Source organism: Coffea eugenioides, chromosome 7 (assembly GCF_003713205.1).
Source record: "Coffea eugenioides isolate CCC68of chromosome 7, Ceug_1.0, whole genome shotgun sequence".
Taxonomy (NCBI): Eukaryota; Viridiplantae; Streptophyta; class Magnoliopsida; order Gentianales; family Rubiaceae; genus Coffea; species Coffea eugenioides.
In genome coordinates this window covers 4,326,912-4,467,634 of record NC_040041.1, presented here as the reverse complement: position 1 = coordinate 4,467,634, position 140,723 = coordinate 4,326,912, and the positions used below count along the sequence as shown (strand labels likewise).

The 140,723-nt window shown below is 36.1% G+C and overlaps 14 protein-coding genes and 1 non-coding gene across 19 annotated transcripts; 9 read left to right on the top strand and 6 right to left on the bottom strand.

Annotated features, from left to right (window-relative positions):
* The first annotated feature begins 688 nt into the window (after positions 1-688).
* LOC113777598 (thioredoxin reductase NTRB-like) lies at positions 689-3,281 on the top strand. Its single transcript, XM_027322746.1, has 2 exons — positions 689-1,956; positions 2,894-3,281. The coding sequence occupies exons 1-2, from the start codon at positions 729-731 to the stop codon at positions 2,962-2,964; spliced, it is 1,299 nt and encodes a 432-aa protein (XP_027178547.1). The 5' UTR covers positions 689-728; the 3' UTR covers positions 2,965-3,281.
* Positions 3,282-5,581: 2,300 nt separating this feature from the next.
* TRNAK-UUU lies at positions 5,582-5,654 on the top strand. Its single transcript has one exon. It is a non-coding gene; the product is annotated as a tRNA-Lys (tRNA).
* Positions 5,655-9,905: 4,251 nt separating this feature from the next.
* On the bottom strand, positions 9,906-14,439 carry LOC113777782 (3-hydroxy-3-methylglutaryl-coenzyme A reductase 1-like). The gene is made up of 4 exons (XM_027322981.1): positions 13,254-14,439; positions 12,299-12,480; positions 11,819-12,165; positions 9,906-10,964 (listed from the first exon to the last, which is right to left on the bottom strand). The coding sequence occupies exons 1-4, from the start codon at positions 14,294-14,296 to the stop codon at positions 10,722-10,724; spliced, it is 1,815 nt and encodes a 604-aa protein (XP_027178782.1). The 5' UTR covers positions 14,297-14,439; the 3' UTR covers positions 9,906-10,721.
* A 22,577-nt stretch (positions 14,440-37,016) lies between these two features.
* LOC113778278 (RNA-binding protein 24-A-like) lies at positions 37,017-43,965 on the top strand. The gene is made up of 8 exons (XM_027323622.1): positions 37,017-37,449; positions 38,071-38,194; positions 38,875-39,010; positions 40,097-40,133; positions 40,288-40,486; positions 41,031-41,154; positions 42,251-42,334; positions 43,264-43,965. Exons 1-6 carry the CDS (start codon positions 37,219-37,221, stop codon positions 41,126-41,128), a joined length of 825 nt encoding a protein of 274 aa, XP_027179423.1. The 5' UTR covers positions 37,017-37,218; the 3' UTR covers positions 41,129-41,154; positions 42,251-42,334; positions 43,264-43,965.
* Positions 43,966-44,514: 549 nt separating this feature from the next.
* Positions 44,515-53,303, top strand: LOC113778253 (trafficking protein particle complex subunit 11). 2 transcript variants are annotated; one of them, XM_027323586.1, is made up of 9 exons: positions 44,515-45,069; positions 45,216-45,280; positions 45,415-45,529; positions 45,619-45,742; positions 46,720-46,800; positions 47,721-48,059; positions 48,741-48,910; positions 49,036-49,868; positions 51,451-53,303. In XM_027323586.1, exons 1-9 carry the CDS (start codon positions 44,729-44,731, stop codon positions 52,920-52,922), a joined length of 3,540 nt encoding a protein of 1,179 aa, XP_027179387.1. In that variant the 5' UTR covers positions 44,515-44,728; the 3' UTR covers positions 52,923-53,303. The 2 variants fall into 2 exon arrangements, with proteins under 2 accessions (XP_027179387.1, XP_027179386.1); XM_027323585.1 differs by having other exon boundaries at positions 49,033-49,868.
* Positions 53,304-54,169: 866 nt separating this feature from the next.
* On the bottom strand, positions 54,170-58,737 carry LOC113777856 (WD repeat-containing protein 55). Its single transcript, XM_027323075.1, has 15 exons — positions 58,557-58,737; positions 58,426-58,458; positions 58,249-58,313; positions 58,037-58,124; positions 57,752-57,824; positions 57,062-57,168; positions 56,680-56,722; positions 56,535-56,591; positions 56,008-56,084; positions 55,798-55,846; positions 55,640-55,686; positions 55,476-55,549; positions 55,167-55,222; positions 54,884-55,001; positions 54,170-54,617 (listed from the first exon to the last, which is right to left on the bottom strand). Exons 1-15 carry the CDS (start codon positions 58,649-58,651, stop codon positions 54,547-54,549), a joined length of 1,053 nt encoding a protein of 350 aa, XP_027178876.1. The 5' UTR covers positions 58,652-58,737; the 3' UTR covers positions 54,170-54,546.
* Positions 58,738-63,289: 4,552 nt separating this feature from the next.
* LOC113778232 (MORC family CW-type zinc finger protein 3-like) lies at positions 63,290-77,447 on the top strand. Its single transcript, XM_027323557.1, has 17 exons — positions 63,290-63,329; positions 64,637-64,685; positions 66,525-66,606; positions 67,039-67,192; positions 67,871-68,009; positions 68,281-68,653; positions 68,884-69,067; positions 70,450-70,551; positions 70,645-70,974; positions 71,053-71,136; positions 71,234-71,392; positions 72,725-72,808; positions 74,562-74,699; positions 75,541-75,653; positions 75,951-76,102; positions 76,797-76,916; positions 77,074-77,447. The coding sequence occupies exons 2-16, from the start codon at positions 64,646-64,648 to the stop codon at positions 76,889-76,891; spliced, it is 2,229 nt and encodes a 742-aa protein (XP_027179358.1). The 5' UTR covers positions 63,290-63,329; positions 64,637-64,645; the 3' UTR covers positions 76,892-76,916; positions 77,074-77,447.
* A 5,100-nt stretch (positions 77,448-82,547) lies between these two features.
* LOC113778005 lies at positions 82,548-83,147 on the bottom strand. Its single transcript, XM_027323248.1, has 2 exons — positions 82,950-83,147; positions 82,548-82,877 (listed from the first exon to the last, which is right to left on the bottom strand). The coding sequence occupies exons 1-2, from the start codon at positions 83,145-83,147 to the stop codon at positions 82,548-82,550; spliced, it is 528 nt and encodes a 175-aa protein (XP_027179049.1).
* A 246-nt stretch (positions 83,148-83,393) lies between these two features.
* LOC113778017 (RNA polymerase I-specific transcription initiation factor RRN3) lies at positions 83,394-90,870 on the bottom strand. Of its 2 annotated transcripts, none has more exons than XM_027323262.1 (16): positions 90,762-90,870; positions 90,453-90,635; positions 90,083-90,166; positions 89,910-89,981; positions 89,742-89,813; positions 89,372-89,608; positions 88,383-88,493; positions 88,192-88,296; positions 86,447-86,572; positions 86,297-86,365; positions 86,006-86,109; positions 85,680-85,763; positions 85,424-85,511; positions 84,572-84,691; positions 84,235-84,419; positions 83,394-84,057 (listed from the first exon to the last, which is right to left on the bottom strand). In XM_027323262.1, the coding sequence occupies exons 2-16, from the start codon at positions 90,570-90,572 to the stop codon at positions 83,727-83,729; spliced, it is 1,908 nt and encodes a 635-aa protein (XP_027179063.1). In that variant the 5' UTR covers positions 90,573-90,635; positions 90,762-90,870; the 3' UTR covers positions 83,394-83,726. The 2 variants fall into 2 exon arrangements, with proteins under 2 accessions (XP_027179063.1, XP_027179065.1); XM_027323264.1 differs by having other exon boundaries at positions 90,453-90,581; positions 90,762-90,866.
* Positions 90,871-100,854: 9,984 nt separating this feature from the next.
* Positions 100,855-104,170, top strand: LOC113777420 (plant intracellular Ras-group-related LRR protein 4-like). The gene is made up of 5 exons (XM_027322495.1): positions 100,855-101,077; positions 101,435-102,157; positions 102,375-103,288; positions 103,364-103,534; positions 103,879-104,170. The coding sequence occupies exons 2-4, from the start codon at positions 101,458-101,460 to the stop codon at positions 103,508-103,510; spliced, it is 1,761 nt and encodes a 586-aa protein (XP_027178296.1). The 5' UTR covers positions 100,855-101,077; positions 101,435-101,457; the 3' UTR covers positions 103,511-103,534; positions 103,879-104,170.
* Positions 104,171-120,184: 16,014 nt separating this feature from the next.
* LOC113777414 (eukaryotic translation initiation factor 6-2-like) lies at positions 120,185-129,454 on the top strand. Its single transcript, XM_027322474.1, has 9 exons — positions 120,185-120,229; positions 120,374-120,430; positions 120,549-120,645; positions 120,741-120,826; positions 120,941-120,985; positions 121,323-121,453; positions 122,010-122,120; positions 122,256-122,558; positions 129,253-129,454. The coding sequence occupies exons 2-8, from the start codon at positions 120,421-120,423 to the stop codon at positions 122,511-122,513; spliced, it is 738 nt and encodes a 245-aa protein (XP_027178275.1). The 5' UTR covers positions 120,185-120,229; positions 120,374-120,420; the 3' UTR covers positions 122,514-122,558; positions 129,253-129,454.
* Positions 126,769-129,418, top strand: LOC113777413 (eukaryotic translation initiation factor 6-2). Its single transcript, XM_027322473.1, has 8 exons — positions 126,769-126,929; positions 127,074-127,130; positions 127,249-127,345; positions 127,446-127,531; positions 127,635-127,679; positions 128,017-128,147; positions 128,704-128,814; positions 128,950-129,418. Exons 2-8 carry the CDS (start codon positions 127,121-127,123, stop codon positions 129,205-129,207), a joined length of 738 nt encoding a protein of 245 aa, XP_027178274.1. The 5' UTR covers positions 126,769-126,929; positions 127,074-127,120; the 3' UTR covers positions 129,208-129,418.
* A 793-nt stretch (positions 129,455-130,247) lies between the features above and the next one.
* Positions 130,248-133,995, bottom strand: LOC113777873 (mitochondrial phosphate carrier protein 1, mitochondrial). 3 transcript variants are annotated; one of them, XR_003469227.1, is made up of 7 exons: positions 133,665-133,995; positions 132,207-132,556; positions 132,054-132,097; positions 131,418-131,632; positions 131,209-131,333; positions 130,656-130,791; positions 130,248-130,501 (listed from the first exon to the last, which is right to left on the bottom strand). XR_003469227.1 is itself a non-coding variant. In XM_027323091.1 (6 exons), exons 1-6 carry the CDS (start codon positions 133,806-133,808, stop codon positions 130,719-130,721), a joined length of 951 nt encoding a protein of 316 aa, XP_027178892.1. In that variant the 5' UTR covers positions 133,809-133,995; the 3' UTR covers positions 130,248-130,718. The 3 variants fall into 3 exon arrangements, 2 of the variants coding, with proteins under 2 accessions (XP_027178892.1, XP_027178893.1); XM_027323091.1 differs by having other exon boundaries at positions 130,248-130,791; XM_027323092.1 differs by lacking the exon at positions 130,656-130,791.
* A 1,738-nt stretch (positions 133,996-135,733) lies between these two features.
* Positions 135,734-137,565, top strand: LOC113778003 (serine/threonine-protein kinase STY13-like). The gene is made up of 2 exons (XM_027323241.1): positions 135,734-136,602; positions 137,427-137,565. The coding sequence occupies exons 1-2, from the start codon at positions 135,734-135,736 to the stop codon at positions 137,563-137,565; spliced, it is 1,008 nt and encodes a 335-aa protein (XP_027179042.1).
* A 111-nt stretch (positions 137,566-137,676) lies between these two features.
* LOC113778002 (transcription factor DIVARICATA-like) lies at positions 137,677-139,429 on the bottom strand. Its single transcript, XM_027323240.1, has 2 exons — positions 139,092-139,429; positions 137,677-138,151 (listed from the first exon to the last, which is right to left on the bottom strand). The coding sequence occupies exons 1-2, from the start codon at positions 139,427-139,429 to the stop codon at positions 137,677-137,679; spliced, it is 813 nt and encodes a 270-aa protein (XP_027179041.1).
* Positions 139,430-140,723: the final 1,294 nt, after the last annotated feature.

The following is a 140,723-nucleotide window of genomic DNA, read 5'->3' as shown; positions in this document are numbered from 1 at the left end:
ACTTTTTTTATGTGATGTACGTATGTGAGATAAAAAAGAAATTATTGAAAAACGTGTTACCGTTGATGCAAGCAAATAAAGTTGCGCAAACAAAAGTCTCTCTTATTCGTTGTATCGCAGTAACTCTCCGGAATCCGGTTGCCTCTTTGGGCCCAACTAAAATTTATAGTACTAGTTAGCTTCTCCATTAGGCATATTCCAAAACAATGTAGAGTGAAAGTCAGGTCAATTTTAGTGTATCAATAAGATAAATAATTTTTTTCAAAAAAAAAAAGATAAATAACTCATACAAATCCAATATCGGCAGAATATGAGTAGCAGCAGTAGTAGTAATGTACATAGAGCGTAAAAATCGTCTGAAACTCGTTTTGGATCATCACTTTTTTGGAGTTTTGTAAAACAAATAAAAAAAATACTATATTGGATGATTTTGATGTATGCAACGTAAAAAAAAGTAATTAAAAAACATATTTACAGAGTAAAGAAATGATTGAAAAATGTGTTTACGAAAAACACAAAAAAATTTCTGTAGAAAACTACAATCCAAACAAATTTCCCTCTCTTTACTTCTTCTTTTCTTGCACCAGAAGAAAAATTTGTATACTCTGCAAGAAAGCAATTGTACTTGTTTCGCATGCATCAATCATCGTGAAGGTATGGTCCGTACTTCCATGGACTAGTCACTAGAGAAAACAAAACCTGTCTTCTTCTTCTTTTGTTCATTGCCGATGGTTAATAAATTCTCCCACTTTGACCCCTCCAAAATTTTCAGACTTTTCACACCAATTTGCCGCCTAAAATTCCATTCGCACAGTAAAAAAAGCGATTCGCCCGCCCATTTCGCCCGCCCCAACCCATTCCAAGCCTCAGCATCTTTACGACCCTGTCCATATAAATGTTCTCACAGACAAAATCATAAACAGATGTCCCACAACTGTTTTCCAAGATTTTTAAACGCGCTTAGAAAAGCCCGCAACCTAATCGGCGTCGCCACCCTCTCTGCCTCCGCCACCACTGCCTCCGCCACCGGTTCCAAGATCCCTTCAATGGATGATATCCAAACCCTGAAGACGCGTCTCTGCATAATCGGGAGCGGCCCAGCTGCCCACACGGCGGCCATCTACGCTGCCAGGGCGGAACTCAAGCCCATTATGTTTGAAGGATGGATGGCCAACGATATCGCCCCAGGTGGGCAGCTCACCACCACCTCCGAAGTTGAAAACTTCCCGGGTTTCCCTGATGGGATCGGCGGAATCGAGCTGACCGAAAAGTTCCGCAGCCAATCCCATCGATTTGGCACCGAAATCTTCACTGAAACCGTGAATAAAGTCGATTTCTCGAAAAACCCTTTTACAATCTTCACCGACTCCAAGACTGTCATTGCTGATTCCGTCATCGTCTCCACCGGAGCTGTCGCTAAACGCCTTCAGTTCCCCGGCTCTTTAGAGTTCTGGAACCGTGGCATCTCCGCCTGTGCCGTCTGCGACGGTGCCGCCCCGATATTCAGGAACAAGCCCCTTGCCGTGATTGGCGGAGGGGACTCGGCCATGGAGGAAGCTACGTTTTTGACGAAATATGGGTCTAAAGTTTATATAATACATAGGAGGGATGAATTTCGGGCTTCAAAAATTATGCAGAGCAGGGCTTTGAGCAATCCCAAAATTGAGGTGCTGTGGAATTCTGTGGTGGTGGAGGCTTATGGGGAGAAAGTGTTGGGGGGCTTGAAAGTGAAGAATGTGGTGACCGGTGAGGTTTCGGATGTACAGGCTAATGGGTTGTTTTTCGCAATTGGGCATGAGCCTGCTACTAAGTTTTTAGGTGGGCAGTTGGAGCTGGATTCTGAGGGATATGTGGTGACTAAGCCTGGGACTACCCATACTAGCGTTAAGGGAGTTTTCGCTGCTGGTGATGTTCAGGATAAGAAGTATAGGCAGGCTATTACAGCTGCTGGCACTGGTTAGTTTAAAACGCTTGAATTTGTAATATGTGCTTGTAATCTTAGCTGAGAATTGCTGCTGATATATGATTTCTTTATAGCTCTATGTGTTATTTGATTCGTGGGGTTTTAAATTTGTCATTAGCTATAATTTATCTGGATGAACAATATATATTATGCAAGCAGAAGGGGGGCTTTTGGAATTAATGTAGCTCTGAGGAGATGGATTATTTGGTTATAGTTTTATGCTAGTTTAAGATGTTTGAGTTACTTTGGTTCGAAGTTGTGTTTAATACTTTGTCAAGTTTTGCTCTTGCTTTCAAGGATATGCATGGCTTCTCGAACTGAATCAAGCAGTTTTTACTCTTGGTTATAGTGGATACAATAGTGTGCTTCTCGTGTTAAACAGAAGGAAATAATTATAGATATATCACCCTTGCAACCTGAGCAAATCTTTAAGCTTTTGGTACAAACATATGTACGGTATATGTTAATTCTAAGTTCTTGTTAACCAATTATTTTGGACATGTAAGTATAGTGTGCCCCACCCCTTGGCAGCAATTGGATATGAAACCTGTTTTACTTCGTTGATTAGTATTGGATAAAATGAGGGAATGGTTGATTCTATTGTGTTTCTTTGGTTGCATGTATAAGAAAGTTGGCTTACTTTTCCTGCATTTTACAGCCTACATAGTTGCAGGATATTATGGCAGAAAGTATGGTAGATAATATACTAGGAACGATCCAATTTCTTTCAATTTTTAAATCCTTCCATGCAAACATTCAGAGGGAAGTTACTTTTATGTTCATTTACCTTGGCTGTTGCTTTTCCTTGTGTTCTCTTTAACACTTGATTTTTCCCTTTTTCAAACATCTCTATGTCATATAGTGATCATGGACTGTGTTTGGAATCCAGTTTGGTTAGCATTACAAATTTTTGTTATTGTGAATGTGTAGGATGCATGGCTGCCTTGGATGCAGAACATTACTTGCAGGAAATTGGCTCCCAGGAGGGTAAGAGTGATTGATTATACAAAGCTTCTGCAATGGAACTGATGTCAAACTTATGTTGCAAAACATTACTGCTCTTTTAATGAGCTTGAAGCACTCTTTCCTCCTAGTCTTCTTAATGACATTCCATTCTTTGAACTTATTGTGGTGGGGGTTATCTTTAGCTAATTAGTTCATGAGACCTGTGAATGCTGTTACTTAATGGAAATAGCTCTATGTTGCTGAAAAGCTATGCTGTGGCTTTAGATATGAATCTCTGGCATCTTATGTACTAATACTCATTTTATTGCAATTAAATGGTTTAAGATTTTAATATTATAATGATATTGCTTCATCTGGGACACTTTTGAATTGGACTTAGTTTCTGAGGTGGTGCAAGTGATCTGCATCATTTGTATGCCATCATTTTGTTACGTTGACTTTTCAATTATGCCGTCATGGATGAAAGGATTGGCCTTCTGACAGGTTAAGCAGCACTTCGTTGTGCTGTAAGAAATTGCCATCAGCATGATATGGTTCTTGTATTTGTTTGTAACATGAATGAATCGCAATACTGTGTAGTAATAGGGCAGGTGAGTCTGGTATCGGTCATTGGTTGTTATCAATGCTTCCAGATAATTACACGATCAACTGTATCTGAAGTTTGTTTTTTGGCAGTGATGCTGAAGTTCTATGTTGCTATGTCAGTTCTTGCAATCAAAACCAGAGTAATGCCTTTCAAAGCTTTTTTCTCCTTTCGATCTACTGATCATTAGGACAGTCTCCCTTGCCGATCCTTGAATTATTACTGCAAGTGCAACTTGCACCCTTTTCACACTGCTTTGTTGACTAATTTTTCTGAAAAAATCTGGCAGAATCCAGTAAAAGTTGTCTTGGGAATTTGAAGAAGCATCATTTTGGAATCTCTAGGAGCATCTTTTATAACTTTTTCCCGTATAAAAACATAGTATTGGTTTAGAGGAATCAAGGAGAGATTTTAGAACTCATTAGAATAGCTTATATTTGAGTGCAGAATTAATATAAGAAGCTGAGTGGGGTGCTAATGGTCCTGAATAAAACTCGGTGTGTTCCAGCGGGATGATCTTTTGAGCCTATATTATTAAATGAATGTGGGCTTGGTCTGGTTACCACACTTAAATAATCGTTCAGTTTCAGTCATTTAGAACAGCAATAATCCGGTAGACTGGTGAGTGGATGTTGCAGTTCTTCTGTTTCTTCTGCTGCTTAAGCGACGGAGGAGAATGCACTCAGTTAGCCAACGAGGGAGGGGTAGAGACACGTAAAGTTAACAGAAGGCATGCATGTTTTTCCCTAGAAGGATGGAAATCCAATTAGACTTCATATACTTTTCTTGGCAGAAGTGGGAAGCGTCCCAACTACCATATGTTGATTACATGAGAAAACGTATATGCTAATGTTTAAACAAAAGGTTAAAGAGAAGTTTAGAATTGTGCCCGGCTCCTGGTAAACCAGGAGCGAAGCCAATAGAAAGATACAAAACCAAATATCAACAGGGAATTGAGGACTTGGTGATGCTACTTATCTAAAATCAGGAACTTGTATCAGGCTTGTGATAGCTCATTGGGGAATGGATGTTCAATAATTTATGTTTTGGATGCAGATATTGTGGCTGCAACAATTATCAGCTCAAGATTGTTATCCTCGAACATATGATTTCAGCCTTGGAGCCAAAGCATACGCATGCCTACCAGACGGGTTACAGATCTAAGGCTTAGCTCGTCGTCTCATCAGTTTCTTAGGCTTCTTTACATGCAACATGCCGATTTCAGAAACTATTCTGTATCATATTGTACCGAGCAAGCATTGCTCATTGTACATTGAAAAAATTGTACTTAAAGAGAGGGAGTGTATTAGTTCATCCAGGCGTGCTTTCAGGTTAAATTACTGCTTAGGCTGTGAAAGAACGAAGAAGCTGCAGCTTGCCAACGTTTAAACGCAAGTCTGAGGGGAAAGAGATCGTGGTGATGGCTAGTTGAATAAACGCGAAAAGATCATGATGTTGATTTGTTGAGTCGAAGATGAACATGAAATCGTAATACAAAACACGATTTTTCAGTGGTTATAATCACTAATTGGAGATGGAGATACAATGGGGGCAATGGTTTCTTCATATCCTACCAAAATATAGTAATTTACATACACGAATTTATAAATCTCACTATTCTTCAATAAAGTATTCATTTAATTTTATTCTTGCTTTATCACTTTGACCTGTCAACAGATTAGAGGGAAAAAGAAAAGCTCATTTTGCCTCTCACATTTAAATCTAAACCAACTGGCAAAGATTTAACTTTACCTTTATTTTTCTTCTCTTTTCAATGCAATCTCATACATTTAAAAGGTATCCATATATTTTTTTTAATCTCTCTCTTCATTTAATCTTTACATATTGAGAAAATTTGTTACGAATTTAATAGGAGAAGTGGCAAAACCCTTTATTAAGAATTTGAAGTACTACTGTAATATATCATCATGTCAAATCTGTCCCGCTGATTTGTACTTCTTGCGCCTCTGGTTATATGATGGGGCCTAAGATCATGAGAAATGGCAATGGTGGATAATTCTTCTAGTATTATCTTTTATTACTTCAAGTATTTTATTATCATCGTCCACGCCGTCTTAGCTCAGCCGGTAGAGCGCGTGGCTTTTAACCACGTGGTCGTGGGTTCGATTCCCACAGACGGCGTTTGTATTTATCTACAATCCAGCTTTTGTGTTTTGGGCCAAAATAGCAAACAAAATCTGGGCCTGTATAGTAGATAGCATTTGTCTGTCTCCTATTCCTGTCTATCTTGTCTTTTCTTTGCTCATTTATGGTATTTTAAAATCCGAATTTTCGTTCTTTCCCAACCATCCAAAAAGGACCAAAATCCCTTTGACCATAAACTTTTATCCTTTTAATTTTCAATTTTTGATTGATTATACCCTAAAAATTCTTATATTTTTCGTAAATATATTTTTCAATCATTTTTTTATCTCACATATATTAAATCGCTACTACACATTTTTCTACAAAAACATTAAAAATAGCAATTCAAACGAATCCGCGCCGTTCATTGCTTCAGTAAGAACGCAATTCAACAAACCTGTGGGTCCGGTCTTCGATTACTCACTTTGCATCATGAGTAAGAGCATTACCCTAACCATAATTCAAATCCTATAATTTGACCAATTTTAGATTATCCATGACTAATGTAGCCTGCATTAGATTTACAAAAATTTGTTTTGCTCAAAAACCAATTTATGTGAGCATTGAAAATGTTGGTTTCGACTATGTTTCATTTTCATTCCGTTAGATTTAATCGTTAAACATGATAGATTTGAATGCTCGCACAATTTACAAGACAATAAAAGAATATAGTTAATGATTAAATTTGACAGAATGATTAGAAATCTAACTTTAAATAGTTTAGATTCCAAAATTAGATTTTTTAATAATTCAGTCGATTCCAACATGACAGCACTTTCCACGTCGTTCTAACTTCTAAGGTTGTTGTAGTTATGTCAGCAACTAATTTAGCCTGCATTTATCTCCATTCATGCCTGATGCGACAGAAAGACCGCGGGTATGGCTCAATCACTAGTACTGGGTTTGAATATTAAAATTGATGAGCACAAAAAAATAATAATAATAAATTTTCGTCTCAATTTTCTTGCCTCGTCACTTTTAGAGCCTGTTTAGATTGTTATTTTCAAAATTTTTGTAAAAAATACATATATATATATATATTGTAGCAATTTAATGTATTTAAGCTACATATTTACTAATATTGAAGTGCATTGGCTTACTTTGACTAAACTTCCACCTATTTAACGCAATATAATTTTTGATTGACCTTCTAAATGCTTTTGAAAAGCAACTCATGAGAATGGGTTTGGATTTACGTATTTTTTTTTTAAAAAAATTCACTACAAGAACCCATTTAATTTGTACAGATTGTACATCATCATAATATATAGTCTCCTCATAATATTTATTTGCCGGCCCCTTATCAAATAAGGTGATGAAATAAAATTGGCTAAAAACTTGCCAATAACATGACAAATTCCGGGACAATAGTCTGATTTTGAAAAAACTTTTATATGTTCATCTTACTACTATTTTAACTTATTTCTGTCAATTATTCTGCCGAATATGATCGGGTTTAGGGTTTATGCCGTTCTCGATAAGTGTACATTTAACAATTGTTTTTTTTTTTTTTTCAAAAAAAGAAGAAAAAGAATATAGCAATTGTTACGTTGAGAGTTAGACCCCTTACCCTACGTGGGTTAAAAGAACGAACCACAACCTAATAAAATGACCATTCATTGCTCGTAATTACGAACCAACAAAGAAGAAAAATCTCATTTTCATGTCTATCATCATCTTCATTCCCCACATCACTCCTTTACCGAATAGGATAAGAAATTAGGTCGCATTTGGTACTATAGATTCACTAGTGTCCCATCATTTTTTTTAAAAGTGCATTTGTCAAATCAGTTACTTTGTGATCCATTTGGATTGCATAGTTTCCTTGGAGTGTTTCTTCTTTTTTCTTTTTTGAAAAAAATGTTATGTGTACGAGATAAAAATAATAAAATTTTTAAAAATCTTTTAATTCAAAGAAAATCGTAAGTGTGCATCTGACTTGGCACAGTCAAATTACTAGAATAATAATACGAAAAGGGTCCATGCGAGGATCCATCTGACTCTTGGAAGATAAGCATAGAATTATTGAATTTGTAGTGATTCTTTTAATTGACGAATGATGATATCTATTCTGTCATTCATTCAGATTGCAATGAAATTATTTTAAAAATTTGTTGCTTTGTAATCACTGGCTAAGATCAAAAGTCTTTTGTACCTCATCAGCAAAACTCAAAAGTCAAAATGCATTATTATGATTTTTTTGTTTTATCTAAAAAATGAATTATTATGATTTCTGGCGCAGAGTATATAGCCGCCCGTATTAAAGTGGGGAAGTCATTGGAAACAGCACGTGCCAAAATCAAGAACGACTTGAGTCGCTGTTGATTTAATATACTATTTCTTATCCATCTGTAAAAATCTATAGTATATGTAAAATAGGAGGCAATAGAAGGAAAAATAAAATGACAAGTCTGCCATTTTTGAATTACGAGTCACCAAAAAAAGAAAGAAATTAAAAAGAGCAAGACAGTTGCACATCATTAATCCTTGTTATAAATTTTATTTTTTTATTTTTACGTTAACAATGTGAAAGTTACCATAACTGCATCGAACTAAGTTAGAGCACATTCTTGTAGGCAGTTTGTTTCGAGGAAATAGGAGGGAAAGAAAAGGAAAAGAAATGGAGGGATAAAATTTTTATATTTGGATTGATTTTTCAGGAGCGAATAAAAAGGATTGGGAGCGAAAGAAAGGGATAAGGTTTACGTTATTTTTTGTCAACCTGTTTTTCTATCCAAAAGTGGACAAAAACGGAGGGAAAGAATATCGAGATTAATGTAAATTTTAAAATTTTCTAAAATCCCTATCATGTGTTCATAAATTAGACTTTTAAATCATGGATAAAAAAGTAAGTAACGTGTGATGATTTCCTTTCCTGTCATAATCTAAACAAAATGGATGAACTCATGTTTACTCTACTCTCATTTCTTTTTTTTTCCCCCTCCCACTAAAGTCATTTCCTTCAATAAAAATAAAAGAATCTAATTTTCTATTAATTATCTATTAACAAACAGGGATTTGATTGGTATGGAAAATTATGGTCATACATTTCAAAGTTCAGACAAGTAAACTACACATGTTAGTTTCATTTTCTCCCATTCAATTGAAGTGAATTTTCTTGCATTCTAGATTTCAACCCTTTCTTACATGTCAGTAGGCCTCCCCAGAATCAGCAAGGACACCAATAATATTAACAGTAGTAGTGTGTTTGGAATGCACATTTTTTCAGCTAACGCCGTCATGCGAATGCCACCAAAACCTGTCCTCGGGAAACACATTTAAATAAGGGATAATTTCATAAACCTCCCCTAAGGGTTCTAATTATTTTACTGGCCTCCCTATAAATTTTAAAAATTTCATTAATCTCCCTTAAGGTTTATTACCTCGTAACATTTAGGTTCGACCAACAATTAAAAAGTGATATTTAGAAAAGAGAAAATAATATAATTTCATTATCGTCTTCCATCTACTATATTATTTATAATCTAATACCAGGATAAATATTAAATAAAATACTAGAATTTACTATTTATCATTAGGGATCGAATTGCATGTGACATCAAGAAAATAGTATATTATTTTATATATTTCACTTAATATAAGATCCAAAATACTCTTTTCAATTGCAAATCTATTTTCAGACATGATCAACAGCAAATAATAAAAAAAAATCAGTAATCAAAACATTACAAAATATTTTCAAAAACGAAAATAGCCTAATTGTAGATGGGCAAACTATACAAATTCCAAGTCTCAAAAGCGTTGGTTGCAAGTGCTTAGTCAAATCCAAAAATAAATGTACAGTGGCTTGAGAGAGAGCAAGGCAGGGCGAGACAAGTGGGATATTGTCCTTCGCACGTTCAAAGACTTTGGTTCCGCCAATTTTTCTACATTGAAGTTAGTCCTCCTCTTATGAAGCTTTATGAAAACAGATTTGATTTAGTATGGAAAATTATGGTCATACCTTTCAAAGTTCAGACAAGTAAACTTACACATGTTGGTCATTCAATTGAAGTGAATTTTTCTTGCATTCTAGATTTCAACCCTTTCTTCCATGTTAGTAGGCCTCCCCAAACTCTAGCAAGGCCAGCAATAATATTAATTATTGAACAGGCCCACACTCCCCAGTCCCCAGGAACTTGGAACACTTTGTCTTTAGCGGATGGGATCATCATTATTATTCATCAAGCTGTGCGGCTGCGAGCCTTCTTGATGCAAGAAAGAATCGAAATGATGAACATGTCAAAATGCACGAGAATGAATATCTGATTCAGAGCATGGCTTTGATACACATACAGCAGCAAAAGCAAAAGCAAAAGCAAAAGCAAAAGCAAAAACATCTCCCTTGAGAGATCTCAGTCCCAATTTAACTTTTTTGAGATTCCATCCATCGGTCTTAACTTAATTACAAACTAAATTAATGACTGTTAACAAAGATACAGAATAAACAAAAAGGAAATCCTCCTCCCTTAAATTGCACATGAACGACAACCAAGCACTGCACTACACTGCTGCCTGAGCCTCTTCTCCGACGTCCCCATCACCAGTGGGATTTCTGATGCACAAAAATCAAGAGGAGACTGATTGATTCCCCAAAGTGACAGCCCGACTCATTTCATTTCATCCAGAAAAAAGTTGGCAGCATCACATGACCCTTTGTACAATGAATGCAGCAGACACACTGCTATGTTCTGTTTGGGCATTTTTATATCTTCACACATTTTTCCTCTCCATCCCCCTCATCTCATCATATGATTTTTTTCCTTGCCCCCTTCCAACTCCTTTCCCTCTCTTTTTTTTCCCTTTTCTATTGCCTTTTTTTTAAAAATTATTATTAACCCACCATTTTCTATTCAACTACTACTTCAGATTTCAGAACCCCAAAATTTATTCCAATTTTCCCTCATTATTTTTGTACTTCTTTTTTTTTTTTTGTCAATTTTTCTATCAAGATCCAAAAAGCTACTTTTTGGTGGCGGGCTTTTGCTATTACATCTATTATACTACATTATTATTGTACTTTTGGGGAGGGAGCTGCTTTTGCGAGGTTTGCTCCCTTCGTCTCTAGGATGCTACCTTGGTGACATCCTTGCTCGATCTATTGTATTTCATGTGGCTACTCACAAGCTGCCCTGCTGATATAGCAGACATCAAAGACAACTCTCCAGCAAGAACTGAACCAGCCACAACGGTGGCCAAAAGCCTTGCATTAGCACCTGCTTCTTCTTTATTTGCACCTTTGACTCCGAGCAAGTTCAAGCAAGCTGACTGAGATGCGAGTTGGGTACCGCCTCCAACCGTGCCCACCTGAACAATCCACAGCCATTCATTCAATCAAATATATATCTACCATCGATTAATCATTCTCCCAAGTGTTCATGGCTTAATTAATTTCCAAAGATCACATGCATGAGAGAGAGAGAGACAGAGAGAGATGATCTCGAGGAAGAATGACATCGATACGTATGCTTGGTGGACCTCTTTTTTTTTTTTTTTTTGTTCATATGATAGCTTCTTATACCATGAGAAGAGGACTGAAGAGGTTCTGAAATAATTCGAAGATGACTGAATTATAATCGGATCAGACGGATACATTGCGCATCCGCCTGAATTTTTTTTAAGCAAGATCACATTTAATTGTGACAGATCGGTGAAGACAAGATTTGAACTCCTAACTCCCACCCCAACACGCCTTAATGCATTGGTGATGGCCACGACCCAAAGTCGTGTGGTTTATGCATGGTGGACCTCGCGACAGACAAAACTCCAACTTACAATTTGTGCCAAAATACGTCTGAAAAAGTATGGTTGTCATTTCCACAAAATGAAAAAGTATGGCTGTCAGGCAAGATTCCACCAGCTCACTTTTAGTTTTCAACCCCAGTAAGTTGATCTAGATCCGCAAGATCAAAGCTTCAAGCTCATTTATTAGGTGATAAAGTGGGAAGAATGGCAAGTAAGAGGTGCTGTTCAAAATCTTTCATTGAAAGCAAAGTAAAAAAAAAAAACTCTTTGGTGGTCCTCATTTTTCTACCAATTGTTAAAAACAAAAAAATTGAAAAGGATGTCTGCCTTTAATCAAATTATAAATCTTTTAATATGTTAATTTAATATGAAGTGATTTTGTGAAGAGAGAAAATCGAGCTAGCAGGAATTTGTACCTCAATAGAAGGCATGCTGACAGAAACATGAAGATCCTTGCCATCATTTACGGCCTCCATCATGGTGATGCAGTGTGAGCTCTCGACATTCTGTGCAGGGTCTTGGCCGGTGGCTATGTAGACGGCAGAGACAATATTGCTAGCATGAGCGTTGAACCCTCCAAGGGAACCGGCCATAGCAGAGCCCGTAAGGTTCTTAAGCATGTTAAGCTCAACCAAGGCTGCAACTTCAGTCTTCAATACCTTCTTCACTATCTCTTCCTTGATGATTGCCTCACAAACCACTGATTTCCCTCTCCCTTCAATCCAATTCACTGCTGCTGGTTTCTTGTCGGCACAAAAATTTCCTGTCACGATTTTCAAGAACAATAATATTATTTAGTCTTCAAAATGATTTGCCAATAGTAGTAATTTGCTACAATTAAAAAGTTTGACGAGCTAGGCAAATTTCTCCGGGGGTAGTGGTAGTAGTAGTAGTACCAGATAATCCAATGACATCCATGTCAGGAAAGTCGGTCTGAAGATAATCAAGGACGTTTTGTACCCCTTTTGACACCATGTTCATGCCCATTGCATCACCTGTGCTACAGCTAAATCTCATGTATAGATTCTTCCCTGCTATGGCACATTGGATGCTCTGTAATCTGGCGAATCTGCTTGATCTGTACATGTGAACCACCCCATTAGAAAAATTAATTCAAGAAACCATTTTAATTAATCGTTCAAAATCCAGATAAAGCCAAATAATCATTAGGAAAGATTAAAAGAACAAAAGAGGACACACCTCAAGAATTTAATACCATAGTAAATCATTTGTTTTAATGTTTGTCCTCTAGAAAATTAGTACAGCTAATGTCGTGGCCCCAGACTACGGACGCTGACAAGCAAGAAAGACAAATGAATTTTGCAGCCATGCATGAAATGATAGAAACAGTGAGACAAATTTGCGAATGAACTAATTGTGCCTGGCAAAAGACTGAAAATTTCTAAGAAGCGAAAGAAAAAGATGAGATGCGTGATTCCATTTGCATAAAATTGATAAAAATGTGCATGAATAGGAGAAAACATCAACGTCAAAGTTCACAGATGTCAAAAAGAGTTAAATAAAACAAATTATGAAGTCCTGCATGGGAGATAATGGGTCATTAGTCATAGTTCTCCAATTGAAACGGACCTTAAGCCTCACCTAACACACACAGCAACAAAGAAACTACAAACATAGTCAATAATCTCAAAAGGCAATAATTCTCCTTTCATTGCCCTTCTTTCCCCATCAATTCATCGAAGACAAACATAAGAAAGACAAAAAAAAAAATACATAAAAAAACCAGTCAAAAATAAGAAGCAGATCCCATTTCATCATCAAAAAATAAAAATAAGCATTTCTTTTTTGTTTGTTTTTTTTTAAAAGAATGTGAAAATTTCCAGTACTCACTTATTGAAAACAACGGAGAGAGTCTCAAAATTCATAGGTTCCTCCACGAAAAACTTCAACTCTGCTGCCCTTTTGGCGGTGGCGAACCTCACCACAGGAGCTCTGGTCATCCCATCTCTCAACAACATGCTAGTTGCGCCACCGGAGGCCATAATAGCTTTGCAACCCCTGTTGGTGCTAGCCACAAGACACCCCTCAGTGGTCGCCATTGGCACCATATACTCTCTACCGTCAAGCAACAGAGGCCCGGCAATCCCCACCGGTAGTTGTACGTATCCCACAGGCATCTCGCAGCACTGTCCCAAAATCGACTCGTAATCAAAACCCTCCAACGGCAACCCCTCCAATGACTTGCCAGTAATCCTCTGCAGCGCTTCTCTCCTAATACCAGCCGCCTTCTTACAATCCCCGAGCTTCGACTCGAGAGAATAGGACGGAATTTTTCCGGAGACGACAGATTTAATAATCTCCTCGTCCTCCTCCGAGTCCTGGGGCGTAATGAGGGGAGCAGGCTTCTCCACTGCCATGGCCGCTTTGGCAGCCGGCTGCGATATCTTCGGAAGCCCTTTAGCCGAGGGAACGGGAGGAGGCGGGACGGCGCAACCGAGGGTGGTGCAAGTTCCGCTACGGCTATCTTCCTGAAGGAGAAATTGTTCGGTATTTTCATCTTCAACGTCCCAACCATCAGGATTGGGCCTGGAAATGAGAGTTTGAACAAAGCCAATCCCAAAAAATCCCAATAGATAAATGACGGAGGCGATTAAGGAGAGAACAGCCACGAGCTCAGAAAGCGTGACGACGTGGAGAGGAATTGAGTTACGGATTTTCTCACGCCACCTGCTGAGGAGGAAATACATGACAGAGAAAAATATGGTGAAAAACAATCCGTTAGTTAGGTGCAGAGGTAAGGGCAGCGCATCAGAAGCCTTCATGGGTGGTTGCTGCTGCTGGTGTTGATGGGATTTGTGGGGTTTGATGAGTTGTTCGCCGGCGTCGGCTTTCTCCCTGAGAATCGGGTTGGCTGGTCGCCGGCGAACGTCCATTTCTAGTTTCTTCTTCTAACTAGAGAAAAGCCGGCGGGCAGAAAGAGGGAAAGTCGTAAAATTGATTACTATTATTAGCAGCGTTAGTGGGTTGGGTGGACTCAGGAGTCGGGACTGGGGCTGGGATGGGAAAGGGGGGCGTTGAAGAAGGTATGGCTAAGCGGTGGTTTAGGGAAAGGGGATTATTTATAGGGAAGAAGACTGAGAGGTTGGCGCGCTGGGCTTGTGGGCCACACCACACGTACAGCGTGCTATTCGCATTTCTTGCTTCTTTCTCCCCAATTAATAATTAATTTTGTATTAGTACTTCTTTGCAGTACCTTTTTTGTTGTCTCTTTTATTTTTAATTCATCTTTGGCTAAGTCAGCCTTTTTTTCTTTTTTTTTTTGAAGGGGTGTTTTATTTTCAAATTTGAAAGACATTAAATCCACACTCCCCTACCCTATCTGTACAACTCATCAATAATTCGATATATGGAGGGTGTAGATTTAAAATAAGTGTAAAGATTCAAGAATTCTATAAAAGGTTAAAAAAATTATATTGTTGTCTTTTTAATAATCACGTTCTCAAGTTAAATTTAACGTTGGATGGTGAAAGAAACGTTTTTGGATTCTTAAATTACAACCATCTCGTTTATATAAAAAAAAAATTTCTTAAATCAGAAGGGTATAGATTCAGCATTTGCTTTCGAAATTTAACAAGTAGAGACAGAAGAAGAGAAGAAATCGAGAGAAAAAAAAGTAGTAAAAACTAAGAGGTTGGTTGATAAAATAAGGAGCATGTCGTTTTACTACTTGGTTATATTAAATTAGTGGATGAGTGCAGTCTTTGATTTTTTTTTTTTTTTGTTGATAAAAAATATAATAGTACTTTCATTTTCATAAAATAAAAGCTGCATGGAAAGTCTAATTATTGAAAAACTCAACGGAATAGAGAATTATATAGATGGATGACAATAAAATAATCAGAGAGTCGTATAAGAGGTGAAAGTTTGTTAAGGGAGCACGTAGTAAAAGAATTTTGACTGTTGACGTGGTGGTGTTTTAGTCCAAGTAGGGTTGCTCTACTTTATTTTTCTAGTATTATCGTACTCCCTTCATTCCCATTTGTTTGTCAGGTTTCGGGGTTCCATATTTTTTAAAAAATTTATGGTTTGATTGTGACGTTTGTATTTTTTTTAATTTTATTTTATTGGAAGAAGAGATTTAAAAATAATTTAATTGTTTAAAATAATGAATATTTTAAAATATTTTAAAATAAAAAAATATAATAATTTCAATGATACAAAGGGAAGGGGAGGACAATGTTTTGAGCCAGTTGATATCACTCCAGCGGTTTGGATTTCGGAATAGAACTTTTGTGATTTCTGCTGGCCTGGGAGAGTTGAAGACAATTTGTACCCGGCATTCCCCTTTTTTTTTTTTGTGCGGAGCAAAAATTAAACCAGCTCAGCTACTTTGTTTACACAAACATTTATTTTTGGGAAAGAAATTCAATTAATGAATCCATAATCAGCTACTTTCATTTCCCCTTTTGTTTCTGCATCATATACATACATACATACATATATATATATATATCATTTATTAGGGGCTGGTCACTGGTGCTGTCTGCTTCCGCAACCTGGACTAATAATACGTGGGCAAATTTAATTATTCAGCAATAATAGTTTGGTCTGGTACATTTATGATTTGTCAGTACTTCCTAGCTTTGGTTTGGCACCCTTGTCTGACCCAGGACAAGTTCACGGCAGAATCTACTGCTAGTATATATTCTTTTTACGTAACTACCAGGCTTGATGAACCACTTAAATCCCTCGTTGTTCTTGTTCTGTGGGTGAGGTTCAAACCTCACCTGCATCAATTCTCACTTGCAGCAAAAAAAATTTATTTGGATTGCTTGTTTCCGTCGAAAAATATTGTCGTTTTCCGTAATCACATTTCCCTATCACCTTTATTCCTCACATATATCAAATCGCTACAGTAATTTTTCCATGAAAAATGACAGAAAATGCAATCCAAACACAACCTAAGATTGTGTTATAGTACTTTCTTGATCTAGTTGGGTATGTATATCCACTAGTCCCTTACCACAGTCTCCTTAAGCTCCCCTTCCTCCTAGATTAAGATATAGTAGGTTATACAAATGTATCATTGCTGACAAAAAAAAAATAAAATTACTAGGCTTGATGTGACCGAGGACCCTGGAGTGTAGGTGGGGTTCGAACCTCACTTACACTAAAAAAAAAAAAATTTAAAGGTGGTGTCATAACACAATCTTTTGATCTAGTCAGTTTTGCATATCTATTAGCTCCTTACATACAAGTCTCTTTAGGCTCCTCTCCCCTGTAGATTAAAATAGAATAGGTTATATAATTATTATCGTTGTCGAAAAAAAGATATATATTCTTTTTATGTGTCTTATTTTCTTTTTAAATATCGGTTTGGCAATGTTTGAAGACTGAAATTACTAAACACATATATGCAATATGATCCACTTTTACTACACTATCTTTCGAGAAAAGTGGGATTAATTCTCCAAATTTTGAGTGGCACATAAAGGTTGATTGGAGACATTAGGCTCTAAACTGTAACGACCATGTTCGGATTGCTATTTTTGAAAAAATATATATATTTACGTTTGGCATAATCATATTTTAAATTTATTTTATTATATATATATATATCAAATTGTTATAATATTATTTTTTATAAAAATTCTAAAAAATAACAATTCCAGCGGATACCGATAGATTGATTTTTTTTTTCCTTTTTGTGTGTAAAACAGGAAAGGGGAAACTGATAAAATAACTCAGCTAACACTTTAAACTTGTCTCTTTTTTTTTTTTGGTTAAATAAAAATGCATTAAAATAAAATCAAAAGTCTACAGAGTAATAGCACTTACTTTAAATTTGTCTTTAAAGACAGAGAAGAGAATTTATTGTGTGCCAGTGGCCTATTCAAAGAAATGCTAACCCCAGTCAACGTCATATTCCATTTGCTAGCACGACTTGACTAAACATATTTGTTGTCTTAATTAAAGCTATCTAACTCCGTGTTGAGGTAACTTTTACCGGGTTTATGGGGTTTGTTCATTTACCCAAAAAATTGGGAACTCTTTTAACTTCTGTACCTCTGGCAAATGTGACAAAATAGCTACACCAACTCATCCATTTTGACAAAAAAAAAAAAAAAAAACTCATCCATTATTATCTCCCTCTTTCTCTTCTCTTCTTTTCCTTCTCCCTTTGTTTTTTCCGTGTAGAATTCTAGCTATCGAAAATGTTTGTCGTCTCCGAGTATTTCTGTTGGATTCCAATCGATTGCTTCTTCTTCTAGACTCTTAATGCATAAAAAAAGAAAGAACAAAAACACAGACAATTTGGGCCGACTTTCAGTGTCCTTTTTTGGCGTCTACGACAAAGTGACACCGTTCTTAGGGATTGTATTTGTATGGATCTTCTTTGCCTAGAGGGAGAGAGATATTATTGAATTTACTCTTTATATATATTTTAGGAAAATTGTTCAAAACGTTTATCATGTTTTGACAACTGAATTTTTTCGTTCTTCACTTTTAAAATAATAACTTGACGTTCGTTATAAAATTAAATCGGTAAAATTTAATTCAAATCTAGATTTTTTTAATCATTTTTATCATGAATCCATCATGTAATCCACACATGATCTTTTTTTTTTTTTTTGAAGCAAAAAGGTTAAATTTCATTTGTAGTTAAACAAATAACCTGACCCATAATCATTTTTACCCCTAAAAGTATGATTTGATTTGATTTGAATCATATTCATTTTTCTCATAAAAAAGTGGGATCTGATCTAATTCATATTCATTTTTACTTCTAAAATTGTGGGATTTGATCTTTTTTATACATGAAAAATGACTGCATACAGGTTACATTATGATTTCAAATTGAAAAGTTATCAGAAACTTAGATTAGGAAAAAAAAATATTGTTAGCTTAAATTTATAAGGGACGTAAAATTAATATTTTAAAAATGAAGGATAAAAAAATTTATTTTTGAAATATGAGGTATGTTTTGAACGATTTCCCTTTTATTTTAAGTATATTTGTTGTTTACTCTTTATTTGTGCAATTATCAAGAGAACAAGTCAAGAAAATGTTAAATTTGAACTTAGGAAACAATAAGAACGACCCTAGTTAGGACGAGATAGCCTTCTAGTTCTATATTACCCCATCTCGAAGGAAAGAGGGGCCTTAATTGATCTTCAAAACTTCCTGCTAAAGTGAGAAACCATTAAAACTCAGAAAAGAAGCATTGAATCTAGCAAGTCGCCTGCGGCCATTAATCGTTACCCTTTTAGGTTTCCCGGCGGCACCGGTGCTCCGCAAGGACCACTTTTTCCTTGCCTTTCTTCCAATGTTAGATTAATTCCTACACCCAACCTATGCGGACAATAAATATTACAAAATCTTTTTTATTTTTTGTATTATTATAGTAACTTTTCTTTAAAAAGGACAAAAAAAAAATTAAAATCTATCAAGTAAAGACGTAGGCATACAAGTGAGTGATTGGGCAAATATGTTGCTCGGCATGAGAGTGAAGATCATGTTGTCTAATACAAGGTCAAGGTAAAGATGATGCAAGTAAATTTAATCATAAAATTATGACTTAAAAGCTATTTTAATTTCAGCTGCTAACCAGTATTAGTTTCTTCTTACGTCAAATCAAGGCTCGTCTCCATCTTCAGCTGATCTCTCACTCCTAAAGGGATATAAAAACAAAGACGTTGGATTTGCAAATTAGGAGGAAGGTTCATACTCTGAAAACTAAACAAAGGGTTTGAATCTATTGCATGGAGTTGGAAGAGTTCCTTACCATCATTTTCAGATGGATAAATAATGTATCAAGATTGGTAGTAGTACTTTCCGGGTATTAAAAAAAGAAAAAAAAAAGTGTTGTTAAGTCAATGGAAAGAACCAGAGCCAAAGCCAGGTCACTTGAAACTCGAAATGGGAGAGCAATATTTAACCATTTAATCTCATGCATGTATCTCAAGAATTCTACCAGCTACACATGATTCGGATCCAAAGCGGTTTTATCATGATCCAAGTTAATGTCCAACCAAATACTACAACCTTTTCCTGTACTGTAATTTCTATCCGAACGAACCCTATGTACAAGGACTAAAGAACATTTCCTCTCTTCCTGCAATATATATCCAGTTTATCCACCTTAATCATACTCACTGCCACTAAAACTTCACTTAATCAATTTTTGGTCACTTTCTTTGGATCCTATGGCTACGAATTTACGTTTGATTAGTTACATCATGTCCACAAATCATCATAAGCATCCAAAAAACATATAAACAGAAATCTATTCAGTAGTCAGTACGAATCTATCTACAAAAATCAAAGGTAAAGCTGACATGTTACATCCGTTGGTTTCGTGGTGGTTGTCAACTAAGTACACATTGATCAAAATTGTTTAGAGATATTACAGACACACGAGTTTCATGTTTTTCGATTTAAGAAAAGGAAGGAGACAGCGAAAAGCTGGGTCACGAGGTCGTTTTCTGAAGTGACCGAATAGGGGGAATCATCTTCACCATCTGATGAAGCTACCTACCATCTGTTATATAAACCCATGCAAACGTACCGTCAGAAGAAATAAATTTAATTGCTTGTTCATTCCTATGAAACTCTTTTCTACTTCAACCAAGCGAATGAGACAGATGGTTAAAAAAGTTCCTATACCTGCAATCCTGATGAACCTAGAACATTGTTGCTTTTGGCGATATTACCTTGTTCAAAAAAAAAATAAAAATTTTTTTTGTTGCTTTTGGGGGCAAAGTTTAATTAAAAAGGTCCACATGTCGTTTCGATTTCTTGATTTATGGTGATAAGTTATGGTTTGATGTGATATTGTGCTCTTTTTTAACCCCCATGGTCACTCCAGCATTGTCTAGTTTCCTTCTCGAAATACAAAGGATTGGTTAAGGCTAAAAGGGTTCCTCTTTCCATCTCCAGTGTATCTTGCTAAGTCCCTGATTATCTTTAGCACAAAGATTGTCGGGAAACCACCAAAAAAATGTACTAGCATGCTGTGAAAAAGTTCTTTTTTTTCTGGGTTAAGCAAAGAAGAAAGTTGATAGTAGCAGAATAGAGGAGAGTGATGAGGAAAGAGGCAATGCACTGAGGGTGCTAAAGGGAGTGCTTACAGCTAGCTGTTTCAAATGCTTTCCATAATTAATTCAATCATAATGCGTGTTTGGCACCAAATCAGTCAAGGCAAATGTAAAAATTTATGAAGCGATTATAGTTAGTTATCTTGTGACCTAGAATTCTTCACAGATGAAAGCGTATTGGCATGATCAACATTATTTTCACGGGCTTGATGATATTAGATTGTCATGAAATGTATTTTTTATTTGCTTGGATCTCAATGGCCGAAGAAAAGGTCAATAGTATATAGTGTATATATATGTGCTCGACTCTCTTGACTTCCTTACATTTCAAACTTTATTGTGTATTAGTTCCTTCAAAAGAAAAAATAAACTTTGTGTGCATTAGTCAATTGTGACCTAACTATTAAAGATTTGTTTCAGTACTAACCACACAGAGTGTCACAAGACCAAAACAAGTAGACTTTCAAAGCCCTTTAGGTTTTATGGAGTAGAGCCAGCCAGAAAAGAATAGACAATTATTGACTGAGTAATACAAATTTGAATCTTTGCATATACGAATTTTTTTTCTTCTTCTTGAACAGTAAAGTTTTTCAGATATCAAACAATTATGTGATTAAGATTTGAGATTGATTTGACTTAACTTGTTAATTAATTCCATGAATTTCTACACAACAGCGGAACGTTTCTGAAATTTGCAGCTATATTTTACCAAAAGTGCAAGGTAGCTGTTTGCCTATTTTCAAATGCATACAAATAAAAGTTGCACCTCTATCTTGAATAGGTAAAGCCCAGGGGGTTTGTTTGGATTGAGGATTATTTGTCAAAATTTATTTGCTTACATCATCATTACAATTTCCAACACACCTTTTTATCTTTCCAATTACCTTTCTATCTCACATACATCACGTCACAAAAAGTACTACGTTATTGTTGATAATACTATAATAGTGCTCAAGCAACACGCAAGTGAGCAACGCAGTTTACTAAAGAATGGCATGGTTCAGGTGTTGTTTCCCTGACAAAAATAAATTTGATTTGAAAAGGTGTTAGTGAGAACGTGCAAAAAACATTATTTTTTATTCATAGTACAAAAAGTTTTGTAAGCTCTTGATTGATTAGATTTATGCTTAAACTACAACACATCTATTTATTTAACTAGAGTTTTACTACTTAATTACCACTCATTCATTGTAACTAATTCCTGTAAATCTCTGTTAATTAGAACTTTGACGGGATTCTGCTAACATGTACCGAAGGAGAAGGGCGTCTCTCAATTGCAAGATACATAAATAACCTTGACAATATGCATTATAAAGCTAAGCATGTGCTATTATTACTGAAAGAGAAGATATTTAATCAAGGCTCATAAATCAAGGATTGGTGGGTGGACAATTTTTTTGCTACCCATACAGCCTTGGGAAAAAGTCAAAGCCAAGGACCATGTCTCTTGCTTGATTTCCTGCACGAAGGGGGGTGATGTTACATCATATGAATGAAGAAAAATGAACGAAGTCGAAGAGAGCTGATTTTCTTTTCTTTTCTTTTTCTTTTTGCCAAGCATTTGCTACAAATCACGAGTCACGGGTTTGATAAACAAAAATTCGTATACATATCTTGAATAACTGAACGGAAAATATCTCATTTGTATGTTTGTTTTAACCATCTAAAAGATATATTATCATGAAAGTGAGAACTGCTAAGAGCATCGTGCAAAAAAAAAAAAAAACAGATTGAACGAGTTCTAATTTCGATTTAATCCCATTTGTTCAAGAATCGAGAATAGATTTTTTTTTATTTGTTAAATTAAGTTTAGTTTTTGGGTCTTTGATCTTTGTTTTTCATTTTAAAACTGAGAATTGGATTTTCAATCTGTCCTCCCTCCTCTTCTTTTCTCCTCCGCACGTACAACCTTCAATACAAACCAAAAAATTAAAAACAAAAAAAAAAAGAGAAAAGAAAACGCACCAAACTTTTTTTTTGGCAAATGGATGGATCAAATCTCCGGCCCTCCATCAATAAAAGTGGATACATGTTTCTTCCAAAAATGCAGCGCACAGCTAATTATTAGACTTCTACAAGTAATAACAGTCTAATACACATGTGTTGTCTTCGCATTCTATCGTTTTTTCGAAGAAGTATTCACATGCCATGTTTCAAATGTTTATCAATCCTGTGCATTCGTTTAACTGGGAAGCTTGTGCTTGGCAAGAAAAGTAAGCGTGTGGCAAGACGGATATGGCTAGTGTAGCTCAACCAACTTTTTTGGCTTCATCAATTAATTAAATCTGTCATCTGTCTTTTTCATTCCTAAACTAATAAACGTTCCAGCATCTATCGAAAATTTATGGCTACTCATAAGAGAAATTATTATGTGCTCATCAGAAGCTCTTCGGTATCTCCTGACACGATTGGAATAGACATTTGTTTAGGCAAGCAACCGAAACCTAGCATTAATGTATTTGGCCCAGTCGACTCCAGCTTATCGGTTTCATCTCACCCGGGTCCGGGTGGCTTTTTTTTAATAAACCTCATTACGTGCTTGAATTAAAGGACACCAATTGATTGCTTGACATACAAATTAATCGTGATCGCAACTTTTCTTACCGGGTTCATGTTGGGAAGGTGAAAAGGCAAAGCTAATGAAGGCTGTATCTGTATCCCCACCAAGCCGAAAAAAAAGGGTGTGATTCACGGTCCCCTATGCCCCACCTTCAGTGTGTGAATATTTTGGTAAATTTGGAGCTGACCGTCAGTGTTGGTCAACCACAGCTTTGTTGACAATTGGATTGAAGATGGCTTGTTTGTTCTTTTGTTTGACTATAATGCCCTGCTTTCGAAACGTTATTTGATAATCAGGCCCTTTTGTCTCTTTTTAGCCTTTGGTGTCAATGGAATAGAGTAGAGAAACTGGAGTGGCTTGCATCTCTTTTTCGCATCCCATTATGACAAGCAATTGGTCAAATTTTGGTTTGGTTGGAAAGGTGGTGCGTGCCTTCTTGTTTCTAATTTAGTCGTCCGATTAGGAAGATTTATCAATCCCACCACTAGAAAAGTGAGCACATAGGCCTGGTTGTCTGTAAACGTAGTAACCAAGAAATGGGATGGATAAAATTGCTCCAATTTTGATTGCTCTTTGATTTCCAAAAAGAAATGGAATTTGCAGTTCAAAATTTCAGTCAGCACAAGCGGTAATGCCGTGCTTTATTAACATGCATGCTTATGTTATCGGACTACAAAAATGTAATCATCTGAGCGTCGAAAAGATGTATATATATATATATAAGCTGTGGTCTCTACGGTCAGTCACACTTTGCTGGTACATGCGCAGTTGGAGTGGGTTTGTAAGCACATATTCTGGGCATATGATTTGGCAGAAGACCTGAAGATTTGCTGGTCGAAGTTTTTTCTATTGTTTGCGCTTTTATTGTAGTTGATGATTTGTAAAATTAATACTGCTGTTTGGATGGCTATTTGATTGTTCTCTGCCATTGATTTGCAGTGTTTTGTTCTCTGCCATTCTGGGTCTGGCTCTTCTTTACCAATTAAACCCATTCCCATTCCTGTCTGCAATTACTATGGCTAATTCGATAGTTTGTTTTCTTTGTCACCATAGTTTCAGGAATCCCATACTTCCTCTTCCCTTGATACTCAAATGATGTATTATCATGCCAAAGTTTAGAACCACCTCATCTGATGCCATCAATACCTCTCGATCAATTATTGCTAATATTTACTCCAATATCAACCAAATAACATTCGGTTTAATTTTAGGGCAAACTAGTGGCCCATATATGTTGGAGTAATTGGTCAACCAAAAATGCATTGCAATTCGTTGAAGAAAATGGTCTAATCGCTTGGCCAGACTAGAGGAGAATGGAGATCCTTGCCAAATATGCTCTATTAGATTCCAAAATTAGCTTTTTCGGTGTCTACCTACTTTGAACACCAAAGTCGCGTCAAAGCTCATTGAGACCCAATTTGATAACTCAATTCAACGGTTAAATTTAATGGATTCAGATTTTAATATATTCAAACGCATTTGATAATCAAAAATTGAACATCTGAATTAATTAAGCGACGCTGAATTTTTTAGACAAAATTTGCTCATAAAATTAAGTGATAAACTATTCACTTATCACTAAGTGTAATATATATTCAAATGTATTAAATTTAATGCTTAATAATTCAATAACTTAATGGATTCGAATTTTAAATTTCAGACTTCAGTTTTATTGAACGCACCCTAACTTTTACGTTTAACTTATTGTACTGTAGTACAAGGTAGGACATTATAGTATGCAACCTTACAGAAAATAAAACGTTCTGTTAATACATATTATTATAACAAGTATAATTAAGTCGGTGGTCTTGAAAGAATTACTAGCAGAGGTCTTCTCAGAAATTTTCCTAATATTTTTTTGTTTTAGTATGCTAGATATATGGATTAAGTCGGAAAAACTACAAGGATAGCCAACCATATTGTACTCATACTCAACCACCATCATGTCATAGACTTTAAAAGAAAAATTAAAGATCCTTCATACTGTAAGGCTCTAACTGTTGCCAAGTTTTTGTTTTGTTCTTGACCGAGTCCTGTCATAGTTGTAATGGAAGAGAGTTCATACTTAAATTTCTTCATGTGTTCCAATCAAGCATTACAGTGGCGGATCATTAATTTGGACAACAATAGAATGCAACATTGATGTTCTACGCGTTGATTTCGATGATCACAAGAATGGAAATTAGAGTCAATCAATTGATGTACGCATAATTGCCTTGCACCTCCAATGTTGCTTTTGTTTGCTAATGTCTTCCGACTTAATTGACAAATTTCAGGATAATTCTTAACCTGTTTCCATGCTGGCCAAATTGAATTGGTACGCATACCTCTTTTTTTTTTTTTTATAAAAAGTAAATTTCATTAACGAATCGTTTGAAATTATCCAATACGATTTGATTTACATCTCTCTCCTAACGACAGGTACGTTAAATATGCATTTGAAATAACAGATCTGCAATCCGCATAGTTCTTGGCGGTACCTCTTAGTAGTTAGCATCACACGACCAAAAGCTTGTATGTACATGCGACAATTAATCCCACATTAATTAGGGCCTCAAGAATTCTTTATCTATCTATCTCAAACTATTTATCTTGTACTTTCAAAAGAGTTTGGGATTGGATACTAATCATTCATTATATGAACCGGAGATGCGTATGTGCTGACATAATTTGGAACGAGACCACAATCATTCAGATAATTTTAGCCAACAAAACTTAGTAGAGATTACTGGACTCTCAATGATTTGGGAGCCAATCTCCTTAGATGCAACAATAACCCCTAATGTAATTGTTTGTTTATAAGCCTCGCATTCACGTTCTAAGCCAAAATGAAATGGAAAAAGAACCACCTCCCCTCCCAAAAAAAAAAAAAAAGAAGTCCAACTTGATGCTCATCTATCAATTTCTATAAGGAAAAAGTATTAAAGAACTCCTCTTTTTCTTTTTTTTTTGGTGATGGTAATAAACTCCTTTGCAGCTTCATGAAGCAACAACTCCAGTTGATGGTTTAAATAATGGTTTAACGTCACTCACAAAATCTGTCATTTCATTATGTTGATTCTTATTGCAAACACAAAAAGTAGTCGAGGACAACTCATTAAAGAAAGGTTGGCAAAGCTGCCATACTCAATTGACTTAACATATTTCTACAATTCAAATGTGAAATCAAGATTTTGGTGCACATTCAGCAGAAGAAATCAATGTTGCAGTGCCCGTGGTTGGCAGTGGCACCATCCCTTCCCCTACCATCAAAGGAAATACTAGTGTTGCTGCCCTTTACGTCGTTCAGCTGCTTTTGCAAAGTTGACGTGAAAAATGCTCAAAATAAACGACAAGCATTAATCAATAATGGGCTTGTTGCATGCATGCAAAGTCAGACCTGTAACTGCATAATGTGAACAAGGGGCATTGTTAGTACTACTCCTTTCTTTGTGTCCGAAGAAAAATCTGCCAAGTCATTGCAAAAGATTCTTGAAGAGACTTTCGAATTCACAAGTACCATGCAAGAGCTATCATGTTGAAAAGAAATATGCCTTTGTATCATTCACTTTCAGGGGAAAAATACAAAATGAGATTGAGGTTTGTGTCTGGATGCAGAGGAGTTGATAAAACACGTGAAAATTCGGCATCATGCAGGTAGGCATGGCCATGGTTCCACTTGGAACCGGGAACCGGACCGGAACCGAACCGTTTGGAATCGGACCAGAACTGGAACCAGAACCGTGAAACCAGAACCGTAGTAGAACCTTGGATAAAGGTTCCGGTTCTGGTTCTCTAAAAAATAGAACCAGAACCAGAACCGCCGGTTCCAGAACCGTTAAAAAATTTAAAAATAATTAATATAAAAAATAATAAAAGTAGAGACATCATGATGACCTTGGTCATCATGATGCCACCACAATTTTTGCTCTCGGGGGCTCCTCCTGACTTGCACAAAGGTCCTCAGGCTCTCAACAGAAGAAAGAAACAAAGCAAAGGATAGAAAAAAAACAAGAAAGGTGGCTGCCTGCTAAATTTGACAAATTGGGGGTTAGGGTGAATTACAAGTTTACAATGTTACAATTCAACGTTGTAATTTTGTCCAAATTTTCAATACAACGTTACAAATTTGGAACGTTACAATACAACGTTCCAAATTTTTAATTTCATTTTGTCCTATAAATAAGACTTGAAATTTTATTTTCTACTACACCAAAATCAATCTTCTCTCTTCCATCTCTAAACTACTCTCAATTTCTTCATCTATTATCTATTTATTATTTCGTACTTTGTAGAATAATAATAAAATTAAAATATGATATTTATTTTGTATTTATTTTTTTACATTTTATTTAAATTTTTAAATATATTGTTATATTCGTATTAAAATTGGTAAGGATAAGAAATCAAATAAAATTGTATATAATCATACGGAATCGGAACCGGAACCGGAACCAGAACCAGAACCAGAACCATAAGGAATCGAAATCAGAACTATGCGGTTCTGGTTCTACCTTTTTGAAGAACCAGAACCGCCGGTTCTGGAACCAGAACCAGAACCATCTTATATGGTGCGGTTCTGGAACCGTTGGTTCTGGAACCGTTGGTTCTGGAACCGTTGGTTCTGGAACCGTTGGTTCTGGAACCGTGGCCATGCCTACATGCAGGGAATTGAGGCTCTTTCTGATGACGGTAAAACTTTTCTTGTAATCATGCATTGGTTTGCGGTTGTTGGCCGTCTTGATGTGTTATAGCCTGTACTAGGGTTCCGGAAGTTTTCATTCATAGTACATAAAGAAGACACCTACCACTTTTTTAGCTTAAATTGGACTAGTATTTACTTCAGAAGACTGTCGATCAAAGTTAATAGGACAACGGACATCTTTTCTTATTCATTCTCAAAAAAAAAAAAAAAAAAAGATGAAAAGTTTAAGGGGACATGTTTTACTGTGTTGAGATGGCGCTCTCAATCTTTGGAAATTACGGCAATGGATATAATGAATTTGGCGTGCAACTTTCCTTCTCATGTTGGGACAAAATATTGAAATAAACACACTAAATTCACACCATGTGCTTCATGATTGAGGGTTCTTGCACTAATCAATTCAGATTTCTACAGCATGGAAAAAGGTTGTTCACTGCGTCTCCCTCAATTTGCTTCCACCGATAAGACAACAAGTAATGTACAAAATTAAATTGTACAAAAGTTCTATATGTACCATAATCAAACAAAATAAAAAGGCCACATCAGTCGATAGTGGTGGACACATTTGACGTGTTTTTGTAGCTTTGTAGAATATTTTTGCGGAAAGAATGTATCACATGCAAACATGTGTTCTATGAGAAAAAAATGTGCAGAACTTGAGCTTCATTTGATCACGGAATTTGATGAATGATTTGAAATTCATCCAAATCGCTTTAATAGTTTGGATTGCTTAAAGGGTATTTAGATTTGTAATTCACCTATTATCAAAACTAGTGGGTGAGGCACAATCTATATGTGTGCATATTTTAGGAAAAAAATAAATCATGAAAAAGCTAAACAATAATAAATTAGTTGTAGCAAAGGAGTTAATTATGGGATTTTTTTATTTTTATTATTAAAGTTGGTAGGAAGACTTGGGATAAATATAATAATAGTAGATAAATATAATAGCAGCAATTGTGTAAGCATGAGAGTGATATTGCAGTAGCAGTTATATAAACATGGGGAGTGTGGAGCATGAGGTGGTTCTTGCGCTAATCAATTCAGATTTCTACAGCATGGAAAAAGGTGGTTCACTGCGTCTCCCTCAATTTTCTTCCACCGATAAGACAACAAGTAATGTACAAAATGAAATTGTACAGAAAGCCTAACAGAATCATTTTCACAAGGAAAGCCTAACAGAATCATTTTCACAAGGTCAAATCAAACAGGGCTCTCAACGATTCTATGGTGTTTTTAACAACTCAAATCTAATTAATCCGAATCTGACAAAAGAGGGAATATGGGATTAGAGACAAAGGAGGCGGGTTAACGCTGCTGGCCTGGTATATCATGGTGGAGGAGGTTGTGCAAGAAAGTGAAAGGTAATGTTTAGATTTTTTTTTTTCCCTTCAATCCAATTGGACAACCTGATAATAAGCTGCCTTAATTATTTTATACCTAAATCAGTGAATTTGAGCTATGTAACGGCAGTCACACTAAACTTTTGTTTAGTACATAAAGCAATATTATGACTCTAATCCTATCAGTATTTGTTAGTATATATAAATACTTATACATGGAATTTAGCTGAGTCATAATCACAAGGAGCAAGACCAAGGTTTTGGAACGACTCTAACTTGGTAAGGGGACACGAACAATCCCAGTTCAACAACCCAATGTCAAAGTCAATCCTTTTTTTTTTTTTTTTTAATTTACTTTGGTATCTTGTGTGGTTTGAACTAGTTGACTCGTTAGACACAGAAAATTGTCAACAATACAAATTTAACCACTACACAAATTCTCCAACTTTGTACCTTTTTTCTTTTTCTTTTCTGGAACCATAATGATATTTCACTGAGGATGTGAGGTTTACAAAAAGTGAGCAAAGGCTCAACCAACCATACACGACTCCACTACTGGACGGTGGTTTCCTCATCTTGGCTTAAGCCAATTTTTGTCCCTGAAATGTCAATATTGTGTATTGGCACAATCTTACCTACTACCATATGTATCCATCCCAAGCATACTATAATTGAGATGGAGTGGTGGACTCAAAGCAAACTTACCTACTACCATATGTCAAATTTAGCCTACTACCATTCTCGTATTGCCATTTCGGTTCAAGAAATTTTTTTATATTTTTCGTGAATATATTTCACAATCACATTTTTTTTTTACATATATCAAATTGATATACTAGTAAATTTTTTTTATAAAAACTTCATAAAATAATAATCCAAATGGGGGTTTTTTATCTAATGTGAGGCAAACCTTTTTTTTCACCTTTTCAGCCGCCCTTTAGTGAACTAGTTGTTTAAGTGTATGTTGTCTATGCAGAAATTTACTGAGCAGTCAGTAAAAATTTATGCAATAAGCAACCTGAAGTTTGTTTGCTGAATTTTTTGACAATTTAGGAATTCCTATATTTGGATTCTCCAATCCCACATCTTGCATGTGTAATCAAAATTGAAAATACCCAAGATGTACGTTAATTTGTGTGTGCGTGTTTTTTTTTTTTTTCTTTTTGCTGGTAATGAATGCATGTTTCTTTATTGTATTTCAAACATTTTCATATGGTTTCTCATGAATTTTGTAGGGTCATATACCATGAAGTGACGAAGATTTGACCGAGTCCTGCCACAATAAGTGCAAGTTGCTATAGATAATTTATATTCTGCACAAATTTTCTACTGAAATTGCCCAAATACGCGGAAATAGTCAAGGAGAGTCGCCCAATCAAGCCCTGCTGACTTGCTTAACTGATTTATTCAGCTATTGACTTTAAATCATAGACAAAGTGGATGTCTAACGGATACAGCAGCTGTGTGTGGAAGTCACTAATGGTTTCAATTATTGACGGCTGGCGCCAGTCCAGAATTGCGTCTGTGAAACTTGCGATCGACTCCTCTAAAATCAGAGTAGGAAATAATTTACTATTACAAATTGGCTTAATTGATAAGGGCATATCACTTTTTTCACAAAAAATTATGTGTTCAGATTTGGCAGTCGATGTGAGTATGGTGTTATTCGAATCTCGCAATTGATATGAGTACTATGTTGGTGAGTGATTTATAAAAATTTCTATAAGCAATTCATAGTGGTGATTGGAACTGAATCCATTCAAATTCTTTTCTACCAAAGAAGATAAGAGCATAAATAATTCCAGGAAATAACACAAATTCTACTTTAATTGGGTTCACAAAAAAACGTCCTTGGAAATAGTAATTTTGATTATTCTTCAATGTGTGAGATGATGCATAAGAAACCAAAATCCCATTAGAGTGTATAATTTCTTTTTCAAGAAAGCAATCCATTTTCATATATGGTAGATAAAAAAAGAAAAGTGATATTTTGAATGAGAAAATTGTAGTTACGATTCCGAATATTTAGGACACGAGTAGTTCTAGTTCCTAATGTCCAAAATGTCTGGATGGAAACAAATACAATTTTAAATGTTTCAATTCCTAAACATATTTAGTCCCATTAACTAATTTTACCAATTACTACCGAAACCCGCACGTAGTGTCATGTGCAGACAACTAATTTTTTGAAAATTTTGAAAAAAAAAAAAACTTTGTTAGACCAAAAATTTATAATAAAAGAGGACTAATTACCCACATGCCCTTTAACCCATAATTTTCTTTTATTGTCAACCAAATGTGTTTATTCTCCGCTAAACGCTAATTACCCAAGATATCATTATGCAAGTATTTAGTCATCTTTTATTACCGATTATGACTAACAATACAATTTCTTCTCATTTTTATTTTTTTTTAAAAAAAGGTTTAATTGCCAACACGTGATGTGATAGCATATGGCCGAATTCTGATAGCAATTAACAAAATTCGGTGAATAGGACTAAATGTGCTTAGAAATTGAAATATTTGAAATTACAATTGCTTTTGTCTAAACTTTAGGGACTAGGACCGCTCATGCCCTAAATAATTTGGACCAAAATTGCAATTCTCTGAAATTTAAAAAATTAACTTGATTGTACATTGAGCTAGTTAACCTTCCCACTTATAAACCACGAAGGAATACTAGATAAACAAAGACAAAAGTTTGTTAAACTCCTAGCTAGGAATCACTTCTTTTAACTACTTGGGGAGAAAATCATCGCTTCGCATAATTCAACAAACAATTTATTGTTGTTGGCCTTACATCTTAGTCTATTCATGAACGGTGGGCTGAAATCCTTGTCCATGAAACCATACAAATTCAAGGTAGCCAGGCAATTGCATCATGACAAAATGGAAAAAGAAACAAGAAAGGGATGGATATGGAAATCTCAGTGAACAATAATGACCTGCACCTTTCCTTGAAGCTAAGTACATCGTGCATTATTTTAGTCTGCCTGTAATTGCTTTGATTAGTTCAGCATTCAGGAGAATTTAATGACATGAAGATATTTTTTTACCTCCAAAAAGAATTCAACCAAACCTCATTATCATTTTGCATCGCCCTATGCATGCATTAGAACATGATTTCACTGCACATAATCTCGTCTAACCTATAACAGGTACAGTGTAACTATGATTTGATGACCAAAAAACATGATGATGTTTTTCAATTCTGTGGCGTAGTTATATTTGATAGTGATTAGCACATACAGATGATGGAGTTGGAACTGATTGTCAATAGTTCGGTGCATAGGTGTTGGTGGGAAGACAGCGTCCAGCACGCCATGAGAGACCAAAGAGGGACGAAGACAACCGAAACGAAATTAATGAACACCACCACAAGTATGAAAGTACTTTGCCATAATGTCACATGCTCTGCTGAGGCCGTGTTTGATAATCTAATACTTTAAGATTAATGGATTCAAATCTTAGCACGCTTAGACACGATTGATAATAAAAAATAGAACATTTGAATTAATTAAGTGGCACTCAATTTCTTATATAAAACTTACTCCAAAAATAAGTGATAAACTATTTACTTATCACTTAATGCGATATACGCTCAAATGTATCAGATTTAATATCTAACAATTCAGTAATTTAGCACATTCAGATTTCAAATTTTAATTTTCAAACTTCAATTTTATTAAATGCCCTAAATATTCTTCCTAATAGTGGAAAGGACAAGTTTTTTTTCTTTTTTTTTTTAACTTCTTAGTCGTTGTGGTACTAGCTAGTAGTATTCTTCTTCCCTTTCCTTTTTGTATACTTCTCTTTTTTCTTTTTTGACAGATTCTTTTCGTTTCTTTCCTTTTTGTCCTTGGGGTCGTGTTGTGTTTACTAGTATTAAATTGGCCATTCATGGGCGCATTGATTTTATTAGAAAATTGTAATATATATATATATATATATATATATATATATATATATAACAGCCAGTTTTTCTAACCACTGATAGATGAGGTAACCAATTCCAAATCTAGCAATTTTTTATGCCACAAAGGGTCTAGTGATAATGAAACCGCTCACCAATAATAATGAAACCATTTCACTTCTTGATAGATCAAATTTTATTTTTTTTTTAATGGCAAAATTAAGTTTCAGTATATTCGGATTTAACTCCCAACTGCCATCTATTTTTTTTTTTTAAGTTTCAGCATATTCGGCTTTAACTCCCAACTACAAAGATGGCTTCAAAATTCAGTTGAGACAACCTAGAGTTTGGGGCTATAATAAAGGTCATTCTCCAATGTCCTACTTAGTTAATGGGCCGATTTCTAGTTCAAATGTTTCCCTGCGGGTTGTAGTTGCCCATTCAACATCAAATTTGGTCCAAAGATTGGGATCACCCACTAATTACTTTGGAACCCTTTCCTTGTACCAACTCGAAGTCCAAAGGTTTGGCAATTTATACAGTTAATGCACTACCTCTTTTTATTAAAAAAAATTTAAACCCTCCCACCCATCCCCACAACCTTCCTACATTCAATTGTCGCATCCAGAATTTGAACCCTGAATTTGACAGTGGAGGACACTTTAAAAGCCCTCTCCTAATGTACTACTTGTGACTTTTGACTTGTGAAATCGGAGTCTTTAAAAACCTTGACAGACTGCTTGACCATCTTAATTCAGCCATTCAATTTCGCCCTTGGTGAAAAAGGCTAGAGTTGGATACGATAATCTTTTACTCTATTAAGGGGCCAATTTGATGTAAGCGTAGCAGCATTCACACATTGTTCTATATTTCAGGGCCAAATGGATAATTAAAGATATATTAAAATGCGCTCAATAATTGACATAGTTTAACATTCCTAATAGTCTTAGAGGAGTTAAACGGAATCAATCCTTGGATCTAATAGTATAAGATAGCAGGCTTCGGTTTCTTCCCTGTCGCTGCATACATGGCTCGTGTTAAAAAATGAAAAGAAAGACAGAGAGGCGGACGGAGGCCCATATTTCCACAGACCTCTTCAAAGTCACCAAATTGTAGCTTTGTGCAAGCCAAAAGCCCAAAATGGAGCCCATCAGATATACGAGATACATCGATCCCATTCTTGGACGACATACTTTTTTTTCTGCTTATGAAATTTATTATTTTCATTTACAATTTTCATTATTAGATTACTTCAAATCACACCAAAGTTTATCCAGGATAGAAGCGGTAGTAAATTCAAAACTCATTTTCAGTTTCATTTTACTTCGTTATAGCCAGAGTATTGTTGATATTTATGTTTTGACAAACCAAAACTTCATACCTCAACATCCTTATTTTTAATTCTTTTAGTGTATGACTTTTTTTTTTTTTTTTACCTCCTGCCCTTCCCACGATCATTTCTATCTCTAACCATTAGATTTAAGATTCGAGTCCTGAACCTAATAGTGAAGGGAATTAAGTATGCCTAATTTCAGAATTAACACTTTTAATATTATACATCAATTGGTATTGGAATGCCTTTGTTGTTGTTTTTTTTTTTTAGGGTTTTTTTTGGGGGAGGAGGGGGGGGGGGAGTGGGTTAGAGGGGGTAGTGGTCAATTCATCCATGTCTTTGCTTTTTCCTTTGATAGTGTAATTATATCCAACTCATTTCCTCACAGGTGTTGCTAGATCAAATGTGACACTTTCTTTATCATTTTGGAGTTATTTATCATTAGGAGTGACGAAAAGGTCCACCCCTAATTTTATGAGATTATATTCACCAAACGCCTCAAAAAATTATTTTTGGCACTCAAAAGTGCTTTGTAACCAAAAGTATCGCAACTCCAAACAAACTCTTAATTTTTTTTAGTACGAGACTTTTTTTTACCTCCCATTCCTCTCCATTTCTAACTATCAAACCCAAAATTCGAACACTAATAGTGAGAAGAATTAAGTATATGCTTAATTTCAGAATTAGCACTTTTAATTTTATACATCATTTGGTATTGGAATACCATTGTTTTTTTTTTTTGGTGGGGGCCGGTGTGTGTGGTGGGTGGGATTAGGGGGCGGAGTTGGTCGGTCAATTCATACATGTTTTTGCTTCTTCCTTTGATAGTTTATAACTATATCCAACTCATTTCCTCACAGGTAGGGCTGCAAACGAGCCGAGCCGAGTCGAGCTTTGAGCTAATCGAGCCGAGCCTCGACTAAATTTTACCAAGCTCGAGCTCGAGCTCGAGCTCGACGAGCCGGCAAATTTCGAGCTCGAGTTCGAAAAAAAATAAAAAATAATTATTTTATTTTTAAAAAAATAAATAAAATAATATTTTTTTCTTAATAAATAATAAAATATTAAGGATATATACGTAATTTTACTATGAAAATAAAAAATAAAAAAATATATATATATAATATACGTAATTTTATTATTAAATAAAAATAAAAATAAAAAATATATATATATACCCAAGCTCGCGAGCCGGCTCGCGAGCTAACGAGCTTAATATTCTGAGCTCGAGCTCGAGCTCGATTAATATCGAGCTCGACTCGAGCCGCTCGCGAGCGGCTCGATTCGTTTGCAGCCCTACTCACAGGTGTGACACTTTCTTTATCATCTTGGAGCTCTTGTTCTTGTTATTAATGCATAATTTAAATGATGAAGCAGACACACCCACATCCAGTCTCCTACGGCGCGTTCAAAGGTCAGTCTTAGTCGCTTTCGTGAATCAACAGACAGAGACAATTTCCTCATCTTTATCTTCTGGAGGCTGTTTTCGCAGGCATTACTGGACTACGTCTCCTATGGCAGAATTGGTCTTAATACATACATACATTTGATTAATATGAGCAAGTTAATTACTGGACATTCCAGTCAAGCTCCATACACTCGCTAGCATTTGTTTAAGTTAACCAATTTAATTAAAGCTGTTTTTATTGACTTGTTAACCTCATTTTCTGCTCAACTTGTTAAAGTTTTTAGAACACCAACTATATAAATACGAGCTTTGGCCAATTAAAAAAATATTTGTTTCTTCTTTTGCTTGACTAAAAATCAAGTTCAAGATATATACACAATTTTCAAGTTTATTGACAAATTTTGGACAAAAGTTATATGCAAGTCGACATAGTAAAGAAGAACATATTGATGAATTAAAATATCGCTATCATGATGGTTTGTGCTCTTTGTTGGTGTGGACTTTGCATAGTCTGGGTCCCCTGGTGTCATCCATTTGTCAATGAATCAAGAATTGCATTCCCTTAGCCATTAAGAAAATGGGGAAAAAAACATATACTAATAATTCTTCATAAATTCTTTGAATGCATGTTATCAAGCAAAATAATTAATCCGTTTATTAAACAGTACCAATAAAATGTATCTTGAACAATTAGGAATGATCTATGGCCATTAAGGTTATTATTCTCTCAATCTGTATTTTTCAATGAAGAAAGTAGTGTGATTTTTATTTTGCAATGATGGAAATCGTTATAATCCAAGAGTCTAAAATACCATTTAACACAGAAAAAAAAAATCTTCGTTTATAGATTATTTGCAATGATAATTTAACTAACACTAACAAAATTATATAAATTTAGTCAACATTTAACTAACCATAAAACTTTGCTACGCAAAACTTCCAATAATATGTTTCCAATAGATTTATTATGGATTGTAGATGCTAACCAGTAATTCTAGCAAACAAGAAAGCTTGTACGCCAAGTAACAGTGTATATTTTTCATGCAAGTCAAACAATAAATTTCGAAATCCTGACACACCTTTCTCTGGTCAAAGAAAAATAAAAGAAAAGTATGAAGAAGAAAAGAAACAAACAAAACAAAAATAAAATAAAAAAAGAAAGAAAAACTCTCTATTTCTCCTTGATAAACATGAATAATGCTTTTGAATATTATAATGCAATAATACTCATTAATCATTGTAGTTTATTTTATTTTTATTCCACTGGAAGGTTCTCCCGCATAACATACGCGTACCCCTAACTGTTCTGGCACGCCCCCTTACTTCCTCCCCTCTCCTGTTTTCCCACCTTTTCAGTTTTGAGTTTGACCCACCAAAACCCTCCTACAATCCTTCAATCTTTAGGGTTTTACAAGGGTTTTGCAGGTTTTGCTCTATATATCCTATTTCTTTCGCTGATCAACCCTCTGGGCATCATAAAAATCCGATCTTTTTTAGCTCAAAAACTGGGTTTTTAATGGCTAATCCTCAAGTGGTACCAGGCATGCAATTCATGGGTCCACAACAACCACCACCGCAACCACAACAACCCTTTGGGGATACAACTTATACCAAGATATTTGTTGGAGGGTTGGCCTGGGAAACTAAGAGTGATGCTCTTCGCCGGTATTTTGAGCCGTATGGGGAGATTCTTGAAGCTGTTGTCATCTCTGATAAGAATACTGGTCGTTCCAAAGGCTATGGTTTTGTAAGTGATTCTTCTTGGGCTACCATATGAATTGTTGGTTTTTAGTTATTTTTTATTGATTTTAATTTTGGCGGCACTAAAGATTGCTTTGTTTTTTACTGAGCTGTTTAACCCTACAAGAGTTTAATGAATGAAAGGTAGACTATGTGAGGCTTGTCCAAATAATTTAGTGTTTGGTCTTTAAGGAGGTGGTGGGGAACATGAGAGATAAATACGTATATGCTTTTTCTATATAAAACATGCAAAGTGTTATGTATATGAAATTTGTGATGTGTTGCCAGACTTTGTTGCAACTTGCATGAAGTCATGTGACACCTTAAGCCACAATCAAAAGTTGCCTATGTTACACATATAAAACTTATCAAATATTGTCTCAGCATTGAAAAGAGAAAGTTTGGATTTTTAATTCAAAAAAAAGTGAACATATTGTTAAATTATTTGGCGGTGATGGAATATATGTTTCGATTATTACAGTACATGATGTTAGAGCCCAAGCATAGTTAATTACTCTTCATTACTTTCATTCCTTTACTTCTGCTTTGGCAAATCTTATTTATCAATTGATTTTCTGATTGAATGATATATTATATAATAATTGGTTGTCAATTCATTGGAAGTTAGGTAACGTTTCGTGACCCTGAAGCTGCAAAGAGAGCTTGTTCAAATCCAAATCCAGTCATTGATGGTAGGAGGGCTAATTGTAATTTGGCTTCACTAGGACGACCAATGCGGATTTTGCCATCCGGTACTTTCTTTTACCTGTGATATAAGTTGATTGTTTGTGAAGATAAACAAGAACTGACACCTGTATGTAAAACTTTCCTCTGCTAATTTTGGATGGACTTCACTAATCTAACTAAATGCTTCGTCTAATTGTTCCTATAAAATGGGTTCACTAGCAACTAAGCTAAGATTGTTTGTGAGGTCTCTTGAAGCAACTGGTGAAATTTTGCTTGGGAATGCATTGATAGCATGGTGGTCACTTGCCAATAATCCACAGCCGGTGATTGTCAAAAAGAGACGGTTACTTTCAAGTTAGGGAAGGATGATGCCAACCAAAAAGTAGTAAATAAATCCACGAACAAGTATATAGATAGTGCAAAAGGTTTTCTGTTGTGATATTCTGTCATCAAATTTCTATTTCCACTTGATATCTCTTATATTTATGTTGGGAGGACTTTAGCAATGTGCTGGTTATTTTCATTCTTTAGGGTGATATCCTCTTTTTGTGACTCTCTTGTGGAGAAAATACAAAAGATTAGCTACCATCTTGTAAGAGTTTTTTCTTTTGGGAGAACTATTCAATAAATATCTAATCTAGAAAAGTGATGGATGCTTCCTTTCTCCTGCTGCCTTCTTGGATTAATCTTTCTTTCAAATTGCTGTAGTCAAGAGTTATATGCAGACATTTTTCTTTTGCTTTAGGGCACATAAGGTCTGCAGCACCCTATTTCAGAGGTCCACAAAATCAAAGTCCCAGGAGCTTGTACGTTGGAAACCCCATGTATCAGCTACCACCTACTTATGGCTACCAACCAGGACTGCAGTTCCCTCCGTATAGGTGAGCTCTGGTAATTTACCTGGACAGTTACATAATATTAGTTTCCTGCTCTGATGGCTGGCTTTCTGGATGCAGTCTTGCACATTTTAGGTGCTATGTGAGTCGAGTAAGCACTCAAATTCCCATTTGTGAAGAATCATCTGATTCAATGTTTTTTTCATTACGTTTTCCAGGTGCTAAGTGTGGCCCAGACAACTGATTATCTTTGAATTTGGTATATTCGTCTCCAGCACTTCAAACGCACTTGGAAACTAGAAGTTTATTATAGATCTAGCTTAGTATATCAAGTTAATTTAGTTAACAATTGTTGTAGTGGGTAGTGCCTTGAAAATCTTGTCCAAAATGACTCATCCTTAGTGGATCATAGACCACTCTTTATATCTTAGCTGCTACCTTTATTCAACAGATTTGTGGTGGATTCAGTAACATGCTCTAGGTCTCAAATCATTGCTAGCAGTATATGAATTATGATTCAATGCATATGCATCACAGACACCTAAATCAGTTTTGTCCTATTGTTGATCACCTTCTGGGCATATGTAAATGGCATCTTGTTCTGATATTGTACTTTTGGGGAACGTCTCTGCAAAAGAGATAATTGTTCTCCCCTCTATATTGTGCCTCATTGTTGAGCCTTACTAGGTAATTAACTGGATGTGATTAGATTGACTAATTATGCAGTTGTACTGCATGATGGCTTGAAATAAGATGCTAGTCTCAAGCAAGTGCTTCTTATCCTGTAGCAGATTTATGTGAATCTCTGTCAATTTTTTTTTGAGGTTTTTAATAGATAATTTTGTGAAGGCTTATAGCAGTTACATGTCTCAAGCATCCTTAGTTCTCAGAGATCCATATTAAATGTTGTGAAACTCATCTCTGTCATTCAATATTTGGTTGGTTGATATGTCAAGTCAGTAAAAAAAAAAAAAAAAAACCTTCCAGATGACTAACTATATTCTTATATGACCTATTTTTGAGTGCAGTTACCTTACTTGTTTTGTTGGCGTGCTGATATTAACTTGCTGTACAGTTGAGAACTGAAATGGTCTTAGGATAATCAATCATCTTTTTTCTTCCCATTTGCAGATACCCCGCTTATGGACCTGAATTTTACTATACTCAGGTGTGTCCTTCAGTTCTCACTTGTTACTTGCCAGAATACTAGTAGGGGCCTGCTTCTTAGTTTCGCATCACGTACTTGACCCTTTATTGACTGTTTTATTCTCTCTTCATGTTTATAGATATATAGTTCTTATGTGTGTGAGCTTTTCTTTCAGATGTACGGAGTACCAGGCACTGCTAACCCAACTCCATTGGTATATGGTCAAATGGGCCATTCTCCACCTGCCAACCTAGCATATACAGCAGTCCGAGGCTACGTGATGCCAAACCCTCATGCATTGCAATATGGAAGACCAGTTGTCAGCGGTGTGACCACAGATATAGTTTCTGCAATGCAAACCCCAAACCACCCTGGTACTGCAGAGAGACACCAATTATTCCCTATGTATTGTGTAAATATCTTACTGAAATTCTCAAGTAACTTCATTTGGATCAAGCCGCCACCAGTAATAAAAGCAAGAAGTCTCAAATTTGCTTTAGAAGAGGGAGAATAAGATGTTTAAAGTTTGGGCAACTTCTATGGAAGGGTAACTTGACATACTCTTCAAATCGAACAGTGCGAATAAATGTGTTAAAGTACCTAAAAAGTCTGCGGTAATAATTCAATAAGCAACTTGTGAAGGACAACAAACAAATAAAGTAGGCCACTCTGTCTTTCTCATATCTGGGCATGTTATTTCTGCTCATTTTTTGGGCCTCTCTAATTTGTACTGATCGAGGTTTGTGCATTTGTTGCAATATGTGATCGAAGTTTTGGCATGCAATAGTTCTGGATACTCTTATTTTGTGCTTGACCTATTTGAGGACTGCTATTGTTGGCAACATTACTGTGATTAACAAAGCTGCTTTGGGGTTTTTATTAGTAGAACTTTTAAATAACACTGACAATGTTTCTCAGGTATCCATGTACCATCTCCAGGGCCACCACAGATTATTGTTCCAACCAGTCCCCCCCAGTTTACTCAGAGCAGTGGATCTGATCAAATGGCCGGCTGAATGTACTTGAAAATGGTTTCCTCGAGGTAAACTTGCTCAAGAGTTTCTATATTTTAGGGCGATTGATTAAAGTCTTGTGTTTTTGGTCTACGTTTCTCAACAAGCATATGTAATTTTAGGTCTTTTTCAAGTGGAGGGTCACAGAAAATGTGCTTTGGACATGTTTTCTGCTAACTATTATAAGAGGATGCCATCCCCTTCAGGACTACCAGTAGCTTTAGTTTTTGAAGCTTGTGCAAATTAGAAAGGAAAATTGATTTCTTAGTATGGAAAAGCTATAAATAAAGTCCACCCCCACCCCCCTCCCCCCAAAAACTGGATAAAAGTCTCTATTTTTCTTTATGGTCTGCCACTTCAAGCTTTCTCTTTGCTAAAGAACATCAACTTATAAATGATGAGCATCAATACCAATCAGCCAACTAAAAATCTTTTACCTGAATTTTAATAATATGCTAAGGTCAGCAATTCAAAATCAGATCAGTAAAGAACATTTTGTGCTTATCATGGCATGATATGTGAGGGATACAATGAATTATCATAGTATCCAAGTATTTGTATATGCTCCTGTACAAACATTCTGTACAGGCAAACAAATGAATTTTCTGCAAAGAATTAACTGTGTTTGTCTGCGTGAGTAGGGCTGGAGAGCTTGGATAGGCTAGAGAGAGGTTTGAGATTTTTTTTTTGTTTGTTTTGGTGGAGAGTAGTGGGCTTGGGCCAAGCGAGGTGGTACTATGGTGGTGGTAAAGAAGAGGGAAATTGGCCAACCAGTTTCTTACTCTGCCTAAAAATGATAAAAGTTGCTTAAAGTTTGGAATTTGTTGCCTGTATATTTGCCAGCTGGTGTTGACAGTTGAGACCCCAAGAAAATTAACTTTACCACTTGTGTGAGCTTTGGAGGTAGTACAAATTTTGTTTGGTTCAAGAAACTGGCAACTCTTTAGTTTTCGTTTCTGTAGAGCAAGAAAACAGATACTATCACCATTGACCTTTTTCTTATAGTCCTGTTATCAGAATTTTTCATACATAAACAAGATAACCTTGTCATAAGACATCCATCTAATTTTTCATTTCATTTCTTATCTTTTTCTTCTGTCTCCTAAATACCACAGTGGTATGCAGGTAATTCTTGACATGGAGGACTAAGGTACCCAGGTAGCAGGCTTCAAATCTGACCTTGCAAGTTAACTTCCCTGCATTCAAGAGGTACTGGTTCTATTGCAGCTTGAATTCTGAGAAATTGAGTTCTGAAGAGTTTGAAACCAACATGCGAATAGACAGTTAGCAATTGTTGTTGTAAACAATTACTTTCTTTAAATAACTGTGCTACTTCGGATCTACTTGGTTTTCTGGTCTTTTCCAAATCTGTTCCATATGGTCTTCATTCTGTAGGTTTATTTTGCTTAGGTACTTTTTGCAGTATTAAATCCTACAAACGACAGGCTATCACCAAGGCAATGTGCTGAGAGGTCTATACTGTGCTTATATTTTGGTTGAGTTCAATGATCAATATTAACAGATTGTGTAAAGTGGCTTTCGACAAAATTATAAATGCTTAGTCCTTTACTTCCTGATAGTTTCATTTTTCAAGAATCACATGGTCAGTCAAATTCATGTTAGTTTGACCATAAGGATTCATGACACCTGATAGAGATCTTTAACTGCTATACCAACTTCAACATTATTTTCTTTTTGTTTTCCAGTAAATAATATCTGGACTCGTGCGCTTAAACTGACTCATAAACTTCTCATTTCTTTAATCTGAATGGCTATTAGGATGGTACTGCTTGTAGTTCTCAGCAGGCGACCTCCAGTTGGTTCAAATTAGAGGCCGCCTAATTTAGGCAGAGCTTTTGTCACGGGTTCAATGATTGGGCAGGTCCTAATGTGCTAAAGAGGGGCTGCAATGTTATGTCTCGGAATTGGGACCAAATAGTTATATATCTGCCATCCTTGTGATATTGTTCATTATGTCTTGGCCCTAGACTAAAATTTGAGGGCTGTGTGTTAGTCTTCCAAGTTTATTAACCCCGATATTAAACCATTTATGTGGGACTTATGACCTGGATTACTTTTTCAGTCGTGAAACAGAATCATGTGAATTTCAACAACTGAACTTGGTATGTTTCTTGCAGGTCTTCTGAAGTCATGATCACCAAGGGTACATCGGATCATCCTGTATAATATGAGACTGCTCTGATACCTTATAACCAAAAAAAAAAAGGAAAGAAAAAAGAAGCTGCTCCGATACCCGGATCAGAAAAGCGAAGGGCGTGGATTGCTCTTCTGTCAGCATGTGCAAAGGGCAGTTCTTAAGGGGCAAACTTTTTGAACTTTCCATTCTGTTTCCTTCTGTTTTTGCTACATTTAACTGACTTAGGAGGGGTAGCTCCTATTGCATCTCTCACTATCGAGTCTGATGAGTCCAAAGTGCATATTCAAGCTTGCTGTGGCAAGGTGGTCACTGCAACAATTTTTAGCCGTCTCTCGGCGGGGTTGTACTGTTACAGCTCCATCCTCTTATTGTCATAACTGGATGAGACGATGACTGATTTAACGAGGATCCAGAGCTCGTGTTGGTCGCAGTCAGTGTAAAACTCTGCACAAACAAGTCCTTTGACACTGTTCAGATTTTAAATTTAGAGTAACAGGTTGCAGGATGCGGGTTTCTTGCAATCACATTCTATTGGATCAAGATATGATTCTGTAGGTAGGTCAGGTCAGGTCAGGTCTCTAGGTTCTTACTTCTTAGCTGAGTTTTAGCTCCTTTTCTTTTCTCGAGTGCTCTTTCTGGGAACATAGGCCAATATAAACAAAGGGGATTTACCTTTCGAGTACTGTATTGCGTTTCAGGACGTCTTTGAATTTCTTCTTGTCTAATTTTGCTGGTACTCTCTTAGTATAAATATGTAACTGGATATTGCATTCATATACAAAAAATGATCATGTACTATTTTCTACCTTTATTGAACACATTCCTGGACCCTAATGCGACCGAATCGCTCCATCTTGCAAGCTTGGCTATGTCTTTATCTTGTTCAGCTAGAATATACATTCAACAAATAATCGGGCCAAATTCCATCTGTTGTTCTCTTTTTTTTTTCTTTCTTTCTCTTCAATTTGGGGAATTCCAACTCACCACAATTGTGGGTATTGATTGAACTACCCCCAATAAAAAAAAAAAAAGTTAACGGCATCGTTTGCGTCCAAAAGGATCAGCCAAGCAATGATTAATCGAAGAACTATATAATTTTACTTTTCCAGGGAGTTGACCCCATCAGTGCAAAAATTTTTTGTTTTCTTTCTTTTCTCGGGCGGGCTCTTGTATTTTATGTATGTATACATATATATTACAATAGAGGAAATGAACTATGAAGGTGGGCTAATCTAAAGGTCTCCATCCAAAAGTCCAAAGCATAACTACTCGCTACTCGCTACTTAGTTAACTCCCGCCCGAGTCAACTCGCCTCGCCTGAGTCCCACCCAAAACCTCCGATCTCCGCCGCAAAACTCTCCGTCTTCCCATTCCAACATAATCCCCTCACTTCACCCCTACCGAGAAAAAATATTAATTTTCTTGTAAATAAACCAATTAAAGCAATGGAGGAGTACCCAGGAGAACTCCGCACTCCGCCGGTAGCTCTAGCAGCTTTGGTCGGATGCCCGGAGCTTCACTCGCGGATCACTTCTCACCTCCACGCCGAACAGCCACCAATCAACGCCCTGGCATTGCCCGATTTCTCCAAAATCACATTGTTCGCGAGAACTCCCAAAGAAAACGCCGGTCCGGGACGGCCGGTCGATGGTATTTTGAAAAGAGACTGGCTTTCCAAGCACCGGACTAAAATTCCCGCTGTTGTTGCCGCTCTCTTCAGCTCCGACCACATTTCCGGTGACCCTGCTCAGTGGCTTCAGGTCTGCACCGACCTCGAAAACCTCAAGTATGGTCCTTTTTTACATCATAACTATGTTTACTACCCGACAGTGTCTTTCAATGGACTTGATTTATATATTTCTGTAGATTATGGGTAACTAAATTTATGGTCCAGATGAATTGCTTATGTTTTGATAATTCGGAAATGGGCAGGGGAGTGACTAAAGGAAGGAACATCAAACTTATCGTGGTGGTGGTAACCCAGTCAAGCTCTAGAGGTGAGTTTTTCATGACGTGCATAAATGTAATTTTCACGTTTTGAGATTGGGTATACATCGTGACTTTATTGGCGTAAAATTGGATGCTGGGGAGTTGTTGAATTCTTTGATTTGTTTGTAATGATTTAATGCAGATGAGATTAGCGAAGATCGAATGATTGCTCTTAGGAAGAGGGCTGAAGTAGATTCAAAGTACATAATTACCTTTGTTCCTGATGATCCAGGGGAGCTTAAACAATCCCTAACCAGGCACGCCATTTCATCGATAATAGTAGGATGATGGTCTTTCAATATAGCTTGTGTTGTATATTGGTTCCTTAACAAGAATTCAATTGCAGACTCCGGAGCACATTGGGGGAACTGGCAAATACATATTACAGAGAGGAAGGGCGGCGAGTTAAAACACGTATTGATAGGAAGAGCTCGATCTCCATAGAGTTGCACATCCGCTACTGTTTTAAAGTTAGTAATTTTTAGTCTATCATGGCTCATTTTTTCTCTGTGCTTTTCATATTTGTTTTATATTTCTTGTTTAAAGCCATGTTTTTGGACAAAATAACTATATTCACGGATACCTAACATTTTGAAAGTCAAATTACCTACAACTAGCACAATGCAATGCTTAGGATCCAATCTGATATAGTTTTTATTTTCCTGGTGCTACATATGGCAGAGGATTCTTTTTGCTGTTCAATTTTCCATTCGATGAGTTTGTGAACTAACATCTGCCTAAAATGAGTATGAGGAAAATGTAATAATAAATCCTGTTCTTCAAGGTAGAATCATGTCTTCTGAAACTTCCTGCAATCAAATTTATCCTACTGTGGTAAATAAGCTGCTGTCTAAGCATTACTGGTGAAATAATATTCCCTTTACATTCCATGTTTTAAAATTCGTTCTAGTAGTTTACTTGTTTACTTTGCCAATGCAAGGATATTGGAGTTTTTACGTTCTATTGAAATCAACATGGAGCATACTATTATGCCTGAAGCAACAGAACCATTATTACGATAGTGTAAAATTTTTGCATTGCAACTAGATGCAAGTCAAGCTACAAAAGCAATTGTGAGCCTTTAAAGTAGGCTGACAAAATTAGAAATTTAATTTGTCATCCGCAAGATTCAGGATTTGTCTGGAAGTATTGATCATGATTCATCAGTAGAGTATTTCTTCACTTTCAGATCGGGGTTTAGTTGTTTTTGTGTAGAGGTCCTTTCCTCGGTTGATATAGGATGAAACTTTATCCCTGCATACTCAAATGGTATTCAATGCAGGCTAACTTTTTATGTTGATTAAATATGTTCCTAAATTAATGCATCAAAAGAGCTAACACTTGATCAGAACATGAAGGGCTGAACTCAGTATCTTGCCATCTTTCCTCTCTTGTGCTTCATATTTCTTCCTTGTCTGATTATTTGCCTGAACTTCTGTATTGCTAGGTTGGGGTATATGCAGAATTTCGTAGAGATTGGGCTGAAGCTTTGAGGCTATATGATGAAGCCTACCATTCAGTGCGAGAGGTATAATTTTCTTTCATAAGATAACAATCTAATTAGTCTCATAAAGTTATTATTAGCTCATGATAACCTTGGTTAGGCAACTGTCTTCTGTTTTATATGCCATGGTGAATAGTAGGATACAGTTTTTTTTTATGCACTAAATGATATTGTTGCCATTAGAAAGCAATTGCAACTTAGACTATAATACCCAGTTATCCATGGCAAAGGCAAGCTTACAGGAAAAAGAAATTTTCACCCGGGAGTTCTTACGGTAGTTAAATGGTGAGCTAATATGGTTGCCATTAGAAAGCAATTGCAACTTAGACTATAATACCCAGTTATCCATGGCAAAGGCAAGCTTACAGGAAAAAGAAATTTTCACCTGGGAGCTCTTACGGTAGTTAAATGGTGAGCTAATATGGGTCCTCCTTTTTATGTTAAAAGTACTCATTTTAATGTCTGTGGAAATTACTCATAAATCTCCTCCAAGCCCTCCCAACTATGCAGAAATTTACTACTTTAACACATGCCATCTAGCTTTATGGAATCTAAGTGTATTTGCAGCCTCAAAATCAATTACTTAAAAGATGTATTTAGCAGATCTCAAAATACTTGAGAATGAGTTTAAATTTCTGCACTTTGATTGCAGCTATGTAGGCTAGTTTAGGTTCATTACAATGCAAGTAGAAGAGAATATTGATTTATTCACCTTTCCAAGCTGGATGGTATTGTGCACATTAATAGGTCATATTGACGCTTATGGAGAGGAAGCCTGCTTCCTTTTGGTAAACAGCTGTTGTTTTTTACCACAAGACGAGTTCAATTGGTTCATATTATGTCTTTATCAGCTTCTCTTGACATAGATGTTGGCGTGTGTGTAGAAAACATATAGAATATGCTGTTAGGAATCATAATTCTGTTATTTCTGTGCTTGTTTGCAGATGGTTGGGGCTTCTACAAGATTGTCTCCAATTTTACGCTTAGTTGAAATCAAGACTGTGGCAGAGCAGTTGAATTTTAAAATTTCAACTTTGCTCATGCATAGTGGAAAATTAGCAGAAGCAATTATATGGTTCCGCCGCCACACTGATACTTATAGGAGGCTTGTGGGAGCACCAGATGCTAATTTTCTTCATTGGGAGTGGTTAAGCAGGCAATATTTGGTGTTTGCTGAACTTTTAGAGAGCAGCTCTGCTGCTGTCCAAAACATTTCATCTCCAACTTCAGGAACTGCAGATAAATTGACTGAATGGGAATTCTATCCAGCTTATTATTACCAGGTTTGTGGATATCCTTTCTATGCAACTTCAATTAAAATGGGCCCTAAACTCATAGTAGGATAATTTGATTCAAAAAGTGTTGTATCTTGCATTTGTCTTAGTGTTCATTATATTCTCTAGCTGGAAAAAAAGAATTTATTACAAGGGAGGAAAGTATTTGCATACAAGAAAAAACCAAAGTTGGCTTCTCAATCCCTTTATATCTCTGTCAAAGATATTTAATTAAATGCACTGAATGTAAGAATGCTAAATAGAGATGTGAACATCACTATCATATGTCATCTGGGAGAACTCTTCACTCTTCTTTATCCTAATAACAGGAAATAGCAAATTGACATCTCTATTACCTCTACATGCCTCAATCCTTTCAAGACTATTGAAAGGTGTTTTTGGGAAATTTTTCCTTGGGAAAAAAGAGAAGGGGGGGGTGATACTTGGCTCTTGCTGATTCAAAGTCCTAGCTACTCAACCTCAGAATTAGCTATAGCCAGATCATTCTCAGATTATTGGAAATGGCTAGCTAAATTAGTGTCTGCACAGAAGAATAGGGTTAGACCAAATATGTGGCCTGCTTCTTTTCCTTTTTAATTGCCTGATTCTTTTTAAGCATTAAATCAGTTTTGTAGTTGGACTTCCACATTTCTTTATCTTAATTATATCTTACTATCTACCCTGAAACAGTCAGCAGCTCAATATTTGAAACAGAAGAGTTCGTGCAAGGAACTTGCATTATCAATGTCAGAAATTGCTGATGAGAAGAATGGAAGTAACGAATCTGTGATTGATTCTGTTTATGTTGGTCAGTTTGCAAGACTACTTGAGCATGGTGGGGAGGCATTCACAATGCAACCGTGAGTTCATCTTTTGCTTGTTCTTCTCTCTCTCTCTCTCTCTCTCTCTCCCTCGCTCGACTACCTTTGAATTCCCCCACCAAAGCTTCCTGTATATATAATATGGTATCTTGTGCGTTTAGCAGTCTTACTGATGAAGAGTTTGTCCGCTACTCTCTTGCTGAGGGGAAAAGGTTCCAAGATTCCTTTGAAATAATAGCTCTTCTGAAAAGATGTTTTGAAGCATATAACAAGAATAAGACCTTGCGGATGGCCTCCTATTGTGGGGTCCAGATGGCGCGGGAATATTTCTCAATAAATGAATTTGCTGATGCAAAACAGATTTTGGACAATGTTGCAAATCTTTATCGACAGGAGGGTTGGGTAGCTTTGTTGTGGGAGGGTTTAGGCTACCTTCGAGAATGCTCAAGGAAAACTGGTTCCGTGAAAGATTTCGTGGAGCAATCACTTGAAATGGCTGCACTGCCAGTTTCAAATACTGAGGATGCCCAGTTCTTTAAGGACTGTGGCCCAGCTGGGCCTCCAAGCCTTCTCCAGAGAGAAATGATACACAAGGAAGTATTTGGAGTTATCAGAGGAGAATCAGAAATTGCATTGAATGAAGAGAATAACCATCTTAAAGTAACTGATTGTCATCCTCTTTATCTTGAGATTGATCTTGTGAGCCCCCTAAGAGTGGCACTTCTTGCATCAGTTGCTTTTCATGAGCAAATAATTAAGCCTGGTAGATCGACCATGCTCACAGTTTCACTTCTGACACGGTTGCCTCTGAAGTTTGAAATTGATCAGTTAGAGATCCAATTTAACCAAACCGAATGTAATTTCATTATTATAAATGGCCAGAGGCCCCAGTTAGCTGCAATCTCCAATGTACAGCCTGGTCGCAGAGTGGAGATGGCTCCTGCCCTGGAAATTGCTACCAACAAATGGTTGCGGCTGACATATGACATAAAATCTGGTAAGCTAGTTTTTTCAGCTCTGTTTTTATCGGATGAACAAGTAAAAGTGAATCAGTTGCCCCATTAGCTCCCATGGAAAAAGGAAATGTGAAAGATGAATATAATCCAACACCTTTTTGGGTTTTTCTATTAGAGTACTTAGTTTTTAGGCAAAACGTTATAGATTAGACTTTGTGGCTTTTGTAAACTATCTGATCTAGGTTGTCATTTAAATGTTGTGAACTTGGTTGTCATCTCATCTTGCAATTGTTTGTTGGCCTAATTTCTATTGTGCCTTTGACGGCTTAAATCAATTGGGTTGATGGATAAGGTAGATATAGTTATATTTGATTTGTATTGGTTTGATGCAGGTATGCGATTTAGAGAATATATCTTAATTAGATAAAGTTGATTAATGTACCTTCATTGCTTACAGTCAGTGTCACTGCAGTTCATGAATTTTGGGTTCATGGTACCATATAAACACATCGAGAATATTATTTCTCTTTTACCTTGAAAAATGGATATGTTATTTAAAAACCATTGTTACTGCTACATGATAATATTATTGCATTTGAGTCCATTACATATCTAAGTTGATTGTAATTATATTATTCATACCAAAAGTTCAATTTAGTTAGATCATATTTCATCCTTACTTAAAACTGAGTGATGAAATATGATATTTCTTTGTTGTTTGTAGTAGTACTTCATATCCCGTCTGATCCAGTTAAATTGTTTCTTTCCATAAAAAAATTTCTGTTGTTATACACTTATGGTAGGTGCAATAACTTCAAAACAGCCCCTCCCCACGACCCTTTCTCGCCACAAAGGCCGCCATCCTTTCTCCAAGATTTCTCTTTTGTTTCCATAAGTCCTGCTACAATTCCCTACTAGCTGTTCATTGGCTTCAATTGGTCATTCTGTCCTTTTAACTTGGTGTGCCAGCTAGTTACGGCTGCATCTTTGGATTAATGAATTATTCTGGATAATAGACAAGTGTGAAACTGCAGTTTCAAGGTCAAAATTGTTTCTTTCCATCACAAAATTTTAGCTGTTACTTGTTATACACTTACGGTATGTGCAATAACTTCGAAACAGCCCCTCCCCGCCACCCTTTCTCCCCACAAAGGCCACCATCCTTTCTCCAAGATTTCTCTTTTGTTTCCACAAGTCCTGCTACAATTCCCTGGTAGCTGTTTATTGGCTTCCTTGGTCATTCTGTTCTCTTAACTTGGTGTGCAAGTTAGTTATGGCTGCTGCTTTTGACAGAGAAGTCTTCGTTGTTTATCCACTCATCTGTAGAAAGAGCTCTTCTGGCTTGTCGAAACTGCAGTTTTACACTTGTCTATTGTCCAGAATAAGCTTCATTAACCCAAAGATGCGAAGGGAAAAAACAAAAGTTAAAATATGAAAAGGAGATCTATTGGTTCAGACCCCTACTTGTGTATTTGTCTACTCTCTTTCTCTACGTTGTTACTTCCAATATTAGGTTTCTTTGTTTGCTTTGGTTGACTTCAATTTGGGACCCTTCATTATATCAACTGTTTTTTTATTTATTTACTGCCACTGGAAAGTAAGATATCTTGCGAATGGATGCAGAGCAAAGTGGTAAGCTTGAGTGCATGTATGTTATTGCAAGAATAGGACCACACTTCACCATCTGTTGCAGAGCAGAGAGTCCTGCTTCAATGAATGACTTGCCTCTTTGGAAATTTGAAAACCGTCTAGAAACTGTACCAATCAAGGATCCTGCTCTGGCATCCTCTGGTCAGAAAGCCATCCAGGTTGAAGAACCAGATCCACAAGTCGATCTGAAATTAAGTTCTTCTGGCCCTGCATTAGTTGGGGAGAACTTTGTTGTACCTGTGACTGTTACCTCAAAGGGCCATTCAGTCCATTCTGGTGAGTTGAAGATTAACCTGGTGGATACAAAAGGGGGAGGCTTGCTTAGTCCCAGGGATGTGGAACCATTTTCAACAGATAATCTTCATGTGGAGCTTGTAGGAGTTTCAGGCCAAGAGTGTGAGGACCAATCCGATGCTGGTTCTGACAATATTCGTAAAATTCAACCTTCTTTTGGATTGATTTCTGTACCAGTTCTCAGTGAAGGAAAGTCATGGTCCTGCAAGCTGGAAATTAGATGGAATCGCCCCAAACCTGTTATGCTGTACGTGTCATTGGGTTACAATCCTTGTAGTAGTGAAACTAGCTCACAAAAAGTTCATGTGCACAAAAACTTGGAGATTGAAGGGAAGACTGCTCTGATAATCAACCATAGGTATATGTTGCCTTTTAGGCAGGACCCTCTTTTGCCATCTATGATTAAAGCAACTGGGGATTTTGATCTGACACCAATACTGCCTTTGAAGGAAAAAAGCATACTTCTTGTTAGTGCAAAGAACTGTTCAGAAGTCCCATTGCGGTTGCTATCAATGTCTATAGAGTCAGAGACTGATGGCAGTTGCACTGTAAGACAAAAGACTGAGGACTCCATGGAACCTGCCCCTATAGTGCCAGGTGAGGAGTTCAAAAAAATCTTTTCTGTCATTCCTGAGGTAAATCCTGCAAAATTGAAGATTGGAACAGTGTGTTTGAGATGGAGGAGAGATTCTGGCGACAAAGAACTATCTGATTCTTGCACTACAGAAGTTTTGACAAAACAGAGGCTTCCGGATGTATATGTGGAGCAACCCCCAATAATTGTGAGTTTAGAGTGTCCTGCACATGCCATTCTTGGAGACCCTTTTACATTTTCCGTTAGAATTCATAATCGAACCCAACTGCTCCAGGAGATTAAATACTCACTTACAGATTCACAAAGTTTTGTGTTGTCTGGGTCTCATAATGACACAATTTTTGTTCTTCCCAAATCCGAGCATATACTGAGTTTCAAGCTTGTTCCTCTGGCCTCGGGTTCACAACAGCTACCTCGAGTTTCTGTAACCTCCGTCAGATATAGTGCTGGCTTTCAGCCCTCAATTGCTTCATCTTTTGTTTTTGTTTTCCCATCTAAGCCTCAGTTTAGGCTGAGTGATACAACAGATACAAGATTAGGGTCTGTTGCAGTTTGATAGATTCATGTACTCCTAGTTTGGAAGTCCTCAATGGATTAGGTTGAAATGGGTCTGGAGGTGGTTATTCAATCTGTTCAATATAATCAGCCTTGCTCAGAGCATTCGAGAGATACGAGAAAATTTTGCCCGCTTCTGGGTGCACAAGGGAAAAGTTGTGGAATCATTATTGCTTGGGTGTTTTTCCCCCCCTTACGGATCCCTGAGTTTTTTCAGGAAGTCAAATTTCTGATTTCTGGCTGGCCAATGATCATTCTATCTCTGTGTATGCTTTGCTGATGTTTCGATTTTATACGAGTAGAAAATATACGCATACTACAGCTATTTGTTTCCATCTTATATTCTTCAAAAAAACAGACAGAACGGTCTTTTATTCTTCAATTTTGTTTGGTATTCTTGCTCTAGGGCGTGATTAAATTGATTCCCTTAATATGGAATTATGTGAGCCCTATATTAGTGTGCTTCCAGTTGCATAACTATTTCCCAGAATATGGGCAACAGTCATGCAGGACCTGCATTTTGGGACGTTTGGGATCAGCGAGAGGCATTAACTTAATTTGTTTAGCTTTCTTTTGGAAAAAAAAAAAAAAAAAACATCTTTTGCGATTTAATAATTTGTACACTTGCTGAATACTGAACAGCATTATATACGTACAATGTCTGACTTGCAATTAAAAAAAAAAAAAAAGAGTGAAGATTGAACTGCCAACATCATGTTAGCAAGTCCCTCGTCTGATTTGATTCCCTTCCGCAAATTTATAACTAGGTATACTGATTATAATGCACTTTCTAATCAGATGTTACTACTTACTAGAGGCGATCTAATCTAATAATAGGCGATTTACATGTAGTACAATTAACCTACCATAAGCAGAACGAAATGGAAGAAGTACTTTTTTTTTGGGTGTTTTTGGGGGAGAGGAGGAGGACGAGAGGGGAGGGGGGAGGGGGGAAGAGGGGTGGTCAGAGAGAACATGAAAATTCTGATCAAAGCTATCTCAGTTCTCAATAACAGTCGAAGCCCAAATGTGGAGCGAACAGTGAACATACACGACCAATATAAATCCGCAAATCCACCACCCAGTCCATCCGTTTATAAAATTTCAGAATGCATCGCTATAGACTGAAAGGTGCTCTCTTTTTTAACTGGATTTATAATGGGAAGAACAAAAGCAAGCAGCATTTTGCTTACTGCTTACTTTTGAATCACAACCACCACACAGGAACCAACCCACAAAATAAAGAGAATATGCAACTACATGTTTGAAAGATGGTAGATATCAAAATGTTCATCTGCTATGATCTAACCCACAAATCTTCTAGCATAAAACTCTTCAACATACAAATGGAAGTTGAGAGCATAGAGTAACATTTCTCCCTCCAAGGACCAAGCACAGGGAAACTGAGGGTCTGAAATCTGCATAGTGGCTTTTCCTTTTTTGCCCTCAAGCAGCGGGTCACCAAAATGGGGTATATTCTAGAAGGAACATGCTTAGGTAAAAACGTACTTTTGATTCTGCAACCAGCAGCTATGCTTTGCAGCTATATAATTTCCTCACATCAACATCAACATTTTCATATCCGAGATGTACAAATTGATGAAGCTACTGAACAATTCAGTCCATCACAAATCAGCAAAAAAGTTGCTCGTGTTGCTAAAATCTTGTCCTTTACTTGTGTTTTTCATCTTGGTGCCTGCACAGCATACATGATGTGGTCAGATGCAAAATAAAATTCTCAGTCATCCAGCCAAATATTGTGAAACATATATAATCATGATATGTAAAAAGTAATAGCAGACACAGGAAACATGCATGAATCAATCTCACTGTGATAAAACTAGTTGAATGCTATGTGCAAAAACTTGAGATGTATCCCCAAAATCTAAATTATAGAACTGAAATTTCAGAATAAAATGCAAGAATCAGAGACGTCTGCTATAGGAAGCAGATTTTACACACCCTTGGAAGATTTTGCCATTGCATCATCCACATCCATCTCGTCACTATCACTGTCTGCAACAGCTGACTGAGTCTTGGAATTTCCAGAACCTTGCAGTAAATCATCCAGATCCCACAGCTACAAGGGCACAGACATGGGAACAGAGATGGCATGTCAGAACTTACTTTTGTTCCAAAAGTCAAATTAAGTTTACTACATAGTTTGGGAAGTACAGAAAGTAAAAAAAATCGATCCACACGAGAGAGAGAGAGAGAGAGAGAGGGGGGGGGGGAATGCAAGCACCTTTAATATCTGATCATGTGATATACTGCCAAGAAACTTTCTATCATAAGAAAAAGCTGCCCCCAAAAAAAAAAAGAAAGGTTCGACAATCAGTACATATAGGGCTAATGATTTAGCTTCAAGCAAAATATACAAAGCAATTATGCAAAAAAGGCAATATACAAGAGCAAAAGAACTTTTACACAGAACAGCTGCTCAATAAGAGACGTAATTCTCTATCAGTTTGCATGACTGTATACGTGAGCAATTCAATCAGTTCTCCAGAATTCCAATACTAATTCAAGGAAAAGGAAATCACTGTAGTCATACCAAGACGCTCAATAGGATATTCTGAATGCTCTGCAATTGGCTGAATTATTCTGTTTGGCAATATTCCAACCAGGCTGAACACACATAAAAGAATTTTATTCAATAAATGATAGATTTGACAAGCAGTATAGAATCATCAGAACACTACAAAAGTATAATCTCGCCTGATAAGTCCATTCTCGGATCCAGTTATTACCCTATCTTCATCAAGCTATGAGACATAATAATTGGATGGGAAAGAAGAAATCTTGTAAGCTTCAAGCAGGATAATCAACAGCTAAGGTCTGCTAAAAGTGAACACTTAAAACACACAGGCACGCACCTTTAACAAGGCATCAACAGAATTTGGAGACAGATCAACAAACCGGTCACTGGGAATGTTAGAATCACAGAACAATTAGCATTATACACTCCAGCAGTTATAACCATTAAAGGGAAAGAGAGAAATGAGGATTTTAGTTATATGTGATAGTTTTGGACAAAATCAAGTATGCTGGCCAGTCCAACATAAGAATTATTAAGCATGTAATACCTGCAATCCTTGAAGAATCCCCACGAATACAGCAATAGAGTTCCAGTCTGTGTCCCACATATAACTTTTCGACCATTCTGATAGAAAACAAGTTTCTTTAAGACATTTATGTCATAGGCAGAATTGCATCAAGCATATCTGTTTTCTGCAGGCTTGTCACCAGACCACGTTCAGTTCAGTCTTAGTTTTGAAAGATTCAATAACTATCAAGGAGACTAAATGTAAACTTGCAAAGCAACGCACAAGCAACAGAGCCTAGAGGCAACCATAGCCCTCAAATTTCATTGAAATAGCAGCAATCTGGAGGCACATTTCTTAAATAAGAGTACAGTCTGCCATAGCATGGTTACAAGGTCATACACATTTACAAATAAAAATGCACTCAGGTTCTGTTGCGAAAGAAAAACTAGTGAGATAGATAATTCTGATTCCCTAATGGTGACAAGCATGTCAGTACTGAAACACAGAGATGGGGCTTTCAACCCAATAAAAAAAGTCAGAAATCTTGTCAACAAGACAAGCTCTACCTTCATAATCACCACAGACAGCAATTCGTCTTCAGAAAACTCTGATTGAGTTTGAATCTACAATGCAGAAGACAACTGATGTCAGTTTTTAGCATACCATAAGCATTAAAAACAATTGAGCAAAACCAACAGCCAAAAAAACTACCTTGTTGCTTCGGAGATTGCAAACTGATAAAGTTCCATCGCCACTGCATTACAAATGAAGAAAAAGGTAACAACGCCATAAAAACAGGGGAGAAAATAGAAATTTAGGTATCATTCTAGGATAAAGTTGAAACAAAACAATTTCTGACAAATAACTTTCCTTTAAATCCTCGTGAAGAATTGAGAAATAGACACATATGTGATACTATAATAACATGTAAGGATGCAAGTGTTCCCGTTTGACAGTACCAACATTACAGATGGTACTCAAAGTTAATTTTAGAACAGCCCATACTACTACAACTTTGATTTAAAATCACTCAGCTAGTCCATGAATCTAAATCAATTTCCTAAAAGATCAATAAGCCAATTTCACTTTGTACCTTGTCGCTAAGAGTTTCATAGAATCAGAGGCAAATGTCATATCTGAAATATATTCTTCATGAGCCTCAAAAGAATTGCAGCAAGACCGTTGTCTGGTGTCCCATACCTGTGTAAATTAGTGATCGCCAAAATTCAGGAAATAAATATATGAAACTTCTATAAATTGCAAAAGTAAATTAAGCAAGATTAAAAACTTGATAAAGGTCATTAAATGATGTGGGTCGTAGTGCACCGTAAACAACATCTAATTGTTAGTCACCAGTTGCCAGTCTGGGAGTGTGGTTATTTTTTGTAAAGTACTTCTCAAATCCATAAGCAACAAAATTAGGCTTCAAAGGAAATTTTTATAGAAAACAACAACTAATCGAATTGCAAAGGAATTGTAAGCAAAAACTTTAAAAAGACATTTTAAACTCAAAGCAAATGCTCCTAGAAAAGCAATTGCACTCCCAAACAAGCTTTACTGGATGCAGAAGTTATGCATAAACAAAGAGCATCTCAAATTAAGCATTAATTACTAAAATTCAGTTGAGAAGCTCCCGTCAGAAAAAAAAAATAGTAAAGAGAAAAGAAATACAAAAATAAAGAGAATGCTAGCTGTTCGCGCTGATGTGTTTAGCAAACTGAACTTTTTTAATTATATTGTTTGAATATGGAAGTTTATACAACTTTTAGTAGTTGAAATTCACCTTAACACAACCATCATCATCTCCGGATGCAACGGTTGATTCTGTTAGATTGACTATCCTATTCACAGCAGCCCTGCAGTTAAACACAAATTTCTAGCCTCAAAAATCAATGTGACTGAAACTTGAAAGCAAACATTGAAAACTGCATAATGCTTTTAATAATCAACTAGCTAATCAAGCTGAGATTCACTGGCGATAGCAGCAACGCCCTATTACCATATCCATACCAAACAAAAGGTGAACATAGCTTTAATCTTACAAAAAATGGTCGGCTATAATACCTACCCATGAGAATTCTCTAGACGAGCAATTGCTGATCCAGTTTCAACATCTGTTGCAAGAATAGAACAATCTGGGGAACCCGTCACAATGGCTAAAACAAAAAAAAAAATCAACTTTCGATTAGGAGAAACCTAATTGCCAACCATCATAATCAAACAGGAATAAAAGATAGCTTTAGACAAATAGCTTATGCAGAAGCACATTAACATAATTACCACGACCCTCATTGATAAAGCGGACAGCTCGACATGATTCAGTGTGAGCATCAACTTTCAACAGCCTATATTTAAATTAAGCAAAAAATAGCAGGAAATTATGGATGTACAGGTGAGCCTATTTATATGCACAATAACTGAAACTTCAATTCTTTTCCTTTTTTTTCATCCTTTTACCTTTGTGGTGTAGAATCAGCAGCATAACGATATCTGCAACAATAAGCCATCAATTTCATTAGAAATTTTAGAGTTTAAACGATTTTAATAAACAAAAAAATAAAGAGGCGTGTTAATAGAATAGAACATACAGGAGCAGGTCTCCCGAAATGAGTCCAGCGGCGACGAGCTGGTCAGAAGGATGAAAATCCAGGTCAAATGGAAGCTTTCCCAAATCTATCTCCATCCCAATTGAAGAAGAAGATGTAGAAGAAGAACAGGAAATGGCCGGCTTCAGAAACTTAAACCCTATTACTAGTTTGAGGGGTTGCAAAGGTACAAATGCCACCGCAGGGTTTATCGAGGAGGCTGGTTCCCTTGGTTCAACCGGGTTTCGAAATTAATCTCTCTCTCTCTTTTTTTTTCGAGTTGAGAACTTAAAATTGTTTATATCTACAACGAAATGCTAGTATAGGCACTTATATTATATTACTATTACTAGCACATCTCCTTGACTTTGAACTTTAAGAATAATGGAGTAATTGTGGATACAAAAATATTATGATGATAGAAGTTTGGTGTTATTAACAAACATGAGAGAGTAAATATTACTTTTTGTTTTCATATTGAACATTTTTGCCTTTTTATTGGTGGTCTCATAAGGCAAAAATATTTTAAATCATGTAATACTTAATGTAAAATTTTAACTTCTTTCATGCTAGAATCATTGAAAATACTCCTCGCTATGTTAATAAAGAATGGATAACATTGCGTTAGCACATTGCATGTCTCATTCATTCATTTGAGATAAGGTTTAAATCTTATTTTCGTTCACCAATTAACTATAAACATTTTAAATCATGTAATGCCATGGAACTTTTCAACTTTTTTATACATTATTTTCTTTCTTGAAACTCATAAAAGGCCAAAAATAAAAAAGACGAAACATGGAAACTTTTATATATTTTCTCATGCTATATTTGATAATCCAATTCAACACTTAAATTTAATGGATTCAAATCTTAATATATTCAGATCGTTTGATAACCAAAAATTGAACATCTGAATTAATTAAGTGGCACTGAATTTTGTAGACAATATTTACTCCCAAAATTAAGTGATAAACTATTCACTTAACATTAAATGTGATATACACTCAAATGTACTAGATTTAATACTTAACAATTCATTAATTTAATATATTCAAATTTTAGATTTTAGTTTATAGACTCCAATTTTATTAAACGCACCCCGAATAACTATTCACAATTACATGCAAATTTGCCAATGATCAAATCCTGCGCAAATATTGTGGAGAAGCCGAACAATTAGTGCAACCCTTTTTTCGCAAGCTCACACTTGAATAGACTCGATCTTCAAACACCAATGACTCAGTATTCACTGAACCATTGGGTTTTTGAAAATTGGGCTACCCAAAATTTGGACTTTGTCACATTGTTGTTAACCGTGAAACAGCTTCGGTTCCACTTGGGCAGCCCAGCAATACGAGTTTATCTAACAAGTAATAGTACATTTACGAGTAAAAATTTACACAAAGGTTACATGATGAGATTTTTTTTTTTAAATGAAGACAAAATATGCATATATCATGAATACTAGCGAGAAAGGCATACGCCTTATATGTGACAAAAACTGATAACATGTGTGTATGATTGATTGAAATATATTAACTATCATAATTTTATGATATAATTATGAAATAAATTAGAAAAAGAAAACAAAAAAGTTGGAGGAGATGGTGCATATGATATAAGTCTGGCTCTACTCAAATGGATGAACAATTGATTTTTTGAATCATAATTGATCATGGATGGGAAAGAAAGGGGATGCTCAATTTGCAAGTTAGAAATGCCCATCACTCAAAATTAACTACTATATATATATCAATTCTGGTATGGAAAATGGTGCAATAATAAGTTAAAAACCACTTAAATCGTCAATAACCAAAAACAACTCACATGAAAAAAGAATGGAAAGTGTAGAGAACTCACGCAACCAAGATTGGGGTTCCATTTTTTTGATAAATTACTGTTTCAGTTTTTTTTTTTCCTAGAGAATCAATAGTAATTTTTTTACTTACCTCCTCACTGTTTCTGTTTCAATTTGTGTGTGTTGTTGAACAGTGCATACAATTTCATAATCAGCCACTAAAAATCAACAAAATCTACGTGCGACTATAGCAAGTCGTCTTATGAATAATGCATTGCAGCTCAATTTTCAAAAAAATAAAATAAAAAATAACGAGGGTGAAAAAAAATAAAACCCCCTCATAGTCTATCAGCACACTAATAAATTATGTGGAAAAGGGCTTTTGACACTCTATTATATTTTTCGCGTTATAATTCCTAAGTTTATTACTTTGCAACATTTATTTCCAAGATCAACTAATTAGAGCATAAGTCACATAACAATTGTTTCCCTTTCATTTTGTAAGACATGAAGTCTTCTTCAATAAAAACAGAAAGTACTTAATTGTATTTTGTGTTGTTTATTTTAGACACTCATTAATATATTTAAATTACAACTAACTTACCATACCATGTGAATACATACAGTAACAATTATTGCATCCCTTTTGTTTGGATCATTTTGTAAAGCTAACTTTTCAAAAAACCCCAAGTGCCAATAGCACCACCCTTTAGGCAAACCATTTATTTTTTTTATTATACAATTTATATAACAGTAGTGATACGGATTCAAATAAATTATGAGCGCTTACTATATTTTTTCATGAGAGTCTTATGAATAATGCATTGCAGCTCAATTTTCAAAAAAATAAAATAAAAAATAACGAGGGTGAAAAAAAATAAAACCCCCTCATAGTCTATCAGCACACTAATAAATTATGTGGAAAAGGGCTTTTGACACTCTATTATATTTTTCGCGTTATAATTCCTAAGTTTATTACTTTGCAACATTTATTTCCAAGATCAACTAATTAGAGCATAAGTCACATAACAATTGTTTCCCTTTCATTTTGTAAGACATGAAGTCTTCTTCAATAAAAACAGAAAGTACTTAATTGTATTTTGTGTTGTTTATTTTAGACACTCATTAATATATTTAAATTACAACTAACTTACCATACCATGTGAATACATACAGTAACAATTATTGCATCCCTTTTGTTTGGATCATTTTGTAAAGCTAACTTTTCAAAAAACCCCAAGTGCCAATAGCACCACCCTTTAGGCAAACCATTTATTTTTTTTATTATACAATTTATATAACAGTAGTGATACGGATTCAAATAAATTATGAGCGCTTACTATATTTTTTCATGAGAGTCTTATGAATAATGCATTGCAGCTCAATTTTCAAAAAAATAAAATAAAAAACAACGAGGGTGAAAAAAAATAAAACCCCCTCATAGTCTATCAGCACACTAATAAATTATGTGGAAAAGGGCTTTTGACACTCTATTATATTTTTCGCGTTATAATTCCTAAGTTTATTACTTTGCAACATTTATTTCCAAGATCAACTAATTAGAGCATAAGTCACATAACAATTGTTTCCCTTTCATTTTGTAAGACATGAAGTCTTCTTCAATAAAAACAGAAAGTACTTAATTGTATTTTGTGTTGTTTATTTTAGACACTCATTAATATATTTAAATTACAACTAACTTACCATACCATGTGAATACATACAGTAACAATTATTGCATCCCTTTTGTTTGGATCATTTTGTAAAGCTAACTTTTCAAAAAACCCCAAGTGCCAATAGCACCACCCTTTAGGCAAACCATTTATTTTTTTTATTATACAATTTATATAACAGTAGTGATACGGATTCAAATAAATTATGAGCGCTTACTATATTTTTTCATGAGAGTCTTATGAATAATGCATTGCAGCTCAATTTTCAAAAAAATAAAATAAAAAATAACGAGGGTGAAAAAAAATAAAACCCCCTCATAGTCTATCAGCACACTAATAAATTATGTGGAAAAGGGCTTTTGACACTCTATTATATTTTTCGCGTTATAATTCCTAAGTTTATTACTTTGCAACATTTATTTCCAAGATCAACTAATTAGAGCATAAGTCACATAACAATTGTTTCCCTTTCATTTTGTAAGACATGAAGTCTTCTTCAATAAAAACAGAAAGTACTTAATTGTATTTTGTGTTGTTTATTTTAGACACTCATTAATATATTTAAATTACAACTAACTTACCATACCATGTGAATACATACAGTAACAATTATTGCATCCCTTTTGTTTGGATCATTTTGTAAAGCTAACTTTTCAAAAAACCCCAAGTGCCAATAGCACCACCCTTTAGGCAAACCATTTATTTTTTTTATTATACAATTTATATAACAGTAGTGATACGGATTCAAATAAATTATGAGCGCTTACTATATTTTTTCATGAGATAAATCCCACTATTACTAAGTAAAGTATTATTATTTAAAGGGTACATCTAAATTACCACGCACACATCCATATTCATTATTGTCATTGCATCTAAACACTTTTCAATATTAATTTTAATTTTATAACCATAATTATACATAATTTATTAATCGTGTCAATGCACGCAAGACACTTTTTTCAATTAATAATAACTTCAAATTTGCAATCGCAAATTACCATCTTGGTCTCTCCTCATGGTCATGGGTGCCAACCCATACCCATAAAAGTCGTATTAATGCCACTTGTAGTTCTCTTCCTTTGTTTTGTTTTGTTTTGTTTTACGCGAGTTGTTGTTGTGGAGCCGACTTGCTGCATGTCAGTGGAAAGTCCAAAAGCTTTCCAATCCCCGTTTTCTTCTTCTCTCTCTCTCTCTCTCACTCTAGTCTCCACACTCTTTACTCTTTCCGACTCCTCGCCATCCCGGCTTCTCCGCCTATCGCCGTTGGTGGTCGCCGTGATCAAAGGCAAAGTCGCTGCTGTAATAACCTTCTCCCATCTTCTTCTTTACCCATTTTGGTTGCGACATTCCGTTTATGAACGTGTGTGGTTGACGAACGCATGCAAAGCATTTTTAGTCATTGCTAGCCTGCTACTGCTTAATATTGATTATTTTTCCTATCTCGGGTTTAATCCCTTTAAGGTTCAAAGATGGGTCTAGGGTTTCTATTTACTCAAGTATCAACTCTTTCCTTTTTTGTTCTTTTTGGGGCGAAACGATTTTTTCTATTCTCGTCTTCGTCTTAGTTTTTGCTGGTTTTGTACTTTTTCCTCGCTTTTACCTTATTTTTTTCCCGATCTTATTGCTTTTTTAACCCTTCTTATCTATTTATAGCAGTAACATTGTCTGTTCTCCATCCCAATAGGCTTAGTAGTGGTACCAGCAACGTACTGGACTCTGACAATACTACTATTCTTTTATTGTCCGTGTATTACTAGCATAAGTAAGTTTTTGCTTGCTTTTCTTTGCTGAAATGCAGGTCTCATGACTTATTCTGTTTTATTTTTTAAAATTATTTTTTTGGTATTGATAGTATTGAACGAAAACTTCAATTTCTAAATTTCTTGAGAAAACTCATCTTTGGAAGTGTAAATATGCTTTTTTGGGTTAACCTTGTTGATGCAGTTTTAGAGAATGATAGGTAAGTGCTTAAAAAAAAAGGCGCTAAAGCAAAGGTTTCTGGTGAGTGTTAAAATCAGCTTCAGGGCAGTTGTGGGTTAGAGGATCATAATTGATGCTCCATTGTAAAAATGTTTGGCTTTTGCTTTTCTTTGTTGGTTTATGCTGTTTCTCCTCTAGTTCAAAGTTTCATTCGTACAAGGAAATGCAGAACATAGCCCTGCTCGTTGGCATTGGTTGCCTTTCTTGATGGTTTTCATCTCTTTCTGCTTCAACTTCGAGTAGTAATGTGTTTTCAGAGTTTTACGAGACCTTTGGATCAAACTCAAAGATGACCGTAAATACCTCTCAAAATTGCAATGGGTTGATCTTTGAAACGCCCCCCCCCCCAAAACACTGTTTCTGTTTGTAGTGTAGGACTCTCTGCTAGTTGCTTTTGTAAATCTGTTTGATTTAACTTCTCTTTGTATCTGTTCATATTTTGCACTTTAATAATGCATGCGACTGTAATTAGTCAATTTAGAGTTATTGGTTTATCACTGGGCTGTTGCAAATTGGTCTGTTATATGAAGATAGGGAAGAGTGATAACATCTTAGAAGGTGTGTTTGCAAATTGTTTCTCTCAACTTGAATGTCTCTAACCATGACATGTTCATTGCCTGAAGCAGGTTTTAACAATGGGAGATTTTTGCTTAAAGAATGAGCTGGCAAATGAAGGTATGCTTTGCATTCTTGCACTTTTATGGAAAAGCTGCCAATGCAAGTTGATTCTGCTTCATTAGCAAAATGAGGAGTTGTCATTTATCAAAATATGAATTAGACTGTTAAAAATGCATTGGCTATGAGATAGGCACTTTGGTATGTAGTTTCTTTGAAATATTTAGGTATCCAGTGGCATAACAAAAGTGAAGGAAGTTTGGGATATATATCATAGAAAGCGACACGTGGTCTAGTCATTAAGAATCAAGTGTTTTATCTTAATTTATTTTTAATTTTGTTTTTGATATTTCAAGTTTCCCTCACTCAAATGAAGAAGATGATTGGGGTCAGTTTTCACCACCCCTTTCTTCAAGTGATGCTCATCAAATGATCTTTCTATTTTTATTGGTAATGGTTGCTTTTATTTTGTGTTGTAGTTACTTTTGGGAGTTTTGTTTTTTCTTCAACAGGAGTGCAAGCAATGACATTTATTTCGTAACCTTTGGTTATGAAATATGATCATAACTGCCAAAAAACATGCTATAATAAAAGCTGATAAACATGGATTAAAACTAAAAAATTACTCGGCTTCAATAGATTGCAAGAGTAATCAACTTGTTTATGTTGAATAATCCTTAGATATGATTCGATAAGGCAACATAAGGTAAGTATTTCGTTCACATAATTGCTAAAGTAATCATTTATGGGGGAGAGCTTTCTATCTTCAGGAGAGAGGTATTTATATGGAATCAAATTGGGGATGAGGGAATGCACTTGTCTTTCCAGAAAATTAAAGTAAGGCATGCGGTACAAACAAAGAGACATATGAAAAACCATTAACGGAATCTTGAAAGACCACTAAATAATACTGCTATAGTTGCTGAACATGAGAACAAAACAGATTTCATATGTATGATGTTGTGAATAATTTATCCTTGACCATGCTTAACAGAATCTAGAATATCAACTTCAGGAATGTTATTGAACTTTATGGGAGAGCCTTTTGTTTGGATCCATTCTAGTTAGTAGCACTGTTAGTCATTACATTTACAGAAACAGAATTTACATTTTTTTGTGGTAAAAGTAAATCCTCTATGAAACCAGTTGTTTTTCTGGTGAAGTCAACAGTTTATAATTGACCTCAATGATGAGAAAAACAAAAATAAGTAGGGAAAACAATTATTAAGTCTTAATTTTTATGCTTTTAGGATCATTAATTCCCAAGAATCATTTTAGCATATATATCTCATACTTTTACTAAAGAATTTCGAAGGATACTCAGTACCTGATACTAGAATTTGTTTTCTTTTACTTTTTTTTTTTTTTTGTGGTGGAGAGTTTACTTTTTGTGGCAATGGTGCTTTAAGTACTAGAAACATTAGTATATCCTAGCATCTACATAAATCGAAAGAAAAAAAAAAGTTACGCCATAAATCTACATAAATAGTTACGCCATAAATTTGCACCTATTTGTTTGGGATTTATCCTTAACAATGTCTTTCTCATAGAATATCTAAAGTTTGAAAGCTTATCTATTCTGAAATGGAAACTAGTATAGGTAATTTCTCTTTAATTATTGAAAGTGAGACTTCTTCCTGTATGATTGCTGGACTTTTGAGACATCCATTCTGAAAGTGTAGGTAGAACTTCTTTTAAAGTAATACTTTTTAAATATGAAAGGTATGGTAGGCCATGAGTTTCATTGAGTTTTTCCGGGAAAGTAACTTTTATTTTGTTAGTCAATTTTGGATCTAATATCTTTTTGTGATTGATCCCAGTAGATATTGAATATCTGTTGCTGTAAAAGATTCTCTCTTCACCCCTCTTTGAATCCAATATGCTGACAAACTCTTGCAGGTGATATTAATTGCTATGTTCTGCTGACAAAGGATCATAAACCCATCTGTCGGACACAATGCTTCAGTCCTCCTTCCAAGATGTATGCATGCCTTTCTTGACAATATATCTACTGGTCTTGTACAGTATGCTACTTGCATGATCTTGTTTGTACTAACTTTTGTCCATAGAATAGTTATTAAAAACAGGGAAGTGTTTCTGTCAATTTGTGGCAACTAATTAATATGTAGAGATCATCAACCAATCAGTCGAGACAGGAACTTTATTTCTTTCCGAGTAAAAAACTGGAAAGGGAGGATGCATTTGTATTCTTTTGTCATGAATGTCTTTTGGTTTCTTGAATGCATTATCCACTGAGATAATCTACTGCCAGAGCTGTTATTTCTCCAACTGATTTTGTTTCTTTAGCTCTTTGAAGTATACAAGGGTCTCAGTTTTCTATGTGCTGTTTCTCTGTGGAAGTTATTAACCACCAGTTACAGATTTTGACTCCTGTTATCTACGATTTTAACAGGCCTACTTATTGGAGCATATCACACATAATTAGGCCAGAAAAAGCTCATATTCCTCATGGGTTACCTTGTTGCAGCTTGTATCGCGCCTCTGAAAACTCTCAACAGGAAATAGAGTGGGTTAGGTTCTTGAATTTTCTTCAGACATATAAAAAGGTATAATATGCTACTGGAAAGTCTTGGCATTTTCTTCTATTGTTTGTTTAACTGATCCTTTAAGTTAGCCTGGCCTTAACTTTTCCAAAAGAGAGGAGAGCTGCAGTGTTCTCAAATGTTTAAGTATCTTTAGACGATCTTTTCATTCCCTCCATAGGTCTAGGTAATTGAGAAAAGCTCCTAGTTGCAGAACATGAGAGTTGACTATGTGAATATCCATTCATAATCACCATGCAATTGTTTTTCTGTGTCTTCATGTTCCATTTTTTTTCTAATGTTCCATCTGCCCTTTAAGTCTAACTATCAAGACATGGTTAGCTTTATTAATTGTAAAATTTGCTTCCTGCCTTTAGACAAGATGCTTTTTGCTTTGCTTCTTGAGTTAATTGAAATGTATGTGGGAAGGAAGACACAGGGATATTTATTTGTATAGCATGGTGGTGTTTTGTAAGGATAACTGACATGGTGAGACAAGAAGAAAATAGATAAACAATATTATGCAGGAGAGTTTATGAGAAACCTGGAATGTTCCCCATAAATAACCTAAGAACCAAATTTGTTTCAATAAAATAATGTGACTGAGTTATTTTTGTATTGCACTATATATTTGTATTTGCTTAATTAGTAAGATAGTGCACTCTTTTGTGTCCCTAATTTGCTTCCGGAATGATTTTGAAGGTTGCTGTAGGAAAGCTCGATAGTTTTGAATTCTACATAATTCCTCCCTGTGAAGGCTCAGACTTAAGCCATGTCCGCGTTTTATACAAGGAGGAGAGAAGGAATTGTTTACAGGACTGTCTAAAACAAGAGAGACTGGGTGAGTTACTCCTACCCCTCTTTGGGCAAGGATGTTGCTTAACTTTGATGTGCTTTGTTCCCTTCTCTGTAGTTTGTATGGCATTTGTTTCATATAGCTTCTGTGTTATTATGTTTGTGCTGCAATTATCTGATTGCTGTTTGTTCTTGGGGCAAGCAGCATGCTGAAATTATCTTTGATGTGCTTTGTTCTTCTCTTGCCTGCTTAAGTGATCTTTTGAAATGTAATTAAGCTAGTTTTGTTTATTGTGCTTGGATTCACATAATTGCAGCTGGGATCTTGTCCGAGCAAAAAAATATTCTTTTGAATGCTAAACCACATAGAGTTGTGCAATCAACAAGAGGTTGCATGCAAGGTAGATTTGAATCTTCATTGGGTGAGGATGCTGTATCAATCTCTAACTGTATTGAGGATAGTATATCTCCTGAGTGTATGCTTTCAGATGCTGATGGATGCCAAGCTCAATATAAGGTTAAAGTTAGCAGTAAACCTGAAAATGTAGTGGATCCCCATGGTTCCTTGGGTAGAAATTATGTGCAAGTAGATCCCAGTTATTTGAAAACCCTTGGTCAAGTTCATTCCAGCTGGATTTTTGGTGCAATTGCTGAGTTTGTTGACAATTCCAGAGATGCCAAAGCAACCAAGTCGGTAACTTTTTCTATTGTAATTTATTTTCTTATTGTACATGAAATCTTTCTCTTATATTTTGTCGTAACTTTAGATTTATCCTGTTTTGTGGTTGGGTAGGTCATGTTGTGGGGAGGGTGAGGCTTAGGTGATGTGGAAATAGAGAGGAAGGCTGTTGTGATGTATAGATATTTCAGTCTGTTGTTATGCTGATAAGACTTCTTGTTCTTGTCTCATGTGGCTATAGATTGCAAATTTCTATGGAAATGGTGTATTACAAACCAGCTGGCAAAGACATTCCGATGCTGTCAATAATAGATGATGGCCATGGGATGACTCATCAGGAGATTGTGAGAATGATTTCTTTTGGGCATAAGCAACCTGAGGCTGATGATCCTGATCATATTGGCAGATTTGGGATTGGTTTTAAGGTATGCTTTTGAAACCATTTCTTAATTAAGAGCTACTTTCATATGCAGTCTTGGTGAACAAAAGTATCTAGAGGACGTGTAAATCTTTTCTTCCAGAGACAAGCTGATAATAAGCTATACATATTGCACAAGTATGAAATTGCTACTGATTGTTTTGCTCTTTTTTTGTCTCCTGTTTTGTTATATTGTGGCTAAATTGTTCATTTAAGCCCATAGTTATATTTTCCATCAGTGATCATAGGAGGATGTAAAATCTTTTGTAATTTACTGTGTTCATCTGACAAGCTGGGGTTCAGGGAATTGCTGTTTTGTCCCTTTTTCTTCCCTAACTTGATTGTAAACAACATACCAGACAACCATGGTTTGTGGCCTTGCAATGCACTTAAGGAAATTCTATTTGTGAAGAAACTGCCATGTTTCTACGGGATTAGTGCTGGAACATCCCTATTCATTGTCATAGTTAAGTTAGTATGGAAGTTTTGGTGGTTCAATGAGGTCATTTTTACTCATTAGTAGTATATTCATTATGTGTTTTTAGCTTACCTTCTCCCATTTTTGAAGACTTGAACGCTATGCTGTTCAAAGACTTTTTCATCAGATATACAAGCGAAATATTGATTTTCTTTGGGTTGAATTAATTACAAATTGTCATATACTTTTTTTTTTTTAACTAATGTAATGCTTTTTAGGGTGTGTATGTGTCTCTCTATATATATATAGAAAATGTGAGGTGTTCTTTTGCCAACCTCTGTTTATTACATTGTATCTACTACCTGCTTCTTTGTTCTTTACTTAGTTGGAGACTTTGCATCTGAAGGATTACTTCTCAAGCTGTGTCAAGTTTCTTAGGCTTATCGCCTGCAGTCTCTCTCTCTCTCTCTGAGGTTCTCATTCTAAATTTATTTGTGTAAACAATGGAAGCATCCAACATTTTCTTTCCCTTTCCAAACAAACACGATCTTTTGACTTCTTATCTGATGAATGAGCTTGTTCTAACATGGAAATATCAACTCATTTATTTGCAAGACTAATGCTGGTAATGAACTTATGTAGCTCAAGCTTGTAAAGTAATTTTCAGAAAAAGAAAGAAAAACAGATCTGCTTGTAGAAGAAATACAGTTCTTGTTTCCACAACATGGGTTGCCAAAGTTTTAACATTTGAATATATTCTCCTTTCCTTTGATGAAACTGATATGCTGGTAGTATTCATCTTTTTTTCTATCCTGATGTCTCGTAGCTTTACATGTTGTATATATCCTCTGAAGCTAATGAACAGCTGTCATATTTCAAATTTCTTCTTTCTAGAATCAGTGTTGCATGCTTGTTCTGGTTCTTAACTTTTCCTTGTTGGACATGGAATACATTTTCTCACTTTGGTCCAGACTGGGGCAATGAGAATTGGGAAGGATGCTTTGGTTCTTACTCAGGCTGCGAGCTCTCGTTCGGTTGCTTTTCTATCCCAGTCACTAAATGATGGAAAGGATGTATGCAGTTGATTATATCATGGTTTACTTGGTTGGTTTTTTGTTGTGATCTTGGATTTTAACGCTGATATATCACTCTCTCTTGTGTCATAGAATTTGGAGATCCCCATTGTCAGCTACCGCAGAGTCGGTCAATTTATGGAAATTGATTCCAATGTCCAAAATGAGGCTTCAGCAAAAAACAATCTGAAAGCAATTAGAGAGTTTTCTCCATTTAATAAGTATCTAATAGGAGAAAAGGCTGGTCTCTTTAGTGAAAGAGGTACTGGAACACAAATATACATTTGGAATTTAGATCAGTGGGGATCAGATTATAGCTTGTGTTTGGAAACTGGAATGATTGGCGGGAGTTCATTCCATCAAGGTGACATCCTTATTCATTCTAAACGTGTCAGATCTCGCCCAGGCCAAATGTCTGAAACAGTAAGGCATATTCTTTATGTTTCTTGTGTGGCATTAACCAATTTTGTTAACAAAGTTTGTGGTTTCCTTGTGCTTCAGGTGCCTTTGGATTATTCTCTAAAATCTTATCTGGAAGTCATCTTCTTTGATCCACGAATGAAGATCTATGTTCAAGGAGCACTTGTAGTAACTTTATTTATAGAGTTACTTGATTTGTCATTAAGTCCTTTTTTCATGCTGCTTTAGGATATTAATTTCTGTAATTTGATTCTTTTAATAGATTAGAACTCGTCCTTTAGCCAAGTCGCTGCATAAAACTGTAGTAAATGAGGGTGTTATTATGGGAAAACCAGTTCGGCTGATTCTTGGCCGCTGTCAACTGGAATGGGAGCAGGCAAATTGTGGAATTTTCTTGTATTGGCATGGGCGTCTGATTGAGGTTGGTTTCTTATTTTTATATTTATAGAGTAAGCTTAGTCTTGCAAGGCATTGAGTTGACAAACATTCACTAGCCATCCTTTTACTTGATCTTAGACAATATTGGTCATGTCGGAGTTTGAAGTTTCTATCATTAAACATCCTTGTAGGGTGATGGGTTGCAGAATGCTGTTAGCTTCTTAGATGTAATTGACCACATAAGGATCATTTCTAGTTGTATAATTCATGCTATAAATAGCACTGGAGTGCAGTTTGTATCTGTATGAAGATGATAATTTCTTCCCTTTGTCAAGACTTATTCAAGACTATTGACTCTTTCTAAGTAGAACAGCTCGCATGTCATCATGGAGGCTTGTTTTTTGTGATTGTTTGACTCCATAATTTGGCAAAGTTTAGTGGATGGAAGAATTGCCCAAAATGTCTGGAGAACAATGATACAGAGCTATATCAGGATTTGCTACACTTAATATCTATAGAACTCCAACTGATTGATATGGCATTGTTAGAGAACTGCTGGCTGGATGAAAGTCTATGCAGAATCCTACAGAAACTTAACATTGATAATTCTTCGGTTATCATTTCCAAAAAATTTGTCTTTTCAATTTGATAGGAGCAGCAAGGGGCCTTCTGGGACGGGGGTGTCTATGGACTGGATGGAAGAAATTAATAGTGCTTTTAAGTAATTTCTCCTTTACTATTTTTAATCCTTCATCTCATTTTTGGTTCTCTGTGTGGTTACAAAAATGCTCCTAAAAACCTAGTTAGTGGCTAACGTGCTGTATTCAGTCTTACTTAACATCTTAAACTTGAAGGTTTTAGTTTTTGAGTCAATAGCTTTAAAATAGGGGGTAGAGGGAGATTATCTTTGTCCTGGATCTGGACCATTTTTTTTTTTTTTTGGGGAGTGTTTACTGGATGTCAACCTTTTGATGTATGTGACTTGATTTTAACACTTTCTTTTAGTGAAGCGCTTGAAATTTTTTGTCTGAACACTAATGTATAAACTTTGCTGGTGGATTAGCATCAGTGTGTTGACTTATTAATTACATCTGGTTTTTATGCACTTTTTTAAATGGTACTGAGTTCTTAGAATTGGTTAACTGAGATTGTTCAATTTCCAGTTTGGTGGCTACCAAACAAATTTTGGGCCTTCCTGGTTTTGAAACTTTAATGCATGAGATAATTATCGTAGATCAGACCCTTTTCCCATCTGGAAGCTGGCTTTTCAAAATTATCCTTTTCAAACATATGCTTTTTTCCCTTAGAATTCTTTTTAAGCATTTGATCAGCCTTGTCTTGATCTTTCCATCTGTTTTGGTTCTTTATCTTACAGGCTTACAAAAGAGTTGGTAGCATGATTCACAATGGCGATGCTGGTCGGGGCATTATTGGGGTTATCGATCTGACTGATTTAATGGTACAGATTCCATTCTTATGTTTTCAATTTGTCAGCGTGTGTGTGTTTTTGGAATTGATTTTTGGATTGCTCTCCTGCAGAGATGAATACTAAGGTCATTGGCCTTTTTCAGTCACTGCAAATCATCCTTAAGTATTGTTAGTTGGTAGAATTAGAATATGTCGGTGGCTCTTTTGTAAGGCTTGGACCTGAGATTGGGTTTTTCCGTACTCTTTTTTTTTGGGGGGCGGGAATATTCTTGATAGCAGCTTCTTTTTTTGGGTTTGTTTTTCCTGGAGATAAAGCGGTAGATATCCCTTGGTTTTTGTCCCACTAGTGAGTGAAGCCAATCACTCTTGCGCATCCTAGAAGGAGCTGCAAGCTCTAACTAGGCTTTGGTGCTTTCATGCATCCTTCTTGGTATAGATACTTATACTGGTCAGTTTTATGAGTTCAAGTAGGATCATCCTCCAATTGCAAAACGAAAAGGGAGAAATATAGTGAGATAAATACTTGAAGAGTTCTAAAAGCCTGGATACTTGCTGATATTTATGTGCGCACACCTAGAATCCCAAGGCAATGTTTGTTATGAAATGGTTTCAAAGCAGCAGTAATTGACATGTCCATAATGAGTTAATTTACCGTACTCTTTTGTACACCAACAAATTTTCCTTTACAAACACTTTATACTTAAAACTCCGATGTTTTAGCATTTGTGGCTGTGTTTATTTCTCATCCAAATTGATGTAGTAGATCCTGTGCCTGATATCTGAAAAATTATCTTCCTTGAGCTTGTCCTTCCCAATAGAAATTAGTATATGTACCATGTTAGTAATTTTTCTGTTATGTAGGCTCCAACAATGTTCATGTCAAAAACATGAATAGATAGACAAGCAGTTGTCTTTGCAATTATTTTGATGCCTGTGGTGGTGATTACTGGCTGGAAAGGAACAGATGAAGGTATAAAGAAATGCAAATTGGTTACTCTAATTCCATAAGTTCTTTATGATGTGGCTAGTTACAACTGAGACATGGATTGGTAGAGTGCAGAAATTGTTTGAGAAGAAGCCTTTTGCTTGTGTCAAGGACAGCTCTTTTCTATATTGCTGAGCTAGTTGTGCTTTAAGCCTCCAACAGACTATTTTATTGGCTTATTTAATTTGTATTGTAAAGAATACTTTTGTTAAGTTAAATGCTTTTGGCTTTCTTTATATGCCTGTTTGTGATCAAACCTGTTTGTTTAAGGTCTTAGTGTTCAATGGTCGTATCAAGTTAACAAGTGGGATATGGCAGAGTCTTCCATATCTAAGGTGAAATTAGGCACTGTATGCTGAAGTTTGAAATGGCCAACAGTTGAAAAGTTTTCTTTTTCTGGAAACACAATTTTTTGATATCAATAAACTCTATCTTCCCAATAGTTTCCTGTGATATATGATCGAGAATGCTAGGTGGTCTGCTGGCAAAATTAAAAACAAAACTTCTGGGTACTGCAACTGACTTAAATGTCTTTGACTGCATTGGTGAACTGCTATTGTTTTTCAGTTTTCCCAAAAATGGCCCTCTAAGGAAAATATTCTACATGGCAATGTTTTGGTGCTTGATTCAACAGTAATTGAATTGTGTCTTCGTGGGAGTATTTTTTGTCCAACAAATGGGAGCCTGGTCAAAAGCATTTGTCCCTCAGCTAGCTCTGCATATTCTCTGAGCGAAATCTCATAACATATACAACGAAATGGTTTATTTATTCTATGACCCATCTACTTCCTTGATGCAGAAGGATGATAATGGTCATATTTGGGTGCACAATAACAAGCAAGGATTCCAGGACTGTGAAGCTTATGCAGAACTGGAGAAATGGTTGGCTATAAAAACAGATGACTACTTGGACAAATATGTGAATAAACTGCAAGTGGTAATGTCGTGACTCATGACTTTTAGTTGATCCTTTGGATGCAATGCATGTTGTTTACAACTAAGATGGTGCTTTTGTTGAGTGATAAATAGGGACAGACATAAAGTAAGTTGCATGTATGTATGTTCACTGGAAGGTTCTAGTGCATGACCTAGTTATTGCAAAATAAATGACAGATGGACTAATTTATGCTCTCTCAAGGCATTAATACTTTTGTAAAAGATACTAAGTTGTCGGAGGAGAATGAAACTTTAAACACTTATAGTTGCTTTGAGGAGCCAATTAACTTTTAAATTTCTGAATTTCATAGTAAAAGTTTTGATATGAGGGTAGATTTTTTCACAGATAATGTGTGTGTGTGTGTGTGTGAGAGAGAGAGAGAGAGTTAGTTTGTGACACAGTGAGAAATGATTGCAACTTTTATCTTTTTGCTATATTTGCCTTTTATAATTTTTTTATTAATTTCCTTTTTGATCTTTCCTGTTTCAGTAAAATACCTGCTTTAGTTTGACTGTCAAGACACCGATTGGTAATCTTAACTGGACATTGTAGCTGTATTTTTTCTTGGCTTCATTATGTAGACATCTCTAAAAATTTATATTTTCCATTGATAACTGAGATGAGAATATATTTCATACACATGAAGCTTTTTTCCTTTTCGAAAAGGAAAAAGTGATTGCTCATGTTCTTTAATAAGCAATCTAGCTGCCCATTTAGAACGTTCAAGTTCTCATGAACATAGTTCAATCAATCAAAGCTTCTCTCCATGTGATCCAGGTGCATGAATGTATTTTCTTACCCATATTGCCTGTTTTGAAAAGGGTTATGTTCCTTTTTACAGGAAAAGGGTGGTCCCCTGCACAAACCTGATCACGAATGGGTGCAATGTGACAAATGCAGAAAGTGGAGAAGGTTAAGTGCTGGATTCAATAGCAAGACATTGCCCCCTGACTGGTACTTATGCTTCTGGCACATTTGGAATTAACATCAGTTTTTGCACTCTAGTCTAGAGGCATCTGTTGGATTATTTTCAGATGATTATTGGGCTTGTGACATATCAATATACCTGAATGTAATAGAACAAAAGCCTTAAATGGTACTTTGTTTCTAGCATTCGTAATCCAAAGCTTCTTCATGCTCAGTTCACATAACTGTTAATATAGATTTAAATGGAGATAGAGGAGGTAATGTATGAAAGAATGCAATGCATTCAAGTGACTTGTTTCTTGTATCATGGAACCACTTTTATAGGTTTTGTTATATGAAGCCTTTCAATGGAAGCTGTAGCGTGCCTGAAGAGAAGGTGGAAGGTGGAGTAGTGACAATATCTACTAAGCGTTCTGGATACAATTGCACCAAGGATTTGGAGAACAAAGACAGATCATCCAAGGAAAGCCCCGAAAGTAAGTCTTGACAAATTCCCTAGTAAATCTGCAACAGGTGTCTTGTAGTTCCTGATCATATTAATAGTTGTACTGTTGTGCTTATGGAGTAATTGTGAATTTTACAGGATAGACTGTGAAGAGCGCACTACCATGATTTATTAAATTTGGCGAGGCCATGAATATTTTGTGGAGGTTACAAAAACTGATAATAATAAATATGTGATTCAAAGAGTAAAAAAACTTTCTATAGCACATCTGCAAACACGGAAAATAGCTCTTCTTGTGCAAAGTAAATTTACAGTAGATTTTTGTAAAAAATTTATGGAGATTTAACTTAATGAAGGTGTCTGGGAGCCACACAAATTGTGGAGGGCATGTTTTGCCTAACATTGGTAGTCTGAGCGCTGGAAGAGGCATGCAGGAAGTCCAGCGTGAGAGAATGAGCCCATAAGTTGATGTCTTTACCCAAATTTCATTAGGTTTTAGTAGAATAGAGAAGGAATTATTGGCTTAAGGAGAACTGAATTTTGGATTATGACTCTTTTGACTTTTTGTCCAAAGGAAAAAACCTGCCTAAGTAAAGTTTTTGTTTTAAACGAATTATAACAATCAGGATTGACCATAAATTGAGGTTGAAGGCATTTAGGCAACGGTTGTCCTCTTGATGTCTATTCTTTGGTTTATTGTGCTTACTTGCATGTGTTGCGTTCAGGCGGCAGTGATAATTCAAGTCAGAGCTGGGAAGGAGATTATAAAAGAAGAAAGGGACTTCCGAGGAGTTGCAAAAAGAACCCGAATCACATATAGAATTTATGCTTCTGTAATTGTACAGGTACCTTGCATACATAATCCGGGGGAGGGATGGGGTCGGGTGGTATGGGGAGGGAGTTCCAAGTGCGAGACCTCCCACTTTACACCCAAAAAAATAAAAAATTTGCATGGTCAAAGCTCCCAACAGACCAAGTTGATATTCTGTTGCTTTTTTACAGGTTAGTTGTAGATCCTATAGCTGAATCCTTTGCAAATACTATCGTATATTACTGGAGAACGAAGCAAATTGAATGGTCACTCTCGGTTATGAATGGTGTTGCTGCCCTTACCAGGCGGTAGATTTGGTCTAAAATACTCAGATCTTCATTGTATGGTGTGTTACAGCCATTACCGGGCGGTTGACGCGGATATGGTTCCTCGATACTCTTCCTTTCAGAGCAAAATAGCCAAAATCACTTTTTTTTTTCATTTTTGCTTTTTTTGAGCACCAGAATCACATGCTGTCATAAAAAATGACTTTATATCGCATGATATGCGAGGTTAGAAGTACGTCAAACAAGCAGCTTCCTTGTAATTTTTGAGGCAGATGTGTTATAAAAACACTACTTTTACTTGTCTTTGTTGTGCATTACCGACCAAATCATAAATTGTCAGGAGTCCACCGATTATCTCTATCACCAGCTTTTCAGATCTCTGTTGCCGCGAAGGATGATTGCTACCTCTCACTCATGAACGGTGAAAAGAAAAACAAAGCAAAATCTCCCCGCACCGTGCATCCGCTTACCATGTTTCTGAGTTTCTTCTTTGTTCTGAAGGAAAATTTCATTTTCGCCACAAGATTGCATTCTTCAAGCCAAAAAGGAATTTCATTGCCAGACCAACATAAACTGTGAGAATGAAATACCCCACCCAACCTATTGCCTTAAAAGTCGTAAATTTTTGGCCGACGGCCGATATTGCGATTAATTAATGAGCAAATTATCCCAGTGGCCACTAAACTTTTACCATCGTCGAATTTTGGTCACTCAACTATTAAAAGGCTGGTTTTGACCATCAAACTGTATAAAAGGTAGATTCGAGCCCATTCTGTTAGATTTAGTCGTTAACTTCGCAGAGGTGTCTGTCCGCGCGATTTTCAATACAAAAGGTAGGGTCAATTTAGGAAGTCGAAAATATCACTTTCACCTCTTCTTCCTCTCCCATGCATCTGTTCTTTTTCTTCCTTGCCTAAACCCAAACATCAAACAATTGACAATTAAAGAAAAACGCAACAACGAAGAATTTTGGGGGATTGAGCGACAGCAGAACGGGTTGACAAACAAGATCTTCATTTCGTGGAACGATGGAGTGGCCCAAGTGGGTGATTAGACCAAGGGGCCAGCATTTTGATCCATCTGATGCATACGGTAAAGTTTTAAAATCCCTAAGTTTGTTTAGTTATCCACATCCCAGAATAGATTGTGTGTTTCATGTATGTATGGGCTACATTTTATCGTTGTTTTGGCTTTTTGCAATAAAGCATAGAGATTTCATAGTACACTGATTAAAGTATTCTTAATGCTGGAAAAAGGGGTTAATAAATAATTCATTCATTGAATTTGGGTTTACTAGTTTTGACTAAAATTTTAATTTTTTTAACTAATCGCATGTCATGCAGTGCCAGGTTCTTCTCTGTTCACCATACGAATGTATCATGGGGGTAAATTCAATTGGCAAAATTACAGATACATTGATGGGCATGTAGATTATGTTGATTTATGTGATGCGGAAACAATGTCTGTGCATGAAATAAACTACATGGTGGATAAATTAGGGCATTATGGATGTATGGTGTATTACTATGTTGAGCCTGGGAAAGATTTTCGAAATGGGTTGAAGGAATTATCTACTGATAAAGCCATTATCAGTTTTTGCAATTGGGCTTATAAGCATAAAATCATGGAGGTGTACTGTGACCACCAGTCAAAGAATGAAATCAAGATGATGGCCACAAAGTCCCTTCCTTCTGATCTACAGCTGAGTAAAAAAGCCGCAGTCACCATCGAGGAACTTGACGAAAATGGAAATGTTATTAGGGAACCTGGATTTGAACTAGTGCCATTTACAAGATCAATTGGCAAGATAGATGTTGGGAACTCTTCTAAAGAGAATGCCTTGAATAATGGGGATGATGGGGATGCAAATGATAGAGGAAATATAGATGGCCAAGTGGAGACTGATACTGATTCGGATGGAGATTGTGATCGCTTTAGTGCTGATAGGGATTTCTGTAGGGATGAAGAAATGTTAGAAGAATTGATTGTTGAGGGGCTAAAATCTGGTGTGGATTCTTCAAATACAGAGCAACCTAGATCTTCACAGCATCCCAATTCTAATGATGATTGTAATAATGCTGCACAACAGCAAGAATCAGTTGTAGATGAGCTAGGCAGACAACAACAAACAGTTGGGATGGATCCATGGTCACAACAATCAGGACTTGAAACTGAATTTGAACATCAGCAGCAGCCTGAGACAAATGAAGAACAACCCACGGATGTGGGAACTGGAAACCAACAGTCGCGGAGGAAGAAGCAAGTTAGAAGGAGAAGAAACAACAATAGAGCATCAGGAGAAGAGGCAGCTCCTCATTTAGATGATGTCCATGCATTAGATAAAGACACAGTGGTGACTGAGTTGCATAGTGATGCTGGCTCCTCAGATGAAGAGAATGATGATGACTGGAGGAATAGGTATGTTGATTTCAATCCGGAGAGAGATCTAAAAGACCCTAATTTTGAGTTTCACATAGGAATGAAGTTTGAGTCAGCTGAACAGCTAAGATTAGCTGTTAGAACATATTCCATCATGAAAGGAAAACCAGTAAAGCCATACACAAATGAAAAAAAAAGGTTTAGAGCAAAATGCAAACCTCCTTGCCAATGGTTTGTTTATGCTTCAGTTGAGAAGGAACTTGGAATAGCTGATTTGGTTGTCAAGAGCATGAATAATGAGCACACAAACTGCAGTCATGTATGGAAGAACAAGAATATTTCTGCTAAGTGGCTTGCAAACAAGTACATGGAGAGATTTAGATGTAATGTTGAAATGCCTCCAAGATTATTAAGACAAATAGTTGATGAGGACTTCAAAGCTGAAATTTCAAAATGGGTGGCATACAATGCAAGGGCAATTGCTAAAAAGGAGATTCAAGGGAATGCAGAGCAGCAATATAAGGACATATGGAGATATTGTGCAGAAATTAAGAGGACACACCCAAATACCACAATGGAAGTTATGTTTACTCCCTTCAGACAACCTGGATGCAACCCAAAATTCATGAGACTTTATTGCTGTTTGGGACCATTAAAACAAGGCTTTCTTGACGGTTGTAGGCCCATTATTGGGGTTGATGGATGCCACATAAAGGCTGAATATCGGGGACAGCTGTTGACTGCTATTGGAGTAGATCCCAACAATGGATGGTGGCCCATTGCTTGGGCAGTGGTTGAGAGGGAAGCAACTGAACAGTGGAAATGGTTTTTTGAGCTGCTGAAGAATGACTTGCAGATTGAAAATGGGTACAGCTACACCTTTGTTTCTGACCAGCAGAAGGTATTAACTCCTTCCCTTTGTATATGCACAGTACACAAATCTGTTTCAATTTACTAATGCCTTTTGTTTGTAATAATTTATAGGGTCTTGACCGAGCATTATCTGAGGTACTACCAAACAGTGAGCACAGATACTGTGTGCATCACCTGTATAACAACTTCAAGAAGAAACATCGTGGACTTGCCCTGAAGACAAAACTGTGGAACATTGCAGCAAGTACTACTGAGGGACTATTCAAGAAAGCATCAGCAGATCTGGAAAATTTTGACAAGGAAGCATATGAATGGGTGAAGAAAGCACCACATCCCAGTCATTGGTGTAAGACTTTTTTTTCAGAACATACTCGATGCGATATGTTGGTTAATAATTTGTGTGAAAGTTTTAATGGTCATATACTTGAAGCTAGGCAGCAGCCAATTATCACAATGTTAGAGTCCATTAGGATATTTCTGATGGAGAGGATACAGAGAAGGACAACTGCAATGGAGAAGTTTGAATTGTCCATTGGCCCACTAATTAAAAAAATAATTGATGATAGGGTGATAGAATCAAGACAATGGAGGACCATTTGGAATGCTGTGGATGGATACCAGGTTAGGGGACCAAGGGGGGCCCAGTTTGCTGTTTATTTAAAGAAAAAATCCTGCACATGCAAACTGTGGGATCTATCAGGTATTCCTTGCTGTCATGCTATTGCAGCAATTCACAGAAATAATGGCGACCCCTATAAAGAGGTGTATGACTGCTACAACAGAGATCTGTTTCTAAAAATTTACAAAAATGTTTTGTATCCTATCAATGGACAAGTAATGTGGCCTGAAGGATCCACCAGAAAGGATAGTGCAACCTGGCAGACCTAAGAAGGCCAGGAGAAGAGATCCTACTGAAACTCAAAAGACTGGAAACAGGTTGCGGAGAAGAATAGTCATCCATTGCAGAAAATGTGGTGTTGCCGGCCATAATGCAGCTGGTTGCAAGGTGCAGCAACAAGACAATCAACAACAGCAGAATCAGGATAGCGAGGAGCAGCAGCAGCACCAACAGCAGCAACGTGGTTCTAAGAACATGCAACAGCAACAACAGAACCAACACCAGCACCAGAGTCAGCATGAACAGACCCAACACCAGCACCAGAGTCAGCATGAACAGACCCAACACCAGCAGCAGAGGCAACATCAGACCCAACACCAGCACCAGAGGCAACATCAGACCCAACACCAGCACCAGAGGCAGCAGCAGACCCAACACCAGCACCAGCACCAGCAACACCAGCAGCAGGATCAATATCAACAGCAGCAAAATCAGCAACACCAGCAACAGAATCAACATCAGCAACAGCAACAGCAGCAGGATCAGCAACAACAGCAGCAGCAGGATCAAGAGTATCAGCAGAACCAACAAGAACAGCAATCACAATCTGCTGTTGAGGAAAGTGAACATGCACAGCATCGACAGCAGGAAGAAGTTGTACAAAACCAACAACAGTCTCAGAGCCAAGGGGCTCATCAACAAAGGAAAGCAGGAAAACGAAAGTTAACAGATTCAGAAAAGGGGCAGATCAATGCCAATTATGCATATTTAGGTAAAGAACCTCCTTTCACTGTTGGAAATTGGAGAGGAAAATGGAGTAGAGCTGGTACTAGAAGAGGAGGAACTTCAGCAACAACTACCAGAGGACAACCAAGAGTCAAAAGAGGATCAAATTGAAGAGGAAGTAAAGCTATAGCTAGATTGGGACATAATGCAACTACATTTTGTCTTTTTGTTTGAAGTTTGTTTTGGATTTGATATGCTGACCTATTACGAACATGGTCCATATGTACAAACAATTTATTTTGTCCAATCTACACAGATTGTTCTATGTTAATGCAGCACTTTTGTTTAGTTCTTATGTCTCTGTCATTTATTGATGAAATTAGTAGAACTGAAATGTGTTGTTTCAAACCTTTTTTGACACCAAATAATAACTATTTATTCATGTGAACAATACAACTTTTATACATCAAAATGTTTATACAGAGGGGTACAAAAGGGGCTTTATAAAGCCATTTGCCCTTTCCCGTTCAATATGCTACCAATACAACAGAGTAGCTATTCTTCAAGGATTTTCAACGATGCCACAAATTTGTAGCATGCCACCAGAATTATTTATTCTCATAACTAACATTGCTAAGACAACTATTAGCCAAGGCAACACTGCGCATCGAATGAGTCGCTTATTGGCTGATTTGTACTTGGCAATTTCAGTTTGAAGTGGCTTCATTTTACCCTCTAATTTCACAGCTTTTGCTTCCCACTTTCTTGCAGCTTTTTCAAATTCAACCATTTTTTCCTCCATTCCATTGATCTTTCTGAGTAGACCCGGTATAATCATTGTAGATCGAGCGCACATTTCATCATCTATCCAACCCCAATAGCCACAGCCATCCTTCAAAAAAAAACAAATTCATTATATTTCTTACACAATAATAAATTAAGTATCTAAAAAAATGTTACAAACCTCCCCCAATGCGCATTTGGCAAATCTTCTTCCCGGATTTTGTGCAGTCCATGAAGTTATCATTACTGTCTTCATCCCACAAACACAAGTAGGCAAAATGAGTGTCAACGATGTAGGTGGCATGGATCTTGCTGGCCCGACTCTTGGTGGCGTTGATCTTGGTCCTGCTTCCTCTAATCCAAGTTGGGCTTCTTCCATTTCCTTCTCTTGTAGTTTCTCTCGGGTAAGTAATCTTTATTAGTTTTATACAAGAAGAACAAGAAGATCTATTTTCGACTTCCTAAATTGACCCTACCTTTTGTATTGGAAATCGCGCAAACGGACACCTCTGCAAAGTTAACGACTAAATCTAACAGAATGGGCTCGAGTCTACCTTTTATACAGTTTGATGGTCAAAACCAGCCTTTTAATAGTTGAGTGACCAAAACTCGACGATGGCAAAAGTTTAGTGGCCACTGGAATAATTTGCCCTTAATTAATTAATGGTGATTTTTTTCCAAGTACATTTCACGACATTACAATCAATTTCTTATACTAGTAAATAGACCACTAAATTACAATCAATTTCTGTAATGGCTACAGAAACCTCAGTAAGCCAGCCACATGTTGCCACACTGGCTGATCCCTTGGGCGGTGGTGGGTACAAGGATGTATACAGCAACAAAAGGCGGATCCCGGCTGGCCAAGTGAAGCGCAGTCACGGCTCTAGCAAAATTGATATTATTGTATTCTTCCGCTATTACGACGTCAAGATTCTTGAGCAAGCAAAACAGGGTATCACAAGGACTCTGGACTTGTAGACGGTCTGATTCTGGAGGGCATCTGCACACTGTCCCTTAATTTACCTCCTAACCAAAAGGCGGTTGGATTTTTAGGCGTTATAGACATTCTGTTTAGAGAATACTCAAAATCTTCATCAATATCAGAATCTTCCTCATCAATACTCCTACCAACATCATCAACCATTCTCGCCCGATTACTAGCATTGCTAACTTCAGCAACATCTTCATCACTGTTCCCTTCATCATCGTCATCATCATCATCATCTTCTTCTTCTTCGTAAGTACTTCTGACCATCGACCAGTACACAAAGTTTGGCCGGATAAATCTTCAATAAAATGAGGCGGCAGCAAGAACAGTTAACGTTAGAGGAATCGAAAATTTTAATGTAATATAGGATATCTTTCTAAGAAAAGCATACAATACATGAACAAATAATTTGTAGTCATAAAACTAACAAATGATATAGGTGGAACTTCGAAGTATCAATAAAAGAAAGACAAACCTATCAGATTTCTTCAGCAAACATGGATCAAATGGGAAAAACATGTCGAGCCTATCTAAACCACCAAAGGTCATCGAAAGTTCTGATTCCAGTAGGCCATCAGAAACAAAGTTCTGAGGCACATTAAACAAATGAGACGATTTGGCCACCCGAAGAAACTCTTCAACTATTGATGGCAGACAAACCTGTTAACAAAGGGCAGCTGAGGACTGATAATTTACTACAATGAATCAATGATGTTGGAGCTGACAAACAAAACATGGGAGGGGGCAGAGAGAGCCAATGAAATTCATAAATAGTACGAGTCCTTGTTGAAAGTTAAATTCAAGCATTTCACCTTCAATGGGTTAAGCGGATGCCTCAAAATATCATCTATCCGCAGAAGAAATAGTTGTGATCTGAGTCGAGGGATAGCCACTATTGATCTCATACGGAAGCAAAGGACATACATAATGGCCTGCAGTACCATCAGTGATGTGAACAGATAGAACTCTACCCAATTAAAATGAAAGCCAGAAAAGCACACTATCAACTTTGTTTCTTTAAAGATGATAAATGCATTAATTAAGTAAAAGCAAAATGGGGCCATAACCAGACCATGTCATGGGTGATGCTTGGAACTTTTTTTTTTGTTTTACCCCATGCTTCAAAGTTGGAATAAATGTTTGGATTGTAAATTATTTGAGATATTTTTACTGTAGTACTTTTTGTGATGTGATGCATGTGAGATAAAAAGGTAATTGGGAAGATAAAAAGGTGTGTTGGAAATTGTAATGATGATGTAAGCAAATAAATTTTGGCAAATAATCCTCAATCCAAACAAACCATATATTGAACTCATATGATCCTACATTGCCAATCAGAACATGATGTATAAGCATAATGGAAGTCCTTTCCCCTTGTACTCAATCACAAGCAGAAAATTATACCCAAAAAAATTGCATGGATGTGAAAAGAAAATTTTGGACTCTAGACTGTCAAGATATTTATTTATATCGTTAGGTCACATATGAATGCCAACTAGTGACTCAACATATCAAATTATCAAAGCTCCATTGTCATTTTGTTCTCCAAGAATTCTGAAAGCTTCTTCACTTAATAACATCCTAAGTCCCTTTCTGAAACCATGAGACACCAAGAAACATTGGCAGTAATTACTCTTTAATTCTGGAAGCTCAACACTACAAACCTGACAACCAGCATAAAAAACTTTATGAGCTTTGGGATTGCTTTCACCATGCTGATTCTTGCAGTAATCAGAACACCAATTTACAAGTCTGAAACAACACAAAAAGAATATATATAATAAAACCTAAGAGATCAAAATAGCTTGTAAAATCTTTCCTATTATGATCATCCTTCTTGAAAAAGTAATAGAAAAGAAAGGCAAACAAGTGCATCCAATGCTAGAAATTATTTGACGAGCATATAGATGTTTTGACAACCTTTCCAAGACACTGACAACAAAAGAGGCAGAGACAAACTTTGCACGAGACAAGTAACTGGCAAGATACGCAACAGCACTCATTCTGCAATAAAATCAAGGAAAAGTTTTCAGAACCTTCACAAGTAACGTGTAGACAAATAACTAAACCAAACTGAAATTGCTAGGGAATGTCCCAAAAAGAAAATTATTGACAGGTCATATCAATATAAAATTAAACAAATGCACTGACTTCCTCCACATGAAAGTGTATTTCACAGATTCCAACTTGAACCATGAACATATTCATATTAGAAAAGAATACAAAGAACAAACTATTAATTCTACCTCCATTCCGGGTAAGAACTGCCCTCAAATATATTTACAAGGGTAACTGCAAAGTTTGTTCCGCAATTATCAGGATCTAACGAACACGCATAGAACATCACAAACTGCAAAATATGATAGGGTTTAGTAGGCATATGGTAACAAATGGCTGAAAATCTTATTCAACAAAAGCTGAGAACGTTCATAACCAAACTGGGAAAGTAGAATAAAAAGAATAAATATGAACAAAAAAAAAGATACTCAAGCTATGGTTGAAATTCTTCACCAATATGACTAACAGAAGAAAAATACCTGGGCAAATTTTGATTTGTATACTGTCAAGACTGTTTTGTGAAATGACTGAAGGAGTGTGTCAAAAACCTAAACCATTTGGCAAACATTGAAAAATCAAGAAAACCATACAGACAACACCTAATAAAGCGAGCCTAACAGAAAACTTACTTGCTCCAAACGGCCATTTTCATACGAGGATTTAAGGTGTCCAAATACGAGGACCATCAAGCTATCCAGCTTTTCAGCAACCAGGTTTCCGCCAAAAAACCTTTCTATCCAATCGTTCCTTTGAAGCTGGAAGTAGCAATTTTGTTAAAGTAGCAAAAAAGTAACTGAAAGAAGGCCAATCTAGAAAAATTAATCCTATAACTCCAGAATAGCATGCCTAGTAACTTAAAACGTGAGGAAAGAGAAATCAAAATGGGTTAATTTCAAACTTTTGTTCTTTGTCAGATGGAGGAGAACTTGACGATATCTAATCACTCAAAACTGCGATTCTGAAATATTTTGGATTTTCTGGTGCCACTGGATACTCCAATAAGTATTTCCCCAAAGATTTTCCCAATTTTTTGACACCTCTAAACAACTGATTGTCCATATCAGAATTGTTTCTCTTGATTTGAAACTTTGCCAAATATTTATATATTTCTATTACAAGAAGACACTACAGTTGAATCCACTGAACATTTTTGTGCTACCTATAAATATTTTTATCTTACTCATTACTTCAAAAAATGTCCTTGTTAAAGGAACAAAGACGGACAACACACATCACCAACTACTGGCACAAGGTAAGATATAGAAAGGCTTGTAACAACCTGTAACTATTTCCCTGAAAGGCATTAATTTGGCACTGAAATCTTAAAGAATATTTTGCTAAAGAGGAAATACAATTAGACAGATGAAAATGAAAAAGAATGCTTTAGCTTGCTTCAAATAAGCTTGATCTCGAAAGAAACTGAATAGCAAGAGTCAATGCATCAATTGCACAACTGCCAGGTGATCTTTCAAGATATGTCTAAGTAGGGATGGCAACAGCGGTGGGGGGACCCACCCGTCCCCCCGCATGATATAATTAATATAAATAAATATCATTATAAATTAGTTTTAGTCAGATTAAAACTCTTGACATAATGTTCTAGTCTATTCTTCCTCTTTTTGTTTTCTTGGCTGCAACTCCCTCTCACAATTTCACTCTCCGTGCCGCTTCTTCCTCTTACTCTCTGCCGCCTCTCCTCCCTCTCACACATCTCAATGATTCAAACTCCCTCTCGTTTAGATCTTTAGCCTCAAGACTTGAGGACTCATCCATCATCACCATCCCCTCGTCCCAATCTTCATCAGCAACCAATTTTCAGAGTGAAAATCAAGGCCCAGCAAAATGAAGAGGCAAAGAATCTTCATCAGCAACCATTTTTTCAGAGTGAAAATCAAGCCCCAGAGAGATGAAAAGGAGGCAAAGGCACTAATAGTAGGTATAAATGTAACTTTTGGGTTTTGAGCACTGCAGTGATCTTCGCTTGTTGCTGCATGCTATTGGTGTAGTTTAATGCTGTGTGCTTGAAAACAGTGTGATTCCCAGGGGGTGGGCGGAAAGGACATCTGTGGAATGGGGTCAGGGTCCACCGCCCTGCAGCCATCCCTATGTCTAACCAATCCAATACTAAATTTGATGAACTACCAAACTGATCAAACCATAATTGCAGCTTCAAAGAAGACAAGCATGGGAAAAATCCGTACAAGTCATTACCCAAAAGTCAACACTTCTCCTTTTTTTTTCTTTTGGTGGTGGTGGTTTTGGGTTTTGGTGTTTGGGGGGGAGCGGGGGACACTATCCTACAACAGAGAACATTTATAAAGCACAGCATTGGGGAAAAAAAAAAGCAACAGAAACAATAAGCAGTCTAAAGCACCTCATCACCATCATCATCTGCAGGCCCCTCAAGACCTTCTAGCTCCATCTGGAAAATGCCCTTGCTGAAATCATCTTGCAAAATGTCATCCCAAGCTATCTCCACCTATAAGGAACCCAAATAAAATAAAAACTTAAGAGACACTCTCTCATCACTTGTTTACCTTTGATGCAGATAAAAAAAAAACTCACATCCAAATCAATTAGCCTATCTACGACTGCCATAAGCATTGTGCTCCCAACAAGTTCACCTATTACACCACTCTCCAATCTTAACATGTTCTCAACATACATCACGATCAACTGCAAGAAACAAAAGAATGTGAACACAGCATAGAAATAACAAGAATAAGTGCAACCTAGAAGACCACAATTGAACACAAAAATAAAAAACAATCTATGGAAATAGAACAGCAGTCTATTAACAGAAAAAATAGTGTCTCAATTTATAATCATCAAAATGTGTCATATATTAAAGAAGAATCCTTCTTTAAGCATGCATCTTCCAAAAAACAGTTCATTAAGGAAGAAACCAAAAAGAAAAAAAAAACAAAAAGGGAAAACAATGCATAGATATAGAAACCTCACAAATATTTAGACAATAATACAAGATGGAATTTCAAATTTATTGGTTCTTTTGAATGAGGAGAGGAAATCAGGGTTTCAACCCCTAACATATGGGACTACAAAGATCCAACCACAAAAAAGATAATTAAGATATAAACTTGACTATCGTAATCAAATGCTCATATATCATGTTCTTCACAGAGCAAATTAGAATATATTCTGGGAAAATCAAACTTCAAGCCCTTTTTCCAATGAAAGATCGTCCTGAACAGATGCCTTCAATGTCAACATCAAAATGTAACTTGATTGGGCATATTTTGCCAGCACCTAAAGGAACATTACCATCATGTTAGTGGGAAAATGCATCTTGGCCTGAAGCCATTCCACATGACTGTAGAAGCACATTAAGCAAATGGCGGCATCTATAGCCATAATACTACAAGTGTCAACGACATCAAAGAACAAATAGTGCAGAGAAAGGCTTGTAAATTACTGTTCACATTCCCAGGAACCATTAGAAGAATAAACTTTCAATACAAGAGATAAACAGACCACAACACACAAAGACACACTGAAACACACACACAAACAGGAAATGTGAGTGTTAAACTCACAGGTTCTTTTGTATATATATTGGGCATTCTTTCCCTCACAACTTTTTCTAGTCTCAAAGGGGAAAGAGGAACTAAATGGGCTATATCTTTCAAAGTTGAGTGCACACGATCAAGTACTTGATCCTTTCTTATAATGCCACGCGGCTGCTTCAGTAACTCCAAGAAAGAATAAGGAGGCAGAAAATTGCTCACTAGCATATCCAAGCACAAATCAACATATTGTGGACTTGATGCAGCCTACAATAACATTATACAGTGGTCAGCTCAAAGTGTCAAAATAAGACCAAGTACTGGAGACATGTTCTCATTGCTAGGCTCTTTGAGTACATGTTCCGCCATACCAAAACAATGATAAGACAATTTCTTATACCAAGGATGTAACTAGTCCAACCAAAGCATCCATGACATGAGTGTCGTAGTTCCACAAGCTCATTCCAAAGATCTGCAGACAATTTCCTCTTGAGAAATGCAAAAATATATTTCTTAAACATTCTTAAAAGAAGCAAACGAACATAGGCATGCATATTAATTAACTTACAGCTGCAAGAAGAGATCGGTGGTGAACAACATCTATACAAGAAACTGCCCCCCTTAAAGATTTCAAGCACGTCTGGCATTCAAAAATCACAACGAAAATGCAAATTAGGAGGACGCAAGCTCTGAAATTACCCCAAGCCATAGTATAACAATGGGTTTCAAACAAACACATACCTCAAGTAGAGCCACCTCGTCAGGGTGTAAGCGTTCACTATGATGCATCGTCCCAACAAGATGGTTATAGCTGTCATAATCACCCTATGGCACAAAATGAATGTTAAAACACTTTCTCACACTGAATTACCACAATCTCACTAAAGTTTGAAAAATCAGGGAAAAGAGAAAACTTTTCCCATTTACTTGTATTCCACTAAACTGGTTTATATTGTAATTCAAAAGAAAAGCTATTTAATCATAAATCAACACTTCCCAACACAATAACTAAATATCAATTAATCTATAAATGCACTAAGCGGTAGGAAAAAAAAAGATAGAAAGAGGCAAAAAAGTAAAAAATTAAGTGAAATTTTGGGAATCATTGTACCTCAAGAGCATGTTTGAGAGCATTTCTGACACTCTTATCCAACTCCGAGTCCGTGATATTAACATCATCCTTTAAGTCTCCATAGCTCCTAGCTTGCTCAGCTGCTAATTCGACACCCATTCTCTTTTCCTATCAAAGTTCGATTTTTACACTTAAAGAACAAAATACTATCAAATTTCACTCCTGCAACATGAAGATAAAATTGAGTCAAGAAAAACACTGCCCTAATTTTTCACAAAATTTGTATCGCTCAGCAAAATATCAAAATTCTCTCGTACAAATTGAAGTAATGAGGTTGCTAATCCTTACGGTTGGATTTCTCGGAGAGAGATGACGGCGGCAGCGGAATTGACGGATGGCGGCCGGGATTTTGAAAGTAATATGGCTGCGAAGGAGGGAACCGGAGAGGCGCGGTGCAGGTTATATAGCTTAGGGCTTTGTTGAAGTGAGTTGACAATTATGCCCTTCACCCAAGTTGTCATCTGCTGTTAGTCAAAGCGGTAGAATAGAAGGTTAAACTGTCTTTTTAAAAGTTGTACTGGTACTTGCTGAACTTCATTAACTTTTTAACTTTGTAGTATTGTACTATAAAGAACTTATATATAAAGTGGGAATGAGTGGTGAAATTTGATGGTCTTTGGTCCTCCATGTGTAAATCACGTGCAAATGCTTTCTTTCATTTTGCTCTTCTACTGTTTTCTTTTGTCCCTTTTCGTCTCGTTTGGTGTGTTTTTTTTTTTTGTTCCTTTCCAAGCAATCCACTTTTCCAACTTTTTTGAGGGACTCGATGGGCTCAGATAACTATTAGCAGATCACCGTCACAAGCTTTCTCCCACTCTCCACTTTCCCCTCTCCATTCCTTCATATTGCCGCCTCCATTACTCCCTTTCTTCCTCTGTTTTCACTTTCTTTCTTTTTCATCAGCCTGATCATCATCATTCAGAAATAAAAAATTACACCCAACCAACTCCACTTCTCCATTTTTTCCTTCTTTGAAAGCCTACCTTTTCGTTTCTTTTTTTTTTTTCGTTTCTTCTTTCTTCCTTTACCCACCGGACCAAAAGGTCCAAAACAGAAAAATGCAGATGATTCCTTTGTCTCACATCTTTCTCCTCACTTCCCAATTAATGGCTGATCCCTGCCAAACTCTCTCTTCGTCGTCAAAAAACAAGAAAGGGGGAACAAGGATGAAGGGGGAGGATGTTTAATTCATCTCAACCATCTGCATCATTTTTGACCAAATATAATCGTGGTAAACTTTTACCCCTTTTGCCTATGTTTAATGTCCCTTTTTTCGTTTTTTTTTAGTAATTTTTTCCTCTCTTCTTATGGTTTGGTCTTTCTAACCACAGAGCATGAACCTTCATTCCTTTTCTAAGATGTGGTATAATCTGACATAGGTACCTGTCATATCTATATCTACTAGAAATTTTACCGTAAAAAAATAATTTCGTTGACTGATTTTGTTTTTTTTTATGGGTTCTGTTGGATTTTTTTTTCCCAGATTTATGTGTTCAGTTATTGTATTTATTGAAATTTAAGCTTTGTATGCCCTCATTTCTTATTTTATTGTGTATGTTTTATCTTTTTTCCCCCTTCTACTTTCCCCTTGGCTTAGAGCATGTCCAACCATTAATGAAAAATTTTAGTAAGTCTGCAAGAAAAAAAGAAAAAAAGTAGAGAGTTTCTTCTCTTGTGAGTTTTCTGCTACTTTTAATATTCATATTCATATTCAATGGTGAAAATCAAGGTGAACAAATAATTTTATTGTTTGGTAGGTAAAGGAGAAAGGAAAAAGTTCTGTTAATTTTTGTTTTCCTTTCCATATATCAAAGGGTAAGCTTTTTATGCCCTAATTATTTAATCTCTGTCAATGTGTTTTGTACGTCTTTTTTTCCTAATATCGTCTTGGTTTGTAGCACCATTACTAAGAAATTTCAGATAATATCTTCTTACATGAATTTCTATAAACTTTAATGGTGGAATTCAAGTTTAAACGGTACTACTTTACCTTTTAACGAATATTTTTTCTTTCAGTTAGGATAACAAAGATGCAAATGTCTCACTATTGCAGCCCCTATTTTCTTGGTACTCTTTTTTCTCTTTTTTTCGTTTTAGATTTATTATTAGTTTGTTTTTCCAGTGTTGTAGGAGCATATTTGATAATTTTCTTATGGATCACTAACATTCCTCAGGGATGAATGGTAAGTTTTTATGGAATTGTAAAGTAATTCTTATACATTACTGTTGAAGAAAATAGTTAGCTAATTTTTAAAATTAGAGGGATTTTTGGTGAAGAATTTCATGTTGTGCTTTTAAGGCTGTGTATTTTGCCTTTTGTGCAATGTAGCAGAAAGATATAGAACTTGATCTTGTTGGGAATTTTCCATATTAAGTTATTCTTGAAGTATTCTACACTTTTTTGCAGGGATGAAAATAAGAAGCAAATGAAGTTGAAAATGAGGCATCGAAGGTGAAATTTTCCTTTTTTTTTCAATGTTGTGCCCAATTTCCATTTTTGCCCTTTCTCAGCTATTCATGAAATTCATTTTTTTTTCTACTAATAGCTACATGAGATGAAAGGGGGCAATAATTGCCAAGAAAATCTGTATGTGGATTTTGCCTTTCTTCGTATGTCAATTTCTTTGTAGCTCAGTTTTTGTTCTTTTGACTTTATCTGGTAGTTATTTTTCAATATTTTCTTTCTTTTTTTTTTCGAGGTTTTTTGGTTGTACAAGCGCTAGCCTCATGGTAATGGTAAGTATTCGAAAGAATTAATGTCTTCTAATTTTTTTCCTTCTTTTTTTTTCCCTTCACTACTCAAAAAACCTTTTTCTAGAGCTTTTCTTTTTCCTTTTTTGGAATGGGGTCTTGTCATATCTTGCCTGATGGAATATATCTCTCTTTTTGCTTTTTGTTAAAATTTAGTTTTACTCTGTTCAAATTCCTGGTTAATTTGCTCGGTTAATGTTTTACTTCTTTGATGTCTAATGTTTTATGTGGGTGGAAATTTAAGAATTTGATATTTACATAATTGTTCATCTCCATAGTGCTTAAAGTCCCATGTGTTTTAATGATTACTAAGGTCCCAAAACTTTGATATTTTTTCCTCTCTCTCTCTGGTTTATTTTTTGGGTGGTATTAGTATTTGAGTTTTGCTTTGGATTGTAGAATGTCACTTATTGTTTAGTGCTGAAGCTAATTGCATGCATGATCTTAGTTTCTTTGCTTGGTGATGTGTTTGCTGAATTTGCAGTTTTCAATCTGTGTTTGGGATTTGTAAGTTACAAGCTTGCTTAAATAGGTTTAATAGCTCTATTCTACTCACAGGTCATTGGAATTGTAAGTGTTAAGAGTACTTTGGCATGAGGCAATTGGTGCATGCATTACTACTTTTCTATTTCAGTTTTGTTGAATGTGCAAATGGCCTTTTCGAATTAGTTGTGACTTGTAAGTTAAGAAGCTAGATTCAAGTACAGAGTCCAGTTATTGCTTCACAGAAAAGCTATGTTCAGAGTATTACCTCAATAATTTTTACTTGCCATCTAAAGATTGTTTGATTATTGTTAAGAATTTGTCGTCTGTTTTTTTACCATCAATGTTGTTAAAAGAATTTTGAGAGTGGCCACTAGATTGTTGACTTCTTCAAGACTAATAGTTAAGCTGGTATCTGTTTGTCTATGTTAGGAATTTTTACTGCACTGTTTACTGATTTTGGGATTGGATAGGCTATTGAAATCTGTTGAGTAATAGTTAGACTCGTTATTTTTTGTACATGGTAGAATTTGTGCTGCATTCTCACCCTATGCTTACTTGTCCAATTAAGATGAAAACGATGAAAAGGAATAGTCATAATTGGCTCTTGAAATTGATTCATTATGTGTTCCTTTGGAATTCAAATTGTCTTTCTTTGTTAGGTTTATCTAGCAACCTCAGATTTTATGTGCAAGTTTTGCTTTCTCTTCATTTATTACATTCTGATATTACTGGTGAAGTTTTAGTTATTGTGTTGATGTTATCTTTTTTCTTATGGACTAACATTTTTCTTTTTATCTTTCAGGAAGGTGAAACTATCCGAATTAATGTGAAGAACAAACCTTCTTTGCATAATATTGTGGTTTGTGGGGAAGTGGAGATAAGGTAGGGTCATCTTTTTCAGGTGGTCATGTAACTGACTTCTTTGCATAATGTTCTGATAGGGAATATAATTCATATTTAGAAACATTTGGAAGCAAAATCTATAACAAAAATTTCTAGCAACCTTTTGTAAATTACCTTTACTTCAGTGGCATTTAGAAAGACAAACTTATCTCGCTTGATAGAGATTCATAAATATAGGAATCATCAATATCTTGCTTGATAAATATGAATCTTTCTCATTGGTGCTACCTTTTTATGTTATGTATGTAGACATAAAATATTAGCTGCTGTTTTACCAAATGTCTTTTATCTGGAATTGTTCTGACTTTACATGGATATGATATTCTCTCTCCAACCTGTGTAAATGGGCTTGATCGTTTTAAATGGTTTATGTAGAGATACAATACTTGTATCTCGGAGTCAGCTTGTGGTCTACTTGTGATGAAATTTAATAGCGGTTTTGTTGTTGGCATTCTGCAGAAGAATCTTCCTACAACCACTGGAACAGGTTCTAAGAAGTCCACTGCAGCTGGATGGGCTGCTTTTTTATCATGTTAGCATTTGACTGTTGGTGGTTCGGACTTTGTCTCCTGTTGTATTTAACAAGATGAGAAAAATTGAAAAGAAAATTCACAACAGTAGCACCCATAATTTGACTTTGTATTATCAATTTCACGTAGGAAAGAAAGCTTGTATTGGCAGATGTAATGTCAAGAAAATACATCTGATCTTGCCTGTGCCAGTTGATACCTTATTTTTTATTTTTTTGGCCACTTGATACGTTTTGGTATATATACAGAGACTTACAAACCGCTTTTCCTGCTTCAAAAATCCCATCGGTTGAGACACTATCTCCTATAGTCATGTTAGTAAGCATAATTCTGACGTTTTAGACCGAAATCAAAACTATATGCTTTTTGGGACAAACAAAATGTTAATGTATGTGGCAATCAATTAAACAAATATGCATCCGCCAAAATATGTTTCCAGCAAATTTTTTTTCATCTATTACATTTTATAAAAGAAAAATAAAACTACATGTCTTTTTCCTCATTGAATTTACTAACTTCCTTCTCATTCATAGCACAAACTATACACATAAATTTCAATATCTTTTCTTATGCAGTTACTTCACCTATTCATTTTTTATTAATAATGTCTTAATTTCATTCATTAAACAAAATAACAAATACAACCATACATTACATGCAAATCAGCTCATACTGGGCATCACTTTAATTTCTCACCGTGCGCAAGCACGGTGTCATCTTGCTAGTCTGTAGTGGTTCGTGGAGCTGTCACTATGTCCATTTAGATAAAAGAAGATAAAGGAAATAGAGAGAGTTTGTTTGAGATAATTACTGTAGCATGTTTGTGACGTTATGTATGAGAGATAAAAATGTGATTGGGAAGATAAAAATGTGATTGGAATTTGTCCAAACACACCCACTGCATTTTGGATTGGGATGATTTGAAAAAAAATAATTTGTTTAACAAATTTTAATATAATCTTTTATCTTTTCAATTATCTTTTCATGTCACATATATCACATTATAAAAAGTGTTACAATAATTATTTCAAATAAATTCTGATCCAAACACACTCACTATGTGTAGTAACGATTTGATGCACATAAAATTAAAAGAATGATTAAAATTTATGTTAAAGAATATATTTTTCACTATTTTATAAAAATTATAATCTAAATAAGGATTAAATTTTTGGACGGAGATGAATAATATACTTTAGGACAGGAAAATTTTTGTTTTGAAACCTTTCCAGTGTGAAGATAACCAAATAAATTACAAGTTTTTTTTTTTTTTGGTTTCGGATTTTGAGATAGGAAGCTAAAGCATAATGATTAATAGATTTTCATTTTTTTTCTGCGGGTTCTTTGGAGCGAAAAAGTGTAAGAGTTTGTATTGAAAAAGTTTAGAATATGTTATAGGTAAATTTGAAACTCAACGGCAACCAATTCGGGATAAAACCGTCCAACACAAAAATGCCAGAGCTTGACGAGTCTTCATGTTTTCGGCTTCAGTTTACCCGTGTCCTTGTTAAGGAATCGGCGTAGAGCAAGTTGAATGTATCAAAATTATCCATCAAATTATGCGCGCAATAAAAAATTAAAGTACGTAAAACAAATAATGGAGTCAGCATATTCTTTTTTTGTACCACTAACTACCATGTATGGATTGATTGTAGCCTCACTAAGCATATTGAGGATGACGGTTAAAAAAAAAAAAAAACTACCATATTCTTTTGACTAGCATCCCTCAATCAAAACACAATAATAGAACTTTCCTAGACTTTAATCAACGTCCAGAGGCAAATGAAAAGATTGGAGAAGCGTCAAAAGATCTTCTGAAGTATTCTTGAGTTACTTAAAGGGCTGCCTTGGATAAAACTGAAATCTGAAAATTAAAGTTTGAAATTTAAAGTTTGAATTCATTAAATTAATTGAATTATTAGGCATTTAAGCTAATATATTTGAGTGTATATTACATTCAGTGATAAGTGAATAATTTATCACTTAATTTTTAGAGTAAGTTTTGTTTAAAATATTCAGTGCCACTTAATTAATTCAAATATTCGATTTGAATATATTAAGATCTGATTCCTTTAAAATTAAGTGCTGAATTGATAATCTTAGTTGTGATTGGAAATATGCACTAAATCACTTTTTGATAGAAGGAGATTCTTGTGCCGATGTTCTAGCGTAGATGAGTTTGAGCATGCCATCCGGACTCAAATCATCATCGGATCCTCCTGACGAAATTTGGGCTTTACAATCCTCGGATTATATGGGATTGACTCATCGTCCTGTTATTTCTTCATAGATTTTGGTTTTTATAGCCTCCATCTAACCAATAAATAAATACTTGGTAAGATGAAAAAATATTCGATAGTATTTCATATTGGTCCATTCAAACAAAAAACAATAATCATGTAACAGGCCATGTTAGCAAGCTGGTAGCTGAGCGACCCAGGTTTAATCCTTGGCCCAATTTCGGTTCCACCGTAGAAACTCAGCGGAGGGGGCCCATTCACGGTGGGGCATGGGTCTCTCTCAAATCTCAATCAGGCAGGGACAGCTCACAGGATGGAGTGTGAGGTCGTCTACAGGTAATAACAGCTCCCCTCCATTCCATCTCGTGGATGTGGTGGGGCCCCACAGAACCTAAAAGGGTTCGCAGAGAAACGGTTATCGCGTGAGTTGCAGTGCCAGCTGGAAATGGTTGGACGTGGCGTTCTGTACAACCTGATTCCAACACGTGTCCATCAAACCAACATGGACATCTGGGCTTCATTTATTACTGGATGGAGTAGAGCCTGGCGATTCATATGATGGGCTGGTGAATCCCGAACCGGGAAAGAAAAAAAAAATGATGACCTCACCTCACAGCTAAATTTACCTGCTCTTATCGTGGCTGTAATGACGTTTCTGCCCTCTTATTATCCACTAAGAGATTATTAATGGAACCAAAATTACAATGAAATGCTAAACAAGGTCACATAAATAGTTACAAGATCATGTCAACGCTCGTGCTGTTTCATTTTTCAATGATGTGTTGATGAAATTATCCTTTCTTTTATGTAAGATTAGAATGGCATAGAAGCAAATGAAAGTCAACGACTAGCGTTGTGAGTTGAATTGCAGTTGAATTGTTATAAATATGTGTAAGAAACGCCTTGAAAAGGGGAGCTTTTTTTTTTTTTTAAACGAAGCAAGTAAATTATTTCCAAATGTTGAAAATTACATGACCAATACTCTAACCACTTCAAATTTAGTATAATCTATGGAGATATGGGATCATTTAATAAGAACGAAAGAGAAGTGAAGTTAATGAAGCTAAGTATCTTACGGTATGTTAAGCAAGTAATTAGCAAACAGCCCATCAGAGTGTTTGACTGGCATATACTTCAAGTGCTATATTTTTCTAAATACAAGATTAATTAGAAAAATTAAATAAATACAAAAAAATGTAGACAAAATTAAATAGAAAAAATATATAAATATAAGAGAGAGTAATAATTGTAGTACGTGTATATATACATAATAAGTTCAGTAAAATTTAGATGTGTTGATAATAATGCTTATTGAACAGCGTTAAAAAAATTAATTAGTAAATGATTTGTTTTCTTGTATATTATTATCTTTGTGCCCAACATTTAAGTGATTTTAGAGGATTTTGGAATACAGGGTTATACCAGCAAGCTCTCTTTTTTTCTGAAAAAATGAAATGTATTGTAGATATAAGATTTTCATGTATATATATATATAAAACAAAAAGAAAAGCTATTTTTTAGGATGGCAGGTACTCCTTTGCAAGCCCATTTGGATCCAGTATTGGATACCGTCCCGGACCCACACGAAAAGCTGCATGATTTTCTACCTGTATTTGGCATATGACATTAGCCACTAATTATTAGGAAAGCAAAAAAGAGATTCATCCACAACAATAATGCAATGACTTTATTGCAAGAAGGGTTAAAAAACATATAATAATAATAATACAGTGACCGAATTGAATGCAGATTTTTAACGTTTGATTTGATGCATGGATAGCTAATTAGTGCTAACAGATGTGCTGATTGAAAGAAGTAATATAGTAATAAACAAAATGTTGTGGAGCGAGTGATTCGTGGGATGACATTTGTCCAGCAACTTTGCGGACTTTTGCCTGCAATGGCCAAAGAGAAAAGGCCAAAAAGGACCCTAAAAGGATAGATAAAATCATGTACGCTCCCCATTCACAACTGTCAAAAGGACTTCCAAAATTGATTAATGAATCAGCTAATGAATCAATGCTCAATTATAATGATAAAAAAAAAGGGAGGAATCTTCATTAGCATATACTAAGTAAGCTGTTATTATCACACAGTTTCCACACAAATGTGGAGAAATTACTAGCAGAATCTCATAATCAATCAAGTGCTGAAAACTCTGAAAACAAAAGCCAACAGCGTGCGCCACAGTCCATAGTCTTGAACTTTATCTTTCTTTCTAGTTTCTCTAACTAATACCAAGATTTTTTTTCCCTTTTACCATGAACTTGTCCTAATAGTTCTTCTTGTGTGAAGATTTTTTTTCCCTGTACTAGTATTTTATTTTTATTTTGTTGGGTTTTCATAGAGCTATGAATCTTTTATTATTACCTCATAAAATGTTCCAGCAATACCTGAAATTATATTTTAAATTCCGAAATAATGCATGCATGCTCTTTATGCATCAACATTTTGAAGGTAGACTCTATCTTGTTTGGATTACTTTTTTACAGAAAAGTTTTTCAGAAACACATATTCTAATCACCTTTTTTATCTCACACACATCAAATCAAAATGATACATCTTCTCCAAAAAAATAAGCTCCGAAAAATAGCAATTCAAACGGGTTTAAATATAGAAAGGAAGTTAAAATGTTTATATTACATTTTAAAACTTCTTTCACAAGTAGCAAGTACTTAAATAGGCCACCAACCCTTTGGCTTGGTGGTCTCTGCCAAGCACTCAAGTCTTGATGGTGTTGAGAGGTCAACGGTTCAATCCTTGTCTCCCACCAAATTGTCATTATATGTGACTGTCTTCAGTGACTTTTTCCTATGAGTTTCGACAAAAAAAGGTACTTAAATAGATCGAGAGGAATTATCACAACAATTTGAACATTTATAATGATTAAAAATACTTTTCCAAGAAGAGAAGGCACAGTTCAATGGAATGACTAAACTGATTATCCAGATATTGGGGGAAAAAATATATGGATCGCTGACGTCACTCCAATGAAAAGTAGCAGTCATCTTCTGTCAAAAATAATAAATAGAAGCCCCAACAAAAGCAAAATATTTTGCCGCAGAAAAGGTCAGAGCTGTCCGAGCATCCTAGAAAAACGCTGCGGCAGTTACGTCATTACCTGTAATTCCAGAGGGCATTTTCGGAACGCAAGAATGAAAAACAACCACCCATATAAGACAAACCAATTTTGCCGGAACACAGAAATGCAGATCATTTCTTACTTTGATAACCGATCAGTCGTTTTCCCATTTCAGCGCGTCTCTTCCCCCACTATTTATAGCTCCTCACTCCTCAAAAAATCATTTACCACCAAGAAGAAAAAGTGAAAAAAAAGAGCGACGGTGAGAAATCCTTGCGCAATTACAGAATTACAATAGTAAAGTAAAAGCTGTGGAAATATTTTTTATTGTATAAATAGATTTGTCCCAATATAAAACCCTATATAAAAAAAATAAAACAGCTATACAATGCAATGCGGAAGATACATCATCAGAAAACTGTAGCTGTGATAAACCCATTGTGCAGATGAATATACTTCTTGTTCTTCTTTCTTTCATTGACCAAAACAAGCCCTTAAGTTCGTGTTCTTCTTTTTCTCTGATTCAGATTCCATGTTGTAAAAGATTAGCCTGAGAAACAGAGCAAGTTCATTCAACATTGTGTTGTTGTGTCATCAAATTCAAGCTCAGTGGTGGGTAATTTCTATTTCTATTCCCTTTTTTTTCCTTAAATGGATGGGTTTTGGAAATGTTCTGCGTGTTATCTGAAGTAGTTAATGTATAGCTGCAAATGGGTTCCTTTTGGTTTTGTTATTTGTGGGGTTTTTGCGGGGCGATCTTTTTTTTTTTTTTTCCGGTTTTGTCAACGTTGAATAGTTTTCTAGAAGAAAACTGAAAGCAAAATCCAATTTTGTTTCCGTTTTTTGAGATGAGGAAACTTCAGTCCTGTGGGCTGTGGGGGCTGACTATTTGATTTTGATATTACGGGGTTTGTTTCGTTTCATTTAGTTCTAACCATGGTGTTTATGTTTTGGCTTGGGAAAATATAGGAAGGGATATTATAAGAAAAAAAATGGAGAAACCAGCTATGTCAATTGAAGAAGTTGTGGCGGAGATCATGAGAATGCATAGATCTTTGCCTACAAGGCCAGCGATTGAGGAAGTGGAAGCTGCTAAAACGCTCATTAGAAACGTTGAGAAGGAAGATCAAGCCAGGATTGAAGCAATTTCCAGGCAAATTAAAGCTAAAAATGTCCCAGATGAATTGTTCAAGATATTGCAGGAGATGCAGAAGAATATGGTTTATTTTCAGAGCAAGGAACAGCAGAGGGAGGCTGTTAAGCTGTTGGATCTCGAACACGTCCACTGCGTGTTCGATGATTTGATTCAGAGAGCTTCTAAATGCTTGTCTCCTTCGGGTTCTTCTCAATCCAATGCTAATAATGAGTCTTTATCATATTCCACGAGTTATTCGAGGGATTCGAGCAGTATGTCCTTGTCGACTTCAGCATCGTTTTCCGGGAATAGTATTAACTCTCCGGCCACTACCACGACAAATACGAGCACTGCCACGACGTCGTCGTCGTTGTCAACGTTTTATAATGAGAAGGATATTGTGAAGGCTTCTGAATTGTTTAGTAAAGATGACAGTTATCTGAAGAAGGCGAAGGCCACGTTTCATGTGGAGGGATTGAGGGTTGGACGGCGATCTGGGGAATTTTCGACCACACCCCAGATAGTTGACTCAACTCTAAAGCCGGTTATTAATGTTGGTACGTCTTAATTTGTTTTCTGCAATGAGATTTACTTTGTCCGAGCAGGCCATTTATGTTTTTTACGTCGAAGCTTTTCTGTTTATTTACTTTCAGGAGAAGGGTTTGAGGATTTGTGATTACTTTCTTTCTCTTTTTTTTTTTGGGCGTGTTCTAGTGTTTTTGATGCTTTAAAGATAATATTTTGATGTAGAAGTGACTGGGTTGTTTCATGTAGGTCAAGAGGGTGAAAAACTCAGTTTGATAAAGCTTGCTAGCTTAATTGAAGTATCATCAAAGAAAGGAACTCGGGAACTTAATCTTCAGGGGAAGTTGAAGGACCAAGTAGAATGGCTTCCTGATTCCTTGGGGAAGCTATCGAGTTTGATCACCTTGGATTTGTCACAGAACCGAATCGTTGCTTTACCAGACACCATAGGAGGCCTGTCCTCATTGCAAAAGTTGGATTTGCATTCAAATAGGATAATTGAATTGCCAGAATCTATTGGAGATCTGCTTAACTTGGTGTCTCTGAACGTGAGTGGAAATCAGTTAAGATCGCTGCCAGCTAAATTTGCTAGATTGGTCCGCCTTCAGGAGCTTAATTTGAGCTCCAATTCACTCTCAGTGCTTCCTGATACGATAGGTTCCCTTGTCAGCCTGAAGACTTTGAATGTTGAAACTAATGATATCGAGGAGATTCCTCATACTATCGGACAGTGTTCTTCGCTCAAAGAGCTCCGGGCAGACTATAACAGGCTTAAAGCGCTTCCAGAAGCTGTGGGCCGAATTGAATCCCTTGAGGTTCTGGCTGTACGATATAATAACATAAGACAATTGCCAACTACAATGGCATCCCTTTTGAGCTTGCGGGAGCTTGATGTTAGCTTCAATGAGCTTGAAGCTGTGCCTGAGAGCCTATGCTTTGCTACTACACTAGTGAAAATGAACATAAGCAACAATTTTGCAGATCTACGGTATCTTCCGAGGTCCATTGGCAATCTAGAACTTCTTGAAGAGTTAGATATGAGCAATAACCAGATAAGGATCCTTCCAGACTCTTTTAGGATGTTATCTCGGTTACGCGTCTTGAATGTTGAAGGAAATCCTCTAGAAGTGCCACCAAAAAATGTTATTGACCAGGGTGCTCAGGTAGGTCTTAGTTTTCACTTCTGTTGTACTCTCTGCAGTTTGTAATGTGACTAACCTGGATTTTATTCTGTCTAGGCTGTTGTTCAGTACATGGTTGACCTTGTTGCGAAGAGGGATGCTAAGCCGCAACCAGTCAAGCAGAAGAAATCTTGGGCTCGGATATGTTTCTTTTCAAGGTCCAACAAACGCAAGCGCAACGGTATGGATTATGTAAAAGCCTAATGCGCAGCAGCATGATCTGTCTTGGTATGGTAATCTCCTTCATCACAATTATTTTACCTCTGAATCTCCTTTAAAAAAGGAAAATGTTGCTGATATTAGATTCCATGCAGTAGCTCCCAGCCTGGATTTTTTAAAGAAAAAAAAAATTTCCGGGCACCTTAGATATCAAATTTAGGAGCAATTTTTTGGTGATTGAACATGATTCCTTGAAAATCTGTTTGATAAAATGTAGAATGAGGGGAAAGAAGATAAGAAGTTGATGCTATGTGGAGCATGAGTATCAAAACATGTTGGCTGCATTAACAACTATATATAAATGTTGGGTGCTGAGGGGGAAGCCTCACATGCTATTGTTGTTTGTTATACAGGTCAATCAAGCTGTGATTGGGTTGTGACATGATGGCTGGTTTTCCATAATTCTACTAAACAAAATCATCCTGTCTTCAGATATGGCTTGATCCTTGATCCACGATTTTTTTTTTTTCACCCTCTTTCTAAATTCTTTGTTACTTGTTTCCTCTCTCATTTACTTGTAACTTTTTACATTCCTGACCAAAAGCGAGATGTACAATCTACCGGCAAAAATGGGGAGAAAGAAGTATTCAGCTTCCCCAAAATTAAAATTAATGCAGTATGAGGTTTACATGTTTATTTCTTTCATTTCCGGCTGAAACATACGTGTATGTAATTTATCTCCGGGCATTTTTTTTATTTTATAAATTTGGTCAAAACATCAACCTTGATTAGGATAATTGGACCTTTTGCTAATTGGTACATCTAATCCGGATGGATCTTGGTTACTTTGGATTAAGAGTTTTGCTTGAGTCAACTCATAAACATGGTCCTGAGCTTTTCTTCCTTCTGAACTTCAAACTGGATAGGATCGTGTTTATAAGTAGTTGACTTTTTTTATTTTATTTTAAAAAAATTAATTTTCCCTCACAGAATAGTAGCTTTCTGACCCTAAGCATTTCTGGCGACTAGTCCTTTGTGGATCAAGGGTAGCCAACAGCAGAGAAATTCGGGTGTCGGCTTTGGGTTATAATTTGAAAGGCGGCTTCTTGGATTGCGGAGGTTTGTGTTTGTGTGACTAACCTAATTCTTCGTCAGGCGGTTTAGTGGTCAAATGGTACCGTGGGACCCAGCCGCCCACAGTTTCCTAACGAGGCTTCGACCTGAGGAGAGGAGTCGTCTATGACATAGTTATGACATAGCTGTATTATATCCGTATAATACATATTTGTGCGTATCATTTAAAAAAAATTTCACATTTCGTATATTTAAAAACTATTTGTACCTTTCAATTAATCATATATAAAACGTAATAAACTTTTAAAGTATTATATTTCACAGATTATGCTTCAATTTTTCAAAAAGTTTTAAAATTTAAGGATAATGACGTGCTTTTAAAATTATATACAAAATAAGAGCAATATGTATGATAACAACTGTAGATTTATATATATATTTAAGTAATAGAGTGATAAAATTTTGATAAATTTAACATCTCATACATAAAAATAAGTTTGCAATTGGTATACATGCAGCATAGTTTTCAAATTTATATGTATTTTTAATTTCATAACTTTTAAATATGTCCGTACTATTCATGTACAAATTTATATGCATACGTTTTTTTGAACATGTATTTTTATGCCGAAATTATTTTTATTGTACTTTTGAAAAAAATTCCGTACAACATGCGTACATATAATATCTCTTATTATACTCGTCTCGTGTTTTAGTAACTATGGTCTATGATTAATTCACCAATAATTAATTTGACAGGAACCAATGTGGAAATAAAATTTGGGAAACGTTATTTAAACTCCTTTTTTTTTTAATCACACTCTTACTATCATTTGATCAAATAATTTTTTATTTGTTAGACTATATGATAATATAAATGGTGGGAGTGCAAATAATAAGAAATGAAGTGTAGATAGCATTTCCCTAAAATTCCACACTTTTCATCATAAACTTTACTTAGTAGAATAGAACACTAGTGCAATCTTCTTGGTTCAGTAATTCGGCATCTTCTGTCCTGAAGGTAAAATTCCCCTTATTTGTGAAATTGTGGGGAAGAAAATATTTATTAAAATTTACAGGTCCAATAGCTGCAAATTTTGCCCAAAATGCAATTAAAATTTGAAAAAGTGGAATTGGGTACAAGTTCTCTATCAAATGATTTTTTCAGTAGTCATATTAAAATCTGGGCGATTGTCTTAAGACTGCACTTCCAAATAAAGAAGACAACATGAAGGAAGCAAAGATAAAAAACAATATAGTTGCATCAATAATTCCTTGATAAACACTCACTTTTAATAGAAATGTGAAAAAGCCAATTGCTCTTTCTTTTTTTTTTTTTTGTAAGGTTAACCAAATCATGATAATCTTCAGTGGTCAAACTAAATTTCTTCTGCAAGAAGGCAAAATCACTGGACAGTGGAGCATGACTAGACACTTTAGAGAGGGGAAAAAGGATTGAGATTGATCCCTCGGACTATAAAAACATAGGCTAAAACAAATACCACAAGTGAGTCTCGTCGGCAGATAATTTATTGACGACTTTACCAGTAAGCAACGTACTTAAGATCGATGCAACTGCCAAATGAGCAACTTTCTGAGGGAGTCGTGATTCATGAGATGAGATTGAGTTATTCAACTTTAATTTCCATAATGGGCACTTACTGTGTTTAGCAGATGTCAAATGAATGCTTTGATGCCGATTGTGATTTGCAGGCTGGCAAGATAAATTGTCGTTATCCCTTGATTAATACAGTAGTATGTTTATTGCCCCCTTTTCTGCTTGAAGATAGGAGCAGGATTAGTCGAGCAACTTTTGACTGACGATTTAACTGGGAAAGGTTGTAACCTAACCTAACTAGTTAATCATTACCTGTCTGGTTAGTTTATTACTTTGGGAAGTAGTGTACTGCATTTTTCTATTATTACTTGCCACCTTTGTCTGTTTGAAAAGTTTTTTTTTTTTCTTTCTTTTTTGAATAATTATATGTTTGAAAAGTTGAAGATAAAAAACATGAGAAGTGCGATACGGCTGGAATACGAGATATGATACCAGTAGATTTTTTGGGCAAATGAGATGTGACAGATTAGATTCCTTTGTTCTGCAAATGTCCGATGTTGGAAATTTGAGTACAATGCTGTCATCTGCAGTTAACCATAATTACTGTTCTTAACTCTTAAGCGGGAGAGTTGTTTCGGGAGAAGTTAGTTCAACGGGGAAACTACAAACTTTAGATATATAGGAGAGAAAATTTGAGAGTCAGAATCAAGAATCTCTCAATCTAGCAGTGAGAAGAAGAATTCTAAGAGTTTTTTCCTAGTCACCATTATACAGTACTGATCAATCTAATGTTATTGGACCATAGCCAATGGTTAATGCGACCCTACAAGTCAAAAAGATCCTTGTTCATATATATGCTGACATGGTTTCAGAATCTTTTTTGGGCTTCTTGTTATCGAGACATTTTTGACAAACTACACAAGATCCTTCCTGAAGCACAAGTTTTTTATCAAATGTGGTTGGTTGGTTACTTTTTGTCTGTTGCTTTAGTAGCTTTGCTTAATCATATGAACCATCTAAAGATGGTTCATGGCAGTAACTTCTTTGGAGCCAATGGAAGGCTGAGTCCAATAAAAGTATAAAACATCTATTGGAGAGGCGATAGTCCAGCTTGAAGGAGTAAGTAGGTAGTTCTAAAGAAGCCATCAAGTGCAAAGGAAAGCGAAAGACACGAGCTGTTGAATTATATATGATAGCTTTAGCTGCTCTAAGAACTTTGATGATGGAATGTCATGGAGTGAGCTGAGTAAAAGAAGGCCACGTGTTTAGATTGTATTGGGAGCCACGTGTTTAATTCTTATTGGTGTAGTTAGGAGTTTGTTAGAAATTGATAGCTTTATAAGCAGACATGTCTGCTTCATTGTAATTAGAGATTTTTGAATTATTCCATCCGGAATTGGTTGTAGTAACCTGAGGAGCAATCCTCATTTTTTCCCTCCCAAATTTCCTTCAGATCTTCCACCTTCTTAGCTGAATTCATAACCTCTGTTCTTGTAATTTGTTTTCCAGATTCATTAATGAAAGTTGAGCTCATTACAATCACTGTTTCATTGATTATTCACTGAATCATTACAATCAAGTTTGTTTTCTTTTACATTTTCTGCACTCTGGCTTCTGTACGATAACAGTGGTATCAGAGCAGCTACGATCCGTCTGGGTTTGGCTGCTTGATTAGAAATCTTTCCTCATAATTTTTTCCTTCACTTCTAATTCACCTTCTTCCCTATCCATCTTCATCTCTTTTCCGACCAACCAAAATATATATATATATACATATATATATATATATATATATATGGAGACCCTTGAAGAAATCTCTAAAATGCTGAATTACTTCCTGGTGGAGCATAAGAAGCCTAAACAAACAACTAACGTAGTAGAGTACTATGAGGAATTTGAAGAGTGGAGAAACGAGATGTTGGCTTTGAAACCAGAAATCAGTAAGGAATACTTTATTGATGGTTTTAACTTTGGGCTTGATTGGAATATCCAGATGAAGCTAAAGGGATTTAGGAACCCACCCAAGATCTTGTATGAAGCATATTTCCGAGCAAAAATCGAGGAAGCCATAATGGAGAAGCATGATTCTGCTCTTGATTTACCAAAAGAAGAGCAGCTTATGAAAGAAAATGAGGTTATAGAGGCTGAACACAATGATATAATCACTAACTTGAAGGATGAAAGTATAGTCAGCCACATGTTTGATGAATTGTGCCAAAGGACTCTAATGGATTTTTTAGAGGAGAACCAACACAAAACATCAGCAAGGGACTATCAAGAAGAAAAAACTATAAACCAAGTGTTTGATAGATTAGCTCACAATGATTATGTTATCTCTCAAGGGCTTAGCTATGAATTGTTTATAGGGGAGCTAGCTTGACAACAAGGCTCTATAGCAACAAGGCTCTATAGACAAGGAAATATTTAACTCTGCTTCACTGCTCCATTGTCCCAGAAATTGGTCTTCGGTCAGCAGCAAGGTAAAGCAAAAGTTCACTGAGGTGAAAATCAATTGGAATCAGTTATCCTGTAGTGGTTATCAGTTTGGAAACTGTTCTTCATATCTAAAATCTATGTTATCATCTAAACTTGTGAAAATGGATAATGATGAACAAAAGTATAATGGTGCTGTCAATATTGTTCCTTCACAACAAAATAGACCACTTGATGACTTGATATTTGATCCTGGGGGTAGTACTAAAATAGCAATGAACAAAGATTGTAATGACTCTAAAATTGGTGCGGTTTCGATGCAAGGTATATTTTACATAGCAATAGTTGAACACCTTGTTTGCTTGATCAAAGGGTGGCCTAAATTAAGTAAGGACTGCAATCCTAATGTTGTTGTGGATGAGTACTGCTCTCTGTCTTCATTTTGGATAGTGAAAAACACTGCACTTGGGGTGAAAAAAGATGCAAATGCATTCATTTTCGTGTTCAACCCCGGTGAGGTTATCTTGCTTGAAAACTTCAGCAATGGACAATTGAAATATGTACAGGAGTGCAGCTTCAAATTGCTTGAAAGAAGATGTCCACAGAAAGGAGAAGTAGAGAAGTGTACAACAGTTATCTATAGTGTCCGCATTTCCATTTGGCAACTTTCTACTCTGCTATATGTGGTCACAAAAGTAAAATTGTGATTATGGAGGTTGGGGAAAGTGAACTTCTTAATGAGAAATCTTCCCAATCTTTGTTATGGTGTAGTCAAATTGACTTTAGTAAGGATAATAACACATTGGTTTACGACATATTACCAACAATAGTGTTTCAAGATAGGGATATCATATAGGTACATGCACCAGTGAAAGCTATATCAGTACTTGCTAATTTCTTAGAATTAAAAGAGGGAACCAATAGGTACTTTGGTCTGCAATTTCTGGCTAGCTTGGCCTGTAATGGCTACATAGGAATTCTCCTATCTGTTTCAAATCCAGGAGTAACAGCAGGGCTTTTAACCTTGCTTGGTTGTGTTGATGCTAACCTGCAAGACCTTTTGAAGGCAGTAGAGAAATCCCTTGGTTTGCATTATCCGGATCAAGATGCTCTTAAAATATTATTTATGGTTGGTGGTGCTATTTCTAGAATTTCAACTCTTGTTGCTCAGCTAAAACTAATTCCAGGACCTGACTTTGGGAGTGATGGGCAATTTAGAACTTTAAAGGTTGGAAACATTTTGAAGCCACAAGGCCTGGCTGACCACCAAACTTATCAAACTTAGAAGAATCAGCAAGCTTTGCCATTTTCTTATACTACTTGCTTGCTGTGAATTGCCAAATATCAATCTGAAGACTTTGTTTGGAAGCCTGAAACTTTGTTCGACATCCTTGAGGACAAGGATTGTTTAAAGGGGAGGCTTTGTCATGGAGTGAGGTGAGTAAAAGAAGGTCACGTGTTTAGATTGTATTGGGAGCCACGTGTTTAATTCTTATTGGTGTAGTTAGGAGTTTGTTAGAAATTGATAGCTTTATAAGCAGACATGTCTGCTTCATTGTAATTAGAGATTTTTGAATTATTCCATTCGGAATTGGTTGTAGTAACCTGAGGAGCAATCCTCATTTTTTCCCTCTCAAATTTCCTTAAGATCTTCCACCTTCTTAGCTGAATTCATTACCTCTGTTCTTGTAATTTGTTTTCCAGATTCATTAATGAAAGTTGAGCTCATTACAATCACTGTTTCATTGATTATTCACTGAATCATTACAATCAATTTTGTTTTCTTTTACATTTTCTGCACTCTGGCTTCTGTACCATAACATGGAAAGTGGCAACAAGAGGAGGTGGAATACTTTTGAAGCCGATCTTTCACTTGTAGATACGGGCAGCAGAACAATTTTAAATTCTTGAATTTTATGTAGCAATAGGTGATTTTGATCGATCATCAGTCTGGCCTGTTCTATGTTTTCATTGTTTTTGTTTACATTTTTTTTTATATAGAATACAAGCTCTCTCTCATTTTCAATTCTAATAAGAATATTGCAGTGGAGCACGTAGGAATTCCTAGACCTTTAAAATTTTTTCCTATTTGTTTTTGGTCTTCAAGGATAAAAGGCTGGACTCCATCTATCTTGTTGTTGGGATTAAGTATGGAAGGAAATGAAAGAAAATACTAATTTTTTGTTTGGATTGAAGAGGAAGAGAAAGGAAAGCACAAGACCAAGTATTTAATTACCAGAAAAGATAGACAAAAAATGATCTTTAAAAAAAAAATTTTAATATTGAAATTAATTTGTTTTCGTTTCCCTCGTTTCCACCCATTTCTGGGTGAAAACCATAAATTCGACAAAATGATTAGATCCTTTCCCTCCTTAAAAGTCAATCCAAACAATAAAAAACAAATCTCTCGGATTACTCTCCCATTTCCTCAATCCAAATGGTGCCTAAATCTTTTAAGACTCATATTTGACTTGGCATGTTTGGTTAGACAATTTTAAGGAAGAGATAGGATTTGGTTAAATATGCTGAGTTTACCTAATTACATGTTCTGAATGTGTCGCAAAGAATGACTTGCAACTAACATAATTTTGAAGAAGTTGGAGGCATAAAATATACAAACTGAGTTTTGAATTATGCTAATGGGCGATCTATTTATTGGTTGTATTTGTATGATTCTTTTAAATACAAAGTACAAAAAGAAAGCAGTTAGAAAATAACTCCATCAGGGTAGATTTCAAAACCCATGTGAAATTATAAACAACAAACCAATACTACAAATATGTGCCTGATCACATCCAACTTTTCTTGATCATCAAGTTTTCAACGTTCTTCACAAGAAATGATGTGAGATGTCTAATATGTTGGCTGTAAATGTTGCTTTCAAAGATGAGAAAAGAAAAAAAAAATTTTCTTGGGATACAAGGTTGAAGTTTCCATGTGGGCCGAAAGGGAAATAAATAAATTTGGCCCAAACTGGCCGAGAAGTTGAATCCTTAACAGACATACAAGGGGCCTTCATATAAGGCCCTTTTCAGCGTCTGGCTTAAAACATCCCTTGCAAATTATCGCCAAAAAATAATAATAATAAATAACAAATAAAAGAGAGAGGGGAAAGCCAGGAAAACAAAAAAGCTCTCACCGTTTGGATTCTTTAATTTGACTTTTGGTAGGACTGTCAATGGGGCTGACAAACTTGGCTCGTTCGGCCAGACAAAAAGCTCGATGAGCCGGATCTTTTAGTGAGTCGGTCTGAAATTCATCCTAAAAATTAGATTCGAATTAAATATGAGTCGAGTTTAGTGTGATTTATTACAGGGCCTTATTAGGCTCGAACCCGATATAAGTCCGACCCTTTAAATACCTATATATATAATATTTATATTTTGATATTATGTATAATTATATATCTAAATATATTATTACTAAATACTAAATATATATAATTTATAAAATATAAAAATACATATAAAGACTCTTCCATGAGCTTTCTTGGGAGTCAATATTAGTAATACAAAACTGAATCTCTAACTTTTCTTATTGGTTGGTTAAATTTTTGTATTGGCATAATATTGGTTGATTTCTTTTTGATCTACAAACACAAATCATCAAACATGTTTAGATTCAAATCACAGGATTATAAAAAAAAAGTTTCAACTTTTAAAGATGTATTGGCTTATGATCGCATGTTTTATTACTATTTTTCATGTATTTTGAACGAATTAAATCTAAATATTGTTGAAAACCTTTTGGTTTATATACTTTTTAAGAACTATTATTTGTTCATGTTTAGTTTTAATATTATAGTCTTGTAAATGTTAAATTAGTTTTACAACTTGATAGTTATAGTAATTATATTAAGAAAATTAAGAAATAATAAGTGAATTTGGGCTAAACTTGATTAAGGTTCACAATCCGAATATTATGTGCGCTGAATATGAGTTTCATATTTATGAACCCGTAACTCATAACCCGAAACAAAAATGTTCCAAATTAAATGAATTGAACTTGAACTTATGAAAGTTCGGCTCATTAGGCTCGATTGACAGGCCTAATTTTTGGTTATAAGCCCTAACCCTAAAACCCTAATCAGAGTTTCCTGTTCTCGTTGATTAGTGTCTAATCAACGTTCAAATGAATGTTTTGATTTCAAAGATGACAAAAGAAATTTTTTTTTTCTTGGGATACAAGGTTGAAGTTTCCACGTGGGCCGAAAGGGGAATAAATAAATCTGGTCCAAATTGGCCAAGAAGTTGATTCCTTAGCAGCGACATAAAAGGGGCCTTTATATAAGGCCCTTTCAGCGTTTGGTTCAAAATATCCCCTGCAAATTATCTCCAAAAAAATAAATAAATAAGTAAAAAAAAGGGGAAAGCCAGGAAAACCACAAAGCTCTCACCATTTGGATTCTTTACTTTGATATTGCTTATAAACCCTAGGAACAATTTTAGAAACCTCCCTGAGATTTTTGACAATTTCATTCGACTCCCTTGAGGTTTACATAATTATAGAGACCTCCCTTGTTGTGATAAAAAGACAATAATGCCCTTTATAAATTATACTATTATGGTTATCATGAAAAAAAGTGTTCTTGATATATATTTATAACTGCATTGTGTTTCTATTTTTGATATACAATTATTGATATTATTCCTATAGAGAAAATTTGATTGATTTTGAACTCTGTGCCAATGGAATATATTGGATATTGATATTAGTAATGGTTTAGATTATTTTGTATTTAAAAAGTGGCAGTCATGGATTGAAATTTAGGAATATTATAGTATATTAAGTAAAATCTGATATTGTTATGAAATTGTAGATAAGTTTTTTGGTATATAATATAGCGTTTATAGTTGATACAATGATTTGTATCGAAAATTTTTAGGTAAAAGAGAAACATTAGAACAAAGATAAGTATTTATTTAATTGTAATTTGGATGTTAATAAGCAGGTAATAGTGGTAGGAAATAGGGATGGCAAATGGGGCGGGTTTCCGCGGGGGGCTAATGGGGAGGGGGTTGGGGCGGAGGCGGGGGGCGGGGGAACCCCCCACCCGCTTTAAAAAAATAAATATATGTATATAATTATATATAATATAAAATTTAATTAGTTACAAACTTATGATAATGATATTATTAGTTATATGTATTATATAATGTCTATTAGTATATATAATATAATTGATATTATTAATTATACTAATAATTATATATGTGTACTAATACAAATTATTAATTGGTTATACTAAATTTACTAATACATTTATACTAAATCCCTAATTACATTTAATACAATAGCATTTTTTTCTTAAAAAAAGCACAAGCACAATAATGAATTAGCAATTGTATTTGTGCCAAAAGCGAAAACTTGACTATTTTAGTTATATTTATTTCATCATGTTGGATTGTATTCAAATAATTTTTGTTTGATTATTTTTATAAGTTTCAATTGTAAAATTACAATGAATAATAATTTGATAATGTGTTGATATTTTAGTATTTGATTATTTGTTAAAATTTAATCATAATAAAATTATATAACAAATTTTTATTAACCCTGCGGGGACATCCGCGGGGGAAGCGAGGCGAGGCGGGGGGAGTTTGTAGGCAGCGGGGTGGGGGATGGGGGAGGGGTCCCCCTCTCCAACCCCGCCCCATTGCCATCCTTAGTAGGAAATAAAGATAAATGAAATAAAGATTGTAAACCATTTTTTTTCTTTACATTTTTGTTATGAATTATAATTCAAAGGTATTATAGAAATTTTGGAAAAAAGTATAGGGTGTGTTTGGATCCACCGTTTTTTGAAATACCAGTTTTTGTTGTCAACAAACTTCAACTTAATCAACATCTTGTAGTTGAAAGTCTACAGTTCCCTCTGTAGACATACAACGTCGTTTTCTCCTTTTGTGATTAAAACAAGTGTAGTTTTGTTAAACCTTTGGTAGAAGCTACAACTCCATTTCCTTCTTCTTTTTCATTGCTATTACTGCGGCCGCGAGCTTAGTTGGTGAAATCTCCGTCGATGAAAGTGCATGCCAAGTTCCAGCAACTTGTCAGCTCTCCCGTGATGCAGCAGCATTGGATTAATTGCTGACTGCCCCCAAAAATTAGTTAATAGCAACAGAGTGAATCGTGAGCTGTTCCATGATTTTTCTTGCAGCAATAGAGTTCGGCTGGAGAGGAGGTGGTTCAAAGAACGGCGCCTGCTTCTTCACGTGTAGCATAACACGGCTGTTATCGTACCTTGCTCAGTGCACCTCAGGCTTGTGTAATCCTCCATTTCAATCCGTAGGAGGTAATTCAATTCCCTGTTTCTGTATGAATTAGGGCTTCTTAATTTGGGGCACCATTATAGCTGTTTCTCTCAAAATTTTTGACTAATCAGCTAGAGTCATTATTCATTAGTTTAGTACGAGAAATGATGGACAGTAGCATGTTCATATAACAACTTCAATACTCGTTCTTCTACTGCTTCTGTTCGAAAACCTTCGATCGGTATTTTGTTTCTGAGTTTGTTATTTTAGTTCATATTGTGTGTCTGTTGTCTCGTTCCAGTAGTCTAGCATGGATATTCCTACTTTCTCATCAGTTATTCAAGTCAAATGCTGACTAAACATTCCGGGATTTCTCATGTGTTTGCTGGCCAGCAACTACCAGTGAATGTTTTTTGCTTATCTTCGTATGAAGTTAATGTTAATTGAAAGTTTCAGTTAATTATTTAATTATTGTGCCTAAGAACTGCAGTTAATTTATTCAATTTGTATTCCTATAGTTTGGATTACGTATTTGGATGTTGAAGTTCTACAGAAAAAGTGTGACTGTATTTTGCGAAATTATCTGATGTAGGCTAAATTGTTGTTTGCTTAGACACGAATTGCTGTTTGGCCTAAAACTAGGTACCAGGGAATTGCAATTTCTGAAACTGGACAACGAATTGCTGTTTGGTCTGCAATTCGTTTTCCTCCTCTGTGTATTTGAGGAGGAAATTCTAGTTGTTAAAGCTGCCTTTTGTGCGAAGTTGGTTTAACAAACCTGCTGCTAGAATTGGGTTGTAATTATATGCTGAAAGAATTGTGATTTATTAAGGATATTGCATGGTAGTTTTCCCTGCGTTACAATAGTCATCAGTAGAGTTGTAGTTGCTGACAAGTTGAGAGATCAAAATATGGGATGCAAATGCATACTAGTTTTTTGTAATCTGTGCTTATTTTTGGATGATACAAGCTCAAGAATACTCCAATTTGCTCTAAATTTTTTTGGGAAATACTGTTTGACGTTCCGGGTTGTTCCCCCTATATCTTTATAACTTCGGTGTCCGACTTCACTTTGAGGTCGTCAATTTAGGTGATCCTTTGGAGGAACCCTAGTGCAATTACATGCCCCCTGTGACTCAGCGTGCTTGGAAGGGTATGGACTGTTGTCTCTTGTCTAATTTTTTCGTAGTATTAGTATGCTATAATTGGTGATAAGTTTGATGACTTATTCACAACTTTCCAAAGAAGTAGGGAATTTAGCACTTGTCCTTTGAAGTCCGCTTAGAGAGAAAACGATTTGCAATTTTGTCTCACTAACTACTTCAAGGTGACTTAGACGGAATATCCTGTACTTAATTGGGTTGTTCGATTGCCTTAGATCATTATATATATCAATGTGACTTCATCCTAAGTTTTTTTTCCCACCGTTTTTGGTTTGGGCATCTTAAAGAAAAAAAAGATGAGTCGACCGAGCGCAAAGTATACAAAACGTAACACTTTTACCCCGGAACATGAAATTGCATTCGTCAAATATCTTGTCCATATGCATAGGAACGGAGAAATATCCGCTCATAACATCGGGAATCGTGTCGTCCTAGGGATTGCTAGCATGCTTAATGACACGTTCGACACTTCATTTCCCACTAACACTATTCGGTCGAAATACTATGCACTTCAGTCCTTGACCCGACTGTATATTTCATTTAAGAGACGTGGCACTGGTATGGGTTGGGACTCCGCCAAGTATACTTTCATGATAGACGATGACCGTTGGAGTTATCTACTTCGGGTACCATAATTTTCTCCAATTTTTCCTACTCAATATCATTTCATTATTCCTCGCGTTTCGACTTGACTGTTTTATGCTTTATTATTTAAAATACTTCCATTTGATGTAGGTGAACAAGGGCTACGAAAGATTTTATGACAGATCATGCCTTGTCTTCCATTTACTTGAAGAAGTTTTCATGAATCAGGGGACTACTGGGAACTTCAGCGCCGAACATGGAGTATTACCTCCCAACTCACAAGACGAGTTGAAAATGAAAAATGCTGTTAGACGTGGTAGGGGAAAGAACGTTGTAGATATCGATCTATTGGAGGAAGAAGAACCTGTGTCGGCAACTAGGAAAGGGAAAGAAAAAATGAAGAAGGGCAAAGAAAAGCACAAATCGAGCGACATGTCGACCGAGTCGTTCTTCTCAGGTTCATCCCCCCAATTCCATTAGTACATCCGTGTCCTAGACAGCCTTAAGACCCATTTGAGTTGCAAAAAGAGTAGTAGTATGAGTGGTTCAGTCTCTTCACCATCGAAGGGCCATCGAAGACTGCATATCCTCCCTTCGATGCTGATGCCGAGATAAAAACTGCCTTGGCAGAGCTCAACGCCCTGAACCTGGACATTAATGTGCACCTGAAGGTTGTTGATGTCTTAAAGGACCCTTTGGAACGGGCCATTTGGTTCGCTTGTAGGACAGATGTTGACCATCTTGCGTTTGTTAGACACCGAGGGTTTCTACCCCCACCGTAGACGTTCACGGTTTCCATTTTATAATTTTTTTTCCTTATGAGAGTGCTCATTATTTGTGTTCATTTTTCCGACGTGACTATGAGTGATGCCTTAGCATATATTTGAGTTTGAGTTTGTCATGTGAAGCGTGGTTGTACCACTGTATTGGAGTTGACAGTTTGGATTTAGCTTTCTTAATTTTTTCCTGGTTGTCAAATGAAAGGATGTTGCCACGTTTGCTAATCGCTATTTTTTTTCTACCTCTTCCTGTCGCTTTGTTTTGAGGGAGAGAGTTTAACTATGGCTTGTTTGACCCTTCGCTGGATGGACTAACTATATAATACTTGTCAATGCATTTAAGTTTATCTTTTTTTATATCTGCAGCCTCATCTTTCGACTTTTTAATCCTATTTGATATATTATGGTATGGGCTTAATAAATAGCCTGGTTTATGTAGTAAAGTACAGGTTGTTATCGTTAATTATAAAATTGTGCAAATGTACATTTCAATTTTTTTGTTGTTTTACGACAGTTTTGTTATGTATAAAATTGGTTCTTCTTGATAGATTGGACAGTTTTGACAACTATTTTCTATTTTTTGGGACATAAATGTGCAGGGTATCACTTAGATTTTATAGCTCAAGGTGGAGCCAACTTCATGGATAACCACATGCACATTCAGGGCGGATACTTGGACGACGAGAGAGACGATATTGACCTGGACAATATCCTTATGGCGGTTGTGCTACTTGGCTTTATTTTCTTTGACCCGTTCATTAATCTTGTTCCGAGAAGAAGAAGAGTCCGAGATAGTTCACTCTCCGGTAGGGATTATGTGCTTGAGTTGATAAACGGTCATCGAGATCGAATTTTCGAGAACATGCGCATGGATGTTCCCCTCTTCCTACATTTGTGCGACCTATTGGTTGAGCGTGATTACTGGCATGCATATCCTTCTCAGAGGGTTGGCGTTCATGAGTCCGTTGTTTTAACGCTAATGTGTCTGAGCCATGATGAGCGGCATTGAGTTCTAGTAGAGCGGTTCTAGCATTCCATAGAGACAACTGATCGACATGTACGTCGTGTTCTATGAGGATTGGTGCGACTTGGCCATGATCTCGTTAGGCCAAGAAACTTCGATGACACATACCCCAGAATCATGCACAATGGACAATTCTGGCTGTGGTTCAAGGTAAATAACCATATCATCTATTGTCTACTAATTATTATGAATAATTGTTTTAGTAATTTATAACTATCACCCCCAAATATGTAGGATTGTGTTGGAGCCTTAGAAGGAACCCACGTCTCCGCTTGGTGCACAACAGAGATAAGAGAGAGGTACATAAATAGGCACGGTGGGTTATCTCAAAATGTGCTAGTGACTTGCAATTATGATATGCGATTTGTTTATGCTCGAGTTGGTTGGGAAGGCAGTGTCCACGATGGTAGGATTCTCCAAAACACCTTGCTTGATCGAAATTCAGGATTTTCAATGCCACAATTAGGTATGTTACTTGCCAAGTTCAGAAACTCAACAAATATTTTCACTAGTTATGGCATTAGCAAATATTTAATAGATGCCACGAGTTCGGTTGTTTTTTCTGTAAATTGAGGACCTATGCTAACTATCATTCCATGCATTGGCTGCCAGGGAAATACTATGGGGTGGATGCTGCTTACACAAACATGCCTGAGTTTATGGCACCGTTTAGGGGCGCTCGGGGCACGCAGTATGAACGAGCATCTAAAGTTTTGTTCAACCGGCGACATACTTCATTTCGAAATATTATTGAACGTACTTTTGGAGTTCTAAAGAGGCGTTTTCCAACACTCAGAGGTTCAATACAAAACTACCTAATAGCAACTCAAAATAATATTGTGCTTGCATGCTGTACTCTCCACAACTTCATTTAAGATCATTCACCCAATGATCTATACTTCAACGAAGAAGCTACCTTCGGAGACTTTGCAGATGCACAGGTAGCAGGGAATCAAGTCCAGGGGGTCCAACCAATCGATATGTCGTAATAGGGCATAGATAACTGGAATGAAGATCGACGGGCAATAGCAGCTCACATGTATGTCACTGGACAAAACTAGCAATTGGCCCCTGGCCTAGGTCCAGATTGTCAGCTACCTAGACAATAACATGCTAAGTAGGCTCATGGATTATATTTCTTTTGAGTTATTCATGCAAATTTATTGTGTAAGGTATCAATTAGTAATGAATTGTACTCGATTACAAACTTTTCATATCTCCTCCACCCTTAATAGTAATACTAGTCCCTTAAAATTCGCTTTTATGACAGACATTACAACTCGTTACAGGGGACTTCCATTTTTTTGAATGATTGTCTACAAAACTCATCAATCACCAAACTTTTACTCAATAGTCACCATGAAAAGGCCAAACATGGGTATAATGAATTGCATGGTAGGTCATTAAAGCCTCGGATTGTAATCACCTGAAATGAAATTTGCCCAGTTTTAAGGCATTTCCATGATTAGAGGGGAGGAAGTAGCTTACCAGCGAATGTTTTTAATCCATTGCACTTTAGTTGTTTTTCAAATATAGATCAATCCAAACGCAAAAGCTTTTCAAAAACTAATTTTTGAAAAACAAAATATCCAAACGACATCAACTGTATTTCAAAAACTGCTACAGTAAATTATTTGAAAAAACACTTCCAAAAATAGGGGATCCAAACAGAGCTATAGCCTTTTGGGTCTAAAATGTTATTTAAATAGTGAAAATAGGGGAGGTAAGTGTAATTTTTAAAACTTGAGGGGAGCTTTTTGTAATTATTAAAAATCTCAGGGGAGGTATGTGAAATTAACCCTAAACCCTAACCCTAAAACCCTAATCAGGGTTCTGTTCTCGTTGATTTGCTCTGCTCAACGTTCAAATCATTCTCCCGGCAAATCCCTTTTAGGTAATCTACGAATTTTCAATAGAACCTCGATTTCTTGATTGTAAGAATTCCGTAATTGATTTCATTATTATTCTTATTTGTTCCTGCTTTTTATTCTTTCTTTCCATGTTCAATCCTTTCTTCTTGGATTTGTTCCTTTTTCAGATCTAATATCGAGTAGGTGTTTATATTTGTTTGATATCCTTGGAATCATGGCTACCAGTGAGTATTCCAGTTCAAATAAGTCATTGAGTTAAAAAAAAGAATTGATTTTAGCTGATTTATGGCGTGAAAATTGTTCCTTTATTATCATAATTATTATCGTTGCTTTTAATTTTAGGATTGCAATTTGAGAATTCATGTGAAGTTGGAGTTTTTTCTAAGCTGACCAATGCTTATTGCTTGGTCGCCATTGGAGGTTCTGAGAACTTCTACAGGTTCGCTTCAAGCTACTAACATGATAAAATTTATCTTCCCTTTTTCTTCAGCAAATCTTTTTTCTTGTGTGTAACCTTTATACTGTGTATTGTAGTACGTTTGAGGCAGAATTGGCTGATGTAATTCCGGTAGTGAAGACCGCAATTGGTGGCACTAGGATCATTGGAAGACTTTGTGCTGGTGAGAACTTTAGAAGGCTCTTAGAGTTATTTTGCTTGTAGAGACACGAGTACCATTGGAATGACTGTTTAGGTAGGATAACCTAACCTTTTCTTTCCCCCTTTTTTCATTTAGGAAACAAGAATGGGCTTCTCTTACCGCATACTACCACCGATCAAGGTAACAACTTTATGAAATTGTTGCTAGTACAGTTATTGTGTATCTTTTGATTCTTAACTTTAAAATTTTTAAGCAAGAAATTTTCCTTTCAAGTATTGATATTCAGCTACACTGTGCAATGTATAATCTTTGTTCTTTTCCTTTTTCATTTGTCTTCTTCTTGGGTTGGTTGACCATGTTTTTGTTGGATTTAATTGATGATGTATTAGATGTCATCATAAGATCACTATTTGTTAGTAAAAAAGTTGTGGTGCGTATGAGAATTATCTACCTTTGCTTGTGGATGTGTTATGGACTTTCAAGGTTCTGACTTTGATTTACATTATGTGTGATAAAGAACTTCAGCATTTGAGGAATAGTCTACCAGATTCCGTTGTTGTTCAGCGCATTGAGGAGAGACTTTCTGCATTGGGAAACTGCATTGCCTGCAATGATCATGTTGCACTTACACACACCGATCTCGACAGGGTAAGATTGTCCTTTCCCTTGATAATAACATGCTTAATGATATGGATACCATATATTTTACGTGAAAAAGTTAGTGGCAATTTTGCTATACCTAATAAAGCAGTGCTTTTCCTATTCTTATACCGTCTGGGAATGCAATTGACCTGATTGAAACGCTTGCATGTGTCATCTAGACTCTTCCTCCCTATGTCTATCTATATCCGTGCACATCCTGTGCCTGTCATGTGACAAATCTGAAGTCTATGGAAGCTTCTCAATGCTGACTGCAGTTCTTGTCATATGCATGCATTTCCGTCTTGGTAAAAGCCTCAAATAGGTTGCGGTGATATTCAACTGGATTCTTTCTGCACTTGTTTCAAATTTTGCTTCTTCAATGGCAATTTGATATTTCACTTGGAAGCTACCTTATTAATGTTATGCTAATTATTCAGCTTTTCTGTGTCTGGTTATAACTTTTTTCAGGAAGGGTAAGGCATGATATACCGTCTAAATCAAAATGAGCTTATTTTAATCATTGATTAAGCTGGTAATTTTGGTGTGCTGTGTCTTCTCATAGGAAACTGAGGAGATGATTGCAGATGTTCTTGGAGTAGAAGTTTTTAGACAGACAATTGCTGGAAATATTTTGGTGGGCAGCTATTGTGCATTTTCAAATAGGGGTGGCCTGGTAAGCAGTGCACCTTGTACTTAGTGAACATTTGAACGGATATAAAACTCCTTAATTCTGTGATTTGTGCTAATGAAATATGAAGTTAGAGTTAAGAGCACGTGTCTGTTTCTCACTGAATCTGTTGTTGCTCAGGTGCATCCTCATACGTCCATAGAGGACCTAGATGAACTCTCTACGCTCCTACAGGTTCCACTGGTGGCAGGGACAGTGAATCGTGGTAGTGAAGTAATCGCTGCTGGCCTGACAGTTAATGACTGGACAGCCTTTTGTGGATCTGACACTACCGCAACAGAATTGTCTGTTATAGAGAGCGTTTTCAAGTTAAGAGAAGCTCAACCTAGTGCCATTGTTGATGAGATGAGGAAGTCATTGATTGACAGCTATGTATGAGCTGCATGCCCAAGTTGAGTGTATCAATGAGTGTCTCTTATACAGGAATTATAGCTCCTGTTCTTACTTACATTGTATGTTTTTTCTTTCTCTCTTCTTTTTCCTTTTTTTTTTAATGATTATGCTGTCTCCCCTGGTAAATTACTGTATTCGTGAGTCAACTACAATTTTAAGCAAAAGGAATTCTGTATTTTGAAATTGTTTACTTGTCCTGAGTGATGGCCACTCTGTTCCTCTTGGTGAATCATCATGTTTGTGTGTGTGTGTGTTTTCTTTATTGTTTAAGCATTCTGGGTTTGTACGTTTAATTGTTGACTGACATGTTGTCTGCCTTGGGCCTTCTCGGGCTTCCGCTTCTACTTCAGTATGAGCTTTTGCCATCTACAGGGAAAGTTGCTTCTCTTGGTTAATTGAATTACCTGTGGCTGATTGTTCCCTAATGCAATATAAGTCCAACCAGTGGGTGTTCCTTTTCTATGTTTCTGGAAATGGCGCTAGGAAGGAATGATCTGCTGCTGGTGGTTGATGTTCTTAACAAAGCATAGCAGTCTAATTTTGACAAACTTAAAATGGATTAGAAAAAAGGGAAAAAAAAAGAGAGAAGGGAACGTGGGAGAGAGCTTTGGATCGACTTATCCATGATTGGATTCTTAGCTGGATCAATGAGTGGGAGGAGTTGAAAAGAAAAAAAAAATTTTGGTTTAGGCTTGAAAATTTGCAGTTCTTCGACACAAGTCATTCTATAGCACGATGTCCGCTTGTGGCTCATTCGGGACAAAGGCATTATAACTTAAACACGTCCACACAAGGCTTGGGGATTTCAAGATCTACAAATGTCCCATATCCTCTCTTTATCAAATGCAGAGGTCTGTGAAGTAACCTGGCGAAGGCTGTGTTCTTTCCTATTTCAGTCCTGCCTGCAATTCATGTGCAGATAACCCATATTTCTATCCTGTAATTCATGTGCACGATAATCCTCCACAAACAATAATGGTGTGTGGTACCTTCTATGACCTACATAGCCATTCTGTTCTGTTCTACAGCACTAACCATGCAAGGTAATAGCCTAATAGGTGCATACACAACAGTGCATGCGCGAGGAAAATCATGAAACGATAGAGTGATAGAAGAACTCATAAAAAAGCTGGAGATTGATCAATCGTAACAGTTGATATCTATCTCCAGATTTAGGTGTGGAACAAGGTAAAACTGCATATTTAAATATGAAAACATTGAAATGCAAGTTACAAACGAGTCAGCCACCCGAAACTAAAACCCAGAGCGTGTCAACAGTCTTCATATCCGCTTCAGCTGCTGTCAGAAGATATGTGGATAATAGAGGAAGTTTCGCCTCTGTCCACCCCGTTTTCTTGGAGTTCTAAATAAAAACCCGAAGCCAATCAAAAGGCGGGGACAAGGGGAAAAAAATTAAAAAGGAAGGCCAACAAATGGCGGTGTGGCGCACCAGAGCGAAACTGTTGATGGCGGCCACAGCCGCGGGAGGCGGAGCCGGTGCGGCTTTGATTATGAGCTCCGATAATCCCGCGAGCGCATTCAAGCTCTCCACCACCGTCCCCATCCGCCTATTACGCGACTCCGTCTCCGCCGCCACTGTAGCTTTTGGCATGTACCTTTCTTATAACATAAGCACCACCTTAACTTTTTTGCTCGCATTTTAAGCTTATTTCTGTGCATTCTGCCGAGTTATTGCTTTTAAAATGAAGCTAGATGCTATGAATATCTAGAGGTGAATTTGTGATTTTGTGCAGTACTAAATTTGTCTCAATTCCTAAGTCTTAACTCTGGGAACTGTTGTATGAATGAACCCCTTGATGTTAATAGTAATGCAGATGAAATATAAAATGGTTGGTATGGAGATATGGATTTGGCATTATGGAAAGTAGTGGTTGGTGAAGATTTCTAGGGTTCATCTTTTTTACAAAAAGCTATTTACTCCAGGTTAGGGAGATGAATAGTCCTGGGTGGGTGGCTAATCACTAATGCATTGTGATAAGGGAAAAACATGTGGAATCTTCTTTTATTTCACTGCCTCCAGGACCATGGTATAAGTAACTTTTGGTGAAACAATTCTGTTTGCGATGGAAAAGAAATCACTTGAACAAGTTAGCATGAACCAGAAAGATGGTTCATGGCAGTAACTTCTTTGGAGCCAATGGAAGGCTGAGTACAATAAAACATCTATTGGAGAGGCTAATCCAGGCCACCACAGCCGAAGGAGTAGGTAGTTCTAAAGAAGTCATCGTGTGCAAAGGAAAGCGAAAGACACGAGCTGTTGAATTATATATGATAGCTTTAGCTGCTCTAAGAACTTTGATGATGGAAAGTGGCAACAAGAGGAGGTGGAATACTTTCGAAGCCAATCTTTCACTTGCAGATACGGGCATCAGAACGATTTTAAATTCTCGAATTTTATGTAGTAATGGGTGATTTTGATCGATCATCAGTCTGGCCTGTTCTATGTTTTCATTGTTTTTGTTTAAATTTTTTTTTTTAAAAAAGTTCTGTGGCTATTCTTTTGTTGTAAATATTGGGTTTTGTGAGATTTTCATCATTCTCAGGATGCTGAGCAACGATACTGCAACAATAACATGCATGATCATGTCGACATAATGCGCATATAGAATACAAGCTCTCTCTCATTTTCAATTCTCATAAGAATATTGCACTGGAGCACGGAGGAATTCCTATTCCTTTAAAATTTTTTCCTATTTGTTTTTGGTCTTCAAGGATAAAAGGCTGGACTTGGATTGGTCAATCGAGGGCCAAAGGTTGTATACTTGGCTACATGAATACAACTCGGAGATGTATTTTTTGCTTGCATGCCCAAGGCTGAATTCGATTAATCCCATAATTTCTAAGGCACCGTTTGGATTGACGGAAAGGAAGGGAAAGAAAAGGATACTAATGGAAAAGAAAAGAAAGGAGAGTAGAGAAAAGTGATGTCCATCTATTTTGTTTGGATTAAGTATGGAAGGAAATGAAAGAAAATACTAATTTTTTGTTTGGATTGAAGAGGAAGAGAAAGGAAAGTAAAAGACCAAGTATTTAATTACCAGAAAATATAGACAAAAATTGATCTTTTTAAAAAAAATTTAAAATTATTGAAATTAATTTATTTTCATTTCCCTCGTTTCCGCCCATTTTTGAGTGAAAACCATATTTCGACAAAATTATTAGACCCTTTCCCTACTTAAAAGTCAATCCAAACAACAAAAACCAAATTTCTTCGATTCCTCTCCCATTCCCTCAATCCAAATAGTGCCTGAATCTTTTGAGGCTCAGACTTGACCTGGCATATTTGGTAAGACAATTTTAAAGGAAGAGATAGCATTTGGTTAAATACGCTGAGTTTACCTAATTACATGTTCTGAATTTGTCGCAAAGAATGACTGGCAATTAGCATGATTTTGAAGAAGTTGAAGGCATAAATTATACAAAATGAGTTTTGAATTATGCTAATGGACAATCTATTTATTGGCTGTATTTGTATGATTCTTTAAAGGGTTAATTCCACTTTGTCCCCCCAAACTTTGGACGATTACCCACTTAAGTCCCTAAACTTCAAAATGGGACACTTAAGTCCCTAAACTTATAAATACCTCCCACTTAAGGAAAATTATTAACAAATCTTGAATGCCATTGGTGGTCGAAGTGTCCCATTTTATAAGGATTTAGGGATTTAAGTGTCCCATTTTATAAGTTTAGGGACTTAAGTGGGAGGTATTTATAAGTTTAGGGACTTAAGTGTCCCATTTTGAAGTTTAGGGACTTAAGTGGATAATCATCCAAAGTTTGGGGGGACAAAGTGGAATTAACCCTTCTTTAAATACAAAGTACAAAAACAAAGTAGTTAGAAAATAACTCCATCAGGGTAGATTTCAAAATTCATGTGAAATTATATGCAACAAACCAATACTACAAATATGTGCCTGCTCACACCCAACTTTTCTTGATCATCAAGTTTTCAACGTTCTTCACAAGAAATGACGTGAGATGTCTAACATGTTGACTGTCAATGTTGATTTCAAAGATGAGAAATTTTTTTTTTTTTCTTGGGATACAAGGGTGAAGTTTCCACGTGGGCCGAAAGGGGAATAAATAAATCTGGCCCAAACTGGTCCAGAAGTTGAATCCCCAACAGCGACATACAAGGGGCCTTCATATAAGGCCCTTTCAGCGTCTGGCTCCAAACATCCTCCGCAAATTATCGCCAAAAAAAAATAATAAATAAAAGAGAGGGGGGAAAGCCAGGAAAACAAAAAAGCTCTCACCGTTTGGATTCTTTATTTTGACTTGGTTATAAACCCTAACCCTAAAACACAAATCAGGGTTTCTGTTCTCGTTGATTAGCGTCTGCTGAACGTTCAAATCATTCTCCCAGCAAATCCCTTTTAGGTAATCTACGAATTTTCAATAGAACCTCGATTTCTTGATTGTAAGAATTCCGTAATTGATTTCATTATTATTCTTATTTGTTCCTGCTTTTTATTCTTTCTTTCCATGTTCAAACCTTTCTTCTTGGATTTTTTCCCTTTTCAGATCTAATATCGAGTAGGTGTTTATATTTGTTTGATATCCTTGGAATCATGGCTACCAGTGAGTATTCCAGTTCAAATAAGTCATTGAGTTAAAAAAAAGAATTGATTTTAGCTGATTTATGGCGTGAAAATTGTTCGTTTAATATCATAATTATTATCGTTGCTTTTAATTTTAGGATTGCAATTTGAGAATTCATGCGAAGTTGGAGTTTTTTCTAAGTTGACCAATGCTTATTGCTTGGTCGCCATTGGAGGTTCTGAGAACTTCTACAGGTTCGCTTCAAGCTACTCTACTAACATGATAAAATTTATTTTCCCTTTTTCTTCAGCAAATCTTTTTTCTTGTGTGTAACCTATATATTGTGTATTGTAGTACGTTTGAGGCAGAATTGGCTGATGTAATTCCGGTAGTGAAGACCGCGATTGGTGGCACTAGGATCATTGGAAGACTTTGTGCTGGTGAGGACTTTAGAAGGCTCTTAGAGTTATTTTGCTTGTAGAGACATGAGTACCATTGGAATGACTGTTTAGATAGGATAACTTTCCCCCTTTTTTCATTTAGGAAACAAGAATGGGCTTCTCTTACCGCATACTACCACCGATCAAGGTAACAACTTCATGAACTTGTTGCTAGTACAGTTATTGTGTATCTTTTGATTCACAGCTTTAAAATTTTTAAGCAAATAATTTTCCTTTCAAGTATTGATATTCAGCTACACTGTGCAATGTATAATCTTTGTTCTTTTCCTTTTTCATTTGTCTTCTTCTTGGGTTGGTTGACCATGTTTTTGTTGGATTTAATTGATGACGTATTAGATGTCATCATAAGATCACTATTTGTTCGTAAAAAAGTTGTGGTGCATATGAGAATTATCTACCTTTGCTTGTGGATGTGTTATGGACTTTCAAGGTTCTGACTTTGATTTACATTATATGTGATAAAGAACTTCAGCATTTGAGGAATAGTCTACCAGATTCAGTTGTTGTTCAGCGCATTGATGAGAGACTTTCTGCATTGGGAAACTGCATTGCCTGCAACGATCATGTTGCACTTACACACACCGATCTCGACAGGGTAATATTGTCCTTTCCCTTGATAATAACATGCTTAATGATTTGGATACCATATATCTTATGTGAAAAAGTTAGTGGCAATTTTGCTATACCTAATAAAGCAGTGCTTTTCCAATTCTTATATTGTCTGGGAATGCAATTGACCTGATTGAAACACTTGCATGTGTCATCTAGACTCTTCCTCCCTATGTTTATCTATATGCCTGTACATCCTATGCCTGTCATGTGACAAATCTGAAGTCTATGCATGCTTCTCAATGCTGACAGCAGTTCTTGTTGTATGCATGCATTTCCCTCTTGGTAAAAGCCTCAAATAGGTTGTGGTGATATTCAGCTGGATGCTTTCTGCACTTGTTTCAAATTTTGCTTCTTCAATGGCAATTTGATATTTCACTTGGAATCTACCTTATTAATTTTATGCTAATTATTCAGCTTTTCTCTGTCTGGTTATAACTTTTTTCAGGACGGGTAGAGCATGATATACTGTCTAAATCAAAATGAGCTTATTTTAATCATTGATTAAGCTGGTAATTTTGGTGTGCTGTGTCTTCTCATAGGAAACTGAGGAGATGATTGCAGATGTTCTTGGAGTAGAAGTTTTTAGACAGACAATTGCTGGAAATATTTTGGTGGGCAGCTATTGTGCATTTTCAAATAGGGGTGGCCTGGTAAGCAGTGCACCTTGTACTTAGTGAACATTTGAACGGATATAAAACTCCTTAATTCTGTGATTTGTGCTAATGAAATATGAAGTTAGAGTTAAGAGCACGTGTCTGTTTCTCACTGAATCTGTTGTTGCTCAGGTGCATCCTCATACGTCCATAGAGGACCTAGATGAACTCTCTACGCTCCTACAGGTTCCACTGGTGGCAGGGACAGTGAATCGTGGTAGTGAAGTAATCGCTGCTGGCCTGACAGTTAATGACTGGACAGCCTTTTGTGGATCTGACACTACCGCAACAGAATTGTCTGTTATAGAGAGCGTTTTCAAGTTAAGAGAAGCTCAACCTAGTGCCATTGTTGATGAGATGAGGAAGTCATTGATTGACAGCTATGTATGAGCTGCATGCCCAAGTTGAGTGTATCAATGAGTGTCTCTTATACAGGAATTATAGCTCCCCTGGTAAATTACTGTGTTCGCGAGTCAACTACAATTTTAAGCAAAAGGAATTCTGTATTTTGAATTTGTTTACTTGGCCTGAGTGATGGCCACTCTGTTCCTCTTGGTGAATCATCATGTTTGTGCGTGTGTGTGTTTTCTTTATTGTTTAAGCATTCTGGGTTTGTGCGTTTAATTGTTGACTGACATGTTTTCTGCCTGGGCCCTTCTTGGGCTTCCGCTTCTACTGAAGCATGTAAGTATGAGCTTTTGCCATCGATAGGGAAAGTTGCTTCTCTTGGTTAATTGAATTACCTGTGGCTGATTGTTCCCTAATGCAATATAAGTCCAACCAGTGGGTGTTCCTTTTCTGTGTTTCGGGAAATGGCGCTAGGAAGGAATGATCTGCTGGTGGTGGTTAATGTTCTTAACAAAGCATAGCAGTCTAATTTTGACAAACTTAAAATGGATTAGAAAAAAGGGAAAAAAAAAAAAGAACACGGGGGAGAGAGTTTTGGAGCAACTCATCCATGATTGGATTCTTAGCTGGATCAATGAGGGGGAAGGGTGGAAAAGATTAAAAAAAAAAGTGATTAATGCTTGAAAATTTGCAGTTCTTCGACACAAGTCATTCCACTTGTGGCCAATTCGGGACATAGGCATTATAGCTTAAACACGTCCGCACATGGCTTGTGGATTTCACGACCTACAAATGTCCCATATCCTCTCTTTATCAAATGCAGAGGGTCTGTGAAGTAACCTGGCGAATGCTGTGTTCTTTCCTATTTCAGTCCTGCAATTCATGTGCAGATAGCCCATATTTCTATCCTGTAATTCATGTGCGTATAGCCCAGCACGATAATCTTCCACAAACAATAATGGTGTGTGGTACCTTCTATGACCTACATAGCCATTCTGTTCTGTTTTACAGCACTAACCATGCAAGTGTACCGCCCTGTGCAAGGTAATAGCCTAATAGGTGCATACACAACAGTGCATGCATGAGGAAAATCATGCAATAATAGAGTGATAGAAGAACTCATAAAATAGCTGGAGATTGATCAATTGTAACAGTTGATATCTATCTCCAGATTTAGGTATGGAACAAGGTAAAACTGCATATTTAAATATGAAAACATTGAAATGCAAGTTACAAACGAGTCAGCCACCTGAAACTAAAACCCAGAGCATGTCAACAGTCTTCATATCCGCTTCAGCTGTTGTCAAATTTTCCATTTCCAGTATCAGTTCATCAACTACAATAGAATATGCCAACAGTTTTGTCTCAGAATATACATGGGCTGTAAGAAAGTTATGAGCAATTGGAAGCATGGATCTCAACAAAAGATGTTTTGCTTGCACAGGGCTCGAGGATAGTAACCCCTGGCAACAAAAGAGCAGGCAGCATACCAAAACAATTGAGAACTGTGCTAACTAGATCAGTATATAATCCGGTAAACAAAATGTACACCACTATTCAGCTGGAGCATTCAAATGTGTTTTTGCTGTGTTCCTTTCTTCTGTTCTAACATGTCCACTTGTTGGCCTGTAATGTTCAAGTGCAAATTAATTTCTACAACAGTTGGATATGTTTTCGACATATATGAAAAAATATAAAGGCACGAGTGCAAGAAGAAAGAAAGATACAGGTACTATTTGTTATAGTCATCAGCCCTTTTAACACAAGATTTAAAATGCCAATTTATTATAACCGTCCACGTAACAAGAAGATTTTAACGACTTCTTCAGCAATTTATCCATTTCTATTTATGCCATACAAACAATAACAGCTCAAAATTTTTTCAGAATGAGTACATACAATTAGCAACAGATAGACATCCAAACTTATTTTCCCACACCCCTGGAAATTTTACCCACTTAAGATTGTGAAAAAGGTAAAACTGCAGCAAAAAGGTTGGTAAAAGACAAATTGAGTCAAATATAAAGATGAAGAATAACTTACAATCCATTCAACACTTTAATGGTGTCATAGAAAAACCATTGCAAAGTCACAACAGGCCCAACCAGCATAATCCTAATTGGAAGACTTCTTGTAAATAGATTAACAAACCCAATTCTCTTCACAGCCTGGTAACATAAACGACAATATTAAGCATAGAGCTGCATAAGTGGTTAGATTTTGTACAGAGAAACAACATAGGTGGAGATCACCTGCTTAAGGCTATTGGCTTTCTTGTTGTTAAGAGAGGCAACAATGTTGTCAGCAGGATTGGAAACAATGCTACCAACAGATCCAGCAGCATATCCAGCCAAGCACGTTACTCCGAGCTGTTGAGCTTTCGTACAATCTTCCTTTTTCATTTGCATTACTTTTCGATACAAAAAGTCCACCGAATGCTCAAATGTCGAAAACATGACCACTGAGACTGCACAAATATTTGGAGATGAAATGAATAAACTACACATAATTTGTCATACTCTTTTGTAAGCCCCACTCTCCATCGTACATCTACAACTATAAGGAGTTATGTGCGCCATTATTCCCAACTTGTGTGAAGCAGTTTCTACCTGAATCTGTCTTTGTATGTAATGATGTATCATTTGAGGGAAATAGCAACAGCTGCAATGTGATTCAATATTCAATAATGTGCAATGTCATTGATAATTATCCTCTTCCAATGTCAGAGTGCTGGTTCAGATGTATGAAAAGGACATATAAACTATCTATTGTAAAATGTTAATATTTCTCCACTTGAAGCCTTGTAACTTACCAAACATGAACAAGAAGTTCAAAAGTTCAAGCGCTATTACATTACAAAATAAAGTATAAATGAAGTTAGAAATTACATGGTAGATTACGACCCCACAGTGGAATAAGTCCTCTGAATAAGCTGAAAATGGAAACAAAGGAGAGCTAAGGTGTAATTCTTCCAGTAAATATTAAACAGAAAAATAGGATTTTATGTGAATGAACAAGTTCATGATGTTGTAGGTCTATACCCACGAAGTCCTTCTGACATGTACAGCTTTGGAAAACCATCTGCCAAACCCTTCGCATAATGAGGCTGTGCTTGGACCCGAACTTTAATGGCCTCAAAAGGGCAGAGAGCCACATTTGCAATTACTTCAGCAGACATGCTGCTGAGCAAAAAGATCAAGCCCTTGTTCTGATCCACCAGAACATTTGAGTAAACCTTGTTGAAGTATTCATACAGGCCAAATCTGCAAGCACCTTGCATACCATAACCAAAGAATTTCCCAGCCCAGCCTCTCCAAAATGCTGAAGGGCCTTGCTCCCTTAGTAGAGTGGTGAAAGATGTTGAAATGCTTTGGTACTTAATAGGATACACCTAATAAGTACAATTTGTGTTTTTTCATTAGTTCAACTTCAACAGCTTCGGATAAAAGTAAGAAAACCAACCAAAAAAAAAAAATCATTGGAATCAAAGACATAAGATTCCACTGATCAGGAGAAAAGAGTATTCCAGGTTAGAGAATTTTTGAGAGAACAAAACAGAAGATATATAGCAAATTTGGTCAGACAGATCTACAGAGCAGCTGTCTATTAATAAGAAAGCTGGAATAATGTCCACAGAAAACAGCAGCGAGTTTACATTCTCTAAGGCTATCATGAACTCCGATCACTGTATAACTGGTAAAAACTTTAGGACTGCTAAAGACAGATGTATATATAAAGATAAAAATCGCTGCATGAATCAAAATAGAAAAAGAAAAGAGCAAACTAGTAAGATAATAACTTATACAGGTTTGCAATTCATAACGTGAATAACCAACTTCCACTGAATACCTAGTATTAATATAAGCCAATGCACTTGGATATTTCACAACAGTAATGTCACCAACAGCAATTTATTAGATAGTCACACTTTTTTATATATACTGATAACTCTTGGGTAGAGCATTAGAGCGGAAACATCCATTAGATAATCAATAATACATTGCCTGATCATCGGGTTAACCTAGTCTCGCTTATTGCAACAGCCTCAACAGCGAATCACAAAGCCCGTCTACCGTGCCTTTCTTCCAGTTTCTCCCCCTTAACTGGAAATACCAACTTAGCATGCCATCACCAAGTATAAATGCTAGAGCTCACAAATATCAGCATCATGCTTCTAAAATGCAAGCAGAGTTATGCCAGATTAATATTTTTGGAGGGACAGCAAAAACACATTCCTTAGTCCTCATTCAACAAAATAGCCACACTAGAATCAATTAGAGCCACCAAAAAATACAAAAGACCCACTACAAGCTGCAAGCTTCACCAAAAAAGGCCCATAAAGCAAACATCATTACGATCTCCAACAATGACCAATGAAATTGAAAAAGAAAACCTTGAAGCCCACAAAAATACAATTTTTTTTTTCTTGTTTCTCCTACAAACACATTACAAAAAAGAAATTTTTGTGCTTATTTGTCGTTCTTTTTATGCAGACGTACCTGCATATTGACTTTGAGGACATCAAGAGGGGTGATGGCAACATGGGTAGTTCCAGCACTGAGCATTCCACCAACTGCACATACCCCATAATACCCATTTGAGAATTCTTCACAGATTCTTTTTCCATCTCCCACTCCCTTCATTTTTACACTACAGAATAAATTCTACACTAATTCCTCTATTTCATCCCATCACAAGAAAAGCACCAAAATTTTTAACAAGGTTTCCATTTTCGGGTTCTTCTGTTTCTGCCCGGCTGGGTTCAGGAAAGTGGATGGATCTCTCTGGTCTTAAGGAGGCTTAAACCCCAACAATTCCACAACTCTCGGAACCGACACTGTGAAGGGGTTTTCGCTTTCGTGAAAGCTCAGCCTTAAATTTGCCTTGGAAACGGTGTCGTATTTAACGACTTTGTTTTTGGCAATTAATTTTCGGCACTTCTTTTTCCCCTTTTGGGCCTTTCCTTGATTTCTTTTCCTGGGCCCATTTAGCTGATTCGACGTGTTAATCCTTGTTCGTTCGTTTGCCGCAGATTTTAACATTTTGGGGGATTGAACTTCAAAACTAATTGACATTTTTTAGGGAGCTAAACTTTTGTACGGCCCAAAAACTTTTTCATTAAAAGAATTTGAATGAAGAAAAATGTTCCTCCACAAAAGTGTTAAATCTTTGACTTTATTTAAAAAAGTAGTACACTTTTCAATACGATACTATAAACTTTGAGGTTCGAAACTCCAAGTGCATTAGTATGGAAAATGTCAACACAAGAATTCTAAATGGATGCAGCAAAACATATTCAAAACTGCAAATTCTTTTTCATGCATTTGAAGAATATATTACAGTTAATTTAAACTGTATTGCTGTGCCCCAAATCAAGATATTTATTCTTTCATTATTTGACACACTCAATTTTAGATGAATAGCGATGAAGAATAAGAATTGAATAAGATATTGCTTGAAGCAACAACAAAATTTGTTTTTCCCAAACTCTAGGTGAGCCTATAGATTCAAAATTGTTTCTAGTTATTTTCTTTAATTTTGGTTTGGTGGGATTTGTTAAGCATGATTTGATAATAAAAAAGAGAGAAAATAGAAAAAAAAGAGAGGTAGACATCGTATTAGGAGATCTTTTGATATATTACATTATTGTTAGAAAGAAATTTTTCGCAAACCAAATAAGGAGAAATTTATGCTGATCTGGTAAGTTTGAAGATGAAAAGATGATAAATTTTGTTTAACCACGTAGGGTACAAAGAAAGTTTAGCAATTTTTTTTTCTTTTTTGTTTTCTTCTATCAGGAGAGGAGAGGGGTGGAATTTAAGAAGTCGAAAAGAGTTAAAAAAGTTTAGCTTTTATACAAAGTCTGATGACAAAACCGAATGTAGCACATAAAATCAATGGAAGGCATGAGATCATGACAAAGGAAGTTGCTTGATACATCAGAATGTAGATGTCAAGTTGTTTGGTGTATTTATACAAATTTCTTAAATTTATGTGTATAATTGGTTGAGCTTAAAAATTAATGAGCAGAAAGTTTCGTTTGACTAGATTTATAAATCAATCCTAACATGAGGAGCTCAATTTAAAGATAAGTAACTTGAATTTTGTCTTCCAGCTCTAATTGCAATCTTTTTGGATATGAGGTTCAGAGGTTAAAGAAAGTAATTTAATTTTTGTCTTCGAGCCCTAATTTTTTTTTTTTTTTTTTTTTGCACTGAGCTATAAGATCACATTGATAAATTAAACCTGAACGGGATTTTTTTCTCATACATTTAATTAACTATACAATAATTAATTTTTAATTGAATTTAATGAACAAGAGTGTTATGCCATATAACGGTGATATATCTAAGCTAATTTGTTAGATTTGGATTGGACAGGAGAGCCAGAAGACCAACTTGGTCGGTTCCTATAACATAATTCTATGCGTTTCCGAAACCTACTAGGAAATATGATGAATTTCCATAATGCAGATATTTTCGTCGCTATTAATTCCTATATATAAAACTAAAACACACGAAAAAGAGATTATTCAGCCATTCGCCAGCGTACGAAGATCGACAAAGAGATGGAAGAGACTAGGGCTAAGCAAGAAGGCTCAAGTCACCAAGCATCGGACTTGAATCATGTTCTGGAGGCCGATTCCAATAAACTCATCATAAAGAATCATATAGCCAGTGGTAGTTTTGGTTCAGTTTACAAAGGTGTTTACGATGGTAAACAAGTGGCCGTCAAAGTTCTTGACATGGTGGGCGACTACAAAGCTAGGGTTTGGAATGCTTTTATTCAGGAGGTATTGATTTGGAACAAGTTGGATCATCCTAACATAGCAAGATTCATCGGAGCAACCAAAAAGGCAGCAAACCTGACCATAAATAAACAAGGACGAGGTAAATCTTGCATGCCAAGAATGGCTTGTTGCATGGTGGCTGAATATGTTCATGGTGGTACTTTGAGATCCTTCCTCAGAAGGAAAAGGTGTAGAAAATTGCCTCTCGATACTGTTATTTGGCTTGCTTTAGAAGTTGCAAAAGGGCTGTCTTACCTTCATTCCCAGAAGATTGTTCATAGGGATGTGAAGCCGGAGAATATACTTCTTGATAAAGAAGGACGAAGAGCGAAGATCATTGACTTTGGGGTTTCAAGATTTGAGGATCTGAATCCTGGTCAGATGACATCGGCCCAAGGGACTGTGGGTTACATGGCTCCTGAGGTTCTAGTAGGAAGTCCTTATGATCACAAGTGTGATGTCTTCAGCTTTGGGATCTGCTTGTGGGAGATATATTGTTGTGACAAACCGGATTTCTCTACCAGCTTTAGGCCGATAATACCTCAGCATTGTCCAAGGAATCTATCCAGGTTGATGGAACGTTGTTGGGACGCAGACCCTAAAAGAAGACCGGAGATGGCAGAGGTGGTGAATGTTTTAGAATCCTTGCGGGCATCAATACTAGAAGAGGGCACGAAAGTTCGCGATAATCAGCTCATGAAAGGTTGCTTATGTTTTTTCCAATGATGAAGGCAGGCCACAAGATATTTCCAATTTGATCACATATAGTTCCAACTCAACAAGATTTGTGATGTGAGAGGTAAAGGACTAAAGATCCTTGATGAATGATAGTTAGCTAGGAAGAGTCTAGCAAGTAAATTAGGGATTCACCTGCGCTTTGAGAATTGAAGTTGTATATATTAGTAGCATAATCATTAGCTAGATTCCGGACGTGATAATTAAGGGGTATGCCCCTTTCTAGATTGTAAATACTTTGGTGCATCAATAAAATCCCTGATTTCTGCTTGAAAGCCATAAAAGATCGTCAGGGCAACATAGAAATGCAGTCATGAGATATTGTCAAGTAACTGGCCTTTCTAATTGGTTCAGTTTCTCCTGCAACCAAGAAAGTGAGTTTCATTGACATATCAGACTATGTGTTATAATGTGCATATTACCCGATATTCAACTCATATGTCGCTACAGATGTGGAACAACTGAGGCCGCGATGCGACTGCGACTTGCGATGATGAACCATGTTTCTAATTGGTTCAATTTCTTCTCCAACCAAGAAAGCTAGTCTGGTGAATTTCATTGACATATCAGACTATGTTCCTATATGCTAGTCCTATTACGACAGTCAGCTTAATTAAATTGTCACTTTGTCTATGAAAGCTAATTTGCCCTAGTTTCTCTTTGCCGACTGGGCCGAACACTGACTTGGACATTGCAAGCAAGATGATAAATCAAGTACAGTGTTCAAGATTAAGAGAGATACTTCCCAATTGCCCATCACAAAAGCATGCAATCATTCCAATGCGAAGTACCACATCGAGAATCAATTCTTCATCAAAGACAAAATCCCAGAAATCGATGTCATAGCAAATATTCAAAACATAAGAGGAGAATAAGATCCTAGTCCTTTTCAATCACATGCAAATTAAAGAAAGACCCCTAGCATGTTTTAAAGCTTGTTCCTTTAACCCCTCTGAGATTCCTGTTTAGCTAGTAGCATTAAACTACTAGTTCTTGGGTCCTTGCCCATGATTTTCCTTGTTGATTGTTGCTCCTGGATAAGCTGCATCTGGTGGAAGAAAGTAAAATGAAGGGTCTTCAAAGAAAGCTTCATCCACAGGAGGGAATTCTTCAAGTTGGAATGTGCTAGCTTCTGTTGAATTGAGTAACTCTTCAACATCGTAGCTTCGGTCGGGTTCTGAAGGCAAGGCAATTTCAGGCTGGCCAGTAGAAGTAGAATAACTGGGAATTTCTCGTTCAAGGCTTGGGAAAGTGTAATGAGGCACAACAAAGTCTGGGTCAATTGCAATGATGTCATTAATGCTAGAACGGCGCTTGTCTTCTGGAGTAGAACTTTTTTGGCGCCTGAAGTACTTCTGGCCGTGGCTGGCAACTTGGCTTGGTTTCCTTGTAGTCACACAATGCTTTGATATGTTCTTCCAGTCTCCTCTTCCAAATCGTTTCAGTCCAACCAGAAACATCCTGCATGCATAAATAAAAAGAAGAAAAAAAAAAGTTGTGGAGAAACAGTTCATAAGGCCAAAAAAATTGATTGATTAATTTTAACATTTAAGCAGAAATAAATTATCTCATTGTGATTTTTGAGGAAGCAAACATTATAACTGGAGCTAATCTATATATCATTCTTGATGTAAAAAAAAAATAAAAATAAAATCTAAAGTATTCGTTTAGAAAGGAATAATTGCTTTTGCTAGAATGCCAATTAACTTGTACATTTTTTTTCCTAAGATGTAAATGACCATATTTAGGCTTTCGATTAAACAAAAAATTAAGATTAAAATTTAGCTATGTACGTGGATGTAACCGTTTTAAAAGGTTAATGCTTGTTTAGGAAGTGAATAATGAGATTTGTGGGAAAGTGACCAGGTCTATTTGGCAGCTCAAAGACTACAAAAAAGACATAAGCCACCGCCAACACCATAATGAAGTGGTTGACTGTATTGACAGCTTGGATTAATTAACGGATGGCTAGCTAGTGTAATTTAAAAAAAATAAAAAAACAAAAACTGATGGCTAGTGTGTGCGAAAAATTTCTTGACTAATAATACTTAAAATCTAGATTATGCAGGAACCAAGTTCGAATAAAACAAATTATCTCCTCAAAAAAAAAAAGAAGAAAAATTATCGAGTATAATCTTAACTTTCACTTAATTTCGCGACTCAAAAAAAAAAATTTTTTTTTTTTGGGGACAGACCACACCACCTGGTATAGCTGTTAGAAAGTGCTTCAATGAATTGTAAAGTGAAATTGATTTTGGAATTCCGGCCTGAAAGTTGAAGAAAGATCAAGAAAATGAACAGAAACAAATTTTGACACTAGGTTGTAGCTAGAGATGTCTGGCATTCAAATAAAGAGAAAGCATATCGATTGAATCAAATTATTCAGAATGATAAACAGTACAGATGCTCTTCTTCAGTCCAGCGAATCGTTTTTTGACGCTGATCATTTTTGGTTGCTTGTTTCTTTCTTGACGAAGACCCTGTCTCCTCCCCGGATTTGAGGGCACCTGGATTCTCTACACCATCATTTGTATGCAGCGGCATTGGATAGTAATTATCAGCCTCTGTCAAATTCGTGTCACGAGCTAAGGCTTGATGATCCTGATAGAGCTCCTCTGACTCATCCACAGATTTCCATGGGATTTTGTCAGCTCCATCTTCATAGGAATTTGGTGAACTACTGTCGAGTTCGGCCAGAGCATTTTCGAGTAGCTTGTCGTCTTCAGGAGACCATTCCATTGTTTGCACAACTCGGGGATTCTGACGGGAAAGACAGTAGTAAAAATGGGATTATATACAACCCTTCAATTCCATTAATGCATATAGTGACAGTAGTATTGGCCATGTGGCAATAACAATCTAGGATTTACTTCTCAAGTCCTCCCCTTTTCACTTTATCCTTTTTAGGGCTTAGAATTTTTCATTGAACAGCTAGCTATTGATTAGGTAGCATGCCTTTATATTGGTTCTTATACAAAGTGAAAGATTTAAAAAAATACCAAAATATTCTAGAAAAATAGATGGGTACTGTATTTTGACATTCTATCATTTCTCAATTGAAACCCAATTTATGCATCAATGACCATTGATATTTTTGCATTATAATTGCTAAATGCCTAGTTGGTAATACATAGATGTACTTATCATCATAAACAAAACAAATTGTGTTTTGTTTTTGTGAATTTAATAGCATGGTCGCCAAACATGACTTTCTATGTAAAATAAATATAGAATCTACTAAAAACCCTAAAAAAAAACTAAACCAGCTTATTACTCATTAAAAATGTTAATCTTGCAGTACGTATATAATATGTTAGTTCTTGAAATTGTGGTTCTTGATTTTTTTTTTTTATTTAATACAGTCAACTGAACCTCTGGATTTTCAACTAGTTTCCCGGACATTATATTATTTTTATTTCTCTGGGTGATTAAGCATACATTTACGCAACTGTTTTTGGGGACCAACGTGCAAGAATTGGTAAGACAAGATTGGCAGATGTACAATTCTGGCAATTACATTCTTGATTGATTGTTTGTGTTGGGTTTGGGCTGGTGCATATGATTGAGTTTTTGGTTCAATTGTGCAATTATTGAATATTTTACATAATTTAATGTACACTAATATTATTTTGTTGTACGAGCAACTTTTGTTCATGTACACAAACTCAATATATAAATACAACCATATTGTTTGTAAGCACATATCAAATCACGAAAAAAAGTACATGAATTGCACCAACCGTACTAAAACCTAATTATCCCTGCCGCAAATATGTTATCTTAAGAATAGAATTGAAAATTGTACTCTATATGATAAATACCAATACAATTACCGTATGTAACATGTTACTTAGTGATATACAAATATATATCATATATATACTTAGTGTATATACTATTATATATATATGAGTTAATCTTATATACACTGACAGTGTATACACTATCACAGTTGAATGCATGATACATATGCAAAATTTTTATTTTAAATTTAAATTTAGATTATATATCATGCATTCAATGATAAAAGTAT

Excerpts from the sequence above, each read along its gene's own strand:
- LOC113778017 (XM_027323262.1), bottom strand. The coding sequence starts at position 90,572 with ATGGGTGTCGAATTAGCAGCTGAGCAAGCTAGGAGCTATGGAGACTTA. Across the intron at positions 89,814-89,909 it reads ACCGATCTCTTCTTGCAGCT|ATCTTTGGAATGAGCTTGTG; the intron begins GTAAGTTAATTA and ends AATTGTCTGCAG. Across the intron at positions 86,110-86,296 it reads ACAAATCAAAATTTGCCCAG|TTTGTGATGTTCTATGCGTG; the intron begins GTATTTTTCTTC and ends CATATTTTGCAG.
- LOC113777782 (XM_027322981.1), bottom strand. The coding sequence starts at position 14,296 with ATGGACGTTCGCCGGCGACCAGCCAACCCGATTCTCAGGGAGAAAGCC. Across the intron at positions 12,481-13,253 it reads CTCTCCGTTGTTTTCAATAA|ATCAAGCAGATTCGCCAGAT; the intron begins GTGAGTACTGGA and ends TCACATGTACAG. Across the intron at positions 12,166-12,298 it reads GGATGTCATTGGATTATCTG|GAAATTTTTGTGCCGACAAG; the intron begins GTACTACTACTA and ends AAATCGTGACAG.
- LOC113778253 (XM_027323585.1), top strand. The coding sequence starts at position 44,729 with ATGGAGGAGTACCCAGGAGAACTCCGCACTCCGCCGGTAGCTCTAGCA. Across the intron at positions 45,070-45,215 it reads ACCGACCTCGAAAACCTCAA|GGGAGTGACTAAAGGAAGGA; the intron begins GTATGGTCCTTT and ends GGAAATGGGCAG. Across the intron at positions 45,530-45,618 it reads CTTAAACAATCCCTAACCAG|ACTCCGGAGCACATTGGGGG; the intron begins GCACGCCATTTC and ends ATTCAATTGCAG.
- LOC113778003 (XM_027323241.1), top strand. The coding sequence starts at position 135,734 with ATGGAAGAGACTAGGGCTAAGCAAGAAGGCTCAAGTCACCAAGCATCG. Across the intron at positions 136,603-137,426 it reads GTGAATGTTTTAGAATCCTT|AGATACTTCCCAATTGCCCA; the intron begins GCGGGCATCAAT and ends CAAGATTAAGAG.
- LOC113777413 (XM_027322473.1), top strand. Across the intron at positions 127,680-128,016 it reads GCATACTACCACCGATCAAG|AACTTCAGCATTTGAGGAAT; the intron begins GTAACAACTTCA and ends TATGTGATAAAG. Across the intron at positions 128,815-128,949 it reads TTTCAAATAGGGGTGGCCTG|GTGCATCCTCATACGTCCAT; the intron begins GTAAGCAGTGCA and ends GTTGTTGCTCAG.
- LOC113777598 (XM_027322746.1), top strand. The coding sequence starts at position 729 with ATGGTTAATAAATTCTCCCACTTTGACCCCTCCAAAATTTTCAGACTT. Across the intron at positions 1,957-2,893 it reads TATTACAGCTGCTGGCACTG|GATGCATGGCTGCCTTGGAT; the intron begins GTTAGTTTAAAA and ends GTGAATGTGTAG.
- LOC113778002 (XM_027323240.1), bottom strand. The coding sequence starts at position 139,429 with ATGGAATGGTCTCCTGAAGACGACAAGCTACTCGAAAATGCTCTGGCC. Across the intron at positions 138,152-139,091 it reads TGGACTGAAGAAGAGCATCT|GATGTTTCTGGTTGGACTGA; the intron begins GTACTGTTTATC and ends TTATGCATGCAG.
- LOC113778278 (XM_027323622.1), top strand. The coding sequence starts at position 37,219 with ATGGCTAATCCTCAAGTGGTACCAGGCATGCAATTCATGGGTCCACAA. Across the intron at positions 37,450-38,070 it reads GTTCCAAAGGCTATGGTTTT|GTAACGTTTCGTGACCCTGA; the intron begins GTAAGTGATTCT and ends ATTGGAAGTTAG. Across the intron at positions 40,134-40,287 it reads CTGAATTTTACTATACTCAG|ATGTACGGAGTACCAGGCAC; the intron begins GTGTGTCCTTCA and ends CTTTTCTTTCAG.
- LOC113777420 (XM_027322495.1), top strand. The coding sequence starts at position 101,458 with ATGGAGAAACCAGCTATGTCAATTGAAGAAGTTGTGGCGGAGATCATG. Across the intron at positions 102,158-102,374 it reads AAAGCCGGTTATTAATGTTG|GTCAAGAGGGTGAAAAACTC; the intron begins GTACGTCTTAAT and ends TGTTTCATGTAG. Across the intron at positions 103,289-103,363 it reads TTATTGACCAGGGTGCTCAG|GCTGTTGTTCAGTACATGGT; the intron begins GTAGGTCTTAGT and ends TATTCTGTCTAG.
- LOC113778232 (XM_027323557.1), top strand. The coding sequence starts at position 64,646 with ATGGGAGATTTTTGCTTAAAGAATGAGCTGGCAAATGAAG. Across the intron at positions 70,552-70,644 it reads CACTAAATGATGGAAAGGAT|AATTTGGAGATCCCCATTGT; the intron begins GTATGCAGTTGA and ends CTTGTGTCATAG. Across the intron at positions 74,700-75,540 it reads ATGTGAATAAACTGCAAGTG|GAAAAGGGTGGTCCCCTGCA; the intron begins GTAATGTCGTGA and ends TCCTTTTTACAG.
- LOC113778005 (XM_027323248.1), bottom strand. The coding sequence starts at position 83,147 with ATGGAAGAAGCCCAACTTGGATTAGAGGAAGCAGGACCAAGATCAACG. Across the intron at positions 82,878-82,949 it reads CCAAATGCGCATTGGGGGAG|GATGGCTGTGGCTATTGGGG; the intron begins GTTTGTAACATT and ends TTTTTTTTGAAG.
- LOC113777856 (XM_027323075.1), bottom strand. The coding sequence starts at position 58,651 with ATGGAGATAGATTTGGGAAAGCTTCCATTTGACCTGGATTTTCATCCT. Across the intron at positions 56,085-56,534 it reads TGTCTGTGGTGATTATGAAG|AATGGTCGAAAAGTTATATG; the intron begins GTAGAGCTTGTC and ends GTTTTCTATCAG. Across the intron at positions 55,550-55,639 it reads TCCGAGAATGGACTTATCAG|CCTGGTTGGAATATTGCCAA; the intron begins GCGAGATTATAC and ends ATGTGTGTTCAG.
- LOC113777414 (XM_027322474.1), top strand. Across the intron at positions 120,986-121,322 it reads GCATACTACCACCGATCAAG|AACTTCAGCATTTGAGGAAT; the intron begins GTAACAACTTTA and ends TGTGTGATAAAG. Across the intron at positions 122,121-122,255 it reads TTTCAAATAGGGGTGGCCTG|GTGCATCCTCATACGTCCAT; the intron begins GTAAGCAGTGCA and ends GTTGTTGCTCAG.
- LOC113777873 (XM_027323091.1), bottom strand. The coding sequence starts at position 133,808 with ATGAAGGGAGTGGGAGATGGAAAAAGAATCTGTGAAGAATTCTCAAAT. Across the intron at positions 131,633-132,053 it reads GTGGGGTCGTAATCTACCAT|TCTCAGTGGTCATGTTTTCG; the intron begins GTAATTTCTAAC and ends ATATTTGTGCAG. Across the intron at positions 130,792-131,208 it reads ATTAAAGTGTTGAATGGATT|GCCAACAAGTGGACATGTTA; the intron begins GTAAGTTATTCT and ends TGAACATTACAG.